Source organism: Scyliorhinus torazame, chromosome 11 (genome assembly GCF_047496885.1).
Source record: "Scyliorhinus torazame isolate Kashiwa2021f chromosome 11, sScyTor2.1, whole genome shotgun sequence".
In the NCBI taxonomy this organism is placed as follows: domain Eukaryota; kingdom Metazoa; phylum Chordata; class Chondrichthyes; order Carcharhiniformes; family Scyliorhinidae; genus Scyliorhinus; species Scyliorhinus torazame.
This window is the reverse complement of record NC_092717.1, coordinates 3,719,837-3,841,732: the sequence shown is the minus strand read 5'-3', so window position 1 is coordinate 3,841,732 and position 121,896 is coordinate 3,719,837. Positions and strand designations below refer to the sequence as shown.

The window sequence follows — 121,896 nt, the reverse complement described above, 5'->3', positions numbered from 1 at the left end:
CGCAGTGACGTCACGGGGTTGCCCTGGCGGTGACGTCACTGGGGTCAGCTGACGCCTGTTGTGATGTCATGCGCGCCCTTGCTGCGCGTGCGCGGGGCCCCGTGAGCGCGTCCGCCTCGCGTCACCGGGAGACTGGGGCGGGTCCGCGCGCAGCAACTCCAGCCCGGGGATCGGGGCCTAGCAGCCGCGGAGCGGCGGCGCAGAGAGCGGGGGGTCTGAGGCGGCAATGAGGGAGTGAAGAGGGAGTGAGAGAACTACTCGTGAGGAGGGTGAGGGACAAGGGAGTGAGGGCCGCCGAGTGTGAGGGAGGCGGAGGGAGTGAGGGCCCGGGCTAGGGAGTGGACCCCGGTAGTGAGGGTCCAGGTAGTGAGGAGTGAGGGTCCAGGTAGTGAGGAGTGAGGGTCCAGGTAGTGAGGATCCAGGTAGTGAGGGTCCAGGTAGTGAGTGAGGGTCCAGGTAGTGAGGAGGGTCCAGGTAGTGAGGATCCAGGTAGTGAGGAGTGAGGGTCCAGGTAGTGAGGATCCAGGGAGTGAGGGTCCAGGTAGTGAGGAGGGTCCAGGTAGTGAGGAGTGAGGGTCCAGGTAGTGAGGATCCAGGGAGTGAGGGTCCAGGTAGTGAGTGAGGGTCCAGGTAGTGAGTGAGGGTCCAGGTAGTGAGTGAGGGTCCAGGTAGTGAGTGAGGGTCCAGGTAGTGAGGAGCGAGGGTCCAGGTAGTGAGGAGCGAGGGTACAGGTCGTGAGGGTCCTGGTAGTGAGGATCCAGGGAGTGAGGAGGGTCCAGGTAGTGAGGGCCCCGGGGTAGTGAGGAGCGAGGGCCCCGGGGTAGTGAGGAGCGAGGGCCTCAGTAGTGTGGAGTGAGGGCCCGGGCTGCCCTGGCGATGCGCCATGGATCCGGGCTCCGCTGGCAACCCGGTCACTCTGGTTATTAAAGCTCCGAATCAGAAGTATGACGATCAGACCATCAGCTGCTTCCTCAACTGGACCGTGGAGAAGCTTAAGAGCCACTTGTCCCGAGTGTACCCTAGCCGACCGGTGAGTGCAGCCCGGGAGAGGGCATTGTAGACACCGAGCTACCCTCCACCCACGCACTTGTGCCTCCTACTGTCCCCCTTGCACCCCATCACTCCCTTGCACCCCATCACCCCCTTGCTCCCTCTCAACCCCTCCTTTGCTCCCAATCACCCTCCCCTTACTCCCTTCTGCCCCATCTGCCTCCAACCCACACGCCCTATTGCCCCCATCCTCCCTTGCACACTACTGCAAGCCCATGCCCCCTACCATACCTCACCACCTCCTCCCACGCACGCACCACTTGCCGCCACCCTTCGTTGGTCCCCAACTCTTGCTGCCCGACCCCCCTCCCACCCCCTCACTGCCTAGCGCCCCCCCCTCCCATCCACCTGTCTATTGAGGCTAGGTGCCAAAATGCCGCCTCAATGTTTGTGGTTTGTGTCAGGAGAATGCATCATCTGTTATTTTTATTGTGATTATGTCTTGCATATCCCCAAGGACCAGAGATGGAACGGTGATCTCGTTCCAAGGCAGGCATGTCTGTGATTTAGAGGCAAAGTTTCAGGTGGTTGCATTCTGCAGATGTATGTTGGATAAATTTCTGTTTAGATTCACATTGTTGGTGTCATTGCTCTGGTGAGGTTATAATTCAGGTTTCTGCGAAAATAGCATGATGAAAAATGTCAGATCCTCCATCAACTGGGCGAAACATCAGCGTAATAGTACACAATTGTTTTTTCCTTTGCATTAAAGAATGTTTATTCTATTTAAGACCAGCAATCAGGTGGACTTTTGATAGAGCTGAAAATAAATTTACTGCCAAAATGATGCATTTTAGATAATTGTCCAGTTGTCACCTGTTACTCCTGAGTAACCTGTTTTTACATCACTGAAAACGAGTTTTATACTGAGGCATTTACTAGTAGTTTAATTAGTGTAAATCAGACAATTTCTCTCTAAAATAAATATTTTATTGTGTACAAACTTGTAACCATGTGTACCAGTGCCCCTGGATCATAAAGATCAAGTTAAATTTAATGCATCTCTTTGAATGGGGTCAGTCAGCAGAAGCTTGGCACCCTCATTATTTTGATAATGGTATTGGCTTAATTAAAGGGGCGGGGGGGGGGGGGGGTGGTGGTAGTAGGGGACGTGCAATCACATTTGTTTGAATTTTCAATAACTAAAGTATTGATTTTCGGAACAGCTTATGAATATCATGCTGGACAATCTTTGGGTGCAATAAATATTTTCTGAGCTTCTATTCCAGCTTTAATTAAGTCAATACCATGAGCTGATTCTTCATAGTGGTTTCTGACCAGAGCTTTGTAAAGTATCTAGATGTGACTGCAAAGAGTTATTAGCTCAGATAGTAGTTTTTCTGCAAAGTAATTTTGTATTCTGTATTGTTAGCAATATCGTCCAGCTGTAAGATGTACAGATTCATCATTGCCGATGTCGCTTCTACCACTAAATTCCTGCCCATCAACACGGTGTTATTGGTTCTGAACTAATCTGGTGCATTCATTCACCCGCGTCCCTTTCTGTGTCAAGTTACTCTTGATATTGTCCACCCAGAGCTTCCTTCCCCAGCTCTTAACTTCATGTACTTCTGCTGGGTCGCCGAAGATACTTTATCTGCCTCCATCCTGGAAACGTTCCCAAACCAACTTAATTGTCTGCCTTGGATCTTTTGTATAGGATCGATTATTGTCCGAGCAATGTTCTCATTAAATTATTCATGGTTACTTGCATCTTGAATAAAAAAAGAACAAAGAAATGTACAGCACAGGAACAGGCCCTTCGGCCCTCCAAGCCTGTGCCGACCATGCTGCCCGTCTAAACTAAAATCTTCTGCACTTCCGGGGTCCGTATCCCTCCATTTCCATCCTGTTCATGTATTTGTCAAGATGCCCCTTAAACGTCACTATCGTCCCTGCTTCCACCACCTCCTCCGGTAGCGAGTTCCAGGCACCCACTACCCTCTGTGTAAAAAAAACTTGCCTCGTACATCTCCTCTAAAGCTTGCCCCTCGCACCTTAAACCTATGCCCCCTAGTAATTGACGACGTGGAGTAATTCTGCATATCCATCCCAAAACCTTAAATACAATGGATTTACAGTCCATTGCTCTTCAAACCGGTTCAATTCAGATGAGCTGACGCTCAATTTGTGTTTGGTAACAGATTTGCAGTATTCTATCATTTGCAGTAGTTAAGTCAATTTTTAAACCTTAAAAATATAATCAAATGATCAGGAACAGGTTATATTGTGCGTTTCACTGGAGAGATGTTCTCTAGCTCATGTTTATTAAGTTATTTTCCTGTCAAACCTTCTCAAATGACATGGTGTTAATTTTCTCTGCATGTTTTTAGCATTCCAAACAATTAGGATACTCCCTGACTTTCATTAAAATTGAATTTTATGGAGACACAACATAATCCCTGAAACCTGAAGTAAACTGCCAGTATTCCGTCCCTAAAACCATTGTGAATACCTGTAGATTTTTCTGACATTGCTAAACATACACATGTTTTGTTCTGAGATAGTGCATACAAACACTGGTCAACTAAACAAGGTGTAGTCGATGACCTTGACACTTCAATTTCTGACCAGCTTGCTATCCAGCAAGACTTTGAAATACTTTAACATTTGACCTGTGTAGTGATTCTTTTCATATGTCCTTGTTTTTGTTCAGAATCTGAGCCATGTAGCATCACCTTGAATGACCTTTGGGCCAGAACATTGACAGTCAAAATATAAAAGGAGTTTGATCTTCCATATTGAGCAGTGTAGCCACACACATTTGATTCTATCATTAGAATGTTGAATTTAAAACTAGGACAGTTTACCCAGACTGTTAAGCTTGACAGTTGGAAAGACATTTTTCAGCCAGCTTTGAAACTTTAATTTGTTCTAAAATTTGAAGTGATTTTGGTTTGCCTGATTAAAGGACCATTATCGGTAACGGTTTGTACATCTCACGCTGTTAGCAATTCTTATTTGCAGTTGTAGTTGAATATTTTTCTACACAAAGCTATAATTGGAGTTAAAAACAAATGACTGCGGATGCTGGAAAATCAGTATGTGACGATGTTCAGTACCTCAGTCTGTACCAATCTTGCTAATTTTCAACCATTTGTTGAGCATAATCATTGGACTATTGAGAAATAATTAATTTCTTCAGTGCTGTAACTCTGTGATGGAGGAGAGCAGCTCTTGGAATGGTTAACCACACCAGCATCTAACATCCAATTTGTCGCAATTTCCTTCAGTAAAACATTGGCAGGAAGTTAAGTCATTGTCTTAGACCTCATTACCGATTGCATTCTCCCCTCTGGCCAGTGTCTCGAGGCTGAACCAGACTGATGCCAATCTCACTGTTCTAGATGACCCTTAGCTTCTGGGAGAGTGCAGGGTCAACATGTTCCCGTAAAGGTGAAGGGTGGGATCAACAAGTCCAGACAACCCTGGACGTCAAGGGACATCGAGAGTTGGAGAAGGGGAAAAAAAGGCTTGTGGTCGATAATGAGGGTTCAAAACTGTGGAAACCCTAGAGGAGTGTGGAAAGTGCAGAGGATTCCTTAAAAAAGAAAATAGAAGAGCGAAGAGAGGGCATGGAACAACACTGGCGGGTAAAATAAAGGAAAATCCGAAGGTGTTTTATAAGCTTGAAGGGCAGCACGGTAGCACAGTGGTTAGCACTGTTGCTTCACAGCTCCAGGGTCCCAGGTTCGATTCCCGGCTTGCGTCACTGTCTGTGTGGAGTCTGCACGTTCTCCCCGTGTCTGCGTGGTTTCCTCCGGGCGCTCCGGTTTCCTCCCAAAGATGTGCGGGTTAGGTGGATTGGTTAATGTGCTACCATTATTCAAGAAGGGAAGGAGGGAAAAACAGGAAACTACAGGCCAGTGAGTCTAACATCAGTGGCTGGGAAATTATTGGAAACGTTCTGAGGAACAAAATTAATCTCCATTTGTGGAGGCAAGGATAGTCAGCATGGTTTTGTCGAAGGGAGATCCTGGGCTGAATTCTCCGTTTTTGAGACTATGTCCCCCACGCCGTTGTGAAAACTGTCGTCTTTTGCGCCTGTAAAACTGGTGTCTTGCAGGGGGCTAGCAGGCAGCTGTCATGGAGCTCGCAGCCATCTGGGTCAGAGGCCGTGCTGTGCTCGATGGCAGACTCTGCCTGCGGACATGAACCACTGGAATAGTGCCACGCATCGGCCGCTCGTGCGCCCCGGACCGCCCCACACATAGCCCCCAGTCCTGAATGAAGCTCCCCCTGCCCTCTGATCGGCCCTCCCCCAATGTGGCGGCCCCGGACTGAGTCCGCAGCCGCCATGCGAGGTTCCCGAACGGCAGGACCAGATTAGAACCACGCTGTCGGGAATTCGGCAGTCGGGGACGGAGAATAGCGGGGCGGGCCTCAGGCAATGGCCTGAGGCAGTGGATACTCGGCGCGGTGTACTCCCCGAGTACCCCGCTTTTTGGGGGGCGGAGAATCGTAGAACCGGCGCCGGTCCTGATTTTGTGCGGACCGTCGACGAATGCGATTTCAGCATCAGGGTGCAGAGAATCCAGCCCATTGTCATACAAATTTGATTGAATTTTTCGAGGAGGTGATAGGTGTGTAGATGAGGGTAGTGCTGTTGTTGGAGTCTACATAGACTACAGTAAGGCTTTTGACAAGGCCTTGCATGTTTAAGAAGGCAAATGGGATACTTGCCTTAATTAGCGAGGCATAAAATATAAGAACAAGGAAGTTATAATGGAGCTGTATAAAACACTGGTTATCCACTGTGTGCAGTTCTGGTCAACACACTATAGGAAGGAAATGATCACACCAGAAAGTGCAGAGGAGATTCACCAGGATGTTGCCTGTGCTGGAGCGTTTCAGCAAGATGCTGGTTATGCTGGGGTTTGTTTCCTTGGAACAGAACGGGGGACCTGATTGAGATGTATAAAATTATGAGGGGCACAGATAGTGTGGAGGGGAAGGACCTTTTTCCCTTAGTGGCGGGACCAATAACAGGGGCATACATTAAAGGTAAGGGGCAGGAGGTTTAGAGGGGATTTGAGGAAAAGCTTTTTCACCCAGAGGGTGGTGGGAATCTGGAACTCGCTGCCTGAAATGGTGGCAGAGGCAGGAACCCTCACACCATTTAAGAAGCATTTAGATGAGCATTTGAAATGCTATCGCATGCAGGGTTACAGACTGAGTGCTGGTAAATGGGATTAGAATAGACAGGTGCTTGATGGTCAGCACGGACACAATGGGCCGATGGGCCTCTTTCCGTGCTGGAAAACGCGACTCCAAATCCTCCCTTTCACAATGACCATCCATATGTTTCATAACAAATCCTTCACTTTCCAACCTGGCATCAACCCACCTACAGCGAAAACCCATCACCCCTGTTTCCCAACCTGGCATCAACCCACCTACAGCTAAAACCCATCACCCCTGTTTCCAACCTGGCATCAACCCACCTACAGCTAAAACCCATCACCCCTGTTTCCAACCTGGCATCAACCCACCTACAGCTAAAACCCATCACCCCTGTCTTCGCTGACATCGGCTTCTAGATCATAGAACATAGAAAATACAGCACAGAACAGGCCCTTCGGCCCACGATGTTGTGCCGAACCTTTGTCCTAGATTAATCATAGATTATCATTGAATTTACAGTGCAGAAGGAGGCCATTCGGCCCCCTGAGTCTGCACTGGCTCTTGGAAAGAGCACCCTACCCAAACTCAACACCTCCACCCAACACCAAGGGCAATTTTGGACACTAAGGGCAATTTATCATGGCCAATCCACCTACCCTGCACATCTTTGGACTGTGGGAGGAAACCGGAGCACCCGGAGGAAACCCACGCAGACACGGGGAGGACATGCAGACTCCGCACAGACAGTGACCCAAGCCGGAATCGAACCTGGGACCCTGGAGCTGTGAAGCAATTGTGCTATCCACAATGCTACCGTGCTGCCCTTAAGAACAAACAAATCTACACTATATCATTTTACTGTAATCCATGTACCTATCCAATAGCTGCTTGAAGGCCCCTAATGTTTCTGACTCAACTACTTCCACAGGCAGTGCATTACATGCCCCCACTACTCTCTGGGTAAAGAACCTACCTCTGATATCCCTCCTATATCTTCCACCTTTCACCTTAAATTCATGTCCCCTTGTAATGGTTTGTTCCACCCGGGGAAAAAGTCTCTGACTGTCTATCTATTCCCCTGATCATCTTATAAACCTCTATCAAGTCGCCCCTCATCCTTCTCCGTTCTAATGAGAAAAGGCCTAGCACCCTCAACCTTTCCTCGTAAGACCTACTCTCCATTCCAGGTAACATCCTGGTAAATCTTCTTTGCACCTTTTCCAAAGCTTCCACATCCTTCCTAAAATGGGGTGACCAGAACTGTACACAGTACTCCAAATGTGGCCTTACCAAAGTTTTGTACAGCTGCATCATCACCTCACAGCTCTTAAATTCAATCCCTCTGTTAATGAACGCGAGCACACCATAGGCCTTCTTCACAGCTCTATCCACTTGAGTGGCAACTTTCAGAGATGTATGAACATAGACCCCAAGATCTCTCTGCTCCTCCACATTGCCAAGAACTCTACCGTTAACCCTGTATTCAGCATTCATATTTGTCCTTCCAAAATGGACAACCTCACACTTTTCAGGGTTAAACTCCATCTGCCACTTCTCAGCCCAGCTCTGCATCCTATCTATGTCTCTTTGCAGCCAACAACAGCCCTCCTTACTATCCACAAGTCCACCAATCTTCGTATCATCTGCAAATTTACTGACCCACCCTTCAACTCCCTCATCCAAGTCATTAATGAAAATCACAAACAGCAGAGGACCCAGAACTGATCCCTGCGGTACACCACTGGTAACTGGGATCCAGGCTGAATATTTGCCATCCACCACCACTCTCTGACTTCTATCGGTTAGCCAGTTCGTTATCCAACTGGCCAAATTTCCCACTATCCCATGCCTCCTTACTTTCTGCATAAGCCTACCATGGGGAACCTTATCAAATGCCTTACTAAAATCCATGTACACTACATCCACTGCTTTACCTTCATCCACATGCTTGGTCACCTCCTCAAAGAATTCAATAAGATTTGTAAGGCAAGACCTACCCCCCACAAATCCGTGCTGACTATCCCTAATCAAGCAGTGTCTTTCCAGATGCTCAGAAATCCTATCCTTCAGTACCCTTTCCATTACTTTGCCTACCACCGAAGTAAGACTAACTGGCCTGTAATTCCCAGGGTTATCCCTAGTTCCTTTTTTGAACAGGGGCACGACATTCGCCACTCTCCAATCCCCTGGTACCACTCCTGTTGACAGTGAGGACAAAAAGATCATTGCCAACGGCTCTGCAATTTCATCTCTTGCTTCCCATAGAATCCTTGGATATATCCCGTCAGGCCCGGGGGGCTTGTCTATCCTCAAGTTTTTCAAAATGCCCAACACATCTTCCTTCCTAACAAGTATTTCCTCGAGCTTACCAATCTGTTTCACACTGTCCTTTCCAACAATATCACCCCTCTCATTTGTAAATACAGAAGAAAAGTACTCGTTCAAGACCTCTCCTATCTCTTCAGACTCAATACACAATCTCCCGCTACTGTCCTTGAACGGACCTACCCTCGCTCTTAAAGTGTTGGAGATCCTCCAACACTTTAAATTCTTTGGCTTCACATTGCAAAGTTTGGAACTTGAAGCTTTCAAGTGCAATGCCGATTCACCAGTCTGCTGCCTGGCCTGGGAGTTAGGAATATGCTGCTGCCGCCACTGGGAAATCTCCTGTCATGGATGTCACACTCCTCGCTCTTGTGCCATCTTCACACATACACTGAAGGACGTCTGCAACCACTCCGTGAAATCCGTCACACTACCATGCCTTAATCCAGCCCTCTTTTCTGCTATCCTCCACTTCACCCTCTCGCAGACATCACAACAGCTTTACAGCTCCGACCAAATCGCCAAAACGCTGACGTTTTCTTTACTTGATGTCAATTTTCTTTAAAAAAAAAAGTTTATTCAAAGTTTTTCCAACAAAAATTTTCAACCAATTAAACCCCCCCCCCCCCCCCCCCCCCCCGTATCAGAAAAGAACAGAACATAGACATATCAATCAAACATACTACAGAACTTATACAATGGGTTTCTCCCGCACATAATAACCCTCCCATATGCTTTTTTACAAGTACCCCAAGGGAAAACCCCCTCCCCCGCCCGCCCAAATACCTCCCCCCCCCCCCCGAAAGAAACACCCCCCTCCCCTCCCCAGTTTCCCCCCCCTGGGTTGCTGCTGCTGTTGACCGACCTCATTCTAATGCTCCGCGAGATAGTCTAGGAATGGTTGCCACTGCCTGAAGAACCCCTGCGCAGACCCTCTCAAGGCAAACTTTATCCTCTCCAGCTTAATGAACCCTGCCATGTCATTTATCCAGGCTTCCACACTGGGGGGCTTCACGTCCTTCCACATGAGCAAGATCCTCTGCCGGGCTACCAGGGACGCAAAGGCCAGAATACCGGCCTCTTTTGCCTCCTGCACTCCCGGCTCGTCCGCCACCCCAAATAATGCCAGCCCCCAACTTGCTTGACCTGGACTTTCACCACCTTGGACATAGTCTTCGCGAAACCCCTCCAGAACCCATCTAGTGCCGGGCATGACCAGAACATGTGGGCATGATTTGCCGGGCTTCCTGAGCACCTCCCGCATCTGTCCTCCATCCCAAAGAACCTACTCAGCCTCACCCCTGTCATATGCGCTCTGTGAATGACCTTAAACTGTATCAGGCTGAGCCTGGCACATGAGGAAGAGGAATTAACTCTACTCAGGGCATCAGCCCACATACCCTCTTCAATTTCCTCCCTCAACTCCTCCTCCCACTTGCCCTTCAACTCCTCTACCGAAGCCTCCCCTTCTTCTTTCATCTCCTGGTATATCGCCGAAACCTTGCCTTCTCCGACCCATACACCGGAAATCACCCTGTCCTGAATCCCCTGTGCCGGGAGCAATGGGAATCCCCTCACCTGCTGCCTCACAAACGCCCTCACTTGCATATACCTGAACGCATTTCCCGGGGGTAACCCAAACTTCTCCTCCAGCACCCCTAGGCTCGCAAACGTCCCGTCTATAAACAGGACCCCCATCCTTCTGATCCCTGCCTGATGCCAGCTCCGAAACCCCCCGTCCATCCTTCCTGGGACGAACCGATGGTTCTCCTGGATCGGGGACCACACCGAGGCTCCCATCTCACCCCTATGTCGTCTCCACTGCCCCCAGATCTTTAGCGTTGCCGCCACCACCGGATTCGTGGTGTACCTTGTCGGCGAGAGTGGCAGCGGTGCCGTCACCAGCGCCCTCAGGCTCGTTCCTTTGCAGGACGCTATCTCCAACCTCTTCCACGCCGCCCCCTCTCCCTCTATTACCCACTTACGGATCATCGCCACGTTGACTACCCAATAATAGTCACCCAGATTCGGCAACGCCAGCCCTCCCCTGTCCCTACTACGCTCCAGAAACCCCCTCCTTATCCTCGGGGTCTTGTTTGCCCACACAAAACCCATGATGCTCCTACCTACCCGCTTAAAAAAGGCCTTGGTAATGATAATAGGAAGGCACTGGAACACAAAAAGAAACCTCGGGAGGACCATCATTTTAATCGACTGTACCCTGCCCGCTAGCGAGAGTGGCAACACATCCCATCTTTTGAAGTCCTCCTCCATCTCCTCCACTAGCCGCGTCAAATTAAGTTTGTGCAGGGCCCCCCAGCTCCTAGCTACCTGGATCCCCAAGTACCGAAAGCTCCTTTCCGCCCTCCTCAATGGTAGGTCGTCTATCCCTCTTCCCTGGTCCCCTGGGTGCACCACAAAGAGCTCACTTTTCCCTACATTGAGCTTATTGCCCGAGAAGTCCCCAAACTCCCTGAGGATCCGCATGACCTCCACCATCCCCTCCACTGGATCTGCCACGTACAGCAACAGGTCGTCCGCATACAGCGACACCCGATGCTCCTCTCTCCCTCGGACCACCCCCCTCCATTTCCTGGACTCCCTTAATGCCATGGCCAAAGGCTCAATTGCTAATGCAAACAACAGGGGGGACAGGGGGCACCCCTGCCTCGTCCCTCGATACAGCCGAAAATACTCCGACCTCCGCCGATTCGTAGCCACACTCGCCACCGGGGCTCTATATAGGAGCTTAACCCACCTGATAAACCCCTCCCCAAACCCAAACCTCCGCAACACTTCCCAGAGATACTCCCACTCCAACTGGTCAAAGGCCTTCTCCGCGTCCATAGCTGCCACTATCTTCGCCTCTCCCTCCACCGAGGGCATCATAATCACATTGAGGAGCCTCCGCACATTGGTGTTTAGCTGCCTGCCCTTTACAAATCCCATCTGGCCCTCGTGAATCACCCCCGGGACACAGTCCTCGATCCTCGTGGCCAGCACTTTTGCCAGCAACTTAACATGCACGTTGAGGAGCGAGATTGGTCTATACGACCCACATTGCAGTGGGTCCTTGTCCCGCTTCAGGATCAGAGAGATCAGCGCCCCGGACATTGTCGGGGGCAGGGTTCCGCCCTCCCTTGCCTCATTGAAAGTCCTCACTATCAACGGGGCTAACAGGTCCGCATACTTCCTGTAAAACTCAACCGGGAACCCATCTGGCCCCGGGGCCTTCCCCGCCTGCATGCTCCCCAGTCCTTTAACCAGCTCCTCCAACCCAATTGGCGCCCCCAAACCAGCCACCTCCTGCTCCTCCACCCTCGGGAACCTCAGTTGATCTAGAAATCGTCGCATCCCCTCTTCCCCCGCTGGGGGCTGAGATCTGTACAGCTCCTCATAAAAGTCCTTAAATGCCTCATTTACTTTCACCGCACTCCGCACCGTAGTTCCCCTGCTATCCTTAACTCCACCTATCTCCCTCGCTGCCATCCTCTTACGGAGCTGATGTGCCAGCATCCGGCTCGCCTTCTCCCCATACTTGTACGTTGCCCCCTGTGCTTTCCTCCACTGTGCCTCTGCCTTCCCTGTGGTCAACAGGTCGAATTCCGTCTGGAGACTTCGCCGCTCCCTAAGTAGTCCCTCCTCGGGGGCCTCTGCATATCTCCTGTCTACCCTTAGGATCTCCCCCACTATCCTCTCCCTTTCCCTGCCCTCTCTCTTCTCCCTGTGAGCCCTGATGGAGATTAACTCTCCCCTGACCACCGCCTTCAGCGCCTCCCATACTACTCCCACCTGCACCTCCCCGTTGTCGTTGGCCTCCAAATACCTTTCAATGCACCCCCGCACCCTCCCGTCCACTTCCTCATCTGCCAGCAGTCCCACATCCAGACGCCACAGCGGGTGTCCGTCCCTCTCCTCTCCTAACTCCAGCTCCACCCAGTGCGGGGCGTGGTCTGAGATAGCTATGGCCGAGTACTCCGTTCCCTCCACTTTCGGGATCAGCGCCCTACTCAAAACAAAAAAATCTATCCGGGAGTAGGCTCTGTGTACGTGAGAAAAAGAAGAAAATTCCCTGGCCTGCGGCCTAGCAAATCTCCACGGATCTACTCCCCCCATCTGGTCCATAAACCCCCTAAGCACCTTGGCCGCAGCCGGCCTCCTCGCCGTCCTAGATCTGGAGCGATCTAATGCTGGGTCCAACACCGTGTTGAAATCCCCCCCCATTATCAAGCTTCCTGCCTCCAGATCCGGAATCCGCCCCAACATGCACTTCATAAATCCGGCATCATCCCAGTTCGGGGCGTATACATTTACCAATACCACCCACGCCCCTGCAACCTACTGCTCACCATCACGTATCGACCTCCATTGTCCACTACAATATTCTTGGCCTCAAACGACACCCGCTTCCCCACCAGTATTGCCACCCCTCTGTTCTTCACATCCAGCCACAAATGGAATACCTGTCCTACCCATCCCTTTCTTAACCTGACCTGGTCTGCCACCTTCAAATGTGTCTCCTGAAGCATGATCACGTCTGCCTTCAGTCCCTTTAAGTGCACGAAAACTCGGGCCCTCTTAACCGGCCCATTCAGGCCCCTCCCATTCCAAGTTATCAGCCGGATTGGGGGGCTCTCCCCCCCCCCCCCCCCCCTCCCCCCCCCCCCCCCCCCAGCCGACTAGCCATCTCCTTTTCTCGGCCAGTCCCGTGCCCGCGCCTCCCGCTCTCTCCAGTCCCCCAGACAGGGGCCCCCGTCCCGACCACCTCTTCTGTTTCCAGTTCCCCATCGGCTAATGCAGCAGCAACCCTATTTCCCCCCCCTCCCCCTGCTAGATCCGTATCTAGCTCTTTTGCTCCCCCCATAACACTCCCGTAAGTCAGCTGACCCCGGCCTCTCCCGCCGTCCCATTGACCCCACCCCCCTCCCCCCGGTGTGGGAATCCCCCCTCCCCAGCAATCAGTGCGCGCTTCTCCACCCCCCACCCCTCTGTCCTTCCCTAGCGCGGGAAAAAGCCCGCGCTTTCCTGAACCGGCCCCGCCCCCTCTGGTGCTGCTCCTGTTGCGGCCTTATCCCAATTCCCCCATCCCCGGGCCTCCCCTCCCTCCAGCACCGGCGCCCACACTGTCTCACAGTCTTCCCATCAGACCTCTTCCCCCATCCCCATCCATCACCCAACCCGTGGAACATTCCCTACACATAGTTAAAACCCTGTATACAACCGACATCCCCCCCCACAGCCACAAACGCTCATTTTGAGTACAACTTTACAGCTTGTATAAAGGTCCAAGCCTCCTCAGGCGTTTCGAAGTAGTGGTGTCGATCCTGAAATGGGACCCACAATCGCGCTGGCTGCAGCATTCCGAACCTCACCCCCTTCCGATGGAGCACCGCCTTGGCCCGATTAAAACCAGCTCTCTTCTTTGCCACCTCTGCACTCCAGTCCTGATAGATTCGGATCTCCGTATTCTCCCACCTGCTGCTCCGCTCTTTCTTGGCCCATCTCAAGACACACTCTCTATCCACGAAACGGTGAAACCTCACCACTACCGCCCTTGGCGGCTCGTTGGCCTTGGGTCTCCTTGCCAGGACCCGATGAGCCCCTTCTAGCTCCAGGGGACTCAGAGGGGCCCCCGCACCCATCAGCGAGTTGAGCATCGTGCTCACATATGCCCCGACATCGGCCCCCTCCACTCCTTCAGGGAGACCCAGAATCCGAAGATTCTTCCTCCTCGACCTGTTCTCCAGGTCCTCGAATCTTTCCGCCCACCTCTTGTGCAGCGCCTCATGTGCCTCCATCTTCACCGCCAGGCCCAAGATCTCATCCTCGTTCTCCGAGGCTTTTTCCCGTACCTCCTGGATCGCCGCCCCTTGGGCCTTCTGGGTCTCCACTAACCCCTCGATCGCCGTCAGCAGTGGCGCCAGCAGCTCTTTCTTCAGCTCCTCAAAGCAGCGCCTGAGAAACTCCTGCTGCTCCGGCCCCCATGCCGCTTGATCTCCGCCCGCCGCCATCTTGTTTTTTCTCCCTCGCACTTTTCGCTGCTCCAAAAACGCTTTTTGACCGCTCCGCTCCTGGTCCAATCCATATACTATGGGGGGTGGACCTTGCTATCACCTTCCCACACTGGAAGTCGTCAAAAAATTGCCGTTGGGGCTCCTCTGGAGAGCCCAAAAGTCCATTTTAGCGGGAGCTGCCGAATGTGCGGCTTAGCTCCGCATAGCTGCAACCGGAAGTCCGCTCTTGCACTTTCAAGCACCTCTTTGTCTTATGGTCTGTGTGTGAAATGTTTAGCATATGTTTTAGCATCCACATTTCAAAGGTCTTAATTTTCATCCTCAAATTTTTATTTATTGTCCACATCTCGGGCAGTCAACTGGATAGAATGCAGCATATTATGACCTTTTTTCCTTGTTACAACCTGGACTTTTTCTCTTGTTAACAATCTTTCACTGTCACAAAATTGCTTCTGATTATCTAATCCTTCTGACTTCAACCTCACATCTGCAACCTTCATTAATCCTAAATATACAAACTTATCTACTTGTTCCCATATAATAATAACAATCTACTACAAGTCGGCTTACATTAACACTGCAATTAAGTTACTGTGAAAAGCCCCGAGTCGCCACATTCCGGCGCCTGTTCGGGTACACGGAGGGAGAATTCAGAATGTCCAAATTACCTAACAACACGTCTTTCGAGACTTGTGGGAGGAAACCGGAGCACCCGGAGGAAACCCACGCAGACACGGAGAGGACGTGCAGACTCTGCACAGTGACCCAAGCTGGGAATAGAACCTGGCACCCTGGAGCTGTGAAGCAACAGTGCTACCCACTGTGCTACACTGCTGCCCACAGTAAGACACTTCGCTTCAATCTTCACGCTCGTTTCTCCTCGTGTGTTCCTTCTGACTATCATTGTTTTTGCCTTTTTGGTGTTCATTCTCAGTCTCAGTCCACAAATGTGAGGTTATCCATTTTGGCAGGAATAACAGCAAAAGGGATTATTATTTAAATGATAAAATATTGAAACATGCTGGTGTGCAGAAAGACCTGGGTGTGCTAGTGCATGAGTCACAAAAAGTTGGTTTACAGGTGCAACAGGTGATTAAGAAGGCAAATGGAATGTTGTCCTTAATTGCTAGAGGGATGGAGTTTAAGACTAGGGAGGTTCTGCTGCAATTGTATAAGGTGTTAATGAGGCCACACCTGGAGTATTGTGTTCAGTTTTGGTCTCCTTACCTGAGAAAGGACGTACTGGCACTGGAGGGTGTGCAGAGGAGATTCACTAGGTTAATCCCAGAGCTGAAGGGGTTGGATTACGAGGAGAGGTTGAGTAGACTGGGACTGTACTCGTTGGAATTTAGAAGGATGAGGGGGGCTCTTATAGAAACATATAAAATTATGAAGGGAATAGATAGGATAGATGCGGGCAGGTTGTTTCCACTGGCGGGTGAAAGCAGAACTAGGGGGCATAGCCTCAAAATAAGGGGAAGTAGATTTAGGACTGAGTTTAGGAGGAACTTCTTCACCCAAAGGGTTGTGAATCTATGGAATTCCTTGCCCAGTGAAGCAGTAGAGGCTCCTTCATTAAATGTTTTTAAGATTAAGATAGATAGTTTTTTGAAGAATAAAGGGATTAAGGGTTATGGTGTTCGGGTCGGAAAGTGGAGCTGAGTTCACAAAAGATCAGCCATGATCTCATTGAATGGTGGAGCAGGCTCGAGGGGCCAGATGGCCTACTCCTGCTCCTAGTTCTTATGTTATGTTCTTATATTCTTATATTCTAAACTTTTAGACATTGCTAGATGTACAGTGTTTTGTAGAGACTCTTCTGATTCTGCAAGGAGCACTGACTGCGTCATCACTGTGCCACAAGTTTGTTCCTTTCTTGCCTCCAATCTTTACCTCGGGAATGACATCTAATTCTCTGAATATTTGTTCTGTGTACAGATTGAATAATCTTGGTGACAGTACACAAACTAGTCGTCTTTTCACCTGTGTTATGTGTGAGAGTGTTGCAACCTGCAAACACTGGTTTTGTGTGGGGTATTTGTTTTTGGATAATGGTGAGAAATACTTGCGGAAACGGTGTGAATTCAAATCTCACTTTCATTGAACAACAATAAAAGGAATTACTGCCTCACGGCATCGAGGACGGGTTCAATCCCGGCCTCGGATCACTGTCCGTGTGGAATTTGCACATTCTCCCTGTGTCTGCGTGGGTCTCACTCCCACAAGCAAAAGATGTGGAGAGTAGGTGGCTTGGCCACGCTAAATTGCCCCTTACTTGGAAAAAAAAATTGGGTACTTTAAATTTATTTTAAAAAATAAAAGGAATTACTAGAGTAGAAGAAATAAAATGAAACAGTACAAAGAACAATCTTACTTTGGCACATTAATAGTCCCACAGTCCCTCAAAGACTGAAAACCCAAAGGCACCTACTTCCCCCGTAATCCTAAACTCTGCTGAGACCCCTCCATTTGTCAAATAACAACCATAAATCTATTGGTCAACTCGAGCCAGTGACTACCGCGCCGTACAGCTACCGCGCCGTACAGCTACCGCGCCGTACAGTTACCGCGCCGTACAGTTACCGCGCCGTACAGTTACCGCGCCGTACAGTTACCGCGCCGTACAGTTACCGCGGCGTACAGCTACCGCGGCGTACAGCTACCGCGGCGTACAGCTACCGCGGCGTACAGCTACCGCGGCGTACAGCTACCGCGCCGTACAGCTACCGCGCCGTACAGCTACCGCGCCGTACAGCTACCGCGCCGTACAGCTACCGCGCCGTACAGCTACCGCGCCGTACAGCTACCGCATCCTATTACCATTCCTGTTCCTTCCTTTGCTCTTCCTTGCTACCCACACCTGGTCCACAAAATACCTGGCAGTTTGATTTGACTTGTGCAAAAAAAAATACATTTCTTTAATAGCATCCGACCACCTTGTGACACTTGAAACATGCCTGATTGTTCCTCTTCTAGCCTGATGCTTGATTTGATTTGATTTATGGTCACATGTACTGAAGTACAGTGAAAAGTATTTTTCTGCGGCCGAGGGAACGTACACAGTACGTATATAGTAGACAAAAGAATAATCAACAGAGAACATTGCCAAATGGTACATCGACAAACAGTGATTGGTTACAGTGGTGGAACAAGGGGCCAAACAAAGCAAATACATGAGCAAGAGCAGCAACATGAGCAAGTGCAGCATAAGGCGTCGTGAATAGTGTCTTACAGGGAACAGATCAGTCCGAGTGGGAGTCGTTGAGGAGACTGGTAGCTGTGGGGAAGAAGCTGTTCCTATGTCTGGATGTGCGAGTCTTCAGACTTCTGTACCTTCTGCCTGATGGAAGAGTCTGGAGGAAGGCTGGGAGGAAGAGTCTCCTGGGTGGGAGAGGTCTCTGATAATGCTGCCTGCCTTCATGAGGCAGTGGGAGGTGTAGACAGAATCAATGTGGTGGTGGCAAGCTTGTGTGATGCGTTGGGCTGAGTTCACCACACTTTGCTTGCTATTTAGTCTCAATATAGGTTCTGGATAAATCTCTTGTCTTTGCTGAAATATCAGAAACATGTCTGTTAGCTTTTGGTGATAAACATAAGTGAACACTTTTTTCCAGAGTCTATGAAGCATATGTAAGCGTTCTTGTTTACTTTTAGCTATTTATAGAAGATTGTTCTTGGGTTAAATATTCCTTCTCTTCCAATTCTGTCAAATCCAGAGTGTGTTTCACCAATTTCTGCGTCAGCTGTGTTATCAGGAATATTGAATTGAGAAATTAGTTCTGTTTTTATCAGAGCAACACAGATTACGGAATGATGTGACAAAAGTGTTTCACGTTATGAAAGGATAGGCAGGGTGAATAGAAGCAAACTGCTTCCAGTAGCTGAGGGGTCAAGAGTGAGGGCCATAGATACAAGATGAATGACTTAGAACCGAGAACAAGGGAGATTTCTTCAGAGTTGTGAGGCTGTGGAGGTCACATCCAGACTTTGTGGTTGGGGCATTCAGAGTTGGATTCGATAGGTGGATGAAGACATTATGGAGACCCTCCTTAACCATAGAATCTACAGTGCAGAAGGAGGCCATTTGCTCTTTGCTCCTTTCTCTTGCTTTAAGATGCTCTTAAAACCTATCTTAATGACCAAGTTTTGACCATGTTAGAAGATCTCCTAACATCTCCGGTTGCTCCTGTCTACTTTGTCTTATTAAGCACCTGTGAAATGTTTTGTGATGTTTTACTAGCTCACAGGTGCTATCTAAATGAAGTTGTTATGATCTGCTTTGGTCAGTTGGCCTGTTTCCGTGCTGTCATCTTTGTACAGATTTAGGAGGAGGGAAGAAAGTTAACGTGAGCTCGTACTTGCAGAGAAATTGATTTGTTTTTGGCTGGAAATGTTGATATAGAAAGTGAAGCCTCAACATAAGATGTGACACGATAAAGTCAGTTATATAACATGGTGATATGGAATGCACGATGTGATATCCAAATCGCTTTGCAGTCATTCGTAACTGAATGCTCACAAGATCAAAATTGAAGTTCCCTTTGTTTATGTTGGCCAGTTTGGCACGTCAGGATGGAATTTTCTGAACCCATGTCATGGTTTTTTAAACGCTTTGCCGAGTTCTGTTAAATTGTTAGCTCTGAAAATGCTATCATTTGGATAAAAATTATATTTAATAAAGCTCAGTCTGGAAGGCCCATCCCCCACTGTAGCGTTTATGGTGTTTGTTGTGCTGATCTTAAGGGCAGCACAGTGGTTAGCACTGTTGCCTCACAGCGCCAGGGACCCGGGTTCAATTCCGACCTCGGGTGACTGTGAGGTTGGTGTGTTCTCCCCGTGTCTGCGTGCATTTCCTCCGGGTGCTCCGGAGTTTCCTCCCACAGTCCAAGGGTGTACAGGTTAGGTGGATTGGCCATGCTAAATTGCCCCTTAGTGTCCAAAGATGCGCAGGCTTGGGGATAGGGCAGGAGAGTGGGCCGAGGTCGGGTGCTCTTGCAGAGAGTCGGTCAAGCTCGATGGGCTGCATGGCCTCCTGCACTGAAGAGATTCTATGGATCTGTTTATTTTGCTGAGTAAGCAAGACCAATCAGCCGGGCTCACTCATTGAAGCTGTCCCAGGGGTGGTGGTTGAGGCTGGGATTTCTCCCACATTGCTTCAGGTGAACCTCCAGCCAAAACCCCAAACAGGGTCGGTGGTCCTAACACAATGATGGAAAGACTTTTCAGTGCTTTGTGCAGTATGCTGTCAGAGTTCAGCTGGTTAAACGCCAGGGGTTCCCTTGTTTTGGTCTGTTGTAATTAAGATGTATCTCCGTGGAACAAACTGGGAAGCCTCAGGTGGGATTTAGCTGTGTCAGTCGTTGGATTTGGAGACGTGTAAACATGCTAATAGTGTTGTGCATGTGTCAGAACAGCTGGTGTCCAAAAAAGGACTAAAATCTAAAAATAGTATTCTGTGCAATGTCTTTATGTAGCAGTGTAGTGGCTAGCTGTTAGTTGTCCTCAGGTTTACCCTGGAATGTTGCTGCATGGCTTTTTGTGTTTCCCATCACTTCATTGAATTCCTGATTTTGGCCAGGCAGTCTGAAGGGTTGGAGCTAGTCACTCTGTTGACTTGAGGAAAATCTCAGCTGATATTTGCATACTTTCTTGTGATTAGTTATCGAGAATATTAGCAGAAGCCCGTGTTTGTAATCCTTTCTCATTGCTGCCACTTGGATTTAAGTGAAACGTAATTGTGAGTATGTGAGAGAATTTTGTGAGTCACTCGACTGTGCAATACGGGGTTCTGCTCTTACCAACTTGATTATTTCATAGAATTTACAGTGCAGAAGGAGGCCATTCGACCCATTGAGTCTGCACCGGCTCTTGGGAAGAACACCCGACCCACACCTCCAGCCCACCCCATAACCCAGTAACCCCACCCAACACTAAGGGCAATTTTGGACACTCAGGACAATTTAGCATGGCCAATCCACTTAACATACACATCTTTGGACTGTGGGAGGAAACCGGAGCACCCGGAGGAAACCCACGCACACACGGGGAGAACGTGCAGACTCCACACAGACAGTGACCCAAGCCGGGAATCGAACCTGGGACCTTGGAGCTGTGAAGCAATTGTGCTAACCACTATGCTACCGTGCTGATGCGTGAAAGGGTTGTTTTCAGATCTCTCTGCGAAATATAGAGTAATGACTGTGGTGGAGCAGCCTGAGGTGAGTTTGCATGGTTTATGACAGTTTACTTAACAGGGATTCCTCTTCCTCTCTGAACATTGCGGACCAGGATGGATGACATTTTCCATATTGTACAACATAAAAACAGAAAATGCTGAAACACCAGGTCAGGCTCTGGAGAGGGAACAGTTGAATGTTTCAGATTGGTGACTTTATTTTTAAAAAAAATGTATTTTATTACAAACATGTATCAAAACAGGTTACAGTGAACAAACACCCAGGAAACATGCTTCCCTACAATAACAATCACGTTGGTGACGGAATAGAGATGTTCAACAAAACAACCGCCCTCTCTGCTTTTCGTCTCCCAAATTGGAGGAATCGACAGTGTGAGCAGTGAATACAGTACATTAAATTGAAAGAAGCAAGGATAGATATTGTACCTCCAGCCCTTGCTTGGGAAGGTGCTGCACCAAGGGACTAGATGTTGATAGAAACATAGAAAATAGAAGCAGGAGGAGGCTATTCGGCCCTTCGAGCCTGCTCCGCCATTCATTATAACCTTGGCTGATCATCTGTTCCCGCTTTTCTCCAATATCCATTGATCCCTTTTCGGCCCAAGAGCTAAATCTAACTCCTTCTTGAAAACGTGCAATATTTTGGCCTCAACTGCTTTCTGTGGTAACAAGTTCCACAGGCTCACCTGGGTGAAGAAATTTCTCCTCACCTCAGTAGATCAGTGTGTTGCAAAAAGAACTGGTCTTTTCAAATGCTGAAAGTGGGGGGTGGCGGAGAGGAGTGGTTAGATGTGTTTGGTGGTGGCGTCACAGTGAAGGTGGTGAGATGGTAGATGAGGGCAAGGTACCCCTGTCATGGTTCTGGAAGGGAGGGGAAGGGGTAAGCGCAGAACAGTGGAAAACCAAACAAACATGTTTGCGAGCCTTGTAAACCCTGATGGAGGGAAAAGGGGCGATGGGACACACTGGCGTACATTGACATTATCAGCACATGCGATGGAGAAACTGGGAGAATGGCAAAGTGGTCCTTCAGAAAGCAGAGTGGGAATCAGTGTCATGATGGGAGATACAGGCGTCAGTGGACTTGTGTCTTGCGTTATCTTCCTTATGCACCACATAGCCCCCCTCCTGTAGTCCCTTCCTGTGTCTTGTGATATTCTTCATGACAGTGATAGGCTGGATGCCCTTTTTCTGTTCCTTCTCCTACGCTGTGACTCCTTAACTTCCTAGTGTTGTAAACTTAACCAACTTGTTAAGGTTAAGGAGGAAGAGAATAAAACTTAATTTATCGAAGGACCTAATGTGTGTGCTGTGGGAATTCCTGATGCCTGGTGATGAATCCTGCCCCTTTTCCTGTGTCTCCTTTTACTGAATATATCTTCCAGTTGTTGGCAGGAATATTGGTCTAAATGTCTGCATGATAACACTGCGAGGAGAGTTAACATTCAAAGTGCAGTACGTTTCCCTGATTGCTTGTGATTGTTGACTTTCAGGATTGCATTTTAGATTTGAAGGCTCTCCTTTTGGTGACCCCATCATTTCTTTGCAGCTGTGAATTTCTTTGTATCAAATTTACTTTTCTAATGATTTAATTATTTGTGTCTTTCATGTTAATGGGCCTGCTTTTATTTTTGCCCGTCTCAATATCATTACAGAACACCCATTTGGTATTAATAAGTGTGGCCCAGGTTGCCTTGTTTCAATCTTTCCCTTTGTTCCTTGACAAAGCGGCATCCATCTACACCTCCCGCTGCCTGGGGAAAGCGGGCAGCATAATCAAAGACCCCTCCCACCCAGCTTACTCACTCTTCCAACTTCTTCCATCGGGCAGGAGATACAGAAGTCTGAGAACACGCACGAACAGACTCAAAAACAGCTTCTTCCCCGCTTTACCAGACTCCTAAATGACCCTCTTATGGACTGATCTCATTAACACTACACCCTGTATGCTTCATCCGATGCCGGTGCTTATGTAGTTACATTGTATACCTTGTGTTGCCCTTTTATTCCCTTTTCTTCCCATGTACTTAATGATCTGTGAGCTGCTCGCAGAAAAATACCTTTCATGTACCTCGGTACACGTGACAATAAATAAATCCAATCCAATCCAGCTGCAACTTGCATTTGTATAGCTCCGTTACTGCAGTCAAATATCCCAAGGCACTTCAACGGGAATATTATTAAACAAAAATTGACATTGAGTGCCGCAAGTAGCACAGGTGACCAAAGGCTTGCTCTAACTTAGGGGCCGGCACGGTGGCATAGTGGTTAGCACTGCTGCCTCACAGCACCAGGGACCTGGGTTCGATTCCAACCTCGGGTGACTGCCTGTCTGGAGTTTGCACTTTCTCCCCGTGACTGCGTCGGTTTCCTCCGAATGCTCCGGTTTCCTTCTACAGTCCAAAGATGTGCAGGTTGGGTGGATTAGCCACGCTAAATTGCCCATTAGTATCCAAAGGTTATTTTGTGAGGGCCACGAAGAATCCAGCACAAGTTTCAAGGATACAAAGAAATAACATTTATTTACAATAACATATATATACACAACAGCAGCAACTTCCCTTGCTGCACACTCCTTCCTGCTGGTTCCTAAACTGGCCAGCTTTATTTATACAGGGAGTCTGCTAATGATTTCTCCGCCCTTCCCTCATTGGGGAAGCTCATACTCCCACAGGATTGTGGGATTGTCATTAGTCCCCCGCCAATGGTAAGCAGGCAGGTTATAACAGGTTAGGTGGGGTTATGGGGGTCGGGCAGGTGCAGTGCTGCTTCAGAGGGTTGGTGCAGACTTGATGGGCCGATAGACCTCCTGCACTGTCGGGATTCTATGATAACAGATAAGATTTAAAGATAGTCTTGAAGGAGAAGAGACGTAAACCAAGAGATTCATAGAGGGAATTTGGATTGGGTTGGATTTGTGTATTGTCATGTGTACCGAGGTACAGGGAAAAGCATTTTTCTGCATGCAGCTCAGAACTTAAGGCATCTGCAGATGATGACACAGCATAACCTGGCAGCAAACTCTGTTTTCCTATGTAGACCAGCGGTTTGTTTGTCATGCTAGAGTTCAGGGTTTGACATTGTACCATGTTAGAAAGAGACCAGTATATCTGGCATCAAGCCAGCCATAGTGCCGGAGTTCCTTTGTTCATAGATTACAGCTCAAGAGTACCTTGCATGTTCAAAAACTGTCTTGTAGCTGTAATATAATACAACAGCAAAATACAATTGAGGCATACAAGATGATCAGAGGATTAGATAGGGTGGACAGTGAGAGCCTTTTTCCTCGGATGGTGATGTCAAGCACGAGGGAACATAGCTTTAAATTGAAGGAAGATAGGTAGGTTCTTTACTCAGTGAGTAGTAAGGGCATGGAATGCCCTGCCTGCAACAGTAGTGGACTCACCAACATTAAGGGCATTTAAATGGTCATTGGATAAACATATGGATGATAAGGGAATAGTGTAGATGGGCTTTAGTGGTTTCACAGGTCGGCGCAACATCGAGGGCCGAAGGGCCTGTACTGCGCTGTAATGTTCTATGTTCTATAACAGCTTGTTCCAAAGGGTAGGTTATAAAATGAGCTTATTATGCAGTTTATTTTGAACAAACTGTCCTGTATGCATTTGTGCAACCTGCAGTTTATAGAATGAATTTGGGTGTTTTGGGACTAAGATAAGCCAATGACTTGGATCAGATTCTTCTCTCTGGTCATCTTAATTTTGTGCTTTCTTTAGTTTCCACAAGTCAATTGAACATTTTCCTTTTCCCCCCCAAAAATAATGTGGGCTTTGGTTTGTTTCTATTGAACAATAAAATTCCAGAGGTTCTGACACAGTTTCTTCATTTCCCGTCAACTATAACTGGAATTTTCTTTATGATTTGAAAACAGTTGACAGCTCGTTCAAATAATCCTCACTATCCCGGCTGAATTGTCTGACTTGAGGGCTTGTGAAAATGAAAATTTTCAAATGTTTTCTCTGCTTTCAGCAAACACTGTGCCTTTAGAATGGAAACTGATGAAGTTTTGGAGTTGTGATTAGTAAGTTTGCAGACGACACAAAGGTTGGTGGAATTGCGGATAGCGATGAGGACTGTCTGAGGATACAGCAGGATTTAGATTGTCTGGAGACTTGGGCGGAGAGATGGCAGATGGAGTTTAACCTGGACAAATGTGAGGTAATGCATTTTGGAAGGGCTAATGCAGGTAGGGAATATACAGTGAATGGTAGAACCCTCAAGAGTATTGAAAGTCAAAGAGATCTAGGAGTACAGGTCCACAGATCACTGAAAGGGGCTACACAGGTGGAGAAGGTAGTCAAGAAGGCATACGGCATGCTTGCCTTCATTGGCCGGGGCATTGAGTATAAGAATTGGCAAGTCATGTTGCAGCTGTATAGAACCTTAGTTAGGCCACACTTGGAGTATAGTGTTCAATTCTGGTCGCCACACTACCAGAAGGATGTGGAGGCTTTAGAGAGGGTGCAGAAGAGATTTACCAGAATGTTGCCTGGTATGGAGGGCATAAGCTATGAGGAGCGATTGAATAAACTCGGTTTGTTCTCACTGGAACGAAGGAGGTTGAGGGGCGACCTGATAGAGGTATACAAAATTATGAGGGGCATAGACAGAGTGGATAGTCAGAGGCTTTTCCCCAGGGTAGAGGGGTCAATTACTAGGGGGCATAGGTTTAAGGTGAGAGGGGCAAAGTTTAGAGTAGATGTACGAGGCAAGTTTTTTACGCAGAGGGTAGTGGGTGCCTGGAACTCACTACCGGAGGAGGTAGTGGAGGCAGGGACGATAGGGACATTTAAGGGGCATCTTGACAAATATATGAATAGGATGGGAATAGAAGGATACGGACCCAGGAAGTGTAGAAGATTGTAGTTTAGTCGGGCAGTATGGTCGGCACGGGCTTGGAGGGCCGAAGGGCCTGTTCCTGTGCTGTACATTTCTTTGTTCTTTGTTCTTTGTTGTGTTCTGTACTTGCTGCTGAAACATCTTCGGCAGTCTTTCGAATCGCTTGTGAATTTTGTTTAAAATGTACTTTGAATTCAGGGATATGAAAATCTGTACTTAATATATCAAAAACATCTGCACGCACTTTGCCAAGGATTTGAAAGTAATAAAATGTCCCAAACAGCTTCCTTCACAAATGAGATGTCAGATCAAATGATCGAAAGCTTAGTCAAAGAGGTAGGTTTGAAAGAGTGTCTTAAAGAAGGAGATTGAGGTAGAGAGGTTTAAGGCAGGAATTCCGGAGTTTTGAGTTGACAATACTAAAGGCGAATCCACCAGCACTGGAACAATTTTAAAATTGCATCGGTCCAGGTTTAGACCAAACACTGAGATCTTGGAGGGTCATTGGGCTGGAGGGGATTACAGAGATGGGAAGGGAGAGATTTGAAAATAAGGATTTTAAAATCAAGACGTCACATTCCCCCTGTGTCTGCATAGGTCTCACCCCCACAACCTGAAGATATGCAGGGTAGGTGGATTGGCCATGCTAAATTGCCCCATAATTGGAAAAAGTAAATACAATCAAGATGTTACTTGGCTGAAAGCTGATTTCGGTCAGCGAGCACAACGATTAGGGGAAGAGGACAAATGTAATTAGTGTGATAAAAGCAAAATTCAGCGGATGCTGGAATCTCAAATAAAAACAGAAGATACTGGAGAAACCCAGCATGTCTGACAGCATCTGTAGGGAGAGAAAACAAAGTTAATGTTTTAAGTCAGTCTGACTCTTCTGAGTTTAAGAGAGGGAGAAATGTGTGGGATTATATGCTGTATAAGAGGGGGTGGAACAGCTGGAATGGGTTAGAAAGTGAGTGATTGGTGGGAGCCAGGAGATGTAGGGAAACCTAAGAACAAGTGACAGGCGGCCCAGTGGGGGAGGGAGGGTTTTTGCAACGGGTCAAAAGTGTTTGGGACATATAAAGATGACATTGGTGGTTTCGAATATAAATTTTACATAATGGAAATAAAAATTTATTGTTTTTTTTGAATAAAGTATATTTACCGTTATGTACACAAAATAGAATACATGTATATAAACAACAACAACAAAAAAGTTAGAATAAAATAACTGGTCATGTGCTAGCTCAACAACAGCAGCTCTGTACAATTGGCAGTATTGTTTTTAGCGCATAAGTAGGCATCTGTGGGGGGGAAGGGAAACTGTGGGGGGTACATATACATTTGGACACCAGGGAAACAAATACAGAACAATTACAGAGGGTAATACGCAAATGGATCTGGTGTTCGTGTTGCCGCTTGCTTCTCCCGGGCGGTTTTCGCTGCCGTTGTCGTCTCGTGATCACCTTCGCTTCAGCCGTTCATCCCGTCTTTCGCTCGGATTTTCCTTGTTCTCTGCTCCTGTAGATGCCAAGTTTGTTATTGTTTCCCGTGCCCTCCTTCCGGCTGTCATTCTCTTGCCTCCCGCCCCACCTCACTGGTTCCCCTCTATTGTTCCCTGTCTCCTCCCCCTTCCACTCCCCCCTCCCCTTCTCCTGTGGTTCACCTTTCTTTTCTCTTCGGTTTAGCTGCTATCCCCCCCCGGCTACTTTCCACTGATTCTTGGCTACCTGGCTATTCTTCTGCTTGTTCGTTGGCCACAAACAGGTTCTGGAACAATTGGGTGAATGGCTCCCACGTTCTATGGAAGCCGTCGTCTGACCCTCGGATGGAGAATTTGTTTTTCTCCATTTGGAGAGATTCTGAGAGGTCGGACAGCCAGTCTGCAGCTTTGGGTGGTGCTGCTGACCGCCAGCCAGTCTGCAGCTTTGGGTGGTGCTGCTGACCGCCAGCCAGTCTGCAGCTTTGGGTGGTGCTGCTGACCGCCAGCCGAACAGGATTCTATGGCGGGCGATCAGGGAGGCAAAGGCAAGGGCGTCCGCCCTCCTCCCCAGGAATAGATCTGGCTGGTCTGATACCCTGAAGACCGCCACTTTCGGGCATGGCTCCACCCTCACCCCCACCACTTTGGACATTGCCTCGAAGAAGGCTGTCCAGTAGCCCGCAAGTCTCGGGCAGGACCAGAACATGTGGGCGTGGTTGGCCAGGCCTCCTTGGCACGGTTCACATCTATCATCCACCTCCGGGAAGAACCTACTCATACGGGTTCTTGTTAAGTGGGCCTATGTACCACTTTTAGTTGCGTCAGGCTGAGCCATGCGCACGCGGAGGTGGAGTTGACCCTATGCAGTGCTTCACTCCAGAGTCCCCACCCTATTACAATCCCCAGTTCCTCCTCCCATTTCTTTCTTGTTGCGTCCAGTACGGTGTCTGCCCTTTCTACCAGTCGGTCATACATGTCGGTACAGTTCCCTTTATCTAGGATTCTTGCGTCCAGTAACTTTTCCAGTAGTGTCTGTTGTGGCGGTTGTGGGTACGTCCTTGTCTCCTTTCGTAGGAAGTTTTTGAGTTGCCGGTACCTTAACTCATTCCCCCTGGCTAGCTGGAATTTCTCTGTCAGTTTGTCCATTATTGCGACCCTGCTGTCCGTGTATAAGTCCCTGACTGTCAGTGTCTCTCCGTTCTGTCCCCACCTTTTAAAGGTGGCGTCAGTTAGCGCTGGCGTGAACCTATGGTTGTTGCAGATGGGAGCATTGTCCGACACTTTGGTCAGACCAAATTGCTGCCGTAGTTGGTCCCAGGACTGGAGGGTGGCTGCTGGAGTGTTTTTTGGGTGGGGTTGGGAGTGCCGCCGTGGCGAGGGCCCAGAGGGAGGTCCCCGTGCAGGAGGCATCTTCCACGCACACCCACTCGGCTTCTGGCTCCTTGATCCATCCCCTTATTCGCTCGGCCGTCGCCGCCCAGTGGTAAAGTTGTAGGTTTGGGAGGGCTAGCCGCCCCCTGGATTTTGTTTGAAATATAAAAATAAGGGCAAAATGTGACGTTAGCAGTGTGACCGGAGTTCCATCTGTGCACCCTGGTCTGATTATTCCCCAGCCTTTACATCTCCTCCATCTGAACTTGCTTTTAACTTGGTGTGCAGTACGTCAGGTGATTGACTGTTGAAAATAAACATTCTCCCTCTTGAGTAAGTTTCTTGGTTGATTGGCTTTGAGAGCAACAATGATTTAGTCATGGAATGTGATTGGTTTTTGTTTGTTTTCATGAGGAAGGTTAACAACAAAAGTTATCTGTTGTGATGAATATTCATTTAAAAAAAATAAAAAAATTTAGAGTACCCAATTAATTGTTTCCAATTAAGGGGCAATTTAGCGTGGCCAATCCACCTACCCTGCACATCTTTGGGTTGTGGGGGTGAGACCCACGCAGACACGGGGAGAATGTGGAAACTCCACCCTGACAGTGACCCAGAGCCGGGATCGAACCTGGGACCTCGGCGCAGTGAGGCGGCAGTGCTCACCCACCGCCACCGTGCTGCCCTGAGATGAATTTTCATAATGTGTAATTGAATTAATTTGAAGAAGTACCTGGTCACCATATAGAATCTTGCACTTCCCCAGGACTTCCTGCAGCACTGCACAATCAAAGAGTAATTGGTGAAGTTTAGTCACCGTCACCCCCTCCCCCGCCACACCCTGCATTTTTGTTTATTGGGAAATGCGGTAGCTATTTTGTGCAGAGCAAGGTCTTGCCGACTTCATTGTGATCATTATCAGAAAGTCAGTTTTATTGTGAACAGTTGAGGAATAACCTTTGGCCGGGATACAGAGCACTCCAGCTCTTATTTAAATGGTGCCACGGAATCTTTCATGTCAACATGAGCAGGTAAACATGGGTGAACATGTCATCCAAAAGATGGCACCTCAGTGGAACACCTTCATGTTATACTGAGATGTAGCATCACGTTATGTGCTTCAACCCTGGAGTAAGGTATTAACCCACAATCTTCTGACTGGGCTGAAAATACAGGGTATGGGGGGTGGGTGGGAGGGCACGGATGGCGGGTGTGGGGGTTATCACTGACAGCTGAACTGAACCAGCCATATAAACACTGGCTGCAAGGTCAGGAACTGCGGAATCATGGGACAAGTAACTCACCTTCTGACTCTTCAATATCTGTCTACCATCTACAAGGTACACGTCAGGAGTGTGATGGAATACTTTCTCTTTGCCTGAATGAGTGCAGCTCCAACAACATTCCAGATCAACAACATGCGGGTCAAAGCAGCCCTGCTTGATTGGGACCCCATGCCACTACCTTAAACATTCACTCCCTCCACCACCGATGCACAGTGGCAGCTGTGTGTACCAACTACAAAATGCACTGAAGCAACTTTGTGAGGCTTCTTCAATAGCGCAGGAGGTGAACTACTGTTTTTTTACAACCCACTTTGGCCACAGACTCTCCATGAAATGGACTGAATGACTTCTCTCTGAGCTTGCAGTAATGATGTCACAATAGTTAATTCAGCGGTGTGAATGACACTAGGACACAGTGAATAGGCTGGGGGCTAGGACGCAGTGGATAGGCTGGGGGCTAGGAAGCAGTGGATAGGCTGGGGGCTAGGACAGTGGATAGACTGGGGGCTAGAACGCAGTGGATAGGCTGGGGGCTAGGAAGCAGTGGATAGACTGAGGGCTAGGCTGGGGGCTAGGACAGTGGATAGACTGGGGGCTAGGACGCAGTGGATAGGCTGGGGGCTAGGAAGCAGTGGATAGGCTGGGGGCTAGGACGCAGTGGATAGGCTGGGGGGTAGGACAGTGGATAGGCTGGGGGATCGGACACAGTGAATAGGCTGGGGGCTAGGACGCAGTGGATAGGCTGGGGGCTAGGACGCAGTGGATAGGCTGGGGGGTAGGACAGTGGATAGGCTGGGGGGTAGGACAGTGGATAGGCTGGGGGATCGGACACAGTGAATAGGCTGGGGGCTAGGACGCAGTGGATAGGCTGGGGGCTAGGACGCAGTGGATAGGCTGGGGGGTAGGACAGTGGATAGGCTGGGGGATCGGACACAGTGAATAGGCTGGGGGCTAGGACGCAGTGGATAGGCTGGGGGCTAGGAAGCAGTGGATAGACTGAGGGCTAGGCTGGGGGCTAGGACAGTGGATAGGCTGGGGGCTAGGACGCAGTAGATAGGCTGGGGGATAGGGCACAGTGGATAGGCTGGGGGATAGGACACAGTAGATAGGCTGGGGGATCGTCTGCGGGATAGGACACAGTGGATAGGCTGGGGGATAGGGCACAGTGGATAGGCTGGGGGCTAGGAAGCAGTGGATAGACTGAGGGCTAGGCTGGGGGCTAGGACAGTGGATAGGCTGGGGGCTAGGACGCAGTAGATAGACTGGGGGCTAGGACGCAGTGGAGAGGCTGGGGGATAGGACACAGTGGATAGGCTGGGGGATAGGGCACAGTGGATAGGCTGGGGGATAGGGCACAGTGGATAGGTTGAGAGATAGGACACAGTGGATAGGCTGGGGGATAGGACACAATGGATAGGCTGGGGGATAGGGCACAGTGGATAGGCTGGGGGGTAGGGCACAGTGGATAGGCTGGGAGATAGGGCACAGTGGATAGGCTGGGGGATAGGGCACAGTGGATTGGCTGGGGGATAGGGCACAGTGGATAGGCTGGGGGAAGGGCACAGTGGATAGGCTGGGGGTAGGGCACAGTGGATAGGCTGGGAGATAGGGCACAGTGGATAGGCTGGGAGATAGGGCACAGTGGATAGGCTGGGGGATAGGGCACAGTGGATAGGCTGGGGGATAGGGCACAGTGGATTGGCTGGGGGATAGGGCACAGTGGATAGGCTGGGGGGTAGGGCACAGTGGATAGGCTAGGGGGAGGCTGGGGGATAGGGCACAGTGGATAGGCTGGGGCACAGTGGATCGGCTGGGGGGTAGGGCAGAGTGGATAGGCTGGGGGGTAGGGCAGAGTGGATAGGCTGGGGGGTAGGGCAGAGTGGATAGGCTGGGGGGGAAGGGCACAGTGGATAGGCTGGGGGGTAGGGCACAGTGGATAGGCTGGGGGGTAGGGCAGAGTGGATAGGCTGGGGGGTAGGGCAGAGTGGATAGGCTGGGGGGTAGGGCAGAGTGGATAGGCTGGGGGGTAGGGCAGAGTGGATAGGCTGGGAGATAGGGCAGAGTGGATAGGCTGGGGGGTAGGGCAGAGTGGATAGGCTGGGGGATTTGCAATCAGATGGTGCCAGCTCAAAAATGGACTGAGTATGAGTACACCTCGACACACACATTACAACGATCCTTTAAAAGGTGCTGATCTCCAAGCTGATATTGAAACTCCATATTCAGGTGGGGATTGTGGCTTTTCTGAACTTTCATTACTTTTCTCCTGAATGTTATTTCATTCCAGTGCCCAGGAAGCAAAATAAAATAAAACCAGTTTTTTGGTGTAGTACTACTGTCAAGGTTGTGTGTTGTGAAAACCTGATTGATTGAGAGCGCATAGGAAGTTGGATAACTCAGGTAGTTACAGTTCAGTCCTAATTTGTCACTGTGCAGAAACAGGTCATGTAGCCCATCGCTGAGGTTTTGCTCTACATAATCGATCTAGTCCAATCTCTCCATCAATCTTAATAAAAAAATTTAAAAATATTGTGCCAATGTGTTTAATCCACAGAGTATTCCACTTGACTGCACACAAGGGTGCCTTCAATGTAATTTGACAGGTTTCAACTAAAGAGGTGGCTGGAGAATTGTATGAATCTTAAATGCGTAAACACAGCAGATGGGCCAAAGGCCTGTTTCTGTGCTCTAAATCCTAGATAATCTACTGGTTTAACCTGTCAGAGTACCAGGGCTGATAAATGTATTGCTCCTGCTCTTAGACTCTGTGCTGATTTGATCTAATTCAGTCTTGTTTGATCAGATAAGTTATTTTTAAAAATCAATATCAAAATTACAGCCATTATTTAAAAACATATCAATCCTCTACCTGACTGCCCAACTTTAGATAAGGGTTACAAAATATATTATTTGGAAGTTACATAGACATAGAACATGCAAAGAAACTGGGGATGAATAAAGACAAGATTAGCAGAAGTAAAAGGCTTAATTTCTACTCATTTTAGCATAGGGTTAACAACTTTAAATAGATTGTTACAGTAACTAAGTTGCTCCTGCTCTCTGAATAACCTTGTAACTGTAGAATCCATAGAATCCCTACAGTGCTGAAGGAGGCCATTCGGCCCATAAAGTCTGTACCGACCCTCTGAAAGAGCACCCTACCTAGGCCCAGTCCCCTACCCTATCCCCATAACCCGGCACATTGACCATGGCCAATCCACCCAACCTGCACATCTTTGGACTGGGAGGAAACCCACGCAGACACGGGGAGAACGTGCAGACTCTGCACACGCTCAAGATCGAATTCAAACCTGAGTCCCTGGCGCTGTGAGGCAGCAGTGCTAACCACTGTCACCATGAAATTAATATTAAGTTTCATAAATTGTTTTGATTCCAAGTTAAAATAATTTTGGCAAAGCTCTCCCAAGTCTTCCTTAATACCTACACAGAGGTTACACATCGGATAAGTGTTTTGCAGAAATTGAATAACTGAAGGGCGCGACTGAATTGAACGGATGTGACATAAGGATCTTCTGCCCTTGGAGTGTATTCTGCTTTCTTCATCAAATGCATGAAGCATAGGATTTTGCATTTAATGAGATGTTTTTATAGTAATTCCTGTGTCCTCTAGATGCATGTACTGTGAGGGTAGGTGACATGATTTTGATTTTCTCCTCTGCCACAGTAGTTTGAATATGGAGTTAGAACGTTATGGCACGCTCTGAAGGGAAAGCGGAACTGTTTAGCAGAGGACCTTTTGGACTGTTTTGGTGTTTGGCACATCTCATTTGAGTAATTTTCAATCCATTTGGTAGCCTTAAACTTCGCAATCATAGATCATAGAATTTACAGTGCAGAAGGAGGCCATTCGGCCCGAGTCTGCACCGGCTCTTGGAAAGAGCACCCTACCCAAGGGCAACACCTCCACCCTATCCCCATAACCCAGTAACCCACCCAACACTAAGGGCAATTTTGGACACTATGGGCAATTTAGCATGGCCAGTCCACCTAACTCGCACATCTTTGGACTGTGGGAGGAAACCGGAGCACCCGGAGGAAACCCACGCACACACGGGGAGGATGTGCAGACTCCGCACAGACAGTGACCCAAGCCGGAATCGAACCTGGGAGCTGTGAAGCAACTGTGCTATCCACAATGCTAACGTGCTGCCCCAGCAATGGGTATTGTGCTCAGCAATGTGCTGAGTTCCTGCATTTGAACAAGAACTCGAAGCGAGAATAGACTAAATGACTCATCGAGCCATTTCCATGTTCAGTACAATCAAGGCTGTTCATGGACTTCAAAAGAAGCATAAGAGAGTCCTGCGTATACCACCCTCTCCAAGATGGATGTATTCTGAAGAAGCTCTGCTTTATAGCATAACCACATGAAGATTCAAATTGACTTTCGATCCAGCAAAGTGAGGATGCTGCAATTTTGTTTCGCAGGCAGGGACACCAGCTAATTAGTTCTCAAAAAGTGCTGTTGATATTAACAACCAAGCCCCAGGTTGACAGCTCTTCAATTTAAAACGTACAGCAATGGTGTTTGCTAATAGTTTTGCAATGCCCATTTGGGTTCGAGGGGGACTATAAATACTTCTCTACAATGCAAGTACTTGAATGCATTGTGTGCCACCCTCGAGTCACTTTGAGACGTCATGTATAATTCTTCTCATAGCCTTGCTTAAATCTCAGTAATAAACAGTGATGTTTGAAAGTCGTGCAGAATGTTTGAGCTTCCATTTGTTTACCTGCCTTATCTATGGAATACAAAACTAAAACACAGTTGGTGCCAAAACTGTGTGACCCTTCAGCTTGAATTAATGGGGGAGAATGAGGAATGTACTTGCAATATCTCACAAATTGTTTGAAGAACAGTCATGGTCTTGTGCTCCATGACAACATTACAGCAGAATTAGAAATGGTCATGCCACATCGTCTTCTCACCGATAATTGGAAGTGCAGTGATAGTTTCCCCATTGTTTTACATTTAACCTTAAATCACTGTTTTACTCTCCACCCATATGTAAACCTCTGAACATTGAAAACTAGCTGCTGGTTCCAAAGTAGAACCACAAACAAGGTTATTGATGATAACAGGGTGGTTTGATTCAGTGCGTGGCCAATATTGGCCAAGATGCTGAGGAAACCTCTCCCGATCATTTTTCAATTAAAATCCTGCTGTGGGATACAGGCGAGAGAGCAGGTTGGGTGTCAGTTTAATGCTTCTTCAGAAAGTCAGCATTTCCGCGAGTGGAGCACTTCTTCAGCATGGCTCTGTGCAGTTTGCCTGTGGTTGTCACTTTCATTAGCAGTGACACGTTATTAAATCGCAGGTTTAGAAGCATAAACCTCCTTGGGGTGAGCAGCAAGATCAATAAAGAAGACGAAATACCGCTGCTTTTTGTACACATCCTCATCTTGGATATAGTATCGCCTCCATATCTGATTCCTCTCTGAATTTCCAGACTGTTTTAATAATCCAATATTTCATAATCAGGGGCTAGTTTAGCACAGGGCTAAATCGCTGGCTTTGAAAGCAGACCAAGGCAGGCCAGCAGCACGGTTCAATTCCCATACCAGCCTCCCCAAACAGGCGCTGGAATGTGGAGACTAGGGGCTTTTCCCAGTAACTTCATTTGAAGCCTACTTGTGACAAAAACGACTTTCATTTCATTTTCAATACCGAGTGTTTCTCCTTGCACCAGGAATAATGGGTGCAATCCTATACACAGTTAAAGAAGAATACTTATTTTGCAGACACTGAGTGCATGGGCTGTGTTTTATTGGTGTTTTTTTCCAACTTAACTTCTGACTTTCTCAACTGTTTGGGAAGCAGGTCGTTCTGATGTCAAGCTGAGAAACCAAAAATGATTGTTTTGCTAAAGGAAAGGGCGGCACAGTGGTTAGCACTACTACCCCCCCCCCCCCCCCCCAATTCTGTCCCCATAATCCCATCTAACCTGCACATCTTTGGACTGCGGGAGGAAACCGGAGCACCCAGAGGAAACCCACGCCGACACAAGGAGAACGTGCAGACTCCGCACAGACAGTCACCCAATGTCTCTCGAGTCCGAAGGTCATGAAGACGATGAGTACTGGCCTTAGAACATAAAACATCCAGTGCAGAAGGAGGCCATTCGGCCCATCGACTCACTTAAGCCCTCACTTGCACCCTATCCCCGTAACCCGATAACCACTCCTAACCTTTTTGGTCACTAAGGGCAATTTATCATGGTCAATACACCTAACCTGTGGGAGGAAACTGGAGCACCCGGAGGAAACCCACGCAGACACCAGGAAAGCCTGCAGATTCCGCACAGACATGGACCCAGCGGGGAATCGAACCTGGGACCCTGGCGCTGTGAAGCCACAGTGCTATCCACTTGTGCTACCTTCAGGTCTAGATCTCACATGGCCAGTATTGTAGGCTGCAGCCAAATCTTTGATGCTTTTTGAAGTTATCATTGATCGGGAGTCTCTCCCTATATTGGAATACATATGTTCTATCGATATTTATTTATGCTACTTGGAGTCTCCATTTTCCGAGCACATCAAACCTCCTCCAGCACCTTGACTAACTGGTTACACATTGTGTTTGAATGATGGCCTTTTTGCAATATTTATTTACTTTAAAATTTGCCTTTGATTAACTCCAGAATTTGAGCGCATAACCAATGTTAATGTTTCAGTGTGTTACTGAGGCAAGGCAGCATTGTCAGAGTTACTGACTTCTGGATGAGACATTAAACAAAGGCTTCATCTGCCTGTTGAGATGAAGATTTCATTTTTCAAAGAGAGGGGAGTTTGCTTGGAATCTTGGTCAATACACCTCTCTCAACTAGCTGGTGACGTTTGCTGTTTGTGGCACCTTGTACACAAGCTAGCTGCTGTATTTGTTTGCATTATAAGTGACTATGCTTCAAAGAGTACTTCATTCATTGTCTGCCATGTGGCCTGGGGTGCTCCGGAGCTGGAAAAAGCTTCACTTGAATGCAAACTCTTCCTTTTTTTATTATTTATGCTGCAAATATCTGGCAATAAATTCACCTTTTCTGTTCCCTCCACAGTCCACCAAGGATCAAAGGCTTGTGTATTCTGGCAAACTTCTCCCTGACCATTTGCAGCTGAAGGACATTTTCAGAAAGGTAATTGAAAACCACTCCTCCTTGACGGTCTTCTGTTGGGTTAATATTAAGTGAACGTATATTAACAGAAAGTGACCAGATTGATGACTCAGTGGGCTCGGTTTTTGATCAAGGTGGGAGGTATTGTTGCTGCAATTCCCACCCAACCATTTGGAACACTAGGAGATACATTGATAACCTAGGAAGGGTGTAACAGAGCCAGGTGCAATGTCAGCCTCTCTCAACTTTGCTCCAATCTTAAAGATTATCAGTTGCTTCACTTGTTTTGAATGTTTCCATTTCCTTTATAATCCATGTCTGTGTGTACGACTGGCAATGAGAACACTATCCTTCATGCCTAGAATTCGCTCTGACCTGATGAAGGAACTACACTCCGAAAGCTAGTGATTCCAAATACACCTGTTGGGGTTTAACCTGGTGTAGTAAGACCTCTTAGAATTCACAAGGCTTGCAATTTCTACACAAGCTGGTATCATGTCTGTGAGGATGTAACCAAATGTTTGTTCTTTTTTGAAGTTGTCATTGATACGGAGTTTCTCTCTATATTGGACTATAAATGTAAATTCTACTTTTTAAAAATCTACTTGGAGTTTCCATTTCCGAGTGCAACAAGCCTCCTTGAGCAGCTTGACGACCAGTTACATATTGTGTTTGAACAATGGCCTTTTCACCATATTTAGCATACAAAATGATCAGGGGGTTAGATAGGGTGGACAGTGAGAGCCTTCTCCTGCGGATGGAAATGGCTGGCACGAGGGGACATAGCTTTAAATTGAGGGGTAATAGATATAGGACAGAGGTCAGAGGTAGGTTCTTTACGCAAAGAGTAGTGAGGCCGTGGAATGCCCTACCTGCTACAGTAGTGAACTCGCCAAAATTGAGGGCATTTAAAAGTTTATTGGATAAGCATATGGATGATAATGGCATAGTGTAGGTTAGATGGCTTTTGTTTCGGTGCAACATCGTGGGCCGAAGGGCCTGTACTGCGCTGTATCGTTTAAAAAAAAAAAAAAAAAAAAAAAAAATTTTTTTTTATTAACATTAAAATTAATCTGTCATTCCTTAGCCTTTGATTAACTCTGGAACTTTCATTTATTAAAATTAAAAATTTTTTTTTTTAAGAGTACCCAATTAATTGTTTCCAATTAAGGGGCAATTTAGCGTGGCCAATCCACCTACCCTGCACATCTTTGGGCTGTGGGGGTAAAACCCACGCAAACACGGGGAGAATGTGCAAACTCCACACGGACAGTGACCCAGAGCCGGGGTCGAACCTGGGACCTCGGCGCCGTGAGGCAGCAGTGCTAACCCACTGCGCCACCGTGCTGCCCTTAACTCTGGAACTTAAGCACATAATCAATATTGATTATTATTGAAGCTTAATCACAACGAAAACAATTGATAGGATGATTAGAGAGGAGTTGAGTAAATGTTCCACCCATAAGCTGTGAGGAGGTTGTGGAATGTACTGCGCAAGGGGGTGAAAGCAGAAACCCTGATCTCATTTAAAAGATACTTGAATGTGTGTTTGAAGTGCTTAACCAATAGTTTTCGACACCAAGAAAGTGGGATTCGGCTGAATAGCTCTATTTCAGCTGGAGCAGGCATGATAGGCTGCAAGATCTCCTTCTGTCCTGTAACTTTCTCACATTGAGATTCCATGAAACTTGTTACAAAGCTGCACAACATTGTTCTTCATGTCATTTATGAACTGCAGGAAACCTTAAGCTGTATTAGTCACTATGATAAAAACAAATTACTGCAGATGCTGGAATCTGAAATGAAAGAGAAAATGCTGGAAAATTTCAACAGGTCTGGCAGCATCTATAGGGAGAGAAAAGAGCTAACGTTTCGAGTTCAATGACTCTTTGTCGGAGCTAACAGTCAGAGAATGTTGGGAATATATATGTGGAGTGAGAATGAAAGATGAGTCATAGCCACAGAAACCCAGGGAAACGGGGTGCTAATAGTCACTATGACTTGAGCTGTTTCCCATTTCCTCCCTGTTTTACCTCCCTACTTTGATCCAAATTTAACAAAGATGGAACCTGTCCAAATTCAGTAACCAATCCCTGCTGCAATGGGCATAATCACGAGGAAACATTGCCCACATAGTTTAGTGTCAAGGTTATTGAAGCATGCCTTGCCCATCTGTAGTAAAGGAATAAATGTCTTTTAATTCCAAGGTTAATAGATTATACCGCCAAAATAGGACTGTAACTATCTCTTTTACTGATGAATGTCCTTCACTCTCTGTTGATATTCTCTAGCAGTGGTTCTCAAAATGTATCTGCGGATGACTGGTGGTCTGTGAAAATCTTCCATGTGGTCCACAGAATGGCCATAAATACAAGTCACTGAAGCTGGTGTTCAGTGAGAAACCTTTGACCGACCTTTGGCTCCATGTACATAAACCCAAAAACTAGGGCGTACCGTACTGCAAAAGCTAGTGGTAAGATGGAGGATTGGGAGAACTTTAAGGTTCAGCAAAAGGCTTTAAAAAGTAAAATCAAAAGAGTTAAGATGAACTACAAAAGGAAACTAGCAGAAAACATGCACTCTGATTCCAAAAGTGTCTCAGTTTATGAAGAGGAAGAGAATAGCTAAAGTAAATGTTGGCCCTTTAGAGAGCGAAACTGGTGAGGTAATAATGGGGAACACAAAGATGGCGGAGGCATTGAATCAATATTTTGCCTCTGTCTTCACGGTAGAAGATAATTTTCCAAAAACCACAGTTAATGCAGAGGAACTTGCTGCATTAACCATCACTAGGGAGATAGTATTGAATAAACCGATGAGATTAACGGCAGATAAGTCTCTGGGACCCGATGGCCTGCACCCTAGGGTATTAAGGAAGGTGGCAGCAGAGATGGCGGATACATTGGTTATGATATTTCAGAATTCTCTGGATTCTGGAAGGCTCCCAGTGGATTGGAAACAAGCTCACGTGACGTCCCTATTCAAAATTGGGGAGAGGCAAAAAGTAGGAACCTATAGACCGATTAGCTTGACCTCTGTGGTGGGGAAGTTGCTGGAATCAATCATTGAGGAGAAGATGATTGAACATTTGGAAAGACAAAGTTTAATCCACCATTGTCAGCATGGTTTTCTGAAGGGTAAGTCATGCTTGACAAACTTGCTTGCGTTTTTCAAGGATGTAACCAGCAAGGTGGATAATGGAGAACCTGTGGATGTGGCATGTCGAGACTTCCAGAAGGCATTTGACAAGGTGCCGCAAAAAAGACTGATCCAAATCTAGATCTGGATCTGGATTTGTTTATTGTCACGTGTACCGAGGTACAGTGAAAAGTATTTTTCTGTGAGTAGCTCAAACAGATCATTAAGTACGTGAAAAGAAAATAAAATAAAAAGAAAATACATAATACTGCAACACAAGGTACACAATGTAAATACATAGACACCGGCATCGGGAAGCATACAGGGGTGTAGTATCAATCATGTCAGTCCATAAGAGGGTCGTTTAGGAGTCTGGTAATAGCGGGGAAGAAACTGTTTTTGAATCTGATCGTGTGTGGTCTCAGACCTTTGTATCCCCTACACGATGGAAGAAGTTGGAAGGTAAGACCGCAGGGGATTGGGGATAGAGTACTAGATTGGATTGAGGATTGGCTGACTGACAAAAAGCAAAGGGTCAGTTCCTTCTCTGGCTGGCGAACTGTAACTAGCGGAGTGCCGCAGGGGTCAGTTCTCGGACCTCAATCTATATAAATGTTTTGTTTACTCTATATACATGATCTGCAGGCAGGGACAGAGTGTAACACAGCAACATTTTCAGATTATACTAAAACAGGTGGGAAAGCAGGCAGTGAAGAGGAGGTGCAGATTTTACAGACGGCTATAGATAGGCTAGGAGATTGGGCCAACTTTTGGCAGATGAGTTTAATGTGGATAAGTGTGAGGTTATCCATTTTGGCCGATAAAATAGAAAAGCAAATTATTATCTAAATGGAAAGTAGATTCAAAATGTGTCTGGGCAGAGGGATCTGGGTGTCTTTGTTCATGAATCACAGAAAGTCGGTTTGCAGGTACAGTGTGTAATTAAAAAGGCAAATGGAATGTTAGCGTTTATTGCAAAAGGGCTGGAGTATAAAAATAGAGAAGTGGTTGGTTTAGCTCAGTGGGCTGGACAGCTGGTTTGTGATGCAGAACAAGGCCATGTTCCCGTACCAGCTGAGATTTCTGAATTCTCTTCTGTGTACCCAAACAGGTGCCAGAATGTGGCGACTAGGGGATTTTCACAGTAACTTCATTGCAGTGTTCAAGTAAGCCTACTTGTGACAATAAAGATTGATTTTTTTGTGTTGTTGCAATTGTATAGGGTGTTGGTGAGACCACATCTGGCGTATTGTGTCCAGTTTTGGTCTCCTTATTTGAGGAAGGATGTGGTGGCATTGGAGACAGTTCAGAGGAGATTCACCAGATTGATTCCGGGGATGAAAGGGTTGAGGTACGAGGAGAGAATAAACAGTTTGGGTTTGTACTCGCTGGAGTTTAGAAGGATGAGAGGGGATCTGTTCGAAGTATATAAGATTCCAAAAGGGATTGATAAAGTAAACGTAGACCAAATGTTCCCCCTTGTGGGACAATCTGGAACGAGAGGTCACAGATGTCGATTGAGAGGCGATAGATTTAGAACTGAGATGAGGAGGAACTACTTCTCGCAGAGGGTGGTGAATTTGTGGAACACGCTGCCCCATAGTGCGGTGGAATCTGAGTCATTAAATGGTTTCAAAATGGAGATACATATATTTCTGATTTGAAAAAAAAAATGGGTTAAAGGGATATACCAGGACGAGATCAGCCAGGATCTGATTGACTGGCAGAGCAGACTCAAAAGGCTGAATTGCCGACTTCTCCTAATTCCTATGTTCCATGTATGACCTGAATATCCTAGACTTTCTGGGGCAACTGTGAAGCACCTGCTGCCATGTCCAACATCATATAGTGCAGGACTGGATTATCAACACTAATGGGGCTGAAAACAAAGAGGAATATCCGCTGAAAATGGACATGAGACTGATGCTCTTCAGCTTGGAACTAGACATCACTTTACTGGGTCTCATCCGAAGCAGCCACTCTCCCTGTTATTTCTGATGAGTTTTCTCTGAGAAACCAGTGAAAGTGGGTGGGGTAGAAAGAGTTGGTGGTCCGCACACCTTTTGCGCCCCCCCCGTCCGTATCTGTGGACAAAAAAGTTTGAGAACTATTGCTGTATTGAAGTCATGAAGTTGTGATGTCTTTTACATCTGATTGGAAGTCTAGAAATAAGTCTGCTAACATTTCTAATGAGCCTGATAACATGTTATTTTGCATTTGTGAGCTAGATGTCTTTAAATTGATTCTTGCTTGTGTTAAATGTTTGTGCAGCAGGATGTCTTACCTCAGTGCCGCCGAGTAATTCCTGTTCTGCAGTGTGACAGAGAGTGCTGAAATTATGCCCTTGTGTATCTGTGAAAACACTAAAATCTAAAAGAAACACCAGAAGAATGATTGAGTAAAGTTAATGCAGGCGATGATCAGAATGATAAACCTGTGGTCGTTGGGCAAAATGAATGTATTCAATGACCAAGCTGTTAGAAAGATTCTTGATTTTAAAAAAATATTTTATTAAGGCATATAAAATGTTAACAATTTTTAAGAGGAAAAACAACAAAGTTGTCACCCAACCAACAATTAAACCCAGGCAACATGGCTTACATACACAATTCCCAATCCCCTTTTCCTACTAACTATTTCCCACCTCAACCAACTCCCCCATGCCTCCTGTTTTTCTTTACACCACCCCCTCCCCCTGAGAAAGATTCTTGATTAAGGGTTGAAATGTTATCGGGGCAAGAACATGGGGTTGAGGTTACAATCCGATCAGCCACAACCTTACTGAATGGCAGGGCAGGCTGAGGGGCTGCGCGGCTACTCCTGCTGTTAATTCATATATGTTTGTATGTTGAATATGCTACACACTGTTGTAAGGTCACACTGCACTGACGGTTATACACTTTGGGAGGAAGAATAGAGGGGCAAAACATCTAAAGAGAGAGACTTTAGTATATTGCAGTACAGAGGGATCTAGGTGTCCTTGCACATAGCTATTTGTATTATATGCCTTAATTTAATTTTAAAAAAAATCAAGAATCTTTCTAACTCTGCCTTAAAAATATTGTGGAGATGCCGGCGTTGGACTGGAGTGAGCACAGTAAGAAGTCTCACAACACCAGGTTGAAGTCCAACAGGTTTGCTTCGAATTACTAGCTTTCGGAGCACAGCTCCTTCCTCGGGTGAATTCACCTGATGAAGGAGCAGCGCTCCGAAAACTAGTGATTCAAAACAAACCCGTTGGACTTTAACCTGGTGTTGGAAGACTTCATAAAAATATTTGAAGACTATTCAGATACCCTTAAGATGCCATGCTGTTGTTACATAGCCACCTGGTAGAATGTTTTTCCTTCTTCTCTGCAGACTTGAGCTAATATTACTCATTCTGCATGGTTTGAATGGTTTACATTCTTAATTAGTTTTATGTGAAATGTTTGCAGACCAGTAATCATTTGATTGGATTTTATATTTTGACTTTTTAAGATTTGAAGAACTTATATAAACAAATCTTTTCCTCTTTTGTTTGCTGTGACAAGTGAGCAAGAACAGAAGGTCAAGTTGTAATTGAAATTCTTGGTTGTTACACCACTCAACAGGGGCTGTGATATGTGACCAGTCGAGAGTTCCTAATTCATTACTTTTCCTTTTTTTCCTCCCTCCACCCACCTTTTGTGACCCAGCAAGACGAGTATCACATGGTTCACCTGGTCTGCTCTTCAAGGACCCCTCCAGGATCACCCACATCCAGTTATCAGGGAAATGGAACTTCGGCAGCCAACAGCGGTACCATGGTAAATGTTTTTCCCATTTAAAGTCACTGTAGTATCTATCGACCAGTGCTGCTTTCACAGCACCTCCGGAGGCTCGATTGTCTTTAGTTGGGTTGGTCTCTTAGTTTTGGTAATGGTACTGTGGTTGCCATGGTTTCTAATAGAAAATGAATATCCTTTAAAATTACTATTTCAGGTGCATCACATTGTGGCAATTGAGATGCGAATCCAATTTTAAAAAAATGCATGTTTTAATGTTTGCACATGTGTATTGTCAGTTTCTTCAGATTGTTTCACTGTTTTTAGGACAATAGAACATAGAACAGTACAACACAGTACAGGCCCTTCAGCCCATGATGTTGTGCTGACCATTTATCCTAATCTAAGATCAACCTAACCTACACCCCTTCAATTTACTGCTGTCCATGTGCCTGTCTAAGAGTCGCTTAAATGTCCCTAATGACTCTGACTCCACCACTTCTGCTGGCAGTGCATTCCACACACCCACCACTCTCTGTGTAAAGAACCTACCTCTGACATCTCCCCTATACCTTCCTCCAATCACCTTAAAATTATGTCCCCTCGTGACAGCCATTTCCGTCCTGGGGAAAAGTCTCTGGCTACCCACTGTATCCATGCCTCTCATCACCTTGTACACCTCTATCAAGTCACCTCTCTGCCTTCTTCGCTCCAGTGAGAAAAGCCCAAGCTCCCTCAACCTTTCTTCATAAGACACGCCCTCCATTTCAGGCAGCATACTGGTAAATCTCCTCTGCACCCTCTCCATAGCATCTACATCCTTCCTATAATGAGGCGACCAGAACTGGACACAATATTCCAAGTGTGGTCTAACAGGAGTTTTATAAAGCTGCAGGAAAACCTCATAGCTCTTAAACTTAATCCCCCTGTTAATGAAAGCCAACACACCATACGCCTCCTTAACAACCCTATCAACCTGGGTGGCAACTTTGAGGGATCTATGTACGTGTACCCCAAGACCCTTCTGTTCCACCACACTTCCAAGAATCCTGCCTTTAACCCTACATTCAGCATTCTAATTCGACCTTCCAAAATGAATCACTTCACATTTACCAAGGTTGAACTCCATCTGCCACTTCTCAGCCCAGCTCTGCATCCTGTCAATGTCCTGTTGTAACTTGCAACAACCCTCAACACTATCTACAACTCCACCAACCTTTGTGTCATCGGCAAACTTACTAACCCACCCTTCCACTTCCTCACCCAAGTCATTTATAAAAACCACAAAGAGCAGAGGTCCCAGAACAGATCCTTGCGGGACACCACTGGTCATCGACCTCCAGGCTGAATACTTTCCATCCACTACCACTCACTGTCTTCTTTCGGCCAGCCAATTCTGTATCCAGACAGCCAAATTTCCCTGTATATCCCATGCCCCTAACTTTCTGAATGAGCTTACCATGGGGAACCTTATCAAATGCCTTACTGAAATCCATATACACCACATCCGCTGCCCGACCTTCATCAATGTGTCTCGTCACATCCTCAAAGAATTCAATGAGCCTTTTGGGACATGATCTGCCCCTCACAAAGCCATGCTGACTATCTTTAATCAAACTATGTTTTTCTAAATAATCATAAATCAAGTTCTTCACTTATAATTTCTGGTACAAGCATTGGCATGTTTCTACGAAGTATGAAAACATAATTCGGCCATGATTTAGTGCATTTGTTGGAGGTGAAATGTAATAGTTTTCAGACCCAGTGATTGGCTTACGGCACGTTTACATTTGGTGCTTTTGGTTATCCATTCACTGGTTCAGTACTTTTCTATTACCGTGACCTACAAGGTGGTGGAGTCATGTTGTTGTGAGATTATGAAGCTGCCATTGGCCTCAGAGAGGAATGTAACTGTAGGAGGTAGACACGCTGTCATAGGTCTCCTGCAGAACACCAGACCTACAGAAGCACCAGGTTTACAATCCCATGGATGTGACTGGAAAACTGTCAATGTGGTTGGTGACTGACTTTTTCACTTTGGGTTCTTTTACCTGTCCGAGACGACTGACTTTTCCAGAGCATTTTGTACACCGTGTTTTCCTTGTTTGAGCCAATGGAATGTGGGATGGCTCTCTGACTAGTTTGCCAGTTGCAAAGTGGTCAGTGTTAATGTCATGATGAAAAGTTTGAGCCCAAACTGTACTAATGTTGGCTGAAGGATGAGATCTGGCAGGAATGAAAAGCAAAAAAAAATTGGAAAATATTCGGGTGCAGGTTCAAGCATCACCTGCGGAGAGAAAATCGAGTTTCAAGTTAATGATCTGTTATTCAGGATAAGGGTTCATTCCACTAGATGTTTCTAGTCTCAATGAAAATATTGACATTGAATTTCAATCCTCTTTCCAGAGTTCTGAAAGCTCCAGTACCACAACGGCCTCATCGTCTCCAAGCCAAGAAGCCATTATCAGATCCACAAGTCGCAGTTCAACTGGGATCAGACATCGCAATTTTTCTCAGGTTCCTTTAAACCACGCACAGAGCCATGGATTACAACATGTAATGCAAGGGTAAGTAGATGAGGTTGGTGGTGGGTCGTTTTGGACCATTGCAGTACCTGGAATGATGGCACTCCCTTAGTGCTGTTAGGGAAGAAATTTCTTTTCAACCAGTTTGTGTCCAAATCCAGATGTTTGCAACTTGAAGGTCATGTTTCCATCTCAATCAGACAGTCCACAAGCTTGGCTCTTGCGTAAGCCTGAGCAAAGCTTCTAACCCCATATCCACATAATCTAAAAAACATTAACTACAACCACATGCATGACATCATCTGCCTCTGACCATGCCTATCCTCCGCTGCTGCAGAGAACCCATCCGTGCCTGTCCTCTACAAACTTTTAAAAGTTACCCAATTAATTTTTCCCAATTATTAGGGGCAATTTGGCATAGCCAATCCACTGCATATATTTGGGTTGTGGGGGTGAGACCCCCGCAGACACGGGGAGAATGTGCAAACTCCACACGGACAATGACCCAGGGTTGGGATTCGAACCCGGGTCCTCAGCGCCGCAGTCCCAGTGCTAACCACTGCGCCACATGCCAACCCGTCCTCTCCAAACCTCAACGTTTTGGTGCTTCCCTGACCATTTCACCCTCCTCCATCCAGAAACCAGCCGTTTAAATCACTGCACTCATACCCGTAACGTACACTGCCGCATTTGTCTGTTGCCCTGTCTTTGCTGGCCCAGGTTGGCTCCTGGTCCCTTTAATCCTCAAATTTAAAAAGATAATCTTGTGTCTAAATCTCTCAATTACCTCACTCCTCCTGTTTCTAAAAATTTCCTCTTCCACTACAAACCTCTCCGTCTGGCCTCTTCCCCTCGGTAACTCCAACCACCCCACCCCATCCCAGCCTGTGTCAGATTCCTGTGCTGCGTAAGTGCTTGGATTGTTACTGTCAGCTATGACCCTGGGTTGTTCATGTCCCATTCCAGGACTTGTATAAAAGTCAAGGCTGACACTCAGTGCAGTACCAATGGAGTGCTGCACTGTTGTAGGTGCCATCTTTCAGATGGTGCATAAAATTGAAGCCCAACCTGCACTCGCAAGTGGACATAAAAGACCCCATGGCACTATTTCAAAGAAGAGCAGGTGAGTTCCCCTTGTGTCCTGGCCAATATTCCTGAATTGCTACGATACAGCCTGAGGTTGATTCTGCAGTTTACAGAGGTTATTAAAATCTTGTGTAGCAATGCTTTTTGGGTGAAATGTTTATTGAAGTTGTCCATTGTAGACAATACAACCAGCCCGAATTGTAGAATTACACCTGTACCTGGCCCTCCTTAGACCTGGGTCTTGCTCATTTTCAGCAGATAGCATCAAGTGTGAAATGTGATTTTCGTCATGCCGTTTTTGCTCTCTCCCTTCTGCTAAACTGTGGTTCCTGTTTTCTTTTAGGCATGGAGTTGGCCAGGTTCCTATACAGCCAGGAATTCCAGGTGGCTTTCCAGTGTATTCCATGTACAGTCCACAGCATGTCCTCTGGTGGCAGCAGATGTATGCTCGCCAGTATTACATGCAGTAGTAAGTACTCAGTTACTTCGACATGGGAAGATGCATGACTCAATTGTGAGTGGATATGCTGAAAAGAATCAGTTTAGTGTATCAGGAAAATGTTAGTGCATCATACACTAATAATAATACTAATACTACTTGTGATGAATGCAAATTTTGATATATATTATATTTCATATTTGTGGCGGTAATAACTCTGGTTTAAAATAAATAAAGACTGTGTGTCTACTAAAGCTGTAATTAAATAGTCGTGAATGATGAGGTGATGATTGATTCCAACCACTTACTTTGTTACAGATAAAGGGCTAATGGAACCGTGTTTTGATTGCTGGAGATTCCCTGACGTGTAGAAATGTTCTGAGGGAGTGGTGTTTAGTCCTGGCTAAGCAGGTCATGGAACTTAGTGGGACATAGATGATGTAATTAATGGGAGGATCAAGGTCTGTGTGTAGTTTTGCAGTCTGCTAGAATAATTCTTATTGAAGAACAGTTTGATATAGGATTTGAGCCTGACCAGACAGAAGTGCACTGGATCTGGTCTTGAAATGATGTCTCTCCAAAGGTCTCTACACAGCTAAGCAAGTAAACTTGTTGTTAACTTTCTAAGTGGCATTTGAACTGTATTGGGTTGCTTAATTGGAGTTTGTGGCAAGTGTAGATAGTAAGTTACCAAGTGTTTCCTTTTATTTAAGAAATGTTTAACTGTTAATTGTAAAGCTATTTCTTTGATGTTAATGTTTAAATTAAAGTTTATTTTAATATGAAAGATACCTATTTGTCAGAGTTATCACTCCTGGGTGAAGTATTCTTTCCTCACAGTTTTACAAATGTAAAAACTGTTTGTGGTTCTCATTCAATGCCTTAACAAATGTTAGGGTTTGGTCCGGTATCCTAACAAATGTTAGGGTTTGGTCCGGTATCCTAACAAATGTTAGGGTCTGGTCCGGTATCCTAACAAATGTTAGGGTCTGGTCCGGTATCCTAACAAATGTTAGGGTCTGGTCCGGTATCCTAACAAATGTTAGGGTCTGGTCTGGTATCCTAACAAATGTTAGGGTCTGGTCCGGTATCCTAACAAATGTTAGGGTCTGGTCCGGTATCCTAACAAATGTTAGGGTCTGGTCCGGTATCCTAACAAATGTTAGGGTCTGGTCCCGTATCCTAACAAATGTTAGGGTCTGGTCCGGTATCCTAACAAATGTTAGGGTCTGGTCCGGTATCCTAACAAATGTTAGGGTCTGGTCCGGTATCCTAACAAATGTTAGGGTCTGGTCCGGTATCGTAACAAATGTTAGGGTCTGGTCCGGTACCCTAACAAATGTTAGGGTCTGGTCCGGTATCCTAACAAATGTTAGGGTCTGATCCGGTATCCTAACAAATGTTAGGGTCTGGTCCGGTACCCTAACAAATGTTAGGGTCTGGTCCGGTACCCTAACAAATGTTAGGGTCTGGTCCGGTATCCTAACAAATGTTAGGGTCTGGTCCGGTATCCTAACAAATGTTAGGGTCTGGTCCGGGATCCTAACAAATGTTAGGGTCTGGTCCGGGATCCTAACAAATGTTAGGGTCTGGTCCGGGATCCTAACAAATGTTAGGGTCTGGTCCGGGATCTTATCATACGTTTCCCAGTTTCAAGTTACTTTTTTGGAAGGAAAAGTTGTTGAGTTGGCGGGAAGTAATAAAAACAGTAAGCTGCGCTTGAACTCTCAGATCTTGTGTGCAGGATGGGTATAGTCGTCACATATTCACCCCAGATCATAAATATGCAACTTCACAGTCACTGTTCTAAGTTTAGCATAAATTAATGTTCACAGAAAAGGTTCTCGGAGGAAAGTTTTCATGGAATCATAGAATTTACAGTGCAGAAGGAGGCCATTCGGCCCATCAAGTCTGCACCGGCCCTTGGAAAGAGCACCCAACCTAAACCCACGCCTCTACCCTATCCCCATAACCCAGTCACCCCACCTAACCTTTTGGACATTAAGGGGCAATTTATCATGGCCAGTCCACCTAACCACATCTTCGGACTGTGGGAGGAAACTGGAGCACTCGGCGGCAACCCACACAGGCACGGGGAGAACGTGCAAACTCCGCACAGACAATCACCCGAGGCCAGAATTGAACCCGGGTCCCTGGCGCTGTGAGGCAGCAGTGCTAACCACTGTGCCACCTGATCTGCTGTGATTTGCATTTTAAAATCGGTTTCAGTGTAATTTGTTATCTTGTTTATATAAAAGCAGTTCCAAAAGTTTGTAAATGGAATATAACAATAATCTGATAATAAAAATAGGGAAAAGTTTTCTCTTTAATCTCCACCTTAACTGCACTCTGCTGTTAAGCAGGTAAAGGAAGAAAACTAAAGCTAAAGTAATTGTTCCATAAAATCAATTTTGTTTATCCGTTCACAGGATGTGATGTCACTGACGAGGTCGATGTTTATTGACCTATCTCTAATAGCCCTTGAGCTATCTGAGTAGCTGGTTAGGCCATTTCAGATTACATTTAATAATGAACCACATTGCCGTGGGTTTGGAGTCACATACTGGCCAGACTGAATAAAGCTTGGAGATTTCCTTTAGGAATGGACATCAGTGAACCAGATAAGCTTTTAGGGCGGCATGGTGCCACAGTGGTTAGCCTTACAGCGCCAGGGACCAGGGTTCAGTTCCTGCCCTAGGTGACTGTCTATGTGGCACGTTCTCCCCGTGTCTGCGTGGGTTTCCTCCCGGTGCTCCGGTTTCCTTCCACATTCCAAAGATGTGCAGGTTTGGTCGATTGGCCGTGCTAAATTGCCCCTCAGTGTCCAGGGATGTGCAGGTTAGGTGAGGTTCCAGGATGGGGTGAGGGAATGGGTTTCAGAGGGTCAGTTCAGGCTAGATTACCCGAATGGCCTCCTTCTGCACTGTAGAGCTTCGATGATTCAATGACAATCCAGTGGTTTCATGCTCACCATTGAGACTGAGTTTTTATTTCAGATTTATTTAACTGAATTGAAAATCCCCAGCTCCGAGTTGGGGTTTGACTTGTGCCTGCAGAAGATCATTCAGCCCTCTGGCTGAGAAGTTAATTAACATGTCCATTCTGGTATTGTATCTGTCCGTGTGCATTGTTGTTGCTGTAACGCGGTGAAATTCAGACAAGAGATCACTTTCTTTCAGCATGACTGCTTTTACTGAAGACTCTTCTACTCAAAATGATTGTGAATTTGTACTGCTTTGTCATTTTTTTTCTAATTTTGAGCTTTAACAGTGGATCCCGTCAATAGAATGCAGGTCCAATCTGTGTGTGAAACTAGCTTGAAGATTTTCTCAACCAGTTTTTGTCGATATGTACCCATGACACAGTCTGCACCAATTTGACACAAAGCTAGCCTGTGTTAATTAAGTTCTTGTTTTTAATGTGACAATTCTGGTTGAACAGAGATCACTAAAATTCCTTTGGTACATGAATGGGGCTATAGTTTTGTTTTTTTTAATTTTGTTTTTTATTCTCCTTTTTCACATTTTCTCCCACATTTACATCCATCAACAATAAACAATAATCAGCAAGATATGTCAGTCCCCATAATAACAACGATCCCATCTACCCACCAACCCCCAAACCTCAACCCGCATGTTTACATAAACAAATGACAAAAAGGAATCCGGGATTACCCGTAGTCACCCTTAATCTTACACAGCTCCCACCACCCCCCCAACCCCGGTCTCCAGCTCCTCCCGTCCACTGCCTCTTGTAAAACTCCTCCTCCCAACCTCGGTTCCTTCCCCCCAACTTTCCACCCCGGCTAGACCACTCGGACCCTGTTCTGCCAGGCTCCGATGGCCGCAGCCCCTCCCCCCACCTCACTCCCGTTCACTGGCCGGCATAAACCGGCCAGCGTGGAGGCCCCCGCCCGGGTCCCTTTCCCCCTTGCCCGGCCCCAGGAAAGCCCAAAGATCCCCTTTTAGCGCACAAACCCCGCATATCCACCTACCCCCCCAAAGAACTCTCATTTCGAGTGAAAGTCCCGTCCCTTCCCTTGTCCAAATATATACCACATTGTCTCCTTTAGTCTCTACACCCGCGTGCAGTGATACAAAAAAGAAGAAAATACAGTCATGAGGTTACATCGGCACATGGCCATTCCTCAATTTGTCAGTTCTGCCACAGTCCTTCTGCTTTCGCAAACTCCTCTGTTGCTTCCGCCGTTCCAAAATAAACGTCCCTGAGCTTGTAAGTCACCCTCAGCTTCGCTGGATATACAATGCCGCACCGCACCTTGCTAATTTACAGTGCCCTCTTCACCTGGTTGAAGGCAGCCCGCCTCCTTGCCAGCTCCACCGTAAAGTCCTGGTATACAGGTATACCAGCTCCAGCCCACTGCACCACCCGCTTCTGCTTGGCCCAGCTCAGGACCTTCTCCTTCACCCTGTACTTACGGAAGCACAGAGTCACTGCCCTTGGCGGCTCACTCGCCTTTGGTGCAGGCCTCCACGACCGATGAGCCCGATCCAGTTCATATCGGGAGGGATCCTCCCCCTCCCCTCTTCACCCGGTTGAAGGCAGCCCGCCTCCTTGCCAGCTCCACCGTAAAGTCCTGGTATACAGGTATACCAGCTCCAGCCGCTTCTGCTTGGCCCAGCTCAGGACCTTCTCCTTCACTCTGTACTTACGGAGGCACAGAGTCACTGCCCTTGGCGGCTCACTCGCCTTTGGTGCAGGCCTCCACGACCGATGAGCCCGATCCAGTTCATATCGGGAGGGATCCTCCCCCTCCCCCAATAGTTTTGCCAACATCGCGGCAAAATACTCAAGTCGGCTTCGGTCCATCAACTCGTTCGGGCAGCCCCACAATCCTCAAATTCTGTCGCCTGGATCTGTTTTCCAGGTCTTCCATTTTTCCTCGCAGATCCTTGTTAGTATCCATCACCTTCCACATCTCTTTCCCCATCGAGGCAAGTTGATCAACGTGCTGCAATAACGTCTCCTCCACTTCCTTCAGCGCCTCCCCTTGCTCTCGCACCTCCGCCACTGCGCTCGCCACCGCCGTCCTCACCGGGGAAACCGCCTCCTCCACCAGCACACTCAAAACCGCCCTCATCTCCTTCCTCACCATCTCCATGCATTTCGCAATCTGCGCCAACTGCTTTTCAAATTCCGCAGCCATCACCTTAGTTATTTCTTCAGCCGTAAGCAGTGCGGCCTTCCCTGGTGCTCCAGACTCCATTTTTCCTGGTGACCCCACGGTGACCTTTCCACTCCCCGACGGACCTCCAGCTGTTTTTTTTTCCAGCCGTTTTCTTGCTCACCCTCGACATTTTTCTTTGTTCTTTTTTTCCTCCTGTGCCTTCTCCCTGCTTCTGCCGCCTCCGCGGACCCTGGGACCGGGCTTAAAGCCCCGAAAATGCCGTTGCCGAACGGGAGCCCTCCATTGTGCGGCCGCCTCCCGCCCGCCGTCACCGGAAGTTGAGTGGGGCTATAGTTAAGTGGCCTAAATTACTAACAAAAGATGATCAGCCTCTAAGCACTTTTGTCTTATGCTGGATTTAAACCCCTCTCCCAAAACCATAGACCAGCAGAATTGCTGGTGGCAGGAGTTCAGATATGCTTTTGCTCCTCATGGTGGCGAGAGCTGCTATTCTGCTGTGAGGCTGGCATAGTGAAATCAAATAGGAAATGTTGAGCTGACAATTGAAATGGAAAATGTGGGAAGTAAAGCCTCACCAAAAATCATATCAGTGGGGTGCAAAATCTGTAAGTGGCAAGTTCACATGCAGTGCAAGAAAGTTTAAATATTTTTCTGGTTTCCAGTTTTTTTTTAACACTTGTGGACACAACAATTTGCATCCCTGCTTCCCTCTGAACTGCTGAGGTAATTGAGGCTACTCCTTGTTCACGCACACCGTGTTTAAAAAAAAAACTATTTTTATTCAAACATTTTCCATTTTATACATAACACCAAAACAACCCCCCCCCCCCCCCCCCCCATCCCCGTTTTCACAACTAACGGTGACTAGCTCTTTGAAATATATAATGAACGGCTGCCACCTTCGGTAGAACTCCCTCCCCACTGCTCACCTGGCGGGGTACGTGACTTTCCCGAGGTATAGGCACCAACCCCCATCAGGTCTCCCAGCCACACCGAGGCACTGGGTGGAGAAGCTGACCTCCACCCCAGCAGCACTCACCTCCGGGCAATCAGCGAGGCGAAGGCCAGGACACCGGCCCCCGCCTGTAGCTCCGGCCTGTCTGACACCCTAAATATGGCCACTAAAGGACAGGGCCCCACCTCGATCTTCAGAATCATTGACATGGTGCTGAAGAAGGAGACCCAGAACCCCATGAGCAGAACATGAGCACCTGGTTAGCCGAACCTCTCCCACAACGCTCGCGCTTGTCCTCCGCTCCCACAAAGAACCTACACAGCCTGGACCTAGTCAGATGAGCCCCATACACTACTTTAAGCTGTACTAAGCCAAGCCCCGCACATGAGGATGTGGTGTTATCCCTCCGCATGACCTCACTCCACACCCAGTCCTCCAACACCAGCCCCAACTCCCCCTCCTCCCACTTGACCGTAACCCCCTCCACCGATACTGCACCTTCGGACCTAATCCTTCCATAGATACCTGAGATACACCCTTCACCTGAGGTTAAAGAACCCTCTACATCAACGAGGTTGGTGGCACCACAGGGCATGTCGGAAAATTCCATTTCACAAAGTTTCAAACTTGCAGCGAGTCAGACCGCAAGAGCTCAAATTTCTCCGACAACTCCAAACTCGCAAACTGTCCTTCCAAGAACAGATCCCCCATTCCTTGCAACCCATTCTGTTCCCTCCCCCTCGTACGTGGCATCCAACCTCGCAGGTTCAGACATGGTTCGTACAGATCGGAGCCAGCTTCCATACCACCCCCAATTTAAAATGTTGCCAAAATTGTCTCCATATCTTCAGCTCGGCGACAACCACCGGGTTCGCCGAATATTTCACTGGTGAGAACGGGAGTGAGGCCATCGCTGGTGCCCTGAACCCAGACCCCCTATATGATTTCAACTCCATCCGTACCCAGGTCGCTTCCAAATCCCCACACCAACCCAACGCCTTCTCCACATTGGCCGCCCAGCAATATTATATCGGACTTGGCTACCCCCACCTCCCTGACTGGATTGGCCACGCTAAATTGTTCCTTCGTATCCAAAAAGGTAAGGTGGGCTTATGGGGATAGGATGAAGGTGTGGGCTTAATCAGAGTGCTCTTTCAAAGGGCCGGTGTAGGCTCGATGGGCCGAATGGCCTCCTTCTGCACTGTAAATTCTATGATTCTATGACTCACTGCGCTTCGAATCCTCGCCACTTTGCCCACCCAGATAAAAGACAAAATCAATTTCTCGACTCCCCCAGAAAAGGACTTTGGAAGAAAACCCGGCAAACACTGGGACAGGAACAGAAATCTTGGTAAAATATTCATCTTGACCGACTGAATCCTGCCCGCCCAGGACAGAGGGAGACTGTCCCACCTCTGCAAATCGGTCTTGACACTTCCCACCAAGCCCATATAGTTAAACCTACAGAGCCGGACCCAATCCGGAGCCACCTGAACCCCCAGGCATCTGAAGTGAGAACCCGCTAAGCGGAGCGACAACGCCCCCAGATTGATTGCCCTCCCGGGGGGGGGGGGGGGGGGGTGTTAACCGGGAAACACTCCCTTTTCTCCAGGTTCAATTTGTACCCTGAAAAAGAGCCAAAGTGCCTCAGCACGTCAAAGAAGAATTCCCTATCCCCCCCAGGTATAGAAACCGTCACGGATCCATTCCTCCCGTGTCAATGAACGTGTCAATGAGCGCTGTCAATACCTTTGCTCGCCCCAAAGGGGCCAATGACTTCGGCTTAGACGGTCTAACTTTGGATTCAAAACACAATTTGGATCCACCCCCAAGATCAACGGGGATAGCAGCCAACATCCTCTTCATAAATGCTACGTCATCCCAGTTTGGTGCATTTACCAATACCACTGACTTGTCTCCCAACGTCCCAGTAACTATTACGTACCTCCCTCCCTGATCCGCCACAACCTTCCCCACCTGAAACCAAACTCTTCTATTCATTAAAATTGCTACCCCCTGGGCCCTGCTATCAAAGCCCGAGTAGAACACCTGGACCACTCGACCCTTCCGAAGCCTGATCTGGTCCCTCACCTGCAGATGGGTCTCCTGCAAAGGTACCTCACCTAATTGAGGGGTCTCTCAACCCCTTCCCCTGAAGTCAGCCATTTCCACTGGGAGGACTATCCCCTCCATCTTCCAGGCTCCTAATACCAGGGCCCACCCTAGATGGCCACTAGCCCCACCCGCAGGAAGAGACAAAGAAAAACACCCTGGGCACTGTCAGCAATCTACCCCCTTCCAAATCCCTTATCCCAGAACTCCTCCAGCTATTTCTCAAACTATAATCTCTCTTCACCATCCTTTTCCCCCCACCACCATTAACACCTGGTAGGCTCATCGAAACCTGCCTAAACAGGTCCAACAGGCCACAGCCCCTCTCCCCACCTCACTCCTACTAGTGAGGTAGGCCCCACCCCGCCAGGGTCCACATCAAATGAGTAAAAGAAAAGAACCAAAACTTGCCCCTCCCTCTGCAAAGGAATAACGAAACCCAAACCCATTAGCATCCTCCATTTTGGGCCACGTATGACTCGATTCCTACCTTAGTCCATATCCCCAAAGTCCTCAGCCCCCTCCACTCCCAAAAAGACCTGGTCCGCCTCTCCCATCAACTTTGCCAACATTGCAGTCAAGTACTCGGTCTGTCTTGGGCCATCCACCCCATCCGGCAACCCCATGATCCTGAGGTTCTGCCTCCTCTACCAGGTCCTTGACCTTAGTCCTCAGGCCCTAGTTCCTGTCCTCCACTACCAGCTCAGCTTCCAGTGAGGCCATCTGGTCACTGTGTCGCGGCGAGGATCTCTCCTCCACCCCCTTCAGCACCTCACCATGCTCCCGTCCCCGAGGTCTTTCCTAGTGCCTCCTTTATTGGGCCCAACGCGTCCTCCACCGACCTTTTAGGGTCGCCATCATCTCCCTCTCGTGCGTCTCCGAATACTTGCCGAACAGTCTCTCAAATTCGGCCGCCATTACCTCTGTCAGCTTATCCACAGTAATTGGTGCAGCCCCATCCAATGAGCCTCAGCCATTTTTGTTCCCAACGGACTCCGCACCTTCCCAACTCTTCCCGCTCGTACCCTTTCCAGTATTCTTTTTGCGGTCATCAGTGTTCATCTACAGGAAAGCCCTTTTTTCAGGAACTTGCACGTTCTGATTGGACTTGGTCGAATGAGAGAACCTTTAAATTTAAGGATTCTGTATCCAACCATTGCGTTCAAAAGATGTGCCTGACCCACTGGCCATTCAGTCTCGAAAGAATAATTTCAACACTTTTAACGTTTTGGTTTAAAATAAGTATTTTAAACACAGACCATTGATGGGCCTGTTGGGGGAGCAGGCTGGGAGAATTTGTCAATGTAAAATAGCTACTGTGAATGGTTCCCCAAGACAAAGCTGCCTCTAATTCAGCACTTATTCTCACTGGCCTGGGAACGAAAACTGAGCCCAGGTCTTCTGAGTTTTGGCAGAGTAAAAGGAGGTTTGAGTTCCATTTGACCAGCATTATCTTTGAGCTGGCGGACCGAAAGGTTATTCTCTGCGCTCTGTGTAACATCTGTCCCCGTGATGAGAACAAAGCTTCACAACTTGTTTCCTTTCCCTCTGTTTCTAGTCAAGCAGCAGCCAGGCTCTCTGCATCAGCCAGCACACAGCCCTCCAGTCCAGCAGCCTCTGAGCCCGTCAACCCTCAGCCTAATCGACCAGATGAAGCCCCAGCTGTCCCCATTGCCGCTGTTCCAGAGAACAGGCCCATCAACCAGAACATTCAGATGAATGCACAGGGAGGGCCTGTACTAAACGAAGAGGACTTGAATCACGATTGGTTGGACTGGATGTACACAGTGTCCCGAGCAGGCATCCTGCTAAGCATTGTGTATTTCTACTCCTCTTTCAGTCGCTTTGTGATGGTGATGGGAGCCATTTTACTGGTTTATTTGTAAGTATTGGTATCATTTTTCCTTAGCTTTAAACTTAAAATAGTAATCTTTATTGTCACAAGTAGGCTTACATTAACACTGCAATGAAGTTACTGTGAAAAGCCCCGAGTCGCCACACTCCGGCGCCTGTTCGGGTACGCAGAGGGAGAATTCAGAATGCCCAATCCACCTAACAGCACGTCTTTCGGGACTTGTGGGAGGAAACCGGAGCACCCGGAGGAAACCCACGCAGACACGGGGAGAACGTGCAGACTCCACACAGACAGTGACCCAAGCCGGGAATCAAACCACAGTGCTAACCACTGTGCTACCATGGCGCCAGCAGGTGAATTCAAAGCTGTGCCTGAAAAAAAATCTCCTATTAAGATGAATTTTTCAATTAAACCTGGATGTATCCGGCAGGCAGGGCTAGAAATTGTTAACCGTTTTATACCAGTGATCACACGCCCAGTAATACTTAGAAAATACCATCAGTTTTCAACCAAAACTGGATCCCCAACATCACCTTGAACATTTACTTTTTTGAAAGTTTCTTTAAAAGGAATCTTTTTCAATCCTGCCTTAAGATGGAAGTATTGTTTTCTGTGGAATTAACTTGAGTGGGATATTGAAGAATTCCATAAAACTGTACATCAGCTCCAATATTAGTGCTAAAATTCTGACCACAACCCCTCTCATTTGATAAGGTTCCCCATGGTAGGCTTATGCAGAAAGTAAGGAGGCATGGGATAGTGGGAAATTTGGCCAGTTGGATAACGAACTGGCTAACTGATCGAAGTCAGAGAGTGGTGGTGGATGGCAAATATTCAGCCTGGATCCCAGTTACCAGTGGCATACCGCAGGGATCAGTTCTGGGTCCTCTGCTGTTTGTGATTTTCATTAATGACTTGGATGAGGGAGTTCAAGGGTGGGTCAGTAAATTTGCAGACGATACGAAGATTGGTGGAGTTGTGGATAGTAAGGAGGGCTGTTGTCGGCTGCAAAGAGACATAGATAGGATGCAGAGCTGGGCTGAGAAGTGGCAGATGGAGTTTAACCCTGAAAAGTGTGAGGTTGTCTTTTTTGGAAGGTCAAATATGAATGCTGAATACAGGGTTAACGGTAGAGTTCTTGGCAATGTGGAGGAGCAGAGCGATCTTGGGGTCTATGTTCATACATCTTTGAAAGTTGCCACTCAAGTGGATAGAGCTGTGAAGAAGGCCTATGGTGTGCTAGCGTTCATTAACAGAGGGATTGAATTTAAGAGCCATGAGGTGATGATGCAGCTGTACAAAACTTTGGTAAGGCCTCATTTGGAGTACTGTGTACAGTTCTGGTCACCTCATTTTAGGAAGGATGTGGAAGCTTTGGAAAAGGTGCAAAGGAGATTTACCAGGACGTTGCCTGGAGTGGAGAGTAGGTCTTACGAGGAAAGGTTGAGGGTGCTAGGCCTTTACTCATTAGAATGGAGAAGGATGAGGGGCGACTTGATAGAGGTTTATAAGGTGATCAGGGGAATAGATAGAGTAGACAGTCAGAGACTTTTCCCCCGGGTGGGACAAACCATTACAAGGGGACATAAATTTAAGGTGAATGGTGGAAGATATAGGGGTGATGTCAGAGATAGGTTCTTTACCCAGAGAGTAGTGGGGGCATGGAATGCACTGTCTGTGGAAGTAGTTGAGTCGGAAACATGAGGGACCTTCAAGCAGCTATTGGATAGGTACATGGATTACGGTAAAATTATATAGTGTAGATTTATTTGTTCTTAAGGGCAGCATGGTAGCATTGTGGATAGCACAATTGCTTCACAGCTCCAGGGTCCCAGGTTCGATTCCGGCTTGGGTCACTGTCTGTGTGGAGTCTGCACATCCTCCCCGTGTGTGCGTGGGTTTCCTCCGGGTGCTCCGGTTTCCTCCCACAGTCCAAAGATGTGCAGGTTAGGTGGATTGGCCATGATAAATTGCCCTTAGTGACCAAAATTGCCCTTAGTGTTGGGTGAAGGTGTTGACCTTGGGTATGGTGCTCTTTCCAAGAGCCGGTGCAGACTCAATGGGCCGAATGGCCTCCTGCACTGTAAATTCAATGATAATCTATGATTAATCTAGGACAAAGGTTCGGCACAACATCGTGGGCCGAAGGGCCTGTTCTGTGCTGTATTTTTTCTATGTTCTATGTTCATATGGGTCAGAAACACATTGGTGCTCTTCTGACGGCACTTCATCTCCTAGTTAAGTGGGAAATAAGTCACTTTTATTGGTCATTTTGTGTATGAATTCATATCAATAATCTGCATCTTATTTATAATTTTCAAACTTTTGTAAGCGTGTACTTTTTAATCCTTGTGGATTCAGGGTTATCGATCACAGCCTAAGTCAGCTTCTGATACCTCAGCTCCAGCTATCCTGTCCTCTGCTTGGTTGCTGCGTCTCTATTTCAGTAGAGACGCAGCTTGCATTTGGTACTTTTAGGCATTTGACACGTTTACTTTGCAGGAGGTGCACAAGCTGCTCTGTAAGACTGCACAACGGCAAAATGTAAATGTCGCCACAGTCCCAGAGGACCAAAGGGTGCACTCTTTTTTGAGAAAGCTGCCTGGTGGTGACTTAACCTGAGGGTCACCACACCTCAGGTGAGCGGCAATTCCACGCACTTTAAAACAAAATTGAATTTTGGTTTGTGAAGCCCTTGGATTTTCCCCAGGATGTCGGCAGGTGCTCTGTGTATATAAGTAATCGTATTTTGAACATAAGCATTGAATTTTTATTTTTTAATTTTTTTAATTTTATTTTGTAACTTTAGAGTACCCAATTCATTTTTTCCAATTATGCGGCAATTTAGTGTGGCCAATCCACCTAGCTTGCACATTTTTGGGTTGTGGGGGCGAAACCCCGCAAACACGGGGAGAATGTGCAAACTCCACAAGGTCAGTGACCCAGAGCCGCGATCGACCTCGGCGCCGTGAGGCCGCAGTGCTAGCCCACTGCGCCACCATGCTGCCCTGCGTTGAATTTATTTTTAATCACTGTTATGATGTGAGCAACACCAACAAGGCAACATTGATTATTCACCCTTGGTTGTCATTGGGACATTAAGAAATACAATCCCTCCTAAATTATTTACTCTCCAGGGAATCTCCAAAACAATATCCCATTAGCCATCTCTGTGTAAACAAGTAAATGGTTAAAATGAATCATTGTCATCTCTGGTGACTTCTTAATTTCAACTTTACTAATGCCTTTATGTATTTTAGAACATAGAACAGTACAGCACAGAACAGGCCCTTCGGCCCTTGATGTTGTGCCGAGCTTTGTCTGAAACCAAGATCAAGCTATCCCACTCCCTGTCATTCTGGTGTGCTCCATGTGCCTATCCAATAACCGCTTGAAAGTTCCTAAAGTGTCCGACTCTACTATCACAGCAAGCTGTCCAGTCCACACCCTAACCACTCTCTGAGTAAAGAACCTACCTCGGATTCCGCATCCCTCCTATATCTCCCACCCCGAACCTTATAGTTATGGTCCCTTGTAACAGCTACATCCACCTGAGGAAATAGTCTCTGAACAACCACTCTATCTATCCCCCTCATCATCTTATAAACCTCTATTAAATCGCCTCTCATCCTCCTTCGCTCCAATGAGAAAAGCTCTAGCTCCCTCAACCTTTCCTCATAAGACCTACCCTCCAATCAAGGCAGCATCCTGGTAAATCTCCTTTGCACCCTTTCCAATGCTTCCACACCCTTCCTATAATGAGGTGACCAGAACTGCACACAATACTCCAAATGTGGTCTCACCAGGATCCTGTACAGTTGCAGCATAACCTCGCGGCTCTTAAACTCAAGCCCCCTGTTAATAAATGCTAACACACTGTAGGCCTTTTTCACGGCTCTATCCACTTGAGTGGCAACCTTCAGAGATCTGTGGACATGAACCCCAAGATCTCTGTTCCTCCACATTCCTCAGAACCCTGCCGTTGACCCTATAATCCGCATTCAAATTTGTCCTACCAAAATAAATCACCTTGCACTTATCAGGGTTAAACTCCATCTGCCATTTTTCGGCCCAGCTCTGCATCCTATCAATGTCTCTTTGCAGCCTACAACAGCCCTCGACTCATCCACTACTCCACCAATTTTGGTGTCATCAGCAAATTTACTGACCCACTCTTCAGCCCCCTCCTCCAACTCATTTATAACGTTTTAAATCTGGGATTGGCAGTAACATTACTGCCACAAATATGAAATATACATATCACTTTGTACATTCATCCCGTATTGGTATCCATAGCAGATTTGCCGAGTGCATACATGGATCTTTTTCTGATTGGCAGGATGTGATGAGTGGAGTCCCGCAGGGATCTGTTCTGGGGCCTCAGTTTTTTACAATTTATGTCACTGACTGAGATGAGACGAGTGAATGCATGGTAGCTCAATTTGCAGATGAGACCTTTGTATGTTGTGAAGAGGACATGAAGAGGTTTCAAACGGATATAGGTTGAGTGAGTGAGCAAAGATCTCGCAAATTGAGTATAATGTGGAAAAATATGAAGGAAGTGTCTCACTTTGGCTGAAAGAGTGAAGAGTATTACTTAAACGGAGAATGACTATAGAATTCTGAAGTGCAGAGGTGTATGGGTATGCCAGTGCATGAGTCACACTAGGTTAGTATGCAGGTACAGCAAGTAATTAAGAAAGCTAATGGAATTCTAGGAACCTGGATAGCCCATGTCTGTTCCTCTGGCAGAAAAGAGACAAGCGAGTTCACCTCTCATTTTCTCTTTTATAATCTCGACTGCAGCACTTGTGTTCAGTCAGACATAGTGTGTCATCGATAGTTGTACCACATTGCTTCCATGGGGAGGCTGGGAGATGAGCTGAGCCCTGAGGGTTTCTCACTTCTGGTGTTTTAAATTTTTTTTTTTTTTAGAGGGCCCAATTCATTTTTTTCCAATTAAGGGGCAATTTAGCGTGGCCAATCCACCTAACCTGCACATCTTTTGGGTTGTGGGGTGAAACCCTCGCAGACACGGAGAGAATGTGCAAACTCCACATGGACAGTGACCCAGGGCCGGGATCGAACCTGGGACCTCGGCGTCGTGAGGCAGCAATGCTAACCACTGCGCCACCGTGCTGCCTTCTCCTTCTGGTCTTAACCATCTGGACGATAGGCTGAGTTGAATGGATTCTTAATTGACAAAGGAGTCAAAGGGTAAGGGGTAGACGTGAAGGTAGAGGCCACAATCAGATGAGCCGTGATCTTATCGAAAGGCAGAGCAGGTCCAAGGGAGCTGGATGGCCTAATCCTGCCCTTTCGTTATATGTATGTTCATGTAATGGGCTATGGACATTCCACATTGTTTATGGATAACCTCGCCAATTGTAAAGCTGGACAGTGGCATAATTTGAAGCTGTTCCGAGGTGATTGCAGATCCTGGATGTAGCATGAATGAAAATGGCTGATTGCCCAGTGTTAGACATCTGGTCTGAGCAAAAGCCAATGGGTACAGCTTCAGTATTGCGTTTGACCATTGAAATACAGATTGGTACAGCACTTCTAGCCCCAGGCTAGAAGTATTTCCTTTTTAAAAAAATAATTTTTATTAAAGTTTTCACAAAATATCAACAACAAAATGTGAAAGGAACCCAATAGAATTAAATACAAAACAACCCCATGCCCCCCTCCCCCTATACATAAATAATAAATTAACACCCCGAAACACATAGCAAACATAGCAAATATATACACCCCCTCAGATCCCCCAGTATAGCCAAACAAAAATAAAATAGAACCCCCCCCCCCCCCCCCCCCCCGGGTTGCTGCTGCTGACCATTGTCTACCGTTCTGCCAGGAAGTCCAAGAACGGTTGCCACCGCCTGAAGAATCCTTGCACCGATCCCCTTAAGGCAACTTTCACCCTCTCCAATTTAATAAACCCCGCCATATCATTGATCCAGGATTCCACGCTTGGGGGCCTCGCATCCTTCCACTGAAGAAAAATCCTTCGCCGGGCTACCAGGGACGCAAAGGCCCTCCTGCCCTCTTTCGCCTCCTGCACTCCCGGCTCCCCTGCAACCCCAAATATTGCGAGCCCCCAGCCCGGTTTGACCCTGGTCCTACCACCCTCGACACCGTCCTCGCTACGCCCATCCAAAATTCCTCCAGCGCTGGGCATGCCCAGAACATATGGGTGTGATTTGCTGGGCTCCCTAAGCACCTAACACACCTGGCCTCACCCCCAAAAAACCGACTCATCCTTGTCCCGGTCATGTGTGCCCTCTGCAGCACCTTAAACTGTATGAGGCTGAGCCTCGCGCACGAAGAGGAAGAGTTCATCCTCCCAAGGGCATCTGCCCACGTCCCCTCCTCGATCTCCTCCCCCAACTCCTCCTCCCACTTAACTTTCAGCTCCTTCACCGAGGCCTCCTCCTCCTCCTGCATCACCTGATATGTTGCCGAGATCTTCCCCACTCCCACCCACCCCCCGAGAGCACCCTGTCCTGTACTGTGTGTGGCAGTAGCCGCGGGAATTCCACCACTTGCCGCCTGGCAAACGCCCTTACCTGTAGATACCTAAAGGCGTTTCCCGGGGGGCGCCCGTACTTCTCCTCCAGCTCACCCAAGCTCGCGAACTTCCCGTCCACGTTCAGGTCTCCCAACCTTCTTATCCCTGCCCTGTGCCACCCCGAAAACCCTCCATCTATTCTCCCTGGGACAAATCGGTGGTTCCCCCGTATCGGGGTCCACACCGAGGCCCCCATTTCCCCCCTGTGCCGCTTCCTTTACCCCCAGATTTTGAGGGTAGCCGCCACCACCGGGCTCGTGGTATACCTCATTGGAGGGAGCGGCAGCGGCGCCATTGCCAGCGCCTCCAGACTCGTACCCTCACAAGACGCTGTCTCCAGCCTCTTCCATGCAGCCCACTCCCCCTTCATCACCCACTTGCGTACCATCGCCGCATTGGCGGCCCAGTAGTACCCACAGAAGTTGGGCAGCGCCAGCCCCCCCCCCATCCCTACTCCGCTCCAGGAACACCCTTCTCACCCTCTGAGTCCTTCGCGCCCACACAAACCCCGTTATGCTTCTGTTGACCCGCCTAAAGAAGGCCTTCGGGACAAGAATGGGGAGGCACTGGAACAGGAACAAAAACCTTCGGAGCACCGTCATCTTGACTGACTACCCGCCAGGGACAGTGGCAATGCGCCCCACCTCTTAAACTCCTCCTCCATTTGCTCCACCAGCCTCGTGAAATTAAGTCTATGCAGAGCCCCCCCAGCTCCTGGCCACCTGGACCCCCAAATACCTGAAGCTCCTCTCCTCCCTTTTTAGTGGGAGCTCGCCAATCCCCCTCTCCTGGTCCCCTGGGTGAACCATGAACAACTCGCTCTTCCCCATGTTGGGCTTGTACCCTGAGAAATCCCCAAACTCCCTGAGGATCCTCATTACCTCCGGCATTCCCCCCACCGGGTCCGCCACATATAGCAGCAAGTAGTCCGCATAGAGCAACACCATATGCTCCTCCCCACCCTGCACCAGCCCCCTCCAGTTCCTCGACTCCCTCAGTGCCATAGCCAGGGGTTTAATCGCCAGTGCGAAGAGCAGGGAGGACAGGGGACACCCCTGCCTCGTCCCTCGATGCAACCAAAAGTACTCAGACCTCCTTGTTCGTGGCCACACTTGCCATTGGGACCTCGTACAACACCCTAACCCACCTGACGAACCCCTCCCCAAACCCGAACCTCTTCAGCACCTCCCACAAGCACCCCCACTCTACCCTATCGAAGGCCTTCTCGGCGTCCATCGCCACCACTATCTCCGCTTCTCCCTCCCTTGCCAGCATCATAATAACGTTCAGGAACTTTCGCGTTCAGCTGCCTCCCCTTCACGAACCCCGTCTGGTCTTCGTGGATAACCTGCGGCGCATAATCCTCAATTCACGTGGCTAAGACCTTCGCCAGCACCTTGGCATCTACATTTGGATAGCACAATTGCTTCACAGCTCCAGGGTCCCAGGTTCGATTCCGGCTTGGGTCACTGTCTGTGCGGAGTCTGCACATCCTCCCCGTGTGTGCGTGGGTTTCCTCCGGGTGCTCCGGTTTCCTCCCACAGTCCAAAGATGTGCAGGTTAGGTGGATTGGCCATGATAAATTGCCCTTAGTGTCCAAAATTGCCCTTAGTGTTAGGTGGGGTTACTGGGTTATGGGGATAGGGTGGAGGTGTTGACCTTGGGTAGGGTGCTCCAAGAGCCGGTGCAGACTCGATGGGCCAAATGGCGTCCTTCTGCACTGTAAATTCTTTGATGATTTAACAACGAAATAGGCTTGTAAGACCCACACTGCAGGGGATTCTTGTCCCGCTTCAGGATCAAGGAGATCAGTGCCCGGGACATCGTCGGAGGCAAAGCCCCCCCCCCCCTCCATTGCCTCATTGAAGCCCTAACCAGCAACGGGCCCAACAGGTCCACATATTCTTTGTAGAATTCGACCGGGAAACTGTCCGGTCCCGGTGCCTTCCCCGCCTGCATGCTCCCTATCCCTTTGGCCAGCTCCTCCAGCCCAATCGGGGCCCCTAATCACACCACCAGTCCCTCCTCCACCTTCGGGAACATCAGTTGGTCCAGAAAGCGGTCCATCCCTCCCCCCTCCAGTGGGGGCTCTGACCGATACAGTTCCTCATAAAAGTCCCTGAAGACCCCCTTGATGCCAACCCCATTCCGCACCACACTCCCTCCCCTATTGTTAACTCCCCCGATCTCCCTAGCTGCGTCCGGCTTCCAAAGCTGATGCGCCAGCATCCGACTTGCCTTTTCCCCATATTCATAAATCGCCCCCTGGGCCTTCCTTCACTGCGCCTCCGCCTTCCTGGTGGTCAACATGTCGAATTCGGCCTGGAGGCTACGCATCTCCCTCAACAGTCCCTCCTCGGGCACCTCCGCATACCTCCTGTCTACCCTCATCACCTCCCCCACCAGCCTCTCTCTCACCCCTCTCCTCTCCTTGTGGGCCCTAATGGAGATCAGCTCTCCCCTAACCACCGCCTTCAGCGCCTCGCAGACCATCCCCACTCGGACCTCCCCGTTCTCATTGGCCTCCAGGTATCTCTCTATGCTTCCTCGTACCCGCTCGCTCACCTCCTCGTCCGCCAACAGCCCCACCTCCAAGCGCCACAACGGGCGCTGGTCCCTCTCCTCCCCCAGCTCTAGGTCTACCCAATGCGGGGCGTGATCCGAAATGGCTATCGCTGAGTACTCGGTATCCTCTACTCGCGCAATCAGCGCCCTGCTCAGAACAAAAAAGTCAATCCGGGAATAGGCCTTATGACCGTGCGAGAAGAATGAAAATTCCCTAGCCCCCGGCCTTGCAAATCTCCAAGGGTCCCCCCCCCCCCCCCAATCTGGTCCATAAACCCCCTCAGCACCTTAGTCACCGCCGGCTTCCTACCCGACCCCCCATTATCAGGCCCCCCACTTCCAAGTCCGGGATCCGACCCAACATGTGCCGCATAAAACCTGCATCGTCCCAGTTCGGGGCGTACACGTTGACCACCACCCTCTCCCCTTGCAGCTTCCCACTTACCATTACGTACCTGCCGCCATTGTCTGTCACAATGCTCGACGCCTCGAACGACACTCTCTTTCCCACCAAGAACGCCACCCCCCGATTTTTGGCATCCAGCCCCGAATGAAACACCTGATCTACCCACCCCTTCCTCAATCTTATCTGGTCTGCCACCTTCAGGTGTGTCTCCCTGAGCATGACCACATCCGCCTTCAGGTGCGCAAACACCCGGGCCCGCTTAACCGGCCCGTTCAGTCCCCTTACGCTCCAGGTTATCAGCCGGATCAGGGGGCTACCCGCCCCCCCCGCCCCCGCCGACTAGCCATAACCCCTCCTCGGCCAGCCACGCACCCGCACCCCACGCCCGGCCCGTTCCCCACGGCAGCAGACCCCCGTCCCAACCCCCTTTACTCCAGCTCCCCCTTGACCATACCAGTCGGAACCCGGCCCCCCACCCCCTCCCCCCACCAGCTAGGACCCCTCCTAGCTGCATTGCTCCCCCCATTGCACTCCCGCAAGTCAGCTGACTCCTGCTGACCCCGGCCACTCCTGCCTCTCCTTCGACTCCTCCCATTGTGGAACTTCCCCATCCCCTCCATTACCCACCAGCAGGCTCTCCGCCTCCCCCTTCCATCCCAAGCGTGGGAAAAAACCCTCGCTTCCCCTCCCCGGCCCCGCCCCCTCCAGCTTTCAGCGCGGGAAAAAGCCCGCGCTTTCCACCTGCCAGGCCCCGCCTCCTCTGGCGCAGCTCCTTTTCCAGGCCCAGTCCCCTCACCCCCGACTCGGGCCTCCCCCTCCCCCGCGGGGCCCCATCCCCCCTACCGGCCATCCACCCCCTACTCCGTTTACTTGCCTCCTCGAAGAGCCCACCCGACAGACCCAACCAAAACAGTGCCCAACCCACCCGAACCACCCACACCGAACCAAAAAGAAACTAGAACAAAGAACCCCCCCCTCAAAATGTAACTCAACAACAGCAATCCCCGACCATCCCCACGCCCGACTCCCCATCCCGAACCTCAGTTTGTGTCCAGCTTCTCGGCCTGAACAAAGGCCCACGCCTCCTCCGGGGACTCAAAATAATGGTGCCGGTCCTTGTAGGTGACCCACAGACGCGCCGGCTGCAGCATGCCAAACTTGCTATTGTGTTTCCTGATGAACAGGCATTCAGTAGAATGGTCTGTTTACTGTCAGGACATTGAATATCCTGCTCCAATAATTCCGCAATACTTCATTGATATGCCTTTGTGGACTGTCTGTGATAGCACTTGGCTGAATTTCACAACCCAATCTGTAACTTTGGGTGACGTGAATTACATTTTTCTGAAACAAAGAGGACCTTTCTTTCACAAAAAACAGCATATTTCACCATGAAGCTTTCCTGTCTGGTGACATTTTGGGATTGTTACGGTAATGGCTCATGATGTTAAATTATTTTTGGCACCAAAGCTGTTTGAACGAGATAACGCCTGACATTTCTTTGCAAAATGCTCATTGAGTTGGAAGGCTCTGAAGTTCAGAGTTGTCTTTTTGTATGTTATTTTCAGAAACCAAGCCATGTGACTGCCATATGGTTTGGTTTCTGTCAAGAGCCCAGTGAAATTGTAAAACCGCCTATAAGTTTGCTCTCTTTCATGATTCACTGGAGAAAATTGAAATTCATTTTAGTACATCATAGGCCAAGATACAGCTGTGTTTTTCTCCACAATCTCAGAGCGGAGTATAATTTGTATCTGTTTCTAAAGTGCCACTATCTTCATTTCGCAATCAAAGGCGATGACCATTGCTGTTCCAACTTAAGAATTCATAAAATTTCTTCTTGGACTCATTATTACAAAGAAGCAATTAATTTATCGCATGGAGCTACGGGCTCACTCCGAGCATTGAAACAAGGAACTATAGAAATTCCACAATTATACTTCACTGAAATCCTAATGACAACTGTGCAACGGGCCTTCACTCTTTTGCATGATGTGTAACCACCATGCCAACCCTCCCCTCCCCTAAAGTTTGGTTTGCCTTTATTAAGTCTTCCTTCTGTAAGATTTTAGAGTTTTGAGGTATAAAACCCTTTAACTAAATAAATTCCAAATTCTTAATTTCTATCACTGGTCCTCAATTGTACTTGACCTAGCAAGGTACAAATAACTAATATTTATGAATAAAGTAGAATTTATTAAGATTGTACATATACTTAACACAAAGTAGTGAAGACAACATGGAAGTTCCTCATCTCTCAAGTTCCTGGGAGTCTTGAGTGTTGCCAGCACAGGCGATGTCCCTGTCTTCTCTGTTTGTGAAGTGAAGTTGAACTGTACCTGGAAGAGTGATACCCCAGAAGCCATCGTGACATTTTGCCAACAAAGATTCCAATTTTCCAACTTTTATTCCCACTTCTCATTATTCTGAGATCCCTTATTTGGAAATAGTCCATATTTGCTGCTTCCATTGACTGGAGATGCAAGTCAGCTCATGTCACCCCATATCTAGTCTAAATGGCTCTAGTTAAGATAAAGTCATCCAAAGCTCAGGTGACTTTTAGCCATTCCTTCAAAGTTGATTTTTTCATTAAAATCACCTAATTGTTTTGTGCATAGAGCTGCTTGAACTCTAGACTCTCGGCAACTTAAAATCGTAGGACAATTAAGTGCAGTTTCTCACAAACAAACAGCCCTTCTGTAAAAGGTCCCAGCTGCCTTGACTGCCGATTGTGACTCTTAACAGAAATTCAAACAACTATTTAATTTAAAATGTGGTTAAATAATAAAATCCATATATATTAACGACCAAAAACAAACCCTAAGAAATTAGTAGAATTATCAAAATCTTACACGTTTCGAGCATTTTATTGGCACATGTTTAAATTCTCACTTTTAGCAGTTGTTATACTGTTGTCTCTTTTGAAAGAACAAATGTATGTTTCCAATAGGGTGAATAGAAGAAATGTGACAACATTCACCGCATTCCATTGTTGTCCTCTCCACAAACCCTACTTTGGTACCCTGACCCAGAGGCTGAAGTCCATACTCCTGGTCTGCACTATCTAACACTCTTGCAAGGCTTTGCATAACTGGGTAGCAAAGTATTGGTGCTCAATGAGTGAGGAAGATCTTGAAACTCGAGTGTGAATCGACAGGAAGCTTTCTTCAGTTGTGGAATGAATTGGGCACATCCCTCTTCCAGGTGTACCTTCTGCAGCAGTGGATATGATATTGTCTGACACAGCTTGGCAGTGAATACGCCAAAGTATTCAGTAGGTTATAGTGGAACACCTGGGTTTTATGTTACAGTGAAAGGTATTCTTTGGAGCTCTCCTTTACGGTGAAAGAACATTAATTTATCTTGCATGTACGCACGCGCACTCTGCTGTCACATTTTGAAATGCATTCAGTGCACAGCTATCTTCCTATCTGCGAGAAGGCTGGGTAGCAGCAGTGATAGGTGAACAGGATAAACATTGACTTCTTTCTAATTGTGAATGTTACAGGCTCAGTAACATTTGTATGGTGTGTTTGGAACAAGTTCTCGATGTCAAGTATGCTACAGTTTCTCACGTCAATTGTACTTTTTTTGAAAATAGCCACATCAGCTTTGGTTTTGGTGTTCCCCCAGCCAATTGATGCGCAGTGCTCCCTCCCTCACTTGCTGGATGTGAGAAATGGTGATCCGATCCAGATACCAATTGAATATTCTTTGCTGGAGCGGTCTAATGTGTTTCTGATAGGGTGGGACAGGCTATCTGTTGCTCCAGATACTTCAGTAGCAGCAGTATTCTTTCACCACTGTAGAATTATTATGCAACAGATCCTTCGTTTAACCTGCTGTGCCAATGAAGAACAGGCTGCTGTCAGCCTTTTCAGTCACAAGACCACTGACTATCTACTGATCAGTAAGAAGTCTGACAACACCAGGTTAAAGTCCAACAGGTTTATTTGGAATCACTAGCGTAGCTCCTTCATCAGGTAAAAAACCATCCCTCAATCGCCAACATTGAGGGCATTTAAAAGTTTATTGGATAAACATATGGATGATAATGGCATAGTGTAGGTTAGATGGCTTTTGTTTCGGTGCAACATCGTGGGCCGAAGGGCCTGTACTGCGCTGTATTGTTCTATGTTCTATGTATGTGATGAAGGAGCTACGCTCTGTTGTGTTATGTACTCTGGGATAACACAGGCTGCAACTCGATGCAGCTTTGACCAAAAGATACTCCAGACTTTGAAATAAGTTCAATGTGATTTATTGAACCATTAGCACAGTTCTCTATGAGTTCGACTCTCCTGCTAATCTTGCTATAGTAACTCAGTCTAACTAACCAGTCTGCTCGAAGCCACGTGGTGGGTGTGATGCTTCTGATCTGCCCCTGTCCTACTCTCTTAAGTGTCGCCTGTGGAAAGAAACAGAGCATGTGTGCCCTGCCTTCTATATGGATTGTGTAATGCCCCCTTGTGGTAGTGTCACCTCTGGGTGTCTTGACTGCCCATTGGTCATGTCCTGTTCTGTGTGTTCATTAGCTGTATGTCTGCATGTCATGACGTCTCTGGTGCTCCCTCTAGTGTTTACTTAGTCATAGTGTATTTACATTAACCCCTTGTGTATTTACAGTGATGCATATCACCACACGCTCGTGATTCCAAATAAACCTGTTGGACTTTAACCTGGTGTTTTAAGACGTCTTACTGTGCCCACCCCAGCCCAGCGCCGGCAACTCCACATCATACCTACTGATCATCCTAGATTTTCAGTTCCCTTTTTAGATCAAAGTGGCCAGTAGTAAAAAGGCACTTTAACTGTTGCAAGAGCAGGGAATTCCTGAATCTATTCTTTATTTAATTTTTCAAAACTTGTAGCTTAGTATGGCTTAAAGTGTGAACCGTGCCTGATACCTGCCGTGTTCATTGAAAAATCCTAGGCATCAAGCTGGATGGTTTCCATTTAGACACGATGCACAGAATCGGCGACCAGCAAATCAACCTGTGGAGTTCAACCAGGAAGGACAGGAGGATAATGCCCTTGAAGTGCAAGAAATGGTGAGTCTGTATCTCAGTGCAGTGATTGATGGAGTCTAAACATTTCCTGTAGTAATTTACCATGCTCCCAGTTCACCATTCTGCCATTTACTGTGCGCACTGGGGGCCAGTTACCATGGAACCCTGCTGAGCTATCCAAGCTGAATGTTTGACCTTACTGACATAGATCACTCCTCGTGGATGTGAGCAGGGACACATCAACGTTCACCAAACACTACAGCTAGTATCTGGCGCAGGTTTAAGCAGAACTCTGAACGGAACGGGGGAAAATGCAAACTGAAAATGCTGAAACTATTCAGCATGTCTGGCGAGACAGACCGAATTCACCAGATCGTGACCTTGTATCAGAACTGGGGAAAGTTAGAGATGTGATAGATTCTGAGCATGGGCTGGCTGGTCAGAAAGGTCTGTGATAGGGTGGAGAACAGAAGAGGCTGACAGGAGACCGGTTGCGGCTATGCCTGGGTAGGTCGCACGTTCGCCAGCACCCGCCGTGAGCGGCTTTTTGGGCCCTTTTAAGTTGCCCCAGCGGCATTTGGACGGCGATTCCCGGTGTGGGAAGGTAGCAGTGAGGTTCCCCCAGCACTGTATGGAGTGGACCAGGAGCGCAGCGGTCAAAAAAGCGGCACTGGAAAAGAGAGGAGAGCAAGTGTGGAAAAGCGGGATGGCGGCGGGCGGGGACCAGGCAGCGTGGGCTCCGTGGTCTCGGGAGCAGCAGGAATTTCTGAAAAGCTGCTTTGTGGAGTTGAAGGCGGAGATGTTGGCCCCTATGAAGTGGTCGATCGAGAGGCTGGTGGAGACCCAGAGGGCTCGGGACGGCGATTAAAGAGGTGCAGCAGAAAGCCTCTTACAATGAGGATGAGATCCTGGGCCTGGCGGTGAAAGTGGAGGCGCACGAGGCGCTGCACAAAAAGTGGCAGGAAAAGTTCGAGGACCTGGAGAACAGGTCGAGGAGGAAGAATCTGCTGATTCTGGGTCTCCCTGAAGGTGTGGAGGGGTCGGATGTCGGGGCGTATGTGGCCACGATGCTGAGCGCGCTAATGGGCGTGGGAGCCTTCCCGAGGCCCCTGGAGCTGGATGGGGCACACAGAGTCCTGGCAAGGAAGCCGAGGGCGAATGAGCTGCCGAGGGTTGTGGTGGTGCGGTTTCACCGTTTCACCGACAGGGAGTGTGTCCTGAGGTGGGCGAAGAAGGAGCGGAGCAGCAGGTGGGAGAATACTGAAATCCGCATCTATCAGGACTGGAGTGCAGAGCTGGCCAAGAAGAGGGCAGGATTCAGCTGGGCCAAGGCGGTTCTCCATCGAAAGGGGGTGAAATTTGGGCTGTTGCAGCCAGTGCGGCTGTGGGTCACTTTTCAGGACCGACACCACTATTTTGATGAGCCGGACGAGGCGTGGACCTTCATGCAAAATAGAAAGCTGGACTCGAACTAATGGTTTGCGGCAGGTTATGGGGAAGCTGGGGAGTGAGAGGGGCGATTTGATCTGATGTGTGTGTTTTCTGGGCATGTGTATTGTTTTGGAGGGGCTGCTGCCCGCGTCTAAAGAGGGGAGGGGGGGCAGGAGGCCCTGGGCCGTTGGGAATTGCGGAGAGGCTGCAGGAGAAGGGAGCTGCGCCACAGGGGTGGGGCCGGCCCAGGCAGAAACGCGGGCTTTTTCCTGCGCTAAAGAAGGGGGGCGTGGCCCGACGCGGGGCGCGGTACCAGATGGGAGTCCGCACCGGCTCGTAGGTGGAGAGGACGGGGGGGGGGGGGGGGGACTCCAAGGGGGAATTCAAACAGGGGATCAGAGGCGGGAGCGGCCGGGGTCAGCAGGAGTCAGCTGACTTACGGGAGTGCAGTGGGGGGAGCAAGGGGGCTAGGCAATTGCCTAGCCGGGAGGGGTGGGGGGGGGGGGGGGGGGGAGAGAGTGGGGGGGTGGGGGTTGCTGCTGTACTGACCGAAGGGGAGCTGGAGATAAGAGGGGGAGAGTCAGGGCAGGGGGCCCCCGCTGGGGGGGCTGGAGAGTGTGGGAGGCGTGGGCTCGTGGCTGGCCTAAGAAAGAAGATGGCTAGTCGGCCGGAGGGTGGGGGCCAATTGAGGTTCCTGAGAGTGGAGGAGGGGCAGGTTGAAGGCTTGGGGGCCCCGATCGGGATGGAGGAGCTGATTAAGGGGTTGGGGAGTATGCAGGCGGACAAGGCTCCGGGGCCGGATGGGTTCCCGGTCAAATTTTACAGGAAATTTGTGGAACTGTTGGGTCCGTTGTTGGTGAGAACCTTTAACCGGCGAAGGAGGAAGGGATTCCCCCCCGACTGTCTCGGGCGCTGATCTCGCTGATCCTCAAGTGGGACAAGGACCCGCTGCAGTGTGGCTCGTATAGGACGATCTCGCTCCTTAATGTGGATGCCGAGTTTTTGGCGAAGGTCCTGGCCACTAGGATTGAGGATTGTATTCTGGGAGTGATAAACGAGGATCAGACGGGGTTTGTGAAGGGCAGGCAGTTGAATGCAAACGTGCAGAGGCTCCTGAATGTGATTATGATGCCCTCGGAGGGGGGGGAGGCGGAAGTGGCGGCAGTGGACGCGGAGAAGGCCTTTGACCGGGTGGAGTGGGAGTACCTATGGGAAGTACTGGGCAGGTTTGGGTTCGGGGAGGGGTTCATTGGGTGGGTCAAATTGTTATACCAGGGCCCGGTGGCGAGCGTATCGATGAATCGGCGGTCAGAGTACTTTAGGCTGTACCGTGGGACGAGACAGGGGTGCCCCCTGTCTCCCCTGCTGTTTGCCCTGGCAATTGAGCTGCTGGCCATGGCACTAATGGAGTCTAGAAACTGGAGGGGGTTGGTCCGGGGAGGGGAGGAGCATCGGGTCTCGTTATATGCAGATGACCTGCATTTGTATATTGCAGATCCAGTGGAGGGAATGGCAGAGGTCATGCAGACCCTTAGGGAGTTTGGAGGCTTCTCAGGATACAAGCTTAATGTTGGGAAGAGTGAGCTCTTTGTGGTGCATGCAAGGGGCCAGGAGAGGAGGCTGGAGGAGCTGCCGCTCAAGACGGTGGAGAGGAGTTTCTGGCATTTGGGTATCCAGGTGGCCAGGAGTTGGGGGGGTCCTGCACAAGCACAACTTGGCGCGGTTGGTAGACCAGATGGAGGAGGACTTTAGGAGATGGGACGTGTTGCCACTCTCCCTGGCGGGTAGAGTGCAGTCCGTTAAGATGACGGTCCTCCCAAGGTTCTTGTTCTTGTTCGTGTTCCAGTGCCTGCCCATCCTCATCCCCAAGGCCTTTTTTAAGCGAGTGAGCAAGAGCATTATGGGGTTCGTATGGGTAAGTAAGATCCCGAGGGTCAAGAGACTGTTTTTGGAGCACAGTCGGGGCTGGGGCTGGCGCTACCGAATCTGTGTAGTTACTACTGGGCAGCTAATGTGGCAATGATCCGGAAATGGGTAATGGAGGGAGAGGGTTGGCGTGGAAAAGACCAGAGGCGGCATCATGTGTGGGTACTAGCCTTGGGGCGCTGGTGACAGCACCGTTGCCGCTACCACCGACGCGGTACACCACAAGCCCGGTGGTGGCGGCGACACTGAGGATCTGGGGGCAGTGGAGGCGGCACGGGGGGAGGTGGGGGCCTCAATCTGGTCCCCGATACGGAACAACCATAGGTTTGCACCGGGCAGGATGGATGGCAGATTCCTAAGCTGGCATCGGCCGGGAATTAAAGGATGGGGGACCAATTTATTGACGGGACTTTTGCCAGTCTGAGGGCGCTGGAGGAGAAATTTGGGTTACCCCCGGGAAATGCCTTCAGGTATATGCAGGTTAGGGCGTTTGTGAGGAGGCAGGTAGGGGAATTTCTGCTGCTGCCTGCATGGAGGATTCAGGACAGAGTAATTTTGGGTGTGTGGGTCGGAGAGGGCAAGGTCTCGGCGATTTACCAGGAGCTGCAGGAGGCGGCGGAAGCCTCGGTGGAAGAGCTGAAGGGCAAGTGGGGGGAGGAGCTAGGTGAGGAGCTGGATGAGGGCCTGTGGGCGGATGGTTAACTCCTCCTCGTCTTGCGCCAGACTCAGCCTGATCCAGTTCAAAGTGGTACACGGGGCGCATATGACTGGGGCGAGGATGTGCAAGTTCTTTGGGGTGGAGGACAGGTGTGTGAGGTGTTCGGGGAGCCCAGCAAATCATGCCCATATGTTCTGGGCGTGTCCGGCGCTTGAGGGGTTCTGGAAGGGCTTCGCAAGGGTTATGTCCAGCGGCTTGGATACTCGGGTAAAGCCGGGCTGGGGGATAGCAATATTCGGGATATCAGATGAGCCGGGAGTGCAGGAGCCGAAAGAGGCCGGAGTTCTGGCCTTTGCCTCTTTGGTAGCCCGGAGAAGGATCTTGCTAATGTGGAGGGACGCGAAGCCCCCAAGTGTGGAGGCTGGGATCAATGACATGGCGGGGTTTCTCAGGCTGGAGAAGATAAAGTTTGCCTTGAGAGGGTCTGTGCAGGGGTTCTCCAGGCGGTGGCAACAGTTCCTAGACTTTCTCGCGGAACGTTAGGTGGAGGTCAATAGCAGCAGCAACCCGGGGGGGGGGGTGGTTCTTGTTTTGATTATTGTAAGGGGCGTTGCCCCATTTTTGTTCTTAGTTTGTTAGATAGTTTAATGGTTAGAGGTTTAAGTTGCTTTGTGTGTTGGCGTGATGCCCTTTTTATTTCTCTTTTGTATATTTTCTTTCCTTTCTGGAGTGTTTTGTAAAAATCTATTGAAAAATTTTGAATAAACATATTTTTTTAAAAAAGAAGAGGCTGACAGATGAGTTAAGCTTCCAGGGCCAAAGGGAATGGTGATGGAGCAAGAAAAGAAACTGAAGATGTGCCTGGAGCAGTTGCTGCTGCCAAAGCAAAAGTGAGCAAATTAAAACATACAAAATAAAGAAAACACAATGAAGACAGGAAGATGGGGCCAGTAACTTGGCTGGGTCGTAATCCACAAAACATGGCTCTCGGGCCATTGCTCTGCCTTCTCCTCAGATACACAAGAACAAGCGTAAATCCTCTGGGTAAATTAGGATGAGTGCAAGGTGCTGCTTAATGGAGAGATCTCAATAAGCATTTAAAAATGTCTTCAAAATCTTAACTCTTGCATTTATATATTTTGGGCATAGCTCTTTCAACCAAATGGTCACCACGGCATGGAGAAGCTGATTCAGTCTTTGACAGTCTGATTAAAACGTTCAAAGAAGGGGGAAAGAGGCCGGACTTTATGGGGTCAAAACAAGGCTGTTCTTTTTTTAAGAAAGCTATTCTTAACAAGTACAGCACAGGTATAATAGGTATTCACAGAATTAACTCCGAGATCAGCCCCAATGTTGGGAAAGAAATCTCCATGATACCTCTGCAGCTGGCTCTCTCTCTATTATTTCTATGTCCTGTCGATACCACAAATTGCAGCAGTGCTATTAATCAATTTCTAACAACACTTTTGCCTTGGGTGGCACAGAGGATGCATAGATGCTCCATTGAACACCCCAAGACTGAATGGTGGCTTGGATCAGCAGTGTTGAGATGCGCACACAGCTGCGCTGATTGTAATGGGATCTAATTTGTATTTTTAGGAACGGTTAATGGATGACGACAGTGGCGAAAGCGGTGAAAGTGGCGACAGTGGGGATGATACCACGGAAAGCACAGCCGGGACGGAGCCACCTGGTTTCATGGCTTCCGCATGGTCATTCATCACCACCTTCTTCACCTCACTCATCCCTGAAGGCCCTCCTCAAGTTGGCAACTAGCAGAAGCAGTAGACTTTTCATCTGACTGCTCACCACAGCTGTATATTTGAGTGGCATTTACTAAAAAAAAACAAGACTGAAGTGTGGGAGTGTACTTAACCCTTTATTGCATTGCCATCTGTCTCCGCGATTTTCCACAATGTTAAAAGCCTTTCTCCTGATCATGACATACATTTGAGTTTCACTTCTTTTATTGCACGCAAATTCTGGAGAGCAGCAAGTGGGAAATGCGTGCTTTCCTCAGTTTCATTTTCCCTGCTTTACATTAGCAAAGATAAAATATAATAAAAGTTACCCGTCTTCCATGGTTTTGTTGTAATTGCCACTAGCTGGGATTTTTGGAGCAACTGGGTGCTGGCAATAAAACGTACAAAGAGCTAAGTGAACTGGACTGGCCTTGCTGTCTGAACCCGGAGAAGTGAGGAAACCATTTGCTTTCACAATGTTTTTTTCATACTGCTGTAAAAAAGATCTCCTGTTCCTGACACACAGCAGCCGCGCACGGCAGACCACGGCCACGGGCTGCAGGAGCATACCGTGATCATACTCTGTGCACTGCAGTGTTACTAACAATGCTGATGTTAAATACAAGGCTTCCCAAAACACACAAGCGTAACTTGGAATACCCAATCGTGGTGGTGTATGTGTTTACCTGGTAGGATGTGAGGAACAGTGTCCAACCCAGTGAGGGACAGTCCAGTTGTTGTGTGAACAATTCATAAAGAATGTTTATTAACTTAAAAGAAAGACCAAAACACACTACAAGCAGGTTGACATTTAAGTATACTGATCAATATACACACATCATTTTATATTAAACTATCTCTTGGTCCCCAAACCTACTTTTTCCTGAACTCTCAAACTCCCCTTTCCCCAAACAACATTGAATTTTAATTACATTTATGAGCTATATCCAGCAAATAATTACCACAAGACGTTTAAGGTGGCCACGTCTGGGGAATAGTCTTCAGGTTCAGCGAAGGCGTAAAATGGCTGCTTCCTTCGAGAGCCTATATCCGCACTTGATGCAGTTCTGATGTTAGTTGTTTCGCCCTCTCTTCCCCCCCCCCCATCTTCCTTAGTTAGGGTTATGCAGTTATACTATTTCTTTCCCATTGATATTCATCCCGTGGAGTTGGCTTATGGCAGATACGTGTCCATTTCCTTATCTCTCCACTTGGAAGTTACACCTCTATAGCCCCATTGTTTTCTCTAATCACAGATGTAAAATGCTAGTTTTCATAGAATTTACAGTGCAGACTGCTGATAGGCAAATTCACACCTTCATTTCCCCAGGCACCTGCCTCTAATCAACTCCGTTTTACTTTGGTATTTCAATTTTAACTTACCCCATTTCTTAAAACGTTCTCTCTTTTAAAAAAAAAAGTCTTAATTCAAAAGACTATTTTTAATTTGATTTCTCAGCCATTTCTTATTGGTTCTACCTTATCAATCATTACAAAGAATTTAAAAGCATGCATTAACATAAAATATACTCCAGAGTATTTACACCCAATATTCCCAGTAGTCTCTTTGATACTCGGGATAAAACATCCGCACTGACTTTTTCTCTCCCACCCACACTAATAATTTTTAAATTGAACGGTTGTAACAAACTCCATCAAAATAACCTGGTGTTTCGATCTTGAAATTTCTTCAGGAAAGTTGGGGGATTATGATCCGTATGTACGATTGTCTCTGCTGAATTACTAATAACATAAATCTCGATGTTGCAATGCCAATACCAAATTTAATGCCTCTTGTTCTATTCTTTTGTTATCTTCCTGCAACAGGAGGGCACCAATGCCTACATCACTCACACAATTGCCACCTTCAACTGCTTGACATGATTAGGTGTCGCCAACACTGTTGCGATGGCTAACAACAGTTTTCAGATTGTCGAACGCCTTCTGGCATTTTGAAATCCACCGAATTTCATATACGTTCTTCAGTGTAGCTAGCACACTGCTAAAATTTGATAGGAATTTCCAGAAAAAAAACAAATGCCCTGAAATCTCAGAACTTTTCTCTGGTATTGGAAACTCCCCAATAGCTTTTGTTTTCACATCCTGTGGAGCCATCTCACCATGTCCAATGGTATGGCCTAGGAATGTGAATTGAGTTTGCAAAAATTCACTTTTAGCCAAGTTTACCATCAATCCAGCCTCTTGTAGCCGATCAAACAATTCTTTTAAATAATTCAAATGCTCCTTCCACATTTCACTGAACACCACCAAATTTAAAATGTGCACTGCACAATTGTTTAGTCCGGTAATTACCTTGGTGGTTATCTTTGGAATGTTTCTGGTGCATTCTTCACTCAAACCTTTTCAACACAGTCTTCCAAACGAGGAATAAGATAAAAATCTGACTTTATAACTGCGTTGCTTTTTCTATAGGCCACACACAATCGTTGCGTTCCATGGGGTTTTGGTACCATCACAATAGGTGAGCTCCAATCGCTGCAACTCACTTCAATGATATCATCCTTAAGCATGCTTTCAATCTCCTTTTGTACCTGTGCTAACTTTAGTGGATTGAGTCTTTATGGATGTTGCTTAATTGGAATAACATTTCCTACACCTACATCAGGTATAATTACTTTTGTACTTCCTAATTTGTTCCCATATATCCCTATGTGACTGTTATAATTCTTTGAGATAACTTTGATTTTCCTCTGGAAGGTACCTCGATTTATCCCAATTTCTTGTCACTTCCTTATTGTCCAATTTAATTTGAGCAATGTCAAATTCAGAATAACCTGGATTTCTCTTCTCCCTGAGTTACAGTGACTAACTCCACCCTCTTCTCTCTCAAAATATCTTTTCAGCATATTTACATGACATACACTGTTTGATTTCCTTCCAACTGGCATTCTTATCAAATAATTCACCTCACTCAATTTCCTTTCAATTTGATAAGACCCACTAAATCTTGCTTTTAATGGTTCACCTGCCATTGGTAATAATAATACTTTCTCCCCACGAACAAATCTACCAATTTTTGATTTCTTAACTGTCTCTTTTTTTAATCACATGCTGTGACTATTCTAAATGTTTTCTAACCAATTCATCAGCCCTAGTTAATCTCCCCCGAAGATTTGACAGATGGTCACATTGACAGAATGTAGTGTCTGAATGCTGACTCACCAGTTTCTTTGATCGAGTTAAGTGGTCATTTTACCCCATGACCAAAAATCAATTTGAATGGACTGAATTTAGTTGACTTATAAGGTGCATCTCTAATTGAAAATAGTACAAATGGAATTCCTTTATCCCAATCCTCTGGATAATCCTGACTATAGGACCTCAAGATGGTCTTTAAAGTTTGATGCCATTTTTCTAACGCTCCTTGCGATTCTGGTTGATATGCAGTTGAGTTAAATTGCTTTATTCCTAAGCTATCCATAACTTTCTTGAATAATTCGACATAAAATTGGAGGCCTGATCTGATTGGGTTTCTTTTGGTAGTCTATATTGGGTTTAAAAGAAAGTAGTTAACTCCTCTACAACCCGTAATATTATGTAATGGAATAGCTTCCGTGAATCTAGTAAACAAATCCATTATGGTCAACAAATATTGATGCCACTTTCATTTTAGGCAGAGGTCCCACATAATCAATTCCTGATTAGGATCGGTACATGTGACAATAAATATCAATCAGGATCCAATAAGAGGTTCCTTAAATGTTGGAATTGGTATTAAACGTGCTGGTTTGATTACTGCTTGAGTTTTCCCTATTACCTGACATGTGACATGCACAGCAAAATTCAACTTTATCCTTATACAGTCTAGGGCAATATAAAAAGGTTTTGTACTTTTGCTTGCGTTTTCCTCACACCTACTGGAACCTCGTGCTACCTGCAAAACCTCTTTCTATAACCCACCAGTAATTCCACAATGTACGTTTGCACATCTGCTTGAATATGCATTAATACATTATTTCTAATGTAATAATCCATCAAACACTCAGATTCTATTTCTGCATATGCTTTCTGATACACTTGCTTTATCTCTTAATCTTTTTGCTGTAATTCTGCCAACTTTCTTGAACTAAAGATATCCACGTCAACAACCACCTGCTCTTTTCTTTAACAAACATCTGGTCAAAGATTATTTCTGGTAACTGAACCACAGCCTCACTATCTGTACTCTAGTTTTCTTCCTCCTGTCTCAACCTGTGGCCTTGTGATCCTGCCACCACACAATCAGGAAACACCCCAGGATATGTTCCTTAGGGCGGCGCAGTGGTTGGCACTGCTGCCTCACGACGCCGAGGATCCGGGTTTAATCCCGGGTCACTGACCATGAGGTGTTTTCACATTCTCCTCATGCCTGCGTGGGTCTCACCCCCACAACCCAAAGTTGTTCAGGGTAGGTGGATTGTCCACACTAAATTGCCCCTTTATTGGAAAAAAAAGAATTGGGTACTTTAAATTTAAAGAAAAAAAGGATTTGCTTCTTGCAACACCTCGGTTGTTTGACTTTCCACTGGCTTTTCAACCACAATAAGCATCATCCCACCTGTGACCCAGCTATGTCGTTACCCAGTATAAATTGTACCCCTGAAAAAGTTAATTTCTCTATTAATCCTACCACCACTTTTCACCGGATTCTCCAACCTTGCATAATGGCACACTACACCTCTCACCACGAATTCCACACGTTACCACCTTTGCTGGCAATATTCCTTCTGAACTACACATCTCGTCTCTCACCATTAAAGGTTGACTTGTTCCCTACATATTCCATCTTGTGCACACAATTAAACCTTAACCTCACAAATTAAAAAGTTCTGACACCTGTTTATCCACCAGGCTGTACACTCTGTTGCACCTCTTCCAATGGAACCATGGTCCCCCCCCCCCCCCCCCCCCGCATTGGCTTATCCTGTTTTAATGAATCTGTCTACTGAATACTTTAGACACCAACACTGCAACTTCACGTGTCCAACATTATTACAATGAAAGCATTTATGTTTTCTTTTCTCTCTTCCACTATTGTAGGTTTCCTTTTTTAACCTAAGGCAAACTCACCTTAATGTCTCCAAATAATCTTCTTTGCATTGATTATCTGTGGATTTCTCATTCCCCCAGTTTCTATCCTTCACAGATTGAAATTGATGTTGAAAACCAGACTTTGCTTTGTGAACTAATTCAAAATCATCTGCCATTTCAGCTGCCTGTGCATAAGACCATAAGATATAGGAGCAGAATTAGGCCATTCGGCCCATCGGGTCTGCTCCGCCATTCGATCATGGCTGATACGTTCTTCATCCCAATTCTCCTGCCTTCGCCCCACAACATCTGATCCCCTTATTAATCGAGAACACCAGATTTGTGCTTGAGGTGCTGGTACCTCCAGGATTATAGACCAAGAGGTGGAATTAGACAATAGTTCTTTCTTAGAACACATGAACTAGGAGCAGGATTCGGCAATTTAGCCTCTCAATCCCGCTCCACCGTTCAATACGATCATGGCTGTACTCATCCTGGCTTTAACTCCACCGTCCTGCTCATTCTCCATAACCCTTCAACCCATTACCAATTAAAAATCTGTCTTCACTCCCCCTTAAACTTACTCACTGTCCCAGCATCCACCTCACTTGAGGTAACAGATTCATGACCCTTTACGAGAAGTAGTTTCTCCTCATCTGTTTTATATTTGCTGTCCCTTATATGACCTGTCATTTTAGAATGCCCCACAGAGGAAGCATCCGCTCCACGTCAACTTTATTCATACCTTTCAGCATCTTGTATACCTCAATTAGATCTGCCCTCATTCTTCTAAACTCTAGAGAGTATAGACTTAAACTGGTCAATCTCTTCTCATACGACAAAACCCTCATTTCAGGAATCAACCTCGTGAACGTCCTCTGAACTGCCTCCAGTGCCGCTACATCTTTCTTCCAATAAGGGGACCAAAACTGCACAATACTCCAGGTGTGGTCTCAGCAATGCTCTCAGCAATGCCTTGTATAGTTGCAACAACACTTCCTCACCTTTGTACTCTATTACATTAGCTAAAAATGCCAACATTCCTTTTGCTTTCTTTATTATCTGCTGTACCTGCATGCTCGTTTTCTGTGACTCATGAACGAGAACCCCCAGATCCCTCTGCAATGGAGCACCCCAAAATCTCTCCCCCTTTAAATAGATTGCCTTCCCATTTTTCCGACCAAAATGCGTAACCTCACACTTATCCATGTTAAACTCCTGCTACATTTTGGCCGAGGAGTGACTCCATGCACAAATAGGGATATGATATATTGAAAAGCGCTGCATTACTAACAACCTCCAAAGGAAATAGCTTACAGTTACCAGTTAAACTATACTTGACAATACAATGAATCAATCCTAATTGCTATCATTATCTCCACTCAAGCAAAACCCACCTCAGGTCAAAATCCTATTTTAAATGCGGTTAGCCAACCCAGGAATAGTTGTAAAGAAATGTCTTGGATACCCCTCTTTGAGAAAGTGATATCGTTCAGAACCCAGCTTGCAAATTCTTGCCTGTCTCAAAGTATTTAAACTGCCAGTCTGAGAAATTGCTCCCGTCCTGTCCCCAGTCATATCTTTCACTGAACTGAAACCCTCAAACCTGAATTCTTCAGCCCTAGCTCCTCCCATTAACTACATCTTGCTAAGCTGAACACAAAGTCTCTAATTTCTATTCCCCAGGAACCCCCTTAATATGAATAAAGGTCCATTAGCCCAAACATTTACGATGTTTAATTGCTCCTTTGTAGCCAAAAAGACTAGCTGTCTTTTAAACTAGGGGTTGGATTCTCCAATCGCCGACGCCAAAATGATGTTCGGCGATCGGCCGGAGAATCCTAGTTCCCAACCAAATCGGGGGCGGCGCCTCTTTCACGATGCTCCTTCCCGTCCAAAGCGCCATACTCACAGAGTACGCCACATACCGCATCGACTGCCTCAGGACGTTGCCTGAGGCCCGAACCTCCGATGCTCCGCCCCCGACCGGCCGAGTTCCCAACGGTGTCGGTCGCGTGTGGTCTCATCCATCGGGAACTCGGCGTGGCGGCTGCAGACTCAGTTTCAAAAACCCACTTTTAAATACAGTTAGCAACCACAGGAATGAGCTGTCGAGAGAGAGAGACCTTCAGGAAACAGCCTGTAGATTTGTGTCTCTGTCAAACCAGTGGTTAACTTGACAACTCTTTCCAGAAGCTCACAGCCAAATCTAAACTGACTGACTCAAAACCTGACTGCTTCGTCCACTAGTTCCTCCCACTATTTACATCATTCTTATCCAACTCAAATCCCATGACCCGATTGCTTAGGCTTGAACTCAACAGGGGGCAGCACGGTGGTGCAGTGGGCTAGCCCTGTTGCCTCATGGCGCCGAGGTCCCAGGTTCGATCCCGGCCCCGGGTCACTGTCCGTGTGGAGTTTGCACATTCTCCCCGTGTTTGTGTGGGTTTCGCCCCCACAACCCAAAGATGTGCAGGGTAGGTGGATTGGCCGCGCTAAATTGCCCCTTAATTGGAAAAAATGAATTAGGTACTCTAAATTTCTTTAAAAAAAGGTTTAAATTCAACGGGCTGGATTCTCCATCATAGAAACATAGAATTTACAGTGCAGAAGGAGGCCATTCGGCCCATCGAGTCTGCACCGGCTCTTTTGAAAGAGCACCCTACCCAAGCCCACACCTCCACCCTATCCCCGTAACCCAGTAACCCCACCCAACACTAAGGGCAATTTAGGACACTAAGGCCAATTTATCATGGCCAATCCACCTAACCTGCACATCTTTGGACTGTGGGAGGAAACCGGAGCACCCGGAGGAAACCCACGCAGACACTGGGAGAACGTGCAGACTCCGCACAGACAGTGACCCAAGCCGGAATCGAACCTGGGACCCTGGCGCTGTGAATCAATTGTGCTATCCACAATGCTACCGTGCTGCGGGATCTTCCGCTGTGCCGGCAGCGTACTGACACCCGCCGATTTCCCGATGGCATGGGGGGGTCCAGAATGGAAAACCTCATTGGTCAGCTGCCGGGGTGGAGGATCCCACTGCTGGAGGGTGGTTTGGGGGGGGGGGGGGGGGGGGGGTGGAGAACGCACTGGTAAATGGGTGCGGTGGAATGGAGAACCCCGCCCATTTGTCTATAATTATCTATTTCCAAGAAATCATAACAAAAATCCCATTTGGTTTGTCTTCTGACACATAAGCATGGTTTGAAATAAGGATGATTTCATTTTTATGATGCCCTAATTACCTGTTCAGTAGTCAGGGTGTTTGTCTTTTAAACCAGGATTTTTAAAAACTTTACTGCAGCAGATATATGCACACACTAAGCCAGGCTTTTAACCAATACTGCACCCGATACAGATAAAACAATGTATACCTGAGATTCCTACATTCACCACACCTGCCCCTTCAACAAAATTAACCAGCAATATGAAAAGATAGCTTCATTTTCCAAAGCTTTTCAACTCTAAACATTACTTATTACTAAAGACCACTGATACTCTATGAGATACATATCTTACTTTTAGGAATGTAAATTTAGACATGAGCACAGTACATTTCAGTCTTTTCCAACTTCGAATGTTCAATTCTCACATATCAAAATCGTGATAAAACATCTGCAATTACGTTTTCTCTTTCTGCAACATGTATAATTTTTAAGTTAAATGGTAAGGGGCTGGTTTAGCACAGTGGGCCAAACAGCTGGCTTGTAATGCAAAACAAGGTTCAAGCAGCGCGGGTTCAATTCCCGTACCTGCCTCCCCGAACAGGCGCCGGAATGTGGCGACTAGGGGCTTTTCACAGTAACTTCATTGAAGCCTACTTGTGACAATAAGCGATTTTTATTATTATTGTCCAATAAACTCCCATCTAATCAGTAAATTACAGCAGATGCTGGAATATGAAACAAAAACAGAAAATGCTGGAAATTCTCACTTTTTCCAAACCAAAGGTGTATCTATGGATATCCGTCTGGGTCCCAGTTCTGTCTGTCTCATTATGGTGTATGTGGAACATTCCTTGTTCCAGTCCTGCTCCGGCCCCATCCCACAATCTTTTATCGGTACATTGTTGACTGTTTTGGTGCCGCTTCATGCTCCCGTCTCGACCTGGGAAAATTTATTAATTTCCCTTCCAATTCCCACCCCCCTGTCACCTTCACACAGTGCGTCTCCAACACTTCCCTTCTCTTCCTTGACCTCTCTATTGCCACATCTAGGGTAGACTGTACACTGGTATCCATTACAAACCCACTGACTTCCACAGATACCTTGACTACAGCTTTTCACACCCCACATCCTGCAAGGACTCCATCCCATTCTCCCAGTTCCTTCACCTCTGTCACATCTGTTCCGATGATGCCACTTTCCAAAATGGTGCTCGGGACATGTCTTCATTCTTCCTTAATCGTGGTTTCCCACCCACTCTGGTCGACAGGGCTCCAACCGTGTCCCACCCACCTCCCACACCTCTGCACTCACCCCTTCCTCTCCCTCCCATAACCAAGTATCTCCCGTGTCCTCATTTTTCACCCACCAGCCTTCACATTCTCTGGCAGTTCTCACAACTCCACCAAACACATCTTCCGTTCACTCCCTCTGACAGCATTCTGCAGGGAACGCTCCCTCCGGGATACCCTGGACGACTCCTCCATCCCCGCAACACCTCACCCTCTTCCCACGGCACCTTCCCATGCAATCGCAGAAGGTGTAACACCTGCCCCTTTACCTCCTCCCTGCTCACCATCCAAGGGCGTGAACACTCTTTCCAAGTGAGGCAGAGCTTCACGCGCACCTTCAATCTGGTCTATTGCATTCACTGCTCCCAGTGTGATCTACTCTACTAAGGAGAGACTAAACATAGACTGGGGGACCGCTTTGCAGAACACCCCCCGGTCCGTCCGCAAGCAGGACCCAGACCTTCCTGTCACTGCCATTTCAACTCCCCGTCCTGCTCTCGTGTCCACATATCCATTCTTGACCTGCTGTAATGTTCCAGTGAAGCCCAGAGCAGACTGGAGGAGCAGCACCTCATCTTCCGATTAGGCACGTTACAGCCTTCCGGACTTAACGTTGAGTTCAACAGCGTCAGACTGTGAACTCTTTAGTCTACCTTCACACCATTATTATTTCTATCAATTCATTTTAATTTCTTCCATCAATCCGTTCTTCCCTCACCATTGTCCCCTCCTCCCCACCCCATTGGGGCCAAATGTTCCCTGTTCCTAGTTGTCCTCTGACACACTGCCCACCTTTGTTCTGCCATTCACACATTCTAATCTCCTTATGTTCCACTATCAGCCCCTTCTTAGCCTTAATCACCGCCATTTACATTCCTTATGTCTTTCTGTCCATGACATCTTTGTCAATCTCCACCTATCACTGGCTCCCGCTCCAGACCCACTCTCCCACAACAGTATAAATCTGACCCCATTTCCAGTTCTCCCCAGCCTTGGCAAAGAGTTATCCAGACTCGAAACATTAGCTCCCTTCTCTCTCCACAGAGGCTGTCGGACCTGCTGAGATTGTCCAGTATTTTCTGTTTTTGTTCCATCTAAGCAGTCTTGTATTTCAATCCTTAAACATTTCCAAAAGATTTCATGGATTATTGTCCATATAACAATGATCTCAAATGAATTGTTAGCAACAGAAATGTCAAAATATTGCAACGCCAATACCAAAGCTCACTGTCTCCTTCAGGATGATCAAATATTTGTTTTTATGATAATTTAGTTTGAGAAACATAACCAACAGGCCGATCGATTTTTTGTCATCTTCCTGAAACAGTTCAGCACCAACGCCCTCATCACTCACATCAATTGCCATCTTAAATTACTTGGCATAATTCGGCATTGTCAACACTGGAACAATGGTTAACATCGTTTTCAGATTGTCAAATGCCTCCTGACATTCTCAGGTCCACTGAAATTTCTTGTGCTTTTTCAGAAGTTCAGTTAGTGGAGCAACCACACTGCTGAAATTTGTTTGAAGTTTCGGTAGAAGCCACTCATGCCCAGAAATATCAGAACATCTCTTCTCATTGACGGTATTGGGAATTCTCCAATAGCTTTCGTTTTCACATTCTGTGGAGCCATCTGATCATATCCCATTGTATGGCCTAAGTATGTGACTGGACCTTTCGCAAATTCACTTTTAGACAAGTTTACCACCAATCCATCTTCCTGCAGTCGATTGAATAATTCCGTTAAATGTTCCAAATTATCCTTCCATGCTTGACTGAACAGCACCAAATCATCAATGTACCCGGCAGAATTGTTTAGTCCAGAAATGACCTTGTTGGTTAATCTTTGGAATGCTGCTGGTGCATTCTTCATTTCAAATGACATAACTTTAAATTGATACAGACTATTTGGTGTCACAAAAGCCAAAATCTCCTTTGCCCTGTCTGATAAAGGTACTTGTTAGTATCCTTTCAGTAAGTCAAGTTTGGTAATAAAATTTGCATATCCCACCTTTTAAACACAGTCTTCCAAACGAAGAATAGGATACAAATCTGGCTTCGTAACTACATTGATTTCTATAGTCACGCAATCATTGCGTTTCATCTGCTTTTGGTACCATCACAATAGGTGAGCTCCAATCGCTGCAACTCACTTTGATGATATCATCTTTAAGCATGTTTTCAATCTCCTTTTGTACCTGTGCTAACTTTAGTGGATTGAGTCTTTATGGATGTTGCTTAATTGGAATAACATTTCCTACACCTACATCAGGTAGAATTACTTTTGTACTTCCTAATTTATTCCCATATATTTCTATGTGACTGGAATAACTCTTTCAGGTCACTTTGAATATCCTCCAGAAGGTAACTTAATAATTTATCCTAATTTCTTACCACCACCTCATTGTCCAATCTAATTTGAGGAATGCCAAATTCAGAATCATCTGGATTTTATCTTTTCTCCCCGAGTTATAATGACTTACACCTCCTCCTCCTTTCCTTCTCTATCAAAATACCTTTTGAGCACATTAACATGACACTCTGTGAGTTTTCCTTCTGTCTAGCGTTCTGATCAAATAATTAATCTCACTCGATTCCCTTTCGATTTGATAAGCTCCACTAAATCTTGCTTTTAATGGCTCACCTGCCACTGGTAACAATGCTTTCTCCCCACCTAACAAAGTTACCAATTTTTGATTTCTTATCCATCTCTTTTTTCATCACATGCTATGACAATTTTAAATGTTTTGTAGCCAACTCACCCGTTAATCACTCCCTAGAATTTGACACAGAGTCCAACAATTGAGGATCCGACTGCTGACTCACCAATTTTGCTTTGATAATTTAAGTGGTCCTCTTACCCCATGACCAAAAGTCAATTTGAATGAACTGAATTTAGTTGATTCATTAGGTGCATCGTTAATTGCAAATAATACAAATGGAATTCCTTCATCCCAATCCCCTGGATAATCCTGACCATGAGCCCTCGACATGGTCTTTAGCGTTTGATGCCACCTTTCTAATGCTGCCTGTGATTCTGGGTGATACACAGTTGATTTTAATTGTTTTACTCCTAAACTATCCAGAACTTCCCTGAATAACTTTGACAGAAAAGTGGATCCTTGATCTGATTGGATTTTTTGGTATATCTGGTAAAAAGTTGAGTTCACTCCTGTACAACCCTCAGCTGTAATACTTTTTTAAAAACAATATTTTATTAAAGATTTTATAATTACAAACACGATCTAAACAATAAAACAACTCTGAAAATTATCCAAATATGATACAATTCTCATACTAACAATATGGAAAAACACACAACAGAGGCTACATCCAAACAATGCCGTGGTATTCCCCCTAATCCCACAAATCAACCTTCGCCCTCCCCGCAACAGCCGATGGTAATTAACTGTTTGAAGTGAGAGATAAATGGGCTGCCCCTCAGGTGGAACACCCCCCCCCCCCCCCCCCCCCCCCACCGATCCCCTGACAGTGTACTTGACCTTTTCCAGGTATAAAAAAATCCATGAGGTCACCCAACCAGGCCGATGCTGTCCAACCCAGGAGAACTCACATTCAGGCTATCAGTGAGGCACAGGCGAGCGCATCCGCCCACACCTCCTTCCACAGCTGACACCCTAAAATGGCCACCAATGAACCACACTCAGCTCTCTGCCCACTCCACAGTCACACTCTGCACTCTGCAGTCACATTCTGAACTCCACAGTCACACTCTGCACTCCGCAGTCACATTCTGAACTCCACAGTCACACTGTGCACTCCGCAGTCACATTCTGAACTCCACAGTCACACTCTGCAATCTTCCCACTTGGTTTATTCTGCAGGATTTAAGGATTGTCTTAGCAGAGGTAAAGTGATGAAGCGGTTTTGGGAGGGAATTCTACAGACCAGGGTCCAGGCAGCTGAAGACATGACCAACACTGATGGAGAAAAGAAAACCGAGGGTGTGTCAAAGTTGGAGGGTTGTGGGGCTGGAGGAGATTAGAGAGATGGGGGTAAAGTCCCGAGTGAATTTAAAACAGGAGCATTGGTGGACCAGGAACAAATGTTTTTTATACCCCCTCCCCTGGCAGAGCCCCCCACCCCCACCCCAGCCTGCCCAGTCAGTGTCCGGCCCGGCAGCTCACAGCCGCTCCTCTCTGTGTCCGTACCCCCTCTCCCTCAGCAGCTGCCATGCCAGTTTCACGATTTTTAAAAGCACAAGTGAATCACAGCGGGAACTCGGCCCATCGGAGGCGGAGAATCGCGGAGACCCCGGAGAATACCGGGTGGTCAGGCCCGCTAACGATGTTTACGGTACGTGCATTACGGAACGCATTGACGCCGCTGTCAAGATGATGGAGAATTGCGATTTGGCGTCAAATCGGCACCCGCCGCAATTTCGGCATCAGAACCGATTCTCTGCGCAATCACGTTTCGCGATTCCGATGTCAGCAAACGGAGAATTCCGCCCGTTATATTTACAATTTACCATCGCACAACTATTGTTGACAATTCCTGATGTATGGGGTTGGGATGGGCATTTTGGCTCCTTCGTTCTTTGTTCAGATCTTTGTGTGACCTGTGTGGGCAAAGATGTACCAGAGATATCGAACCAGGCAACCTCCAACACAGCAGTGCCAGTGAACAGGGACGTAGGTCAGTTATATTCATACTGGCACCGAGTGAAAGATCTGCAAGCAGCAAATAACTTTACCAGCAGAGGGCAGCATAGCCTCAGGAATTGGCTTCTCCTGAAGATGCCATTAATTTTCAATGATGGAGGAGCCCAGCACATCAGTGCAAAAGACAAGCCTGAAGCATTCGCAACAATCTTCAGCTGGAAGTGCCGAGTAGATGATCCATCTGGGTCTCCTCCGGGAGTCTCCAGGAGCACAGATGTCAGTCTTCAGCCAATAGGACAGCACGGTAGCATAGTGCATAGCACAGTTGCTTCACAGCTCCAGGGTCCCAGGTTTGATTCCCCGCTGGGTCACTGTCTGTGCGGAGTCTGCATGTTCTCCCCGTGTGTGCGTGGGTTTCCTCCGGGTGCTCCGGTTTCCTCCCACAGTCCAAAGACGTGCAGGTTAGGTGGATTGGCCATGATAAATTGCCCTTAGTGTCCAAAAAGGTTAGGTGGTGTTATGGGGATAGGGTGGAGGTGTGGCTCAAGTGGGGTGCTCTTTCCAAGAGCCGGTACAGACTCGATGGGCCGAATGGCCTCCTTCTGCTCTGTAAATTCTATGTAAATCGATTCATTCCACGTGAAGGCACTGGACATTGCAAAGGCTGTGGGCCCTGACAATATCCCGGCAATAGTACTGAAGATTTGTGCTCCAGACTTGCCGCACCCCTAGCCAAGCTGTTCCAGTACAGCTACAACACTGGCATCTACCCGGCAATGTGGAAAATTGCCCGGGTGTGTCCAGTACACAAGAAACAGGACAAATCCAACCCAGCCAATTACCAGCCTATCAGTCTACTCCCCATCATCAGCAAAGTGATGGAAGGAGACATCAACAGTGCGGCACTTACTCAGCAACAACCTGCTCACGGACACTCAGTTTGGGTTCCGTCCAGGGTCACTCAGCTTCTGACCTCATTACAGCCTCGGTTCAAACATGGACAAAGAGCTGAATGCCAGAGGTGAGAGCGACTGCCCTCGACATCAAGGCAGCATCTGACCGAGTGTGGCATCAAGGAGCCCGAGCTAAACTGGAATCAATGGGAATTGGGGAAAACTCTCCGCTGGTTGGAGTCATTCCCGGCACAAAGGAAGATGGTTGTGGTGGTTGGAGGTCAATCATCTCAGCTCCAGGACATCACTGCAGGAGTTCCTCAGGGTAGTGTCCTCGGCCCCAACCATCGTCAGCTACTTCACTACTGACCTTCCTTCCATCATAAAGTCAGAAGTGGGGATGTTTGCGGGTGACTGCACAATGTTCAGCACCATTCGCGACTCCTCAGATAATGAAGCAGTCCCTGTCCAAATGCAGCAAGACCTGGACAATATCCAGGCTCGGGCTGACAAGTGGCAAGTTGCATTCACGCCACACAAGTGCCAGGCAATGACCATCTCCTACATTTTATGAAGGAATTTTTTAAAATAGCCAAGCTACTGAAGAATAAGGGTAAGGATAAGAGACGGACAGAGAGAGAGAGACAGATAGAGAGGGAGAGACAGCGAGACAGAGAGACAGATAGAGAGGCAGAGAGACAGAGAGAGAGAGAGAGACAGAGAGAGAGAGAGAGAGAGAGGGAGAGAGAGTGAGAGATAGAGACAGAGAGACAGAGAGAGAGAGAGTGAGAGATAGACAGAGTGAGTGACAGAGAGGGAGAGAGACCGAGAGAGATAGACAGAGAGAGAGAGAGTGAGAGACAGAGAGGTAGAGAGACCGAGAAAGATAGACAGACAGAGAGAGAGAGGGAGAGAGACAGAGAGAGAGAGTGAGACAGACAGAGAGAGTGAGACACAGCGAGAGAGGCAGGCATCAGATGGAAGAGAGCAGGGAGAGAAATAGGCGGAGGATCTGGAGGAGGGAAATGATCAGAGAATGTGAAAGTTTGAGAGGATGAGAATGAATCAGAGGATGAGAAATGGGAATGAGAGGGAGAGAGGACCGGGAATGATTTGAAATGGCAGAGAAAAAGTTTGGTTAAGTGTGGAAGAGTGACTGAGAGGAAGAGCAAATCTGAAAAGGCAACGATAAAGTGGTGAATGGACGGATAAGTCGGTGACGAGGGCTGAAGATACTCGGGGAGCAAACCGCGGTGATACTGACTCCCATTAACCCAAAACTCTTTGCAAATGGGAATTGTGCCAAAGTACAGCCCTGTTCCTGAAAGGAGACAAACCAATTAGTCCGATGTCAGCTGTGGTGTGTTTACAGAGGGAAGGATGGGCCTGGTATGATCTGGTGAATAATCTGCTCAGAGACACTCACCTTCAAATATTCACTTTGAAAGTTACTTTCCTTTTGCAAATGGAATAATTATAAATCAGTGCTTTGACCAGATGAAGAGGAATGTTCTGGGCACTTGGTAGAGGCAATCTACTGACAGTTTTCATGTGGTACTTGTTAAGTATCAAATAGTTTTACATATATTTATATAAAGAGTTGCCTAAAAGTCAAATAAACGTGATCATTACTTGGACAATGTCAACGATTCAAGTGTAAGTTTGGAGAAGGCAGAATGCGCATGGCAATCGAGAGAGAGACTTGCATTTATATAGCACCTTTCATGACCTAGGAACATCCCAAAGTACCTTTCACATTAATAGGAATCCCAGTTACCTTTGTCCAATGTTCACTGTTCTGGGATGGCACAGTGGCACAGTGGTTAGCACTGCTGCCGCACCGCGCCAGGGACCCGGGTTCAATTCCAGCCTCAGGTGACTGTCTGTGTGGAGTTTGCACTTTCTCCCCGTGTGTGCATGGGTTTCCTCCGGGTGCTCCGGTTTCCTCCCACAGTCCAAAGATGTGTAGGTTAGGTGGGGTTATGGGGATGGAGCAGGGGAGTGGGCCTAGGTAGGGTCCTCTTTCAGAGGGGCGGTGCAGATTTGATGGGCCGAATGGCCTCCTCCTGCACTGTAGCAATCTATGGTTCTTCTATGGAGTGCCGCACTGTCAGAGGGTCAGTACTGAGGGAGTGCCGCACTGTCAGAGGGTCAGTACTGAGACAGTGCCGCACTGTCAGAGGGTCAGTACTGAGGGAATGCTGCACTGTCAGAGGGTCAGTACTGAGGGAGTGCCGCACTGTCAGAGGGTCAGTACTGAGGGAGTGCCGCACTGTTAGAGGGTCAGTACTGAGGGAGTGCTGCACTGTCAGAGGGTCAATACTGAGGGAGTGCTGCACTGTCAGAGGGTCAGTACTGAGGGAGTGCTGCACTGTCAGAGGGTCAGTACTGAGGGAGTGCTGCACTGTCAGAGGGTCAGTACTGAGGGAGTGCTGCACTGTCAGAGGGTCAGTACTGAGGGAGTGCTGCACTGTCAGAGGGTCAGTACTGAGGGAGTGCCGCACTGTCAGAGGTTCAGTACTGAGGGAGTGCCGCACTGTCAGAAGTTCAGTACTGAGGGAGTGCCGCACTGTCAGAGGGCAGTACTGAGGGAGTGCCGCACTGTCAGAGGGTCAGCACTGAGGGAGTGCTGCACTGTCAGAGGGTCAGTACTGAGGGAGTGCCGCACTGTCAGAAGGTCAGTACTGAGGGAGTGCCGCACTGTCAGAGGGTCAGTACTGAGGGAGTGCCGCACTGCCAGAGGGTCAATACTGAGGGAGTGCTGCACTGTCAGAGGGTCAGTACTGAGGGCGTAATGCACTGTCAGAGGGTCAGTACTGAGGGAGTGCTGCACTGTCAGAGGGTCAGTACTGAGGGAGTAATGCACTGTCAGAGGGTCAGTACTGAGGGAGTGCTGACTGCCGGTGCTACACCATCTTTCAACCAAGATGTTAAATTGAGGTATCCTGTCCTGCCCTTGATTTATCCCTCACCAACATCTCTAAAACCAAATTAACTGGCCCTTGACATATTGCTGCACATTAGAGCTTGCTGTGCATAAATTGGCTGCTACTTAGTCCGTCATTACAACAGTGACTTATACTTCAGATGTATTGGTTACGGAACACTGTGCCACATTGTTACGGGCAGATGGGGGTTAATTTACACCCCACTTATTTCATCTCTCTTTACATACCCAATAACAGAGAGATGTTTTTGATTTCCATCCCTCTGTATCGGTGCTTACTTATCTCCCAACCCCAAAGCAAGCTCAAGATCAGACAAACTCAAAGGGTTAGTTTATTTGCACACGCTCAAAAAGTGGGAGGATGGTTGAAATATTGCCCCAACCCCCTTTGCATTAATTCAGTATGAGGGATAGAGAAAAAGAAAGATTTAGTGCAGAGATCACAAAGAAAATAGACAGTGTTTCACGTGGGTTCAGAGACCAGAATCTAATGAGGTATTCCTTCACAGAGGGCAGCAGGTTGAAAACCAATGCTCGATAATTCACTTTTCTGGGAGTGTTGACTTCACACAATGCGATTGGCATGTTGAACTGAATCAGTCTTGTTGATGATGGTACAGAATTTCTAGTAGAAATAGTGTTGATGGGGCCAGGTATTCAATCTTCTCTGTGAGACTGCAAGTTAGATGGTAAAATAGCAGACAGAGACTTTGCAGTATGGCAAGACAATGTTGCTGGTTCCACAAGCTAGAGGTGCATGTCACACGTTTCCTACCTCTCCACATTGTCTTTGACAAGGGATGTGTATCCCTCATCTGGGCTCTCAGGATTGTCAAAGGTCTCAACCATTAAGCCTTGAAAGAAGGATGGCATGATGGTGCAGTGGTTGGCACCGCTGCCTGACAGCCCCAAGGACCCGGGTTCAATCCCAGACCCGGGTCATTGTCCGTGTGGAGTTTACACATTCTCCCCAGGACTGCGTGGGTCTCACTTCCACAATGCAAAGATATTCAGGGTAGGTGGATTCCACGCTAAATTGCCCCTTAATTTAAAAAACAACTTGAAAGGAAGGTTGACGAGCAGCCTCTGGCCAGCCTGGAACATGAAATGCAGATGGCCCTTGCATAGCTCTCGTTGAATTTGGTCTGTGCCATGAGGCGGTAGTGTCTCTTCGGGGATAACGAGGCATTTGCCTCTTTGATATTGCCAGGTAGCGTTTCCCAGTTGAGGATTACAGGCAGACATAGACCCAGACATTCCAAAAGGTCTTTGTTAAACCCTTCAAATTCTAGAAGTATCCATGATGACATCTATAGATATTTTATAAAAAATATAGTGTCAGGTCTTAGTCCCCTCACAGATATCTTGAGAATATAAAAGCTATATATAAATGTAAATGTGTTCTTCCTGAATAATACCCCATCGCGGTCTTCACACCTCATTACGATGGCATTGACATTCTCTGCAAGAGTTAAAATTCGCCGACATCCACCATCCACTGTGGGACACAAATGTTTCTTTTTGCAAGTCAATGTGGAGAAGCAAAACCGAGTTAAAGAGTTTCTGTCCCTCGCTGTGGTGACTGGTTTGCATTCAATTAAACAGTATCAGCAGCATCTTCCAATGGGGTTGTCTGAACTTGGATTCGGAAATGATGTGGAACACCTGCTCCCTCAGTTCTCTGGCTGACGGACACTTCGTGACCCTCAGCAACATTTGGAGTCAGTTTTTATTGGCATCTGCACAAGTGGGTAAATGAGGCAATCAGAATAAAAATGCCTGGATCTGATTTCAAAGTGATTTCTTCATCAGAACCTGGTGACACGCCATCATTCCATCATTCACTCATCTCAGACCATCTCAGAGTCTTTCTGAATTATTTCATTTTACTGAACACGGGTACATGTCTTTCCAAAACTTTTCATGAAAAAAATTACAGGACGACATAGATTAACACAACCAAAGATTAGGAATAAAACACTACAGAGGGTTAAAACAGAACCTTCCTTCACAAACCCTTCACCGAAAACTATGATTATCAGTAATGAATTTTGTTTTAAAGTTCTTTTTGGCTCCTCAAAGCAGTTAGGGCAGCACTGTGTCCAGTGGTTAGCACTGCTGCCTCATGGCACTGAGGACCCAGGGCAGCACTGTGTCCAGTGGTTAGCACTGCTGCCTCATGGCACTGAGGACCCAGGGCAGCACGGTGGCGCAGTGGTTAGCACTGCTGCCTCATGGCACTGAGGACCCAGGGCAGCACTGTGTCCAGTGGTTAGCACTGCTGCCTCATGGCACTGAGGACCCAGGGCAGCACTGTGTCCAGTGGTTAGCACTGCTGCCTCATGGCACTGAGGACCCAGGGCAGCACTGTGTCCAGTGGTTAGCACTGCTGCCTCATGGCACTGAGGACCCGGATTCGACCCCGGCTCTGGGTCACTGTCCGTGTGGAGTTTGCACATTCTCCCCGTGTCTGCGTGGGTTCCACCCCCACAACCCAAAGATGTGCAGGCGAGGTGGATTGGCCACGCTAAATTGCCCATTAATGGGAAAAATAACAAAAACAAATTGGCACAATCTTTTAAGATGATTCAACATTTAACTGAATCATTTAGATAAAATTTCCTGGATCAGGTGGCAAAGAATCACCGGCTGGATTCTCCGGTGACCGATGCCGAAATCGTGTTCGGTGAACAGCCGGAGAATCACATTTCCCGACCGAATCGGGGGCGGCGCCCTTTTGCGATGCACCGCCCCTCCAAAGCGGCGTGTCGACGGCCTCAGGCCATTGCCTGATGCCCACCCCCGACACACCGCTCCTGATGAGCCGACTTCCCGATGGCGCAGGACACGTACGGTCTCATCCGTCGGGAACTCCGCGCGGTGGCTGCGGACTCAGTCCAGCGCCCGGGGGAGGGCCGATCCGCGGGCAGGGGGGGCATTATTCGGGCTGGGAGAACTGTGTGGCGGGGGGGGAGGTCCGGGGCGCACAAGCCGGCCAAAGACCGGCCCGCACGATTTTGCGGGACGTATCCGCAAGTGGCCTGCGCCGTGAAGCATGTGAGATTTTTGGGTGGTCAGCACGGAGGAGTTTAAACTACAGTCTGGATTTGTCCAGAGGCATCATCAAGATTCACAACTGAAATCCCCGTAGACACACACCTGATCCCCATAGACACACACCTGATCCCCATAGAAACACACCTGATCCCCACAGACACACACCTGGCCCCACAGACACACACCTGATCCCCATAGACACACACCTGATCCCCACAGACACACACCTGACCCCACAGACACACACCTGAGCCCCATAGACACACACCTGATCCCCACAGACACACACCTGACCCCACAGACACACACCTGGTCCCCACAGACACACACCTGATCCCCACAGACACACACCTGACCCCACAGACACACACCTGATCCCCATAGACACACACCTGATCCCCACAGACACACACCTGACCCCACAGACACACACCTGATCCCCACAGACACACACCTGATCCCCATAGACACACACCTGATCCCCACAGACACACGCCTGATCCCCACAGACACACACCTGATCCCCACAGATACACACCTGGTCCCCACAGACACACATCTGATCCCCACAGACACACGCCTGAACCCCACAGACACACACCTGATCTCCATAGACACACACCTGATCCCCACAGACACACACCTGATCCCCATAGACACACACCTGATCCCCATATACACACACTTGATCCACATTGACACACACCTGATCCCCATAGACACACACCTGATCCCCATAGACACACACTTGATCCCCATTGACACACACCTGATCCCCATAGACACACACCTGATCCCCATAGACACACACCTGATCCCCATAGACACACACCTGATCCCCATAGACACACACCTGATCCCCATAGACACACACCTGATCCCCATAGACACACATCTGATCCCCATAGACACACACCTGATCCCCATAGACATACACCTGATCCCCATTGACACACACCTGATCCCCATCGACACACATCTGATCCCCATAGACACACACCTGATCCCCATTGACACACACCTGATCCCCATTGACATACACCTGATCCCCATTGACACACACCTGATCCCCATAGGCACACACCTGATCCCAATAGACGCACACCTGATCCCCTTAGACACACACCTGATCCCCATAGACACACACCTGATCCCCATAGACACACACCCGATCCCCATAGACACACACCTGATCCCCATAGACACGCACCTGATCCCCATAGACACACACCTGATCCCCATAGACACACACCTGATCCCCATTGACACACACCTGATCCCCAATGACGCACACCTGATCCCCATTGACACACACCTGATCCCCGTAGAGACACACCTGATCCCCTTTGACACACACCTGATCCCCTTAGACACACACCTCATCCCCATAGACACACACCTGATCCTGATTGACGACACACCTGATCCCCATTGACACACACCTGATCCCCATAGACACACACCTGATCCCCATAGACACACACCTGATCCCCACAGACACACACCTGATCATTCATAGACACACACCTGATCCCCATAGACACACACCTGATCCCCATAGACACACACCTGATCCCCATAGACACACACCTGATCCCCATAGACACACACCTGATCCCCATTGATACACACCTGATCCCCATCGACACACACCTGATCCCCATAGATACACACCTGATCCCCATAGACACACACCTGATCCCCTTAGACACACACCTGATCCCCATAGACACACACCTGATCCCCATAGACACACACCAGATCCCCATAGACACACACCTGATCCCCATAGACACACACGTGATCCCCATGGACACACACCCGATCGCCATGGACAGACACACAATCGCCATGGGCACACACCCAATCGCCATGGATACAAACCAATCGCCATGGACACACCCCCAATCACCATGGACACACACCCAATCACCATGGGTGCAAACCAATCACCATGGACACACACCCAATCACCATGGACACACACCCAATCACCATGGACACACACCCAATCACCATGGACACACACCCGATCACCATGTACACACACCCAATCACCATGGACACACACCCGATCACCATGGACACACACCCAATCACCATGTACACACACCCAATCACCATGGACACACACCCAATCACCATGGACACACACCCAATCACCATGGACACACACCCAATCACCATGGACACACACCCAATCACCATGTACACACACCCAATCACCATGGACACACACCCAATCACCATGGACACACACCCAATCACCATGGACACACACCCAATCACCATGGACACACACCCAATCACCATGGACACACACCCAATCACCATGGACACACACCCAATCACCATGGACACACACCCAATCACCATGGACACACACCTGATCCCCATTGACACACACCTGATCCCCATTGACATACACCTGATCCCCATTGACACACACCTGATCCCCATAGGCACACACCTGATCCCAATAGACGCACACCTGATCCCCTTAGACACACACCTGATCCCCATAGACACACACCTGATCCCCATAGACACACACCCGATCCCCATAGACACACACCTGATCCCCATAGACACGCACCTGATCCCCATAGACACACACCTGATCCCCATAGACACACACCTGATCCCCATTGACACACACCTGATCCCCAATGACGCACACCTGATCCCCATTGACACACACCTGATCCCCGTAGAGACACACCTGATCCCCTTTGACACACACCTGATCCCCTTAGACACACACCTGATCCCCATAGACACACACCTGATCCTGATTGACGACACACCTGATCCCCATTGACACACACCTGATCCCCATAGACACACACCTGATCCCCATAGACACACACCTGATCCCCACAGACACACACCTGATCATTCATAGACACACACCTGATCCCCATAGACACACACCTGATCCCCATAGACACACACCTGATCCCCATAGACACACACCTGATCCCCATAGACACACACCTGATCCCCATTGATACACACCTGATCCCCATCGACACACACCTGATCCCCATAGATACAAACCTGATCCCCATAGACACACACCTGATCCCCTTAGACACACACCTGATCCCCATAGACACACACCTGATCCCCATAGACACACACCAGATCCCCATAGACACACACCTGATCCCCATAGACACACACGTGATCCCCATGGACACACACCCGATCGCCATGGACAGACACACAATCGCCATGGGCACACACCCAATCGCCATGGATACAAACCAATCGCCATGGACACACCCCCAATCACCATGGACACACACCCAATCACCATGGGTGCAAACCAATCACCATGGACACACACCCAATCACCATGGACACACACCCAATCACCATGGACACACACCCAATCACCATGGACACACACCCGATCACCATGTACACACACCCAATCACCATGGACACACACCCGATCACCATGGACACACACCCAATCACCATGTACACACACCCAATCACCATGGACACACACCCAATCACCATGGACACACACGCAATCACCATGGACACACACCCAATCACCATGGACACACACCCAATCACCATGTACACACACCCAATCACCATGGACACACACCCAATCACCATGGACACACACCCAATCACCATGGACACACACCCAATCACCATGGACACACACCCAATCACCATGGACACACACCCAATCACCATGGACACACACCCAATCACCATGGACACACACCCAATCACCATGGACACACACCCAATCACCATGGACACACACCTTATCACCATGGACACACACCCAATCACCATGGACACACACCCAATCGCCACCGGCACAGCTGGAAATAAGAAGACGGGAATGGGAAATAAATAGCAATGTTCAAAATGATGTTGTGGTTAAGAGGCTGAGATTTTGTACACACGTTTTCTCCAAGCTAATGTTCCAGTTTTCAAAGTAATGCTGGAATGGAAGAGGAGAGACTAACTTAACCAGACTGAAATATTACATTGGAATGTACATCTGGTGGATTAGATACTGTGGGTCACGTTAGATCAGATTATTAGAATTTTAAAGAAACAGCAAAGTGATCATTCAAATGATAGACGGTGATTTTACTGAAGCATTTTATCAAATATTATTTTTATTTGTTTATTACCTCTAAAGACACAGAACCAGACGACTGACCGTCAAAGCTATCATTGCCCTGAGAGTAATTGGAGGAGTGGATTGTGTCAAAGGATTCAGAACAAACCCACACTGGATCTGAATCGAACAGTAGGGAAGTTATATCGAATTGTAGTCAGACCGCACTTTGCATCCTTCTTGCAGTTCTGGTCACACCATATTATAGAAAGGATCTAACCTGAGAGACGGCAGAGAAGATTTACAAGGAAGATACCAGAAGTGTGTAGGTACAGACAGAATGTTTTCTTTCGTGGGGAAGGGAATTTGTTAAGGACATCAATACAAGATAGTCAGCAAGATCTTCAATTGGGAATTCAGAAAGAACTTCTTTACCCGGAGAATGGTGAGAATGTTGAACTCATTAGAGTTAGGATGAGAAAAGGTGGGAGAAGGTTTGAGTGGAGCCCAGCCACAGACACGGACATCTCGGACTGAATGACCTGTTTCTTCTGTCACATGTGCCATACTTAATCCTCCAGCCCGTGATTGGTCAACTCGATGAAAGAACTACCGAGTCTGTGGAGGGTGGGCAGAGTTAAAGAAGAAAGACTTGCATTTATATAGCACCCTTCACAACCTCTGGATGTCCCAAAACTTTACAGTCAATGAAATTGTTTTACGTGTAGTCACTGTTGTAATGTAGGAGACACAGCAACTAATTTACCGACAGCAAGATCCCACAACAACAATGGGGAAACAACCTGATTATCTGTTTGGTGATGTTGATTGGGGGATGAATATTGGGCAGGTCACTGGGGGGATCTCCCCTGCTCTGCTCTGAAACAGAGCCCTCGGACTATTATGTCCAGCTGAGAGGAGAGGCTCTTTGTCCACAAAGATCGACCAGCGGCAGTGCAGCCACACTCCCTTAGTGTGATAGAGGGTCCGCTTGGGTTTCCCTGTTCAGGACCCGGAGTGGCTCAGGTCAACCTCTGACCCAGAGATGGAAGTGCGACCCAGTGAGACATGGTGGATATTGGAGGGCTGTTGGGTTTGGAATCTCTCGCTTCTATATAGTTCAGTTTTTCAAGAAAAGATGACCACAACTCGAAGTTCAAACAATGTCGCTTCCAAAGTAAGTCAGTAAGGTTCTCTTTGCTCAGGGTTGGTTGGTTGTAAAGGCGGGGGGGGGGAAGAAAGTAGGAGGCACAGCAACGTGAGATAAGGACAGGGAACTCCGTATACGGGTAATTAGGGACAAGGGCGGGGGCAGTAGGGGACATTGTTTTTTATTTTTTTCCGTGTGTTGGCCCGCGCGGCTGTTTAAGAAATGTTAATGTGTTAAACTGTGAAAATTACAAATGCTTCAATTAAATATTTTCTAAAAGAAAAGGGTTGATTGGTTGCCCCAGAGGCCAGATCCATGCTTCGGATTCAAGGGTGAGGCTGAAACTCAAAGAGCCCCATGGTCGTGACTGACGGTTATGGAGGATAAATAATCACTTGTAACATTTGCCTCTTGGACAGGGGTTTGATTGATAAGCAACTAAGAGTAGATCGGGTTTTAAAAATTGCTCCGTGCAATTCCACGAGATTTTGGATCCATCCCATTCCAAAGCAAACTCTCCCTCTCAGCAATTGGGAAGATTGATGCATGGGGGCAGCTTGGAAAACCACACACGAACATTGGAGAAGACACAGGCTGGATATTGTCTTTATTCCGGATAAATTCTCCCAGCCAGCTGTGTATTCCCGTGGGAGGTCAGAATGCAAAAATCACAGCTGGAATTTGGGAAATTCCAATACAGAAACCATGGGATTGGAGATTCAGCAACATCAGGAGCCTCAGGAGCAGCTTTTTCTGAAATCATCTCAATCTTCATTCTGTCCACTGCAATCACCTCCACACTGACCCTGAGAGAACAAGAACTCGGTCAGCAGAATAAATGGGTAACTAACTCCAGAAGGCTTTGAGGACGAGAGGCACTAATTAAACTAATGCAAAATACTGCAGATGCTGCAAATCCAAAATAAAACAGAAAATGCTGGAAAAACTCAGCAGGTCTGGCAGCATAAGACCACAAGACAGTTCGGCCCACCGAGTCTGCTCCGCCATTCAATGAGATCATGATTAATCTGATGACATAATCCTCAACTCCACTTTCCCGTCTTATCCCCATAACCCTCGATTCCCTCACTGATTAAAAATCTGTCTCTCTCAGCCTTGAACATTCTTAACGACCCAGCCTCTACAGCTCTCTGTGGAAAGAATTCCACAGATTCACTCTCTCCTCTGAGAGAAGAAATTCCTCCTCATCTCTGTCTGAAATGGGGACCCCTTTATTCTGAGATGCTGCCCTCTGGTCCTAGACTCTCCCACAAGAGGAAACAACCTCTCAGCATCGACCCTGTCAAACCCCCTGAGAATCCGGTCACCTCTCATTCTTCTAAACCCCAATGTGTACAAACCCAACCTACTCAACCTCTCCTCATAAGAAAATCCCTCCAGACTCGGAATCAACCTAGTGAACCTTCTGTGGACTGCCTCCAATGCCTGTATATCTTTCCTTAGATAAGGGGACCAAAACTGTTCACAGTATTACCGGTGTGGCCTAGCTAGTGCTTTGTATAGTTTGAGCAGGACTTCCCTATTTTTATACTCCATTCCCTTTGAAATAAAGGCCAACATTCCATTTCCCAATTACCTGCTGAATTTTCATGCTAGCTTTTTGTGATTTATGCTCAAGGACCTCTCAAATCCTGCCCCTAATTCATACGTTCTGGTTTATGTCATAAAGACACAGCGATCGCTCAGGTCCAGATCCTTGTCTGTTGGACCTGGCCCCATGGCAGTGAACCTAGGAGATGTTAATTGTTAACAATAAGAATATGTACCATCTCGCTTGTCAAATCTCCCCCTCCTGTCCACTAGAAAGTCACTGATTGGGAAACATACCAGTCATAACCACGCCTTGGCTTTTGCCAAGAACTTAATCTTTTTCTTGGAGCGCAAATGAGAGCATCTCTTCACTATGCTCAGAGCACATCTTAGTACAGGAAGGGGCAAGATGTGACCTCTCCTCCGGGTAGATTAAAGATCCGGAAATCCCATCTATTCTTTTGCAATATTTGAATTGGGAGCCTCCGAACATCAGCTCCAAATTAGTTTTTCTCTCCAAAACTATTTTAAATACTGCTGAAATGTAAATATGATATGGCTCTTTATCAACTGCTTCTGTATAAATTTATCCTCCCAAAAACATTATTCTATTGTTTAGCCTGAAATATATCGGGCGGGATCCTTCGTTTTGCCGGCAGCACACTCACCGCCGCAGATTTCCCGACCCCGTGCGGGTGCCCGCAATGGAAAACCCCATTAGCCAGCCGGCGAGATGGAGAATCCCGCTGCCGGTGGGGGCACCAGGAATCGGGTGCATCGGGAGGGAGAATCCCGCTGTCGGGGGGGCACGGCACACCAGGAATTGGGAGCAGCGGGATGGAGAATGCCGCTGTCGGGGCCACACCAGGAATCGGGGCAGCGGGGCGGAGAATGCCGCTGTCGGGGCCACACCAGGAATCGGGGCAGCGGGACGGAGAATCCCGCCCATGGTCCGACTGTGCGGTAATTCACTCCGTATCAGAGTGATCGAGACATTACAGATAACCATGTAGGTTAGAACTTGAGAAATGGGCCATTGTTAATCTTACAACATAGCAACCCATCCAGTGTATTATACAAAACAGATTTAATGATCAATTCATTTGGTGTTTGGAGCTGCTTATAAGACCACCCGTCATCTTGTGACCTTGAAGGAGTTTATTATTCCAATTGCTCCTGCACCTTGATTTTAAACACTGCATCATTGGCAACCAGGGTTTCAGATACCCAAGTCTTAAACTCTGGAATTCCCTCCTTAAACCTCTTTGCCTCTCTATCTCTATCTCTATCTCTGTCTCTGTCTCTGTCTCTGTCTCTGTCTCTGTCTCTGTCTCTGTCTCTGTCTCTGTCTCTGTCTCTGTCTCTGTCTCTGTCTCTGTCTCTGTCTCTGTCTCTATCTCTATCTCTATCTCTATCTCTATCTCTATCTCTATCTCTATCTCTATCTCTATCCCTAGCCCTATCTCTATCTGTAACTCTATATCTATCTCTAACTTTCTCTCGATCTCTATCTTTATGTGTCGTGACATCAGCAGAGGGTTTGTGCAGGCTTTGAGCAGATCACCACCTTTGATTGCATTGAAAAACACCCTTAATAAACCTCTCATCATGTTTACAAGAATCTATAGTGTGGGCAGCTCCATACCTTTTCTCTTTGCGGCAGCAAAGAAGTATAACAGGAGAGAAAACTGGCGATGAGGATTGAGGCAGGAAAATCGCTGAAAAGAAGATTTTCGTTGACTGATTGTGGGATGGCATCGGGAGCAAAGGGAGATCCTCGGGCCCACACAGACAGATATCGGGCGAAGCGCTGTCGCCGTTGTGAAGGTGTAACAAGAGTTTTCAACAGCAACTGTGAGTAAGAAGATCGACAATCGGGAAAGACCTGTTTGGGTTGGAGTGAGTGGGGTCTGGGCGGCAGGGACTGCGCTCGCGCCAAAGCTACACAGGCTGCAGGGAACAGAGATTTCAAAGTCTGTTGACTCTGCACAGGCCATTACTTGGGAGAAAAATTTAAATACTCAGGCATAAAAGGGAAAGATTTCCTCGTTGCCTGTTCAAGGGATTGTTTGTGCCAGACTTTTCAACGCAGTCAGCAGGGAAGAAGTGTAGACCCTAGGAGCCAAGATCCAAAAATGGCGGGAAACAAGGTGCCATGGGTGCATTTGATGAGGATTATGGAACATAGAATTCAGAGGAAGAAAGATCCCAATTGTTTTTAACAGCCAATCAGACACCAGAGGATCTAATGTTCACATTTCTCAGCTCAGCTGGTTGTGAAAGGTTTTTACTGCTACAGAATCTTGTTCACCCAGAAAAACCAGGAGACAAGCCCTTCAGAGAATTAATGAAAATCTTACAGGGACATTTCTCTTCGAAAGCGTTACTGATTGCAGAAAGGTTACCATTCCACAACCGTAATCAGGAAGAAGGTGAAAGTATTTTACAGATTGTAGAGTCTTTAAGGAGATTAGCTAAATGTTGTGAATTTGGTACAACACTTGATGATACTCTTTGAGACAGACTGGTTTGTGGGTTACACAGTGAAACTACTCAGAGGAAGCTGTTTACTGTAAGTCATTTAACTCTGAAAATGCTGTGGAAGTTACCACATCTATGGAGCTTTCAACGAGAGCAGCTTCGCAGATAGGGATTGGAGCAAAGATACACAAAATGTATACCGAAGGAACAAGGCTGTCACCATCGTACGCAAGTTGGACACCCTGCAGGGGAATGCTGGAGTAAATCAAATACATGCAAGAACTGAGGTAAGAAGTGCCACATTGCCAAGGCATGTTGGGCTCAGAAAACCTCTTCCACACCAAGAAAATGCAAGAGGAACAACACAAGTAAACAATCTAGTCGTGTCTTCAAATTAGTGAATGGAGCTCACGATCATCAAAGAGCAGCGAAACCCAGCTCCAGCAATAGCTAAAGCTAAGTGTGGTATCACTGCAGGGCGATTAACAATGTTTTGGGGCATATCTGGTCATGACATTAAAGTGGAAGTGTTTGCGCGGGCTTGGAGCAGGTCATCACCTTCGATTACGGGTGCAGCTGTATTGCTCATACCTGAGACAATTTATCATCAAAAGCTGAAGCATCTGCCATTAAAACCTGGTTTAGCACAGTGGGCTAAACAGCTGGCTTGTAATACAGAACAAGGCCAGCAGCACGGGTTCAATTCCCGTATCACTGATACTCTATGAGATACATATCTTACTTTTGGGAATGTAAATTTAGACATGAGCACAGTACATTTCAGTCTTTTCCAACTTCGAATGTTCAATTCTCACAAAACATCTGCAATTACGTTTTCTCTTTCTGCAACATGTATAATTTTTAAGTTAAATGGTAAGGGGCTGATTTAGCACAGTGGGCCAAACAGCTGGCTTGTAATGCAGAACAAGGTTCAAGCAGCGCGGGTTCAATTCCCGTACCTGCCTCCCCGAACAGGCGCCGGAATGTGGCGACTAAGGGCTTTTCACAGTAACTTCATTGAAGCCTACTTGTGACAATAAGTGATTATTATTATTATGTGATCCTAAGGACGTGCACTGAAGAGGTTGTACTATTAAAAGGATGCATTATGGTGAAAATAGAAATAAATGGACAGACGGTGAAGTTGCCTCTTCACGTTGTCAGTGGAAACTTCCCAGCTCTATTTGGCAGAGCATGGTTGGTTAAGATTGGGCTTAACTGGGAAACAGCCGATCAGTGAGTCGATTCAAAGAGAAACTTGCAACAACTTCTGAAGAAGTACAAGAAGTTGTTCAGACATTCACTAGGCTCTATGACTGGAGTTGAGCTACACCTAAAAATTCAGCCAGACAGCACAGCCAAATGTCTCAAAGATGGATTGGCACCATACATTATCAGGCCTAAGATTGAAGGACTGAAAAGATTATTAAGGGCAGGAGTCATTGAACCTGTTGCTACAAGTAATTGGGCGACACCAATTGTTCCAGTGTTAAAACGGGATGGCTCAGTAAGAATTTGTGGAGATTTTAAACTATTATTAACCCAGTTTTGTGCACAGATCATTATCCACCGCCATTAATTACTTGTTTGCTGGACTTTTTGGTGTTCAGAAATTTAGTAAAGTTGATCTTTCACAGGCATATCTGCAGATGAATGTAGCTGCCGACTCACTATCGTAATGCACAATGGTCTGTTTCATTAGAGTAAGAAGTCTTACAATGCCAGGTTAAAGTCCAACAGGTTTGTTTAAAATCACTAGCTTTCGGAGCACTACTCCTTCCTCAGGTGAATGAAGAGGTGGGTTCCAGAAACATAGATACAGACAAAGTCAAAGATCTAATACGATACTTTGAATACGAGTCTTTGCAGGTAATTAAGTCCACAGGTCCAGACGGAGCAACTGGAGAGAGGGATAATCACAGGTTAAAGAGGTGTGAATTATTTTAACACAGGAACAACGGATGAGCGTTACTTATTCTCCTCTGTAGCAACTCAGACAGAACCTCCAACAGTGCTGGACTCCATCAGAACTACACTGTTATCTCAGGCTGTAAGACCGATTCTGCTGGCTGCTCCAGGTCAGATTGATTAAAAAGATTAAACGATCCTTTTTCAAGAATGGCAAATGTCCCTCAACTATCACTGCAGAAAATAGGTGAGTCAGTCATCTACCTCACTGCTGTTGGCGGGATCCTGCTGTGCACAAACTCTGCCACTACTCTTTTTAAAAGAATGTATTGTATTACAAACATGTATCAAAACAGGTTACAGTGAATCAGTGAATAAACACCCCAGGAAACATATTCCCAACAATCAACTATACAGTCTGTACAGATTTCCCCCCCCCCCCCCCCCCCAAGATGAACAGCTCCTCAAACACGGTCACAAACATCCCCCACCTTTCCTCAAACCTCCCTGCTGAGCCCCCTAACTCATACTTTATCTTCTCTAACCGCAGGAAGTCCTACAGGTCACTCGACCAAGCTGCTACCCCCGGTGGCGATGCCGACCGCCACTCCAGCAACATTCACCGCCGTGCAATCAGAGAGGCGAAGGCCACAACATCGGTCTTCCTCCTCTCCATGAGCTCCGGCTTCTCTGAAACCCCAAATATCGCCACCAAAGGGTCCGGGTCCACCTCCTCCTCCACGATCCTGGCTACGACCGTGAAACTCTGCCAACCACTCTTGACCAGTTTGACAGCAGCTGGACTTTAGGAGAAACTTGTTGACTGGGGAATCTCTCCCTGAGAATGTGGAAGATGCAATCATTCATCTCCACATTTCTGACATTGTAATGTTTCTGGAGCAGCTGTTGATGAAATGAGATGGCGATGGGAGATGTACAGAGGGTCTCTAACCAGGTCTCTGACCCATGGCACAGGAGGGTCACCCTGGCCTAGGCGACACAATTCGAGGCTTCAAATCTTGGGCCAGTTCAGTAGAGTCTGTTGTCCCGGAATTAGGAATGATGCAAATCTGCTCAGTGCAGACACTGAGATTCTGGCTTGTTCTGAATGTGAAGAAAAATAAATCCAGGCAGCTGAAAAAGATGAGCCTGGTGGAGGAAGATATGATGATATCTGTGGTTTTGTTTGCTTACTGGTTAGAAAGCAAGAATAACATGTTGTCAGAATTTGGACATCGCTGGTACTTTGGTCACACCACCCAGTCCCTCTCTCTGTTATTGGGCCATTGCATATTCTGCGGAATGATTGTAATGACATGAGATGATAGAGATTACCAGGGTCTTTTCTCCATTTATCTTAAGGTTACGAAACTTGCCCACCTGAATACAAAGTGGAAGTTGTTAATCACAAAGAATTATGCTTTAATTCAACTTTATCCTTCTCCCAGCCAAGGCCAGGATACAGTAAAGGGAGGTTACAAATGATCTATTATGTCAGTTTGACCAAGTCCACAAGTCTTTGTGGAACAGCTGCCACATGGGATTAGAAATGTTTTTTTTCCCCTGTATACTAACTCGGATAAATCAGGAAACATGAGAGACAGAGAGCATGTTAAATGGCCCATTATGAACTTCAGAGTCCAGAGATGCTCTAATCGAATGAGGATAGATCCTTCGCATTGCATACCCAATTAATTATTCATGGCAGCAACATCAATAGGCTTTCATTCTGCTTTAGGGCCAGTAAGTAACGGAGAAAATTACATTAATGTGCAAGTGTTGTCAGAAGTCTTTAGTTTGTTGAGACATTCTGTAAAAGGTGCGTCCAGAAATAGAGAAATTCTGACAAAGGATAAACAAATCATTTCTCCAGAAACTCATTTTAATTCGGCTAATATGAGCCGGTTACATCTGCTTTAGAGGGAATGAACTTGCATTTCTATAGCGCCTTTCACATCCAGAGGATGTCCCCAAGTGCTTTTTAAACAACAAAGCATTTTTGAAATGTGATCACTGTTTTAATTTAGGGAAATACGAGGGCAGAATGGGCTTCAGTTTGACACCACACCTGAAAGACAGCATCTATGCTCAAGGCTCGAGAGTGGAACCTCATCCACAATCATTCCATGAAAGGCAAGGTGTAACTATGACAAGGCTGACGGCTTTAGCCTCCGAGTTTAATAATTTGATCATTCTGTTAAACGGATATTTCTGCAGCTGTGAAGTAACTCAGTGAGGAGCAGAATCACATCTGGAGCTGCTGTGTTTTCCAGATGTTGTATTCATCGGAACAAAACATTCAGCAGCAAAAATCTCTGATTGGGTATTTAACCCACTGATGAGAGGCTCCTTCAGCAGAATCAATGGAAGATGTATGTGTTACAATGCTGGGGGGCTGGAGAGAATTTCCAGAGCGGAATATTCTAGAAATGTCGGCTTCAGAGACAATCAATGGGGTTCAGGAGTTGGATTCGATCTTTAGTTCAACAATGACCCACACGGAAATCTCTGTGATCTGCCACGGACCAGTCCCTTATTTCTTGTAATTCATTTACGGGATGTGGGCATCGCTGGTTAGGGCATTTATTGCCCATCCTTATTGCCCTTCAGAAGGTGGTGGTGAGTTGTCTTCTTGAACCGCTGCAGTCCTTGAGGTGTAGGTCCACCCTTTGTGCAGTTAGGGAGGGAGCTGCAGGATTTTGCCCCAGCGACAGCGAAGGAACGGCTGATATATTTCCTAGTCAGGGTGGTGAGTGACTTGGAGGGGAACCTCCAGATGGTGGGGTTCCCAGGTATCTGCTGCTCTTGTCCTTCTAGATGGGAGTGGTCGTGGGTTTGGAAGGTGCTGTCTAAGGAACCTTGGTGAGTTACTGCAGTGCAGCTTGTAGATGGTACACACGCAGCATTTCCACTGCATTCCCACCACATTCCCATAGCATTCCCACCACATTCCTACAGCACTCCCACAGCTCTCCCACTTTAGATCCCACAGTATTCCCACAGCATTCCCACTGCAGGCCCTTGCAGTCAGCCTCTGGGACCCTTGAACCAGTCAGTTGTTGCCCTGACCAGCCAAATGAAGAGAGGAGGTTCCAATGGGGATGGAGTGACATTCCCAGCCTGTGCGTGGTCCTCACTCACAGTCCGCCCAGTCACTGTGTTCCCCCACACAGATACAGTGATGTGGGCCTGTGTGAGGAGACACTTTAGCTGTCTCGGTTTTCACTGAAACTAAACAGTCTGACCCTTGAAGTTTTGCCGGTGATGGCCCTATCCCTAAATTCAGCCCCCCCAGAAATAGAAAGCGGAGCGCAGGAATAAAGGATAGTGATTGAGATTGGAATAATGCAGAAAGCCGAGTTTTCCGAGGATTGGAGCTGGGGCCTCTGTTATTAATATTTAACATTCGTAACTTGGACTCTGATGAACAAGTAACTCAATATCAACATTTACAGATGATACCAATTTCAGAAAGAAAGCTAACACTGAGGAAAATGTCAAAATAACTCAGATGTTTAAAGACTTGCAGACTGGGCACTGAAAGAACTGAAGAAGTTTCACACAGGTACGTGTGATGTGAGGGATTTTGGTAAGAAAAATAGAAACATCACCGATACGATAGAAAATAGGCAACCTAATGGAGAGCAATGCAGATGAACTAATCATTAAACACAGCATCACTGATCATCAAAGCAATTAAAAATGTTTAATAATGCACACTGGGATTTATTTTCGTGGTAGAGAATTCAAAAGCTTGAAGTCATGTTAAACTTGTGTAGGACCCTGGTCAGGTTACCATCAGCAGCACTGTGCACTGTGTCTACATATTATAAAATGGACAGAAGCACTGGAGAAAATCCTGCTGTTAGGGGGGGGTTAACATTATGAATGGATTGGAAAGGCTCTTTTAGACCTGGCAATGAATCAGGATCAGTTAATAACCTCATGATAAAGGAGCATCTGGGCAGCATGGTAGCATAGTGGTTAGCACAGTTGCATCACAGCTCCAGGGTCCCAGGTTCGATTCCCGGCTGGATCACTGTCTGTGCAGAGTCTGCACGTTCTCCCCGTGTGTGCGTGGGTTTCCTCCGGGTGCTCCGGTTTCCTCCCACAGTCCAAAGACATGCAGGTTGGGTGGATTGGCCATGATAAATTGCCCTTAGTATCCAAAAAATGTTGGGTGGGGTTACTGGGTTACGGGGATAGGATAGATACATGGGCAACAGTGGGGTGCTCTTTGTAAGGGCCGGTGCGGACTCAATGGGCCGAATGGCCTCCTTCTCTTCTTTACATTCTATGATAATATGATGGAATTCACAGTCAGTTTGAGGGAGAGAGGTTTGGGTCTAAGGGTTGGAACGATCCCATCATTTGGCTCTGATTGAAAACTGACATGTATCTCTCCAGATGCACATCCCAGTTTTCAGATCTACTGACACTCTGACAAAAAAAATCAGGCCGGGTGGAAGAATGTGGTTAACACTGTTATTCTGGCGTGTTGGAAACAGATAGATATCCCCCCTCCCCATATACCCCCTTCCCCCATATCCCCCCTCCCCCATATCCCCCCTCCCCCATATCCCTCCTCCCCCATATCCCCCCTCCCCCATATCCCCCCTCCCCCATATCCCCCCTCCCCATATCCCCCATATCCCCCTCCCCCATATCCCCCCTCTCCCATATCCCCCCTTCCCCATATCCCCCTCCCCCATATCCCCCTTCCCTCATATCCCCCCTCCCCCATATCCCCCCTTCCCATATCCCCCCTCCCCCATATCCCCCATAATCCCCCCTCCCCCATATCCCCCCTCCCCCATATCCCCCTTCCCCATATCCCCCTCCCCCCTCCCCCATATCCCCAAGTGAATCCAGCCCTAACCTTAACCTCTGCAATGCACGCGCAACCGATGGCGTGCATTCATATACCTGCCTAACAGTGTTGCCTTTTACCCCTAACACCCCCCCACACAGGATAAGCGCGCACACAACAATAGGGAGCATGTGAGGACTGGAGGAGGCCCCGCTGATGAGAGGCCACTGACCGAACACGAGGAAAGGGCCCTGGAACTGGCTGGCGGACCTGAGGACCGGGAGGTTGCTGATGCAGAGGTCGGGGGCGTAGTAGCAAGTGAGCCACCGACAGCCCGTCCCCATATCCCCCCTCCCCTATATCCCCCTCCCCCATATCACCTGATCACTGCCTGATGTCTAACCATGCATGCTTCATTGTGTATCGCAGGACCAAACGTCCAGGCACCCATCCCCGCAGATGCAGACCGCCCGCAGGATGCCCCTCGGAGGCCACGGGAGACGGAGAGACCCGCACCCTCCAGCATGCGACGCCCGCAGGATGTCCCTCACACACCACGGGAGACGGAGAGACACGGACCCTCCAGCATGCGACACCCGCAGGATGCCCCTCGCACACCACGGGAGACGGAGAGACACGGACCCTCCAGCATGCGACGCCCGCAGGATGCCCCTCGCACACCACGGGAGACGGAGAGACACGGACCCTTCAGCATGCGACGCCTGCAGGATGCCCCTCGTAGGCCACGGGAGACGGAGAGACCCGGACCCTCTGGCATGCGACGCCCGCAGGATGCCCCTCGCACACCACGGGAGACGGAGAGACCTGGAGGAACAGGGAGACGACACCCCCGTCACGTGTGGGAGCGACCACCCAGCGATGAGGGGGGCAGCCACAGGCCCCCGTCACATCCGAGCCAGGACACCACTACCCAGGACACCACTACCCAGGACACCACGACTCAGGACACCACTACCCAGGAAGACGAAATACCGGACAGTGAGTCAGAGTGGATGGGTGGAGACGAACCCCCACCCCAAAGTGCCATGGACTCAGAGTGGGATGGAGAGCACGACACAACGCCACTGCTGTCACCAACACCCTCCACCATCGCAGAAACACTCACCTCGGTTGGGCACTTTAGTGATGAGGCGTCTGGTACACTCACTGGTGCGCACAACACAGCCGTCCCGGTACAGCAGGTGGAGGTAGGAGCAGCAGAGGGGCGGGGCGGTCGGAGGGCAGCCCAGCCCAAGCGAACATCTGATGCCCAGATGGATCCCGGGTTCCTGGAGTTACCACACCCACACATAGATCCGATGCATCCACCGACCCGGAGACAAGCGAAGAGGGTGACGGGTGGCTTGCGGCGGCTGCGGTCGCAGGTGGAGGAGTCCACCCGCGTCCAGGAGCTGGGAGTGGTGCCGGTCAAGCGTGCCACCCAGGCCGACACCGCACGGGTGGCGTCCGCGGTGGAGGCAATGGGTGCGACGGTGTCAGACATGGGGAACGGTTTGCGAGGCCTGGGGCTTTCTGTGCAGGCGGCGTCTGTGGCCCAGGACATGGCTGCCCTCTCACAGGAGGCCATGAGCCAGTGCCAGCGCCAGATGGCAGAGGCGCTCAACGCCATAGCCCAGTCTCTGCAGGCCATGGCCCAGTCTCAGCAGGCCATGGCCCAGTCTCTGCAGGCCATCACTGAGGGCATCGGCGCCAGTGGCCATGTGCGAGCCGGCGTCGCACTGTCACAGACAGGGTTTGCCAACCCCCTGGGCTCCATGGCTGCAAACCTGCAGACCCCTGTCGATACCAGCACGGGCCTCCAGGACTGGCAGCGCCAGATGTCGGGGGGGGTCGGATGGCCAGTCCGTTCGCATTCCCCACCCATGTAGAGGCCTAGGGGCCATCGGGCACCCTGAGGGAGGAGGAGGTGGTGTGGTCCGTCCCGGCTCCCCCTGTAGGGGAGGTCGCGGTACACCGCGACACCTCGGACTCCCCCCCTTCCGTCCCAGGTGCATCGGGTGGGCAACGGGCAGGACAGGCTGGCAGCTCGCCATCCCAGTTGCCCGGGCCGCAGCCTGGCCCATCTAGGCCAGGACGCCCCAGGAAACGGCCGCCAAAGGGATCCAGTGTCAGAGGGCAGGAATCACAGGAGTCCACCTCCAGTTCTGCTGTACCGTCTGGGGAACCACGTAGACGTAGTCAAAGGGCCCGTATGGCCAAACAATTAGACACTGAGTAAGTTGGCACGGGTGCAGGGCACAGATGAGTTTTAGGGGCTAGACACGTGCATGAACTCCTTTGGTTATTAAAGTCAATGTTACACCTACAGAAGCTGCCTTTGTGCTCTGTCCAAAGCGTGCGGGGGTGTCATGTACGTTGAGCGCAAGTGTGTGTGTGAGGGGTGGTGTTACCTCAGCCCCAGGTGAGTCTGCCCCGTTCCCCCCTGGGCCGCCATCAACATCCCCCCCGGGCAGAGGACGGACCCGTGCGCTGCAGTGTCACAGCGCATGCAGGGATGGTCCGGGTGGATGGTGGTACTGTGGCCATGGGTCAGACACAGTCCAACGATGTGGAGCCAGGAGCTCATCGAGGCGGGTTGTCATCATCCTCCATGGCCTGCGATAGACACGCGTCCACCCGCAACTGGGTGAGCCCGGCCCGTTGTGCCGCAGGTGGATCGACAATGGGGGGGGGGTGGTGTGCATGCGGGTGGGGTGGGTGGGGTTGGGGAGGGGGGTGAGGGTGCTGGGTGGGTGGTTGGGTGGGGGTTGTGGGTGGTCGGCTGTTGCCATGATGTGCAGTCTGTGGCCATACTAGCCGATTCCCACGCCCATCTAGTCAGTGAAGCGGGCGGCTATCAGTCTGTCCCGTGCCCGCTGGCCAGCCGGTAACGGTGGACAGCCACCCGCCTGTGTCTACCCCGTCTGCCCTGACCATTACCCCCATCCCCCCTCATATGGGGAGGACTGCGCCTCTTCCTGCTGCTCCTCCACTCTGCCCTCCTCTGCCGGCGGCACATCGCCCCTCTGCTGGGCTATGTTGTGCAGGACGCAGCACACCACAATGATGCGGCCGACCCTATCTGACCGATACTGGAGGGCGCCCCCAGAGAGGTCCAGGCACCTGAAACGCATCTTCAGCACGCCAAAGCACCTCTCTATCACTCCCCTTGTCGCTACATGGGCATCATTGTAGCCGTTCTCCGCCTCATTGCGTGGCCTCCGTATAGGCGTCATCAGCCACGATCGCAATGGGTAGCCCCTGTCGCCCAGCAACCAGCCCCTCAGCCGGGGATGGCGTCCCTCGTACATGCCGGGGATGGATGACCGCGACAACACGTATGAGTCGTGTACACTGCCTGGGTAACGGGCGTAGACGTGCAGGATCATCATGCGGTGGTCGCAGACCACCTGTATGTTCATCGAATAGGTCCCCTTCCTATTGGTGAACACGGCCCTGTTATTTGCAGGTGGCCGCACGGCGACGTGCATCCCATCAATCGCGCCCTGGACCATGGGGAACCCGGCCACGGCAGAGAAGCCCACGGCCCGGGCATCTTGGCTGGCCCGGTCTACGGGGAAGCGGATGTAGCGGTGCGCCATGGCATATAGGGCATCTGTCACTGCCCGGACGCACCGATGCACCGATGTCTGCGATATGCCGGACAGGTCCCCACTCAGTGCCTGGAATGACCCCGTTGCATAAAAGTTCAGGGCCACCGTAAGCTTGACGGACACGTGGAGAGGGTGTCCCCCGCCAGTGCCACTCGGTGACAGGTGTGCCAGCAGGTGGCAGATGTGGGGCCACGACGTCCTCCTCCCCCTCCTCGTCCTGTCGGTCAGGTGTCCCTCCAGCCTGGGCGGCTGCCGCCTGTCCCTCTGCGGCAGCCTGCGCCGCCTCTCTGGCACGCTCCTCCTCCTCCTCCTCATCCAGGGCAACATAGACATGAGCGGCTGCCGCCACGGCGGCCAACATCGCTGGAAGATCGGAAAACATGACGGCCTGGTGGGGGGGGAGGGGAATGACGACATGTCATCATTGCCCATATCCCCTCCTCCCCCCAGCCAGGTGGCATGGACCGCATGGGTCCAACTGTTGGAGGCTGGCACCTGGCCAGGTGGACCAACTCACTTGCCCTCGCATCCCCCTCCCCGGATCGGACCCCCCCCCCAACCTCCACCCCGGCACGGACCCCCCCCCCCAACCTCCACCCCGGCACGGACCCCCCATCCCCCTCCCCGGCACGGACCCCCCCCCCCAACCTCCTCCCCGGCACGGACCCCCCCCCCCCCCAACCTCCACCCCGGCACGGACCCCCCATCCCCCTCCCCGGCACGGACCCCCCCCCCCCAACCTCCACCCCGGCACGAACACCCCCCCCAAACCTCCACCCCGGCACGGACCCCCCCCCCAACCTCCACCCCGGCACGGACCCCCCATCCCCCTCCCCGGCACGGACCCCCCCCCCCAACCTCCACCCCGCACGAACCCCCCCCCCAACCTCCACCCCCGGCACGGACTCCCCATCCCCCTCCCGGCACGGACCCCCCCCCCCCCAACCTCCACCCCGGCACGGACCCCAATCCCCCTCCCCGGCACGGACCCCACCCAACCTCCACCCCGCACGGACCCCCTATCCCCCTCCCCGGCACCGACCCTCCCCCAACCTCCACCCCGCACGCGAACCCCCCCCAACCTCCACCCCGGCATGGACCCCCATCCCCCTCCCCGGCACGGACCCCCCCCCCACCTCCACCCCGGCACGGACCCCCCCCAACCTCCACCCCAGCACGGACCCCCCCCCCAACCTCCACCCCGGCACGGACCCCCATCCCCCTTCCCGGCACGGACCCCCCCCCCAACCTCCACCCCGGCACGGACCCCCCCCCAACCTCCACCCCGGCACGGACCCCCCATCCCCTCCCCCGGCACGGACCCCCCCCAACCTCCACCCCCCGGCACGGACCCCCCCCCCATCTCCCTCCCGGCACGGACCCCCCCAACCTCCACCCCGCACGGACCCCCCCCCCAACCTCCACCCCGGCACGGACCCCCTCCCGCACTCCCCCCGGAGCCCAGCCCACTCTAACCACCCCCCCCCCGCCGCCGCACACACACACACACACAACCCGAGACACACCTCTCCTCACGCATTCAGACTGCGGCCACGCCATCGCCTGCCCAGAGCCAACCCCCCAGGCCGGTCACTCACCTCCTCGCTGGTCGGCGTGAGCCTGGAGCACCGGGTCACGCCGATGAAAAGGAGGTTTAATTCACGTCGACGTGAACGGTCATCACGTCGACGGGACTTCTGGCCCATCCGGAAGGGAAGAATATCGGCAGGCCCAAAAATCGGCTGCCTTGCGCAGACCCCGTGACATTCTCCGCGGCAGCGGCGCCATTAACGCCCCGCCGACTTTTCTCCCTTCGGAGACTTCGGCAACCGGCGGGGGGCGGGATTCACGGCGGCCAACGGCGGGGGAGTCGGAGAATGACGCCGTATGAGTCTATACCGGTGTACAGAGAGTTTATGAGTGTATATCGAGTGTACAGAGAGTTTATGAGTGTATATTGGGTGTGCAGAGAGTTTCTGAGTGTATATTGGGTGTGCAGAGAGTTTCTGAGTGTATATAGAGATGTACAGAGAGTTTATGGGCGACATTCTCCGACCCCCGCCGGTCGGAGAATTGCCGGGGGCTGCCGTGAATCCGCCCCCCGCCGGTTGCCGAAGTCTCTGGCACCAGAGATTCGGCGGGGGCGGGAATCGGGCCGCGCCTGTTGGCGGGCACCCCCGCTCGATTCTCCGGCCCGCATGGGCCGAAGTCCCGCCGATAAATTGCCTGTCCCGCCGGCGTAAATTAAAGCACCTATTTACCGGCGGGACGAGGCGGCGTGGGCGGGATCCTGGGGGGGGGGGGCGCGGGGCGATCTGACCCCGGGGGGTGCCCCCACGGTGGCCTGGCCCGCGATCGGGGGCCCACCGATCCGCGGGCAGGACTGTGCCGTGGGGGCACTCTTTCCCTTCCCCCTCCGCCACAGTCTCCACCATGGCGGAGATGGAAGAGACTCCCCCCACTGCGCATGCGTGGGAAACTGACAGCGGCCGCTGACGCTCCCGCGCATGCGCCGCCCCAAGATGTCATTTCCGCGCCAGCTGACGGGGCAACAAAGGCCGTTTCCGCCAGCTGGCGGGGCGGAAATTCCTCCGGCGTCGGCCTAGCCCCTCAATGTTGGGGCTCGGCCCCCAAAAATGTGGAGAATGTGGCATCTGATTTGCGCCGTTTCGGGCGACAGTCGGCGGACATCGCGCCGTTTCGGGAGAACTTCGCCCTTGTGTGTATATAGGGTGCACAGACAGTTTATGAGTGTATATTGGGTGTACAGAGCGTCTATGAGTGTCTATCGAGTGTACAGAGTATATGACTGTAGACTGGGTGTACAGAGAGTTTATGAGTGTAGACTGGGTGTACAGAGAGTTTATGAGTGTATATCGGGGGGACAGAGAGTTTCTGTGTGTATATCGGGTGTACAGAGTGTTTATGAGTGTATGTTGGGTGTACAGAGAGTTTATGAGTATATATTGGGTGTACAGAGAGTTTCTGAGTGGATATAGTGTGTACAGAGAGTTTATGAGTGTATATTTGGTGTGCAGAGAGTTTAGAGTGTCTATCGAGTGTACAGAGAGTTTCTGAGTGTATATCGAGTGTACAGAGTATATGACTGTAGACTG

General features: G+C 48.4%; 1 protein-coding gene across 3 annotated transcripts; it reads left to right on the top strand.

The window, feature by feature from the left end:
- The first annotated feature begins 363 nt into the window (after window positions 1-363).
- Window positions 364-79,932, top strand: herpud2 (HERPUD family member 2). 3 transcript variants are annotated; one of them, XM_072466862.1, is made up of 9 exons: window positions 364-511; window positions 612-1,030; window positions 36,780-36,857; window positions 43,652-43,762; window positions 46,127-46,287; window positions 47,675-47,800; window positions 57,545-57,868; window positions 72,317-72,434; window positions 78,007-79,932. In XM_072466862.1, exons 2-9 carry the CDS (start codon window positions 884-886, stop codon window positions 78,181-78,183), a joined length of 1,242 nt encoding a protein of 413 aa, XP_072322963.1. In that variant the 5' UTR covers window positions 364-511; window positions 612-883; the 3' UTR covers window positions 78,184-79,932. The 3 variants fall into 3 exon arrangements, with proteins under 3 accessions (XP_072322963.1, XP_072322964.1, XP_072322965.1); XM_072466863.1 differs by lacking the exon at window positions 364-511 and adding an exon at window positions 567-581 and having other exon boundaries at window positions 688-1,030; XM_072466864.1 differs by lacking the exons at window positions 364-511; window positions 612-1,030 and adding an exon at window positions 4,611-4,643.
- The last annotated feature ends 41,964 nt before the right edge of the window (window positions 79,933-121,896 follow it).

What these genes read in the sequence shown, in the direction of transcription:
- herpud2 (XM_072466862.1), top strand. Translation starts at nt 884, where the DNA reads ATGGATCCGGGCTCCGCTGGCAACCCGGTCACTCTGGTTATTAAAGCT. An exon ending in TTACAACATGTAATGCAAGG is followed by an intron (nt 46,288 to 47,674) that starts GTAAGTAGATGA and finishes GTTTTCTTTTAG; the next exon opens with GCATGGAGTTGGCCAGGTTC. An exon ending in CCCTTGAAGTGCAAGAAATG is followed by an intron (nt 72,435 to 78,006) that starts GTGAGTCTGTAT and finishes TTGTATTTTTAG; the next exon opens with GAACGGTTAATGGATGACGA.